Below are 144,179 nucleotides of genomic sequence, written 5' to 3'. Positions count from 1 at the left end.
TCTCTGTCTGTTGGACTTTCCTTGGAGAAAGCTGCAAAATTTTCTTTCTGTACATTTTCTTCCCTCTTTCTTCCACCCTAAAGACATACAGTCTTCCCAAAGGATTATTGTGTCACTCTTGCTTATCTTTTTAATTACCAAACAGAGCCTTTCATCAGATTCATTGCTGATATAAGTTCTGCAACCATTTTTCTATGTGTTTGGTGTGAATGTGCTTTTTGCTTTTGCTTTTTTAGGATGGCTGGTCACCGATTCATGCAGCAGTGGATTCTGGTAATGTTGACAGTCTCAAGCTCCTTATGTACTACGAAGAGCCAAACAATGGGAATTCTTTGACTGTTGCAGAGCCTGATTTAGACAACTTTGATTTGGAGACGAGAGAAGACAACTACACCAGTAGAGTGAAGCCTGTTATTTCTGCAGATCTCATCAACCATGCTGACAAAGAGGGTTGGACTGCTGCCCACATAGCAGCTTCAAAAGGCTTTAAGGTCAGTCTGTGAACAAGTTACAGTAACCTGCTAGAATTTAGGCAGGATAAATCCTCCTTTTTTATCTTTGAAGAACTAAAACTTAGATGTCAAATCTAAGTTTGTTATCTATTTACACACTTGATTTAACAGAGACAGAGATACTTCCAGTGGACAATTTACTCCAGAAGCTATGTGTCAAATGGGGTGAATTGTCATATATAATGCCTATTTTGGGACAACAGTAAAAAGTAAAAAAAATTATTACTCGAGATTCATATTTTCAAAGTTAAGGTGAGGTGAATCCCACCCTAAATTCCAACACGTTGGGTGTCATGTACTTATAGATGTTAGATGGATATAGTTTCCAGTTATGGTTAGGGGCAATCTAACTGTGGACAATTATTCCTGTGGGAGAGAGGGGAGGAAGAGAAATTTATTAAGAATTATATTTGTGCAGTAATATGCTGTTTGATTTGTTGTTTTGGGGAGCCTTTTTAATAGGCAATGAATAAGTTTTTTTGGGGATTGAAATAACTGGTGATATGGAGAATGGACAGGTCTTACTGATGATAAACAGGAAGATTTCTGGAAATTGAATATTACTTGAATGATTTGACAGCAGAAACTTTACACTTCTAACACTGAATGTTTAAAGGATTATTTTTTTAATTACAACTGTCAGTCAAATTTTACTTTTACCCAGCAAGAAAATAGAGGATGCTAAACATAGAAGAGGGTGAATTTTAGGAAAATATAGTCCAAGACTTCAAAAGTCAGCTTGTGATTACATGCCTAATTCAATATCTGTCATTATGTTTGCTTTTTTCTGGATTAATTTACTATGATAAATTCAAAATAGGCACAGATTTAAGATTCAGTTTATTAAATTATGGGTTTTTAGGGACCAGCCACTGCTAACTCAGCATTTTGCATTACAGAGACAGTGTTCTATTACCAGTGTCTGTTAGGCAGGTACAGACTCTTTATTTCAGTTTTCACTCATCTGAATTTAGATGGAGTTTAAGGTATTTGTTGTAGTCTGAAAATACCTAAATAGTGTGCAGTATGTCACTTCTTTCTGCAATAATATAATCCTCAGGAACTTAGAAGCTAGGTTTTATTTATTGTCTGAAGAGGCTTTGGCTAGGTGTTCTCTCTGAAGGCTTTGACACTGGAAGTCTTCACATATACCTTTCATGAATAACTCATGGTTTTGAGTTTCTGAGCACATTCCAGGTCAACTGTTTAATGAGATCTCTGTTGAGGGTATTCTCTTACATAATGAAGACAATATATAGCTGGCAGAGTCCTGGTTTTGATGTTGCAGACTTTATATAATTGTATTTGATTAAATGCATTTATTGACTTAAGAGATGTTTGGGATATTGAGAAGCTAAGGAAAGCATAATAGCCATCTTCCAGTACTGTTAACACTTTGACTTCATTCTCTAATTCTTTATCTGTGCTACATGTCATTCATGACACTATGTGATAATTGCATATAAACAGTGCTGGCACTTGTACCCTTTTCTTTCAAGATTGGTAGGTGCCATTCTTTACAGATTAATTATGCTAGGGCATTTTAGCTGCTATTTTGTAGGCAACAGAGCCAACAAAACTTCTTATTTACTAAGGAAATAAACCTAATTTCTTTGTTCTCTCCCACTTATTTCTTCCTTCTTTACTTCCCACTTTCAGTCTCACAGTTCATTCATTTGCCTTCTGCTGTCTTTGCCATTGGTTGCACCTGCTTGAGAGACAGAGTTAACTTACCTGGCAAGAAAATATGTGCTTTTTTTTCTGGATAATTTTCCTCTGGCAAAGTTAGTGAGCTAAATGAATTTTTTAAAGTTATTACAAGTGCTAGAAGAATAGTCTGGTAAAATTTCATCTCACAGCGAAATATAGTTTTAATGACCATTATGTTATGAAAGGTGTCATAGTATCAGATACACTGACAAAATTCTTTCTGTTAGAACAGCTACAAAATAGGTTACAGTAGCCAAACCTGCAACAAGCCACTGTTCTGAATTGAAATACTTAATAGCTGCTTCTCTGTGTTTTCAAGGTTTGGTTTCTCTGCTATGATTAACCCCAGGGGTTATCAGTACAGTATTAACTAGTATAATTTCTGATGGGGTCTTTTTTTAATATGGATATATGTCCTTGAAAGGCATGTCTGATGATTACAGAGCTTTCATGAGTGCCACCTGTATTGCTGCTGAATGGATGATCATTAGAAATCAAGACATAGTCTTCTGACTGCTGATCAATCAACATCTGATTGTAGTTTTGTGGGGACTTCCCCCCCCCCCCCTAGTTTGGGAGGATCTATATAATTAGTATTTCTTCATGTTACCGTATGAGTGTACTATTCCAATTTTATCTGCTAGTGGTTTATTTGTAATGATTCGTAATTTTTGCTTTTGTTGAGCATATGACTTTTTTTAAGTCTTTGAATCATAAGAGGACATCATGTCCTTTTAAGAGGGCATCCACAAAATGTTTGTGCTCTGTTATTTTACTGCGTTGTTACTATGCTTGCAGAAATTCAGGTTTGACTGCCAAAAAAGAGGCTTGCAAGGTGATTTTAAAATTATTGCTTTTGAAACTCCTACTTTGTAAATTGCAAAGTGAAAACTGGTTTTATGGATTGCTATCTGAATAGATTCATTAATTAATCTGTATTAAGCTTTAGAATTGCTTTTTTAGTGTCGCTTGAACATTGAGGCCACGATTTTCAAAACGGGATGCATAGTTGGGCTTCTATTTCCTTATGTAAATACCTACACTAGTGGTCAGATGTTAAGAATTTCTCAACTCAACTGATCAGCACTTGATGCTTGGAAACTGCGGAAACCTGGATGCATAAGTTCTGCTTTTTCAAAATCTTGATTTGAGACTTTCAAGTCTGGTATAAAATATTTTTATTCATGGTTTTCAACCCCGTGAGGAATATAATTTAGATGCTTGTATATAGAAACTCCATAGCTGACTATCTTTGGAAATGCATGTGTAAGAATTTCATTGCCTATTGGTAGAACTCTTTAATGCAGCAAATGGACAAGTAAATAATACAGTTCTTACCTTTGCAGAACTGTCTAGAAATCCTTTGTAGCCATGGTGGACTAGAGGCTGAGAGAAAAGATAAGTGTAATCGAACATTGCATGATGTTGCTACTGATGATTGCAAACACCTCCTAGAAAACTTAAGTAAGTACTTGCTATCAGCACTATATAAAAATATTTTTACTAAGGAGCTTTTGGGACAAAAATGAGAAATATTAAAAGGGTTGTTGTCACTTTTTTGGCACCACTAAATGAAGTTTTCTTAACCTAGCAAGCTTCTTTTCTCCAAATTTTGCAAAAGCATATGATAAAATTTTGGTGGAGGTTAAGTGACTTATATCCTTTTTTTTAAACCATTTGAAAATATGGTATATAGTACGTGTGCAAACATCCATATTCTCTTAAAATTTCTGAATTAAATATTAGTAATTACTTTTTTCAAAGCTATTACCCTCTTCTTATCTTCAAATTCTTGCCAAAAAATCATATGGTGGATAGTTGTCAAATTTCCTCAGGCTAAGACAGTAATCTGGTCACATCTGAATCTCTCTTTAGAGGACAGTTTTATTTGCCACTTATTTATTGTTGAGGGGACTGTTTATTTGTTCTTCAAAAGAAATCTTAGAGACAACATCAAACAACTTATTTTTGCCAACATAAATAACTTCTGTCAGAAGATTGTTCTTCTGATAGAACCTGTCATCTTCTTCCTTCTCTGTAAGTTTTCTAAAAATTCAGTAGAGCAGGCTGACCTATGTATTTCTTGAGTTAGAACTTAGTCCACCCACTCACAAGTTTTGTGTTTTCTATTTCTCTGTATAGTCAGAAGTATTGACTTTGTAGATTTGTATGCTTCTTATTTATTCACTTTTTTGGTGTTTGTGTTGTGGGATGTAGGGCTGTGGATAGTAAAGTTCACTGATTATCAACGAAATAGGGAGGCTTTCTGTGTACTGCTTCTGATTTTTTTTTTTCTTCAGCTATTGTAATATCTAGATTCTTACCATTTACTGTAGGTCCAGAGGGGAACACAACTCACTTTGTCTTAGAAACTCCTCTGTGGTCCATTTCTTTATCAGACTGAAACCAGTTTCCAATGGTTGAATCTGTAGACTGTTAAATCGATGCTTGTATTATTTTCCTCAGTCCTAGTACCCTGTTTCTCTGGTCAGGTTTATCATAAATCCAACTGCTTTTATTGGGTCAGAACCTTTGGACTCCATTTCTCTTCTCTTGTCATTTGTTAAGCCTGTAGTTAACATCAGTGCAATTGTAATTAGCCTTTTTGCTCCCACTGATCTGTGGAAGCTTGGAAACACCACACTCATCTGGGTATATGCCTCAACAAGCCAAGACTGCATTTTGGGTAAGTGGTGTAGGTACCATCCTCTACCTTTTCACAGTCCAGTAAAGTTTCCACTGTAAGGAATTACATGCGTGTAGGACAGGAGGATGCTCTCCAACAGATCTGAAAGACGGGTCCAGGATTGCCAGCTATGCCGTAGAGGTCACATGCACTGAAATTTAGACATACACTGTACCTCTGTCTTAGGGAGCTGTTTCCTCGTAGAGAACCTTCTGTATTTCTTATAGTCATTGCTTATTTCCCTGAGGTCCAGCCATCAGAAGGGTAAGCCTTTGATACATTTCTCACAATCCCACATCTGAAGGAAGCCTTTGAGTAATATTTTCCCTATGGTAGGCTAATGAGTTTAAATCAGAGCTTTTCTGACATCAGAAAAGCTTCATTGGTTTGTACCAGCTGAAGATTTGGCTTCTGAACTCATAAGGAAAACTAAGGTCATGTTGCAAGATTTCATAATAAGCTGATACTTTTTTTGTGGTGCACTTATTTTTAATTTCAGGGATAATTTCTGAAAGGTATTGTTTTGGCTTTGAAGTTAGAAGATAGTTTCACTTGCACTTTTAGCCATCTAAATGATCCATATAGACTGCTGCTTCTGCTGAGTTGTATTCCATTTTTCAAAGAGCAAGATTTAAAATAACTTCATTAAATTAATTTTGTTTCTAGAGTATGCATGTACATTTCCTTTCTTTTTTAATATTTTCTGAATTTATAGCATATCAGATTCACACTTCCAAGTGAATTTTCTGTCTTAGCTTTCAGCTTTTTATTTAAAGACATTTGGCTCAGCTAACTTTGTTTACCACTTGTATACTAGTGCCAGAAATTCCCTTCTGCATTGATAATAAAAATGTACACAACCACAATAAACTGAAATGTTAAGACACTACCTACCAGCTGTCTTAATTTATAAGAAGTTAGTCTGTAAAGTGGAAATAAAAGATGAAGTCAATTTTGTCTTGCTTCCTGTTATTTAAGCATAATAATACTATTTTTTTTTTGTAATGTAAAACAAAATATAGATACATTGGTATTTGTTTTTCATCACTGCTCTGATTTGGTGGTGGTGATCTGTGCTGCTCTTTAACATTTGCTTTTCTGTAGCAGTAGTTATTTTGTAGCTTTCCTTTGAAATATTAGATGTTAATAGTGTTTAATAATAGGAATTTTTTTAAATGGAGTTTTACAGTTTTTCTCTTTCTTGGTTTTCTGTTTTTCAACAGATGCTCTTAATGTACCTGTAAGGATTTCAGTCCGTGGCATTGAACCAGCCCATTGTGGTACAGAGGAATTTGATATAGAAAACACAATATGTGCTTTAAATATCCGCAAACAGACGTCATGGGATGATTTTTCAAAAGCAGTGAGTCAGGCAGTGACAAACCATTTCCAAGCAATTGCTTCTGATGGATGGAGGAGCCTAGAAGACCTGTCATTTAATAGTGCTGCAGAATCCAACATTGGCCTCAGTGCAAGCAGTATATTATCTGTCAAACTAGGTATCAATATTGGTGTAATAAGAAAAGCAAAAGTTGGGGTTTTTCTTGATTTAGTGAAACTTTGTAAGTAAGATAAAAATATCTTTAGATTTCTGGATCTTTTAAAGCTTAGACTAAGAAAGACCAGTACTAGCTATGAAACTTTGAATAGCGCTGGCATGAAAGCACTTCGAGCTATGTGTATGGTACAATTCATTAAGCACTTTAATATCTTGGGGACTATGAGGCCCTATGTTAATTAGTCATTTACTCAATTTAGTACTTCAGAGGAGAGATCTGTAGTACAGGTGAAACAAAATAATTCAAAGCAAAGCCCACCATATGTCTTTTACAGTACATCAGAATGTACAGTAAATCCAGACTAAATCATCAGCATAGGTAGAACAGGACTACTTCTGGCTTATGTAACTTCACTTATCAAGGCAAAACAGAAAAATATTTAAGATTATGAGAAATTGGCCAAAATGTGGTTGTAGTAGTAACAGTTGTATAGGATTCTGAAAATTATGTGCTTCATCTTAAATCCCCTTCCCCCCTACACTTGCCCACCATCCCAAAAAAACCCTATTTACATTAGACTATGCAAATTTTCTTATTCTACTTTATTTTACATGTAAAGTTGTAAAGACAGGATAGCTATTAAACTTGTGTCTCAGCTGGCAGAAAACACTAGTATACTCAGGCATGTCTCAAATAATAGTATGATTTAGTACATGGACTGGTTTGTTTGTCGAATTTGTCAGTGTATGCACACAATCTCTGTAAGCAAGTGAATATGCTTGAGCACAGGACACTTCATATAGATACAGGGAATATCTGTCTCTTTCTTTTTTTTTGTTTTTAACAGGAAACATTTCATGGTCAACAGGTCAGATTTTTTCCCAGCCACCATGGGATTTTTTGAAGAGCAATGGAGCTGAGAATATCACAGTGTTTTTGTTTGGTAATTTTGAATTCATAATTTCCAGTTTTGAATGTTAGGACACTCCATATGGAATACATAACTTGAGAATCATTTGTTACTGGGTTTGTTCTTGTGCTGCTTGATCCTCAGAAATATCATGTCCAAATAATTGTTTAACTAGATTTGAAGGGGTCTACAGCATTTAGAAAATATGCTGACACATAAAAGCCTGACTGCCTTTTTCAGTTATATAGCAGTATCCATTTTCCTTGTCATGGATACCTGTGAATCAATGTTGCTAGATAAATGCCTTCACCATTTTAATTTGCATAGCCTGTAATTTTAGGAGATCACTGTAGAATACTGCATGAAAAGCATATGTATCCATCATACATACTTATAAGATATTTAGAAAAGCTCTTTCTGTATCTCTTTTTAAAGGACCTCAAGAGGGCTGCCTAAATAGTGTGACTTATGCATCTATGATCCATCTTCAGACACTTCAGAATTACCTCCGCCTGGTAAGTACTAAGCTGGCTTCTCTCAGCATGCTATTTATACGTGAAAATACTTCTGTAATAGTGGTGACTAAAAAAAAAATATCTTCTACTCTGTGAAAGAATGTCAAGACTTCTGAAACATTATACGAGATGAAAGCTGTTATTTTAAAATAAAATTCCTCCTAAATTTTAACCTAATAACTTTCATCACATGAGGACATTAACTTTCTCTCTAAATAGCTTCCATCTGATTAACTGAATTGCTTAAGAAAATATATTAAAAGCTCTGTGATACCTTATTTCTTTCCAAAGTTATTTCATTCTGCCTTTTGAGGGGAAAGTAAATTAGAATAACATTACTGTAAGCAGTTATTTGAAACTTGAATTTTACTGTTAGTTTATATATCTCCTGTAACTCTTACATTTTGAGGTATTACATAAATTATAAGGATAATTGGATAATATGAATTAACTTTCTTAGATCCTTTGTTTTAACATTGCTAATCAAATCAGAATTAGTTTTAAATCTACATAATTTCTGTTACGTCCTTGAATAGTATTCTATGTTATTAGAACAGTTACGTGCCATAGTTTTCTTGCTGTGTTCAACAGTATTGCACAATGATATGAATGTATTCTCTTACTGACTTTTTAGAGATAATTTTACAGTTAAGATGGATGAAATAATTTTTATTCTACCATATTGATAACATGATTCCATTTCAACTGGAAATAAAGTCCTTAGTCCAAGTTCTTAAGTTAACAATGACTTAAACTACTCTTTGATTAATTTAACATGATTCTGGTTTACATATTTTAATTCAAAATCAAGAAAGTATTTGTGACACTTAAACTCATTCTTCCTACATGAATTTTTCAAGTTTTAATGACTGTTATAATGACAAAATACCTTTTCATGTAGTTTCACAAATTAGGATATAAATTTATCAATAATTTCCAAGACATTGTATGCAAATATTGCCTATTTTAAAACTCGTAAGGGTTATCAAGTACAGTAGTGGAAAAGAAATAATTTTGTCTGTTAGGTACTGACTGTCTCATCTAGGTGAAAAAAAATCCAATTCTATGAACTTTCAAGAATAATTTATTGACTTTCTATAGGTTGAACAATACCGTAATGTCATTTTCCATGGTCCAGAAGGAAGCTTGCAAGACTATATAGCATATCAGATAGCGACCTGCATGAAGGTATTAACACAAACATAGAAAGTAAATTAGTTCACAAATTAGAGCTTGCACTGTTTCACCAAATTTATAAATTTTCAACACAGCAAAAGCAAGTGGCTGCAGGATCCACATGTGAAATCATTAAAGTTGAAGTGGATACTGGTTTCTCCAAGGAGCAGCTTGCAGAACTGTTCATCAGTAGTGGTAAGGTTATTTAAGCAGGACTGATTTTGGTAATTTGTAGAAAAATTTTTAATGGTACAAAGTAAAGAAATACACTAAAACATTTTGCATGTTTTAACAGAACCCACAGTTCTTTAGGTGCTTGGGGAATAATGATAAGGGCCTAAACTGAGGTAGAACTAAGTGTGACAGTCCAATAGGAAGTTCTGTCAAAAGTTTGTGCCATTTAAGTAAAATTAATAGTTCTTAATATTTTTTTCTATCTCATTCCTTTTTCCCTTTGATTGTGAGCCTTTAAAAGTTGATTGTTATGGTTTGGATCTACTGAATCAGAAATGAAGGTCTATTGTTGCCTCAGTGCAGCTATTCTAATGGTTTTTATGAAAAAAAAAAGATATGAGAAGGGAAGCTATAATTACTAACTTTCTGGGAATGAAGGAAGCAATGAAAGAGTTCTTAAAAAGTTAGACCACTTGCTTTTGATACATACATGTTTGCTAGATACTTTAGTGTGGATCTGAGCCTAATTTTGCCACACAGGCTGGTAAATGTTAGTGTGTGTGTGTGTGTGTGTGTGTATTCTGACCCATCGCTACAGGACAAAGTTGAATTTCTGTTAAAATGAAGAGTTTTCTCCTAATGGATGTGAATGTAGATTAAAGTCCTATTGGGTGCTCCACAATGAAGTATTCTCAGAGTGGTCAGTGGCTGTACCTGTGTACATTCCTGATGAATAATTGGCAAGAGTGAAAAAAGGACAAAGTAGCCAAAGGTCAATGCCTGAAAATGGGCAAATTACATATGGAAGCAGAAGAACGGGGGGAGGGGGGGGATGACGGGACACATGATTCAGTCAGAAGTGTGAATGAGAACATTAAGAAAAGGAATAGAATAGTGCTAAAAGTGAAGGGAAAAGCAGTATTTTCTGTGGAGGGCTTTTTCATGGGTAAGTTTTGCTGCATTTTGGCCATACTCATGCATTCAAACTCTGTTTTATTTTATTTTGCCACAATATTAACCATACAGTAATAATATCGTATATAATAATAATAATAATAATAATATATAAAAATATAGCAATAATATCTAATATCATTTATATTACAAATATAGTAATAATATAAGAGCCCGAAGGGTGATATGATGCTTCCTTTTCTTTGGTACCGTTCAAATTAATTCTGCCTCAAATACAGTTTTGCTGTTTTGCAGGCAGTTCTTGGATATTTAGCTGCTTTCAGCCCTTTGCAGCTTTCTTCTAATTTTTTCCATTTCTGTTTTGTGAGTTTTTAGCTTTAGGGTTTTTTGTTGACAAAAACTAGCAATAAAGTTTGAACCTAACCTTGGTAGTGAGACCTCATTTTCCTCCAAAAATGCTGGGCTTTTCTCTTTTATTACTATGGTCTCTTATACAGCTCTAGGATCTTAACTTTACCTCTCATTCAATATGGTTATTTACATTAAATATAAATGTTGTAAATGTCATTACTGCTTGGAAGAGCCTTGTGCTTCAGGAGCTGATTTTCACATTTGACTTTCTGTATTGAAAGAGGCTGGGCTTTAGGCATTTGAAATTGTACCAATTTCAGTTGTACAGTGCAGCACCTCTGGATGCGTTCTCATGTGTTACCATGATGAAACTTTGAGACAGCCAGAGCTTTGAGAGAATCAGCCACTACCTTTTTCCTTCTCAGTATGGGCAGACCAGAAACAACAAGAGGAATTTGAATCTCATAAGCAAATGTTTTATTCAAACAAACTAGAATTACTAACTTTTTAACAGAAAAACTACAATTCAGTGGGTGAGACTCAATGCTGTCTTCTGCTGCTGTGCATTGGCAGTGTGGGGCCTATTCTTCAAGTACGCTTTCATCCTGTAGCTTTCATTGGCTTTCTTGGTTGCCACAAATGCACAGTCCCCTCTGACAGCATCTCTGCTTTTGAACAAAATCAGAGGCTTGTACAGCGGTGTGCAAGGCTACATTCTGTTTGTTAGCATGCTTCCTGGTGTAACTCCGTTCTATGTCGGGTTTTTTGTCCTGGAAATCCTGGTCACAGTTTGGAGGATAGCTTGTGCCAGTGATTATTCCCACGTACCATTTTGCCATTGCTGGGAGAGGAGACCATTTAGTTAGAAGTCAACTAGGCTTTGGTGTTTGACCTGCAGGTGAGAAAATCATCCATTGGCTGGTTTGTTTACTAGCCACTGTGTCTTAGTAAAGTTTCTATTTTTGGCTGCATTACTCTGTGTCAGCAACAGACGTTTTAATAGTCTCTTTGCATTTCAGCACTGGGCTGCTGGTTGAGTCTCCCATTTTTCTACCTGCTTCTTGACCCATTGTTTTGCTGCATCTCCTCTCCTAGAAGAGTATTCTACTCTCTCTAAATGTTCCATCAGACACAGAAGAGGTATCTGGCCTCCTTGCTATCCAGCTATATCCTCTTAGTAAAACAGGGCAGTAGTATTCAGGAAACTGCAAATAAATAGCAATCATCAGCTACAGCCAGTTGCTGTTAAGTTTTGCTCTATTACTCATTTTCCTTAAAGACCGTCTTTAGTACTACCTTCAAAAAGTTGAGAAAAAATGCAAGGCACAGTCTCCTCTGACAGCATCTGTGCTCATGAACAAAAGCGCAAGACAAGTGTTTTAATATTTGTATTACAGAAGCATTCATCTGGGATCTAGTGTTACAGGAGCACTTGAAAAGGCTGTATCTTTTTTAGGCAATAACATATTAAAATCAGGAAAAATAAAGGAAAATATCTGAAATGTGTAAAAAGGACATATTATTTTAATGTCTATTAGGTTCAGTTGCCACTGTTACCTTCAAAGTAGCTCTGATTATTTTGATGATTCTTAAAGATATTGCTGGAGGTTTTGAAGAGAGGATAGTAGCAAACAAATAAACAGTCTCACAGAATGAAGTTTCTTATAAACATAGAATATTCTGAATCCTTTTATCACTACATGGTATAAAGAGTACATGTTAAAGTTTAAGATGTAGTCCAGTAAATGAAAGAAGTGCTTTCAGAGCTCTTTGCTATCTTCTCTGTTGCATTTATTTTCAGTCTGCTGAAATCCCTCTTACCTATGAAGATCCCATTATATATTATCATATTCTTTCCATTCTTTGATTTTTATGTTTCCAGTTTTGAACATATTATAAAGTCTGCTTCTATGAACAAGTTAAAAGGCAAAAAAATTTTTACAAGTCCTTTGTTGTATTAGTAGCAATAAAAGCTCTATATGTAAATAAAAATAAATTTTCATAAGTAGACATTAATGGGATTTTTATATTTCAGCTTGTCTGGTCCCAGTTAAACAGCCTCCTGTAAACAAGACAACCATTGTGATTTTAGAAAATCTGGAGAGAACTTCTTTATCTGAATTACTAGGAGATTTTCTGGCACCTCTCGAGAATCGGAGTTCAGAAAATCCTTGCACTATTCAAAGAGGTATTTAAAGAATTTAGGATGGAGAAATGTTTTTACTACAATACAGTTGTGTTATAATACATGATAAACAGAGATCAGGAGAAAAATGTAATTTGTTCAGATTTTATACTTTTATGTTTTAGGCTAATTTTTGGTGCTTTTTTTTCCTTTCTAATTATTCCACTGCTTCTTTGCTTTTGTATGAAATCATGCCAAAGCTTTGAGTATTTCAGTAAAATTATTTATGGTTCATTTTTAGCAAATGGAGTTTCTGGTGCCTTTTACTTTCATGAGAACTGCTTTTTACTGGGGACAATTGCGAAGTGTCATCTTCATGGCTCTGACCTGCTGGTTCAGCAGCATTTCCGCTGGGTTCAACTTAGGTGGGATGGGGAACCAATGCATGGCTTGCTTCAAAGGTTTTTAAGAAGAAAAGTTATAAACAAGGTAAGAATTTGAATCTACTTCAGCAGTTTTGTTCACCACTAGGTCTATGTACAATGGTAATGTTAAAAGCTGAACAGATAACTAAGTTCTATCAGGAAGAAAAACATTCCTGGGAAGATATGGGCTGTGTATCTGTAAATGTTGTGCTTGGCCTCGTATAGAAAGGTTATGGCTTTAACTGTCTTATGACTGGGTAGCATAAACACACAGGTTGACTGCAAATAATGATACTGTGGATACTTTCTTATCGACTGTATGAAAACATCCTTCAGTAATTTTTTTCATCTCCTGTGTGAGCATGATAGTAAGAATCTCTACAGCAAACACAGAATCTCTTTCTCAAGGAATTTGTTATATATATCTAAAATAAGACAGTTATATGTCCTGTGTGTGTTGTCTAAATTTTAAGCAGCAAAAAGAGTTTTCATGATTTTTCAAATCCAAGAGGAAAGAGGGATGAATATATATCAATAGGGAAGTTGTTTTGAGCCAAGAGGCCTGCTGAAGCTGGAATAAAAGTCCAAAAGAGAATAAAGATGGAAAGACTGTTTTAACATGAATAAATAAATGGAGGTTAGAAAATGAATAGAAAGATGTGGGCAAATACAGGATTGTGGAATTTTGGAAGTTATTTGGAAGAAAACCATTCTAGTGTGATAGCAGCTATTGCAGACAGACAGTGTTAAACGTGGGAGGGGGAGTTTAATCGAAACAGCTGCAAAGGAAAATAATCTTGGCAGCAGAGTTTTGAACAGACTTAAAAAGGGAGATTGTTCTACTAATAGAAAAAACTGTCAGTAGTAGAGTCCTGGTCTGGGACAACAGACCTACTGTCGGTCCTGAGTGTTCAGCTGTACGTATCTTGGGTATCCTTAGGGATGTCATGTCCTGTACCCCGTGCCACAGTTCTCATCTATAAAAGCTTATTTATTCAGAGAGACCCTAAAGAGGAAATGTGTGGTAAATGAACATTTCAGTTACGATAATAATGAACTTGAGAAACATTCCTAAATGTTCTTTAATAGCAAGAACAGGAATACAGAATATAAAAAAAAGAATCATGTGAAATGTATCAGTGAACTCTTAGTAGATTACTTTTGTAAGTTACTTTTTTGGGGTACTTTTTTCTGCATGAAACAATGTTTTGGTTTTTCCCCACGTGCTTTAAGTCCTTGAGTCCCTACAGATATAGTAACTGGAACCATTTTGAGTGGTTGTCTGGCTGAGGGTATGAATGGTTCCCAGAATCCTTGCAAAGGGTGAGGGGGAGGGTAGCAATTGTCTGTGGGTGGGTTGTTTAAAGCTGGTATCTTGCAGATATACTATAGTGTTAGAATGAGGTATAGGCCAGAGAACAGTGCAATAGAAGTATGTAGCAGAACTCTCCTCCATCCTCTTGAGGAAAAAGATTGTATACTCAAGCCTACACTGGAGAACATCTAGTGATCTAAGCCCCTTTATAAAAGGACAGAAACACTTTGATCATAGATCATTCAAGATCAAAGAGAAGGACTGTCTTCACTTGAGCACCAGGCCAAGAAATATAGTAATGCAGACAGTTGCAGAAGCAGTGGTATTCTGGTTTGTTCACAGACAAAGACTGGATCAAATTTACTCGGCCAAACTGCTTTGGCTACCAGAACTTGTAGCATCATGTAACAGATACCATTTTCAAGCTATTTTGTTTAGTCTTGAAGGCAATCCTTAGTCTTAGAGGTTAGAGTTTAACAATGTAATAGGTTCTTACCTCTGACTGAAGTTGAAAAGAATTTGGGTAGTAATCTCATTAAGTTTATTTTCTCTAAAGCATTTATGGAGAAAAAGGCCACATATCTTCCTGTATCTTCCCTAATTAAATAACGAGTAAAAATGCCCAGTGTGCTAGTGCTTCTTTTGTTTTAATACATACATGTGCCATACGCAAACTCAAATGCCAGTTGGTGTGGGGCTTAAAATAGTGGATTCCAAAGTTAAAAACAGAAGAAAGATTAATCTGTTATAAAAATCTAAGGGAAAATAAAAAGCACATTTATTATTTGAACAATAGCCTATTTCAAAGATCCTTTCTCTGTATTCTGATACCTTGTTTGTGCCTTAATATTAATGTTTTCATATGAAAAGTTGTTTTCACCTTATTTTGGACTATTAAGGTATACAGGAACAGTTTAAATGTGTTTCTACATTGACTTTATATTGTTCATCTGTAGACTTTTGTCAAGAAGCTCTGGCTTCAGTGCTGACAAATACTATCCCTAGTGCATCTTTTAATGCTCCTTTAATTCAAACTGTTACACAGGATGCTGTCAGGATTAGGATGATGAAGACTGTAATTTGGAGTCAAATGAAACAGGTGATTTTTCTGGCACCAAATAATTTGCCTTTAACAAGGCATACTAGAAAATGTAAGTCTTAGAGAAAGGCATCTTTCCTTCATTGCTACTAAATCTAAAATGAGTATGGAAATCCACTGAGAACATGCCTGGATGAGACATTCCTCTTCAGTGTGATTGTATGTTCTTTTATATGCCTTATTTATATCGTACACATTGCATAGGATATAGTAAGTATCTCTTGCAATCCTAATCTCAGACACCATAGAAAAAGCACTGCTGCCAAATTTGTGTCTGTTTCCCACAAGAAAGTAGAGGCGTGTCGATTAATTGATAAAGAAATGTCTTTTAAAGTGTAGTTGGGGAAGTAAGTTTTAATATGACAAGACTGCAATATACTCCGTAAAAAGGTTTGACCAGCTTTTGACTGTTCCTCATTTTTGTAATAGCAATACATTGGGGAAAAAAAAAACAAAAACAAACAAGCCTTCTTGGGGTTTCAGTGAAGGTGTTTGCAGCAGAGGTCTTATGTCATATCAAACATCTTTTCTCTCTTCAGTTTAGAGGCAGAGTACCTCCTCCATGTGATCCTGTGTGCAAGATCATAGACTGGATTCTTGCTGTTTGGCACCAGCTGAATTCTTGCTTGTCACGCCTGGGAGCACCTGAAGCACTTATGGGACCAAAACATTTCTTCTCTTGTCCTGTGGTGCCAGGGCATGGCCAAGTGACAGTGAAGTAAGATTTCTGTTTCTTGTTTGACACTGTTCAGTTCCAGCTAGATGCTTATTACAAATTTAGTAGTCCTGTTTCTCCCAAAACCAATATGACTTTGCAACCTTGAAAGTATTTTAGTGGACGTTACTGAAAGTTTTAAACTTTTGTTTGATATTTAATTACTAGAACAGCAGTTCTGAAGGACAGAAGTGGAAACTGCATGTCTAACACTGGTTGAAAGTCAGTCTTGCTGTGATCGTTCCATTATTTTCTGACACAAATATTACTTGAACGGGAATGGCTAATATTGCTCAACCTGTTAAAGGTTTCAAAACAGCACTGTAAAGAAAGCTGTTCGTTAGACAGACCAAAATAAGATTCAAGAATTCCAGTCTTGAAAAGTTAGTAAAGTTTCCTTTTGAAGCTGTATATGAGGGAAATTTGGAAAATTATTTCTCTTTTTAATACCTGGTATCATTTTTAAACATACATGCAATTTCACAGATGTATTAGCTTCGTAAATAAGGCAGGTATATACATTTAGCTACACATATGGTTAGATGACCAGCAACATAAAAGAAGAATGATGAAAATTTTGTCTCTCCTTGTCTGCAATTGCATGAACATCTGCTCACATTCCAACTTCTCTACAAATGCTAGCGACTGATACAAGAAATAGTTACAGAATTTTAAAATATATTAATTTTATGCTAAGATATTGCTTGTCTATATTAGATAGGTAATGAGCCCCTAATTAAGATGCAAACTTATTCAGAATTCAAATAATAACATTGGTTTCTGGAAATGCAACATTACTTTTCTCACCCTGCTTCATAGCATTTCCTGAATTGCCACTTCTGTTTCCTCTCTGAATTTTCTCTCTTGTACTAGTTTCTGCTGATCTTACTTCCAGGGTCCTTTGCTTAATATGTGTACTGGCTTTCTCATATTTTGTTCTGTTTGCAGATCTTGATACATTTTGCTTGTTAATTTTCCTTTTTTTTTCTAAAAGGGCAGATTATCTAATATCCAGAGTAATTATCAAAGTCTAAATGTGAATGTAGCATTGACTTGAAATGTTATGGGTGCTATGAAATAAAAAAAGAATAAAGCAGCCCATGCATCTATCGCCTGTCTCCATCTAGAATCATGTCCTCTGAAACCTTAAGCATTTATTTATTGCAGTGGCATTAGTAGAGGACAGAAAAACTATTCTTTAGATCCCTTCATTATGCAATTCTGAGTCTGGATTTCTCCCATGTGTAACTTTGGCTGGATTCACAATGCTTTATCTTGAGCACAACCCCAAAATGTCTTTTACAGCAGTAATATGTCATCTATCTCCTCATTTTAATGTAGTTTTTGTCCACCAATAAACAGTTAAAAAACACAGCTCCAGTAAGCATTTACTGGATGCTTTTAGTTTAGCAGTATGATGACCAACAGTGTGGTCATATAACTATCAATAACTACTTTTAATTAGCAGCTCACTGGTTGCTGTTATTTCAATCTAATTAACCACTTCTGTGCTGTTCTGCTGATTTTTACATTTATTAAAGTTTCACTGAGTCAGTTCAATTCATTAAGACAGCAGACAGCTATCTACAGACTGGGTTTGTTCTGGGCTAAGTGTTAGCAGGAGGCAAGTGGTAGAAGCAGGCAGCTGGGAAGCGAGAGAGAAGGTGTGACAGGAAATTGTTTCTTGCTGTGTGCTGTTTCATGTAGCTTCACATGTTTTGGAGAGTAGAGTGAATAAATGAGGAAAATTTTAGCTACGTTTTTTTCTTGGTTTTGATCTAGGGAATTAAAAATGATGTTCCAACAGGAAAAAGTTTCACTTTACAGCTCTCTTTCAGGGATGTGGAGGTCCTATACCTTTCCTAGGTATCACCTATGTCAAAGAACTGGGGACTTGATCAAAATGAGCACAAATGTAAGACTGAATTTAAATTCCAGGTTAGAATTTAGAGAGGAGGGCATTGTAGAGCTCATCAATTGTTAACTGTTAGATTAGAATGGGCTCAATTAATTTTATCTTTGTGGCATTCATTTCTGACCATTTATACCAACAGAACTGTGAAATGTCAAAAGCTTTCAGAGGCAGAAATGGAGAGATAGACTTCTTTAATACTAAAATGGAAGAAATTGTTTATTTTGGTAGCTTAACTCAGCTAGCAGAACAGACTGTATGAGGAATAGTATCTACAGCATTATGCTAAGGAAGCTTCAAGGAACATCTCCAATATGCGTTTTATATCTTATTTCAACAACTGTACTAATTATTTTTCTAAGTAACGTAACTTTTATCATGCTTATACCAGCACTTTGTAGCATGGTTATGTATCATCAAAACTCAGTCTTATGCTTCGTAACTCTTAACTCACCAAAAATACATCTATCAAATGATTCATGCATTCTAACTTTTAAAAAAAGCCAAAAAGTAATAATTTTTTTATAATAAGATGGCTTCTGTGTATCAACATATGCAACAAAATGGTTCATTTAAGTCAAACAGACGTTTTAGCCTTCACTTTTTCTGAATGGATTTCTGCAAAGCTGAAACACAGCATTATAGCCTATCATTTCTTATAGACCTTTAATATAAACCCTCTGACTCTCAAATCTTACAATCTTCCTCCCATAAGATATTATAAGGAAAAAAAAAAAAGAGTTGGATTTTATCTAAAAAATATTATCTCAGTGTCTCTTATAAATGCGAGTTGAGCCCTAAGCCTGAAACTCCTAGCCTTTATCCCTTGAGAACTATAAACTGTAAGAAATAGCATTTATTTATTTCCTAACGCTAATTTTTCACTTCTGTGCTAAATCAAGGTAATATTTCTGTCTTAGAGTCCCAGAAGAACCATGTCCCTTTGATTCAAATTTTTCTAATTGGACCCAGTCTCTAAACCAGACAATCTGGAAAATCCACAGCATCCGGGAAACACAGTTCACCATAGATCAAGTAAACAAAAGGAGAGTGAGAGCCAGGCAGCTGTACGAATAGAAAGGTCTTGTAAACTGGACAAGTTTGGAAATGAAAGAATACTTGAAAGGGTGCAATCATAACTGAATACCTCCTTTTTCCCATTCTGGCAGCAAATAGACTATGAATGAGCACCTGCAAGCATGGAAATTTCTCCGTGCACTCGCAAATGTGAAAGGGGCTTTTTTTGTATATACATGAACACAAGTCTTTCTGAGACATTCTTTCTTTCAGCCTTAAAATGAAAAGGATGTTTTATAGTCCTCATCTGAAGGAGGAAAAGCATCAGATGGCAAATAGTTTGCCAAATCAACCTGAATAAAGTTAGGTCAAATATTTTATTATAAAACAAATAAATCCTACCTTAAATAAAATCAGTTTCTCTCTGAAATGGGGTACAACAGGAAGTCCAAAATATATGTGCTTCCTGAAAATGCAAAATCTGATGTGCCTACCCAAAGTATAAAATCTTGGGTTTTGATAATTGTCTCTGAAGTTAAGGGATTGTTTGTGTGCCTACAGGTGGATGTCCAAGTTATGGAATGCTGTGATAGCTCCCAGAGTTCAAGAAGCAATACTCTCCAGAGCCTCTGTGAAAAGACCATCTGTGCCAGGACAAGCAATAGCAAAAAAAAATCCTAGCCAAGGTCAACAGGCTGTTGTTAAAGCTGCTCTCAGTATCTTGCTAAATAAAGCTGTTTTGCATGGCTGTCCTCTACCCAGAACAGGTAACTGTGAACAGTCTGAAAGGCTGTATGTTGCCAAAGGGGGGCTTTTATTTGTTTGATTCCTTTTTTAAAACTTCCACAAAACATAACTGTAGTTATGATGGGAAGTGTGTGGTTAAAAGCATTTAGAGTCACTAAACTAAGTAGTTGTATAAACAGGTAGTCAAAGAAGAACCTTTTGCAACAGTCACTTCTTAACATTGTTCTACTTTTGTTTCAGAGCTAGATAACTATATAGCAGATTTTAAGGGAGGAAATTTTCCTTTATCCGTGGTTTCAAGCTACAAAAATTGTGGTAAGAAAAGAGGTGAGAATGCTTCTTGGAGAAAAGTGAGCACAAGTCCTCGCAAAAAGTCAGGCCATTTATCCTCCCAGTCATGGAACAAGCAGGAGACAAATACGGAAGGTAAAGCTTTTTATTTTCAATTCTGAAAGAAGGAGTGGGGGTTTAAGCTGCATAGATATGAATCTGACATTTCTTCTATATCATGAACTAATAATTCTCAAATAAATGACACGCATGTTTATGTTTACCAGTAAAAAATTGTTTACTTTTTTTCCCCAAAATTATTTCTTTGTAACTGTGAGGTATCCTAATTAATTTTTGTTTGTTTGTTTGTTTGTTTGTTCTAATGCCCTTCCTATTGTCTGATAATAAGGTAAGCTTTGGCTCAGATGGTGGAAGATTAAGCGGTGATTTCACCTCATGTTGCACAGAATGATGCTCTTATCATTCTTCAATATCGATTGAGAGAACGCTTAATTACTTGATTGGTACTCCTTAGTTCTGCACCTAATTTAGAGTAAACCTACTTTTTGGAGTTTTTTACACATACTTTATAGCTTCACTACCATAATTACTATTGTTTGAATTGACGTAAAAATAAATTAATACATGCATCCTCAGATCATGCATCTCTTATTCAGTCTGTTTAGTTAAATGGATTAGAATAATCTGGAAGCCCTGTAGTGGAAGGAAGAGATCTTTGGTTTTAAATTGAAGATTTTTGTTTGATTATCACTTTAATTGCAAAAAATAAATGCAAAAATTCTATGTAGTTATAGATACTGTCAAGTTTTCAAGAAGCTTTCATATAATTTTCAGAATGCTATTTTATAAAGAAGGCTTTATATGACTGGGTCTATGTGTGTGTATAAATCTGAAAGTTATATTAATAGTTGACACTTTTGAAATGTCTTTTCACCTCAAGATCAAAAGCCATCTAACAAGCCATTTACTACACAGGGATAATGTCCGAATATGTGCAGAAGCAACATATAATTTTTCTAAAAGCATACATATGTCAAGAAGGAAAACTGAGCAATACTGCAGTGGAATAGAATATTGCACAGAAAAACTAGAGGACAAAATCAAATTACTCATTTTGCTCTCAGAAAATGAAGGTAGCTCCTTCAGACAGAAGAGTTAGGAAGGTATTTAGAGAGAGAGAGGCTTACACACGCTTTAGAAACAGTAAGATTCTAGCCTCAATTAATTCATATATAAAAGACTGAAATACTTGATGCCTGATACTTTGTAATGTTAAATTGAGCTATTCATTTCTTCAGCTCTTGTTCATAAAGAAGTCTGCTTTTTCTGAACTGCAACTCTGTCCTGATTTTGATTACTAGTTCTCCATCTGAATTGTGAATTTATCTAATCCCGCTAAGAGGATTTAAGAAATCAAATTAATATAACCTGAAGTAGGATGGTTGATGCTGTATCTTGTATCTGAGAATGTTCTTGGAGTCCAGTTCATATCTGAATATAAGTAAAAAATGGAATGATGAATTTAATTTTAGTAGCCTTCCATTTCTGACTATGAGAATCAAATGTTGTTACTGATTACAAGTAAGTTGTTTGTAGCAAACATAAGTATTTCCCTGTTGACAAGTGATTTCTCTTTGAGAGAACCAGTAAGGGTGGTTCAAGTGCCGTGCACAGACATGTTCTGTCTTCCACAAAAGCTTGGGCAACCCATGCCCCATTTGCCATTTTAGCAGTTCCTAATGCTACTCCGAACAATTTAGAGGGATGTATTCTGATATTTCACAGAATCTATTGATGTAATTAGCCAGTAAATAAGAACACTTTTTCCCTGTTTATTACAGATTTTAGAATAAAGAAATCAATGTACATGGCAACACACTAATAAGTCCATCTCTCTTTTGTGCAGGTGTAAAGTCTAAGACTGTGTTGCAACCAAACTGTAGGAAAAGAGCTTCTCTTGCCACAAAGTAAGTTGTACTTTCTGGTATTTGTAACACATAATCAAACAATATAAAGATGATAAAATTTTGTTGTAAACCAGCACATTATAATGAGTAGATGAATGTTTGGTAATGTTTTGGTTGTACATTTGAAGAAAATAATCCTTTTTAATTTCATTTCCGAGAGAAAATAAAATTTGTACTTCAATGCAAATTCAAAACAAATTGTACTTCAAAACAAATTGTACTTCAATATAGCTTTAGAATCTATTTCTGTAATTCAAGCCTTGCAGCACTACATATCTTTTTATGTAGCAGAATAGTCTATGACTTAAGAATATTATGTAACACTTACTCTCCCATGAAAAGCCAACCATATGCTTTTCTCACCTGACATTATATTTTAAAAACTCCTCTGGCTCTTTTTGAATGGCAATTCAGAATGGTATAGTACATGCACTTTAGTCAAAATGATACAAATTTCTCTAAGAAAGCGTACGAATTAGCCAGAGGGAACTGCATTTGCGACTTTGCTTCAATTTGAAACCTTGGTTCTACCATATTCACAAGGACGGAGAGTATAGAATATTTATGCTTTCAGTATGCCAGGGGTTAAGTGTTTGTAATTAAGTCCAAAACAGAGTGGAATAAAATTGATTGCTCCATCTTAAAAAGTGGAGAACCTCTGAAGATAGTAGGCAGAAGAATCCTTTGTTAAAATTTCAGAATGGAAATCATTTGAATAGAATGAAGATCTATTATGATATAACAATATTGACAACTAGTGCTGCTACTTAATTAGATGTTATTTTCTTTCTGTTTCTGGTAGTAAAGGTCATTCGAAAAGAAATTACTATTTTTCAGGTCTGTATAATACTTACTTTAAAATTTTGTTTCATAGCATAATTATAATTGTTCTCGACTTATGTTGGGGTTTTTTAACCAGATCTTCAGAGAAGGATCAATTGAGAACGTCAAATCTGGAGCAAAGGCTGTCCCTTGGTTCTGATGATGAACTAGATCTTGTGCAGGAACTTCAAAGTATGTGTTCCAGCAAATCTGAGCCTGATATAAGCAAGGTAAACACAAGGTTTTTAAATAATTTATGTCATTACCATATGCAGTTGTTTGCTACAAGTTTACAATAAATCTTTAATTTACAAGCACTGCTTGAACTGAATAAAATTATTAAATTTTTTGGGAATAAGCCAAAGTCAACTAATAAATTATACATTTGAGGGTAAGTATTCTGGTTTAATATACATTATTTTAAATTACACCTTCACTATTTTTTCTTGTAGAGATTTTTGCAGTTGAGACGGAAATTTTTAAGTTCATAAATGCTAGCAACGATAGCTTTCTCTGCATTATTATTCCCCATGTTATCTTTCATGCTATCATTGCTTCCACTGGGAAACTGTTTTGCAATCTTAAAGACATAGAAAGTTTTTCCTAATATGCATTGCACATTTGGTTTCTTTAATGTAAACCCATTAGCCATCACAGAACAGTCTCAAGGCTCCTCTGCTGTGTAGGCAAAATGCAGTTTTGCTGCCCAAGCAAGAAAGAATGGATTGGCCTCATTCTTCCTTAACAGTGGCAGAAGAGGGTGAAGGATGCTCGTAAGGCTCATAGGTTTGGGGCTGAGTTCTGTTCTGGAATGGGTTGTGGGTGGTTATGGGAGGCCTGTTGGAGCAGAGCGTGGGGCCGTGGATCTCTCTCATTTTTTCTTCTACACCAAAAGCATCCAGCTCTCTCTGTAGCTGTAGCTGTTTATTCGTTTCCTTCTTTCCTTTAGCACAGCTGCAGTAGGTGGGTGTGACAGCAGGCTGCATACACACCAGAGCAGTGGTTCCGTATCTTTTCAAACACAGCTAGAGTCAGTCGTAAGCTATTGTCCAGTTAGGCTCTGCATTACATCCTCTAGGATCTCCCTGAACAGCAGGTCTATTAGTTTTGCTTTATTAAGTATTCTGTTTATTCTTAGAAGTCAACCAAGTTTGTATTAAAAAAAGAAACACTGTGTTTGGGAAGATTTTTCAACCTATTTAATGAAATCCTTTATTATGGTGTTTTGTTTTGGATTGTGATTTTTTGAAGTATTTACAGTGCTTGCATGAGTCATAGGCACCAAGCTGGCAAGCTAATCAGCAGAGATTTACTATATCTATCCTTCAAAGAATGGGATGTGCTTAAAGAAATGGTAACCAACTTAAAATTGTGTTTAATAACATGTAATTGCTCATTGTTGACAATTCAAGGAAATATGGGTTAGATAAGGAAGAAGATAGATGTCACTGTCTTTTGTTCAGTTTCCTCACCATGGGTGGAACCATCTATGGCTGGAATTTCTGTTGTTAATTCCTAGCTGCCTGGTAGAGCATTACAGAAGTAAGGGTGCTATTGCATGTTTTCTTTGTGTAATGTAATTTCAGGCTGCCATCAGAATAAGTACTTCTATTCTCGAATTTGCCCTTTCACTCAAACATGTTCCTGCTGCCTCTGTTACATTGGGATTGAGTACTTTTGCAGTTGCAGAGTTGAACTGGATCAGCTTGCCCCAGGATAAAATTCCTAGTTTTCAGTGAGGACGGAAGGCTGATCAGACTCTATCTACTATTGCATGGTCACAAGGTTTGATGGAAAATAGCAGGGAAGAAACATGGCAGGAGGAAAAGGATCATTCTTTTCTGTGATATTCTTGGGGCTGGATAAAATGTAATGGGAAACTCACCTTAGGCTCCACTTAATAGTATTGTATGTATGTAATGTATGTTTAATCTTCCTCTTGATAATATTCAGTGTGAAATCTCTCTCTATCTCCCATCTCTTACAAACACACTCAAGGAAAGATATTTTAATCATTCTTTGGATATTTATGCATTGCATGGCACAGAAACTAAATGAAAATAAAATTGAGGCTACATAATTTGGCAAATGGAAACACAATCTCTGCTTTGAATAACTGAAAAAATCCCCATTTTCTTAACTTTTTTAGATTGCAGATTCTAAGGATGAGTTATTGATGTTCAACAACTCTCAGAACAATCCTGTATTTTCAGCAAGTGGTACTAACCCAAGTAACACAACAGCACAAAAGGTAGGTGAAACAAGTTTTGTTGTAAGATAGGGAAGGTATCTTGAGTTTCTCCAGAATCTGAATTCCTGGTTGGATCCAAAGAATTAGTGTTCCAGTGCCCTGTTTATTACAAGAATAAACTGTCATGATTCTTAGGAAACTTGATAGATACACCATGCCAAGTTTCTTCCATGTGTCCTAATGGAAACTAAAGATTTATTAAACAATGGATGTATTTGCTTCAGTTTTCATGTTTACATAAAGCCATCTCCCTAGGGCAAGTATTGTTGACATTACTTTGACATTATAAGTAATTTGCATCAGATATTGAGAGAATTAAAAGCCCCGGATTAATTTTTTTCCCCACAATTAATGTTACTCAGTAAGGTTGCCAAAGCGCAAAATTTTTTAAAATTCTTGATGTAAAATTGCTGGCTCCTGGGTTTTTTTTCCTACCATTTCTTTGGTAGTGATTACCCACATGTATATGATTTCAAACCACTGTTTTCCTGTGTGTTGTTATTTAAGTAGAATTGAGCTGTTCTGGTGTCAAAGGTCTCAGTGGTAGAAATTTTGACAAGATATGATATTACTGGAGTTTGTGAAGAATAGCATTTTTTTTTCAAAGAAGCATTCAGTTTCATTTTTCTACCTAGCTGTTTATTGTAATATACACTTGTCTTGCTATATTATTTATGAGAAATCAAAAGAAACCCTGTGTTATAAGTTTGGTGATTCTGGGAAAAAATAGTCTAAATGTAAACAAACTTTACTGTCTTCAGAGCCGTTTCAGAGTGGAAAGGTAAGCTGAATACTACTGCAAGATATAATAGGTCCACTATCTTCTTCCTTTGAGAAATTCAAATAATTGTTTGTGAATGCTAACATCCCCACTGAATATGAAGATGTAATTATATCCTGCTTAGTTTTCATTCTTTGGATAATAAAGTACAAATTATTGCTTTCTCTGTTGTTATTTTCCCTTTTCTGTCTTGCTCCTTGTGTTTTTGAACATCAAGAGAGCTTTTGAGCACACGGCTCAATTAAGCTTAGCCAGGGTAGAATCATCTATATTCCCTTGATAGGGGTCCTCTAGAGTCCAGTCCAGATGCTTTTGTCTGACTGTGATGAACTGTTTTTAGAGACACTGTCTATTTTCTGCAGGTACAATGAAGTAGCTAAAGCTGGATGAGATGATTTACCACCCTTCCTATTTTTTCATATCAAAATATGCGAAATGTTAGAATATTTTCTGTAATTTTATTTAAAATCCAGGAAACTGTCTCTGCTGATGGAAACAATTTTAACACTTCAGATTCACATTTAGATATACTGCTTTTAAATATTTCTCTAAACACGTTAATTTCAGACATTGCAAATCAGAGCTTCACATAGTAGTGATGCCTGTATAATTTGGTAAGCTGACCTACCCGTTCCTACTGTAAATTTTTCCTAGTGAACTTTTTCCTTTTAAAATTCCTTCTAACAATGTAAAGATGATCTTAGCTATCTTTGAGTTCTATGAAGAACTTAGTCAAAAGATTTCATACAGAATAAAAAAAAAAAAAGGGAATTTCCCATATCTTTGTGGGCAAATGTTGGCCAAAATGAAGGAAACACAATCCAACCTTTTGCTAGAGGGGAAGGAGATCTAATAGAATGGTAAGCTTTATTTCTAAATTTAATCATTACTACAGAAGATTTATCAAAAATCTAGAAGAGCACAGTCTTAGTTTGGAAGCAGAAGTCACACTTTTAGGGGCAATTGTAACAATAATAAACCTATGCAGCTGCAAGAACTGGTGTTTAAAAAAAGTTTGAGATTAGAAAAGCATCCTTTTCCGAAGGTAAGTAGAAGTCTTTAGGTAACAAAAGCAAAACTCAATAAGCAGAAGAGATCTTATCAACAGTAATAAGACCAATTACTTAAAGGGGCAACATACCCATAATTGTATTTTATTTAATTGCCTGGAAGAAAAACTGTTTTCAAGTATGTGAAGGAGAAAGAGAAACCTGATAAGAGGTGCAAAATCTTTGATCCAGTATACAAACAAACAAATTGATTAAAAGGGATTAATAAGAAATAAGTTTTCATGCCATCAACCTTTATATGAAGAGGAGTAGCTGATGGTGAAGATCAACTTTTTAATATTGCTCATCATAGGGTCCTAATTCTCTTTCCTGTCAGTGGAAAGGTAAGCATCTCTCATGAAAGATATATGTTAGTGACCATCATAAAATGGCTTAACTAACCTCTTTGTCTTTGACTATAAAGGAACAAAAAGTGACAACATACCTGACTTTGGCAGTTCAGATATCTAAATTTGAGTGAGTGAATATAGTATAGACCAGTTTTTAAGAATGTAGCTTCTTAGCATAAATAATTTGAGATGCTAATCTCTAATTTATAAGAAAGCAATCTATAAGATTATGGATAAAAATGTAACTAGTATTTCAGCTTCTATTCTTGAAGTATTATTTTCATCATGATTATGTTGTTTTATTTATGGCCTTGATGGTACAAAAAAAGTGAGTATCTTTACTGAATCTGTAAAGCTGGATTCTTTGCTCATAACTACCTAATTTTCTATTTTTCCCTTTTAGCTGTGGCTGCAGCTGTCATTTTTCCACAATAACGAAAGAAAGAACATGTATTTTTTATTTGGGTACTCCTGAAATCGAGACATCTGAGAATCAAATTTAAGTTTTTTTCAATGGCAGTGCAAAAACCCTGTTGACTTATTTTGGTGTTGTAAGATCTTGATGATATTGCTTGCCTTTCAGTCAAAGAAGCAAAAAAATGCCATAGTTTGTTCACCAAGTAGTAAGAAGTGGTCATATTAAACTGCAGAAGACTTTTAAATAACAAAGGTTCTCTGGGGCTGGTAGGGTTGGTTGGTTGCTTTTCAGGTCAAATGGCAATAATTATTAATACAGAAAATGTGGTTTTTTTATTCATAGGATGGAATGCGTCCTCTCAGCAGCAGTCGAACTGTGGAAAGCAGCAACAGTAGATCAAAGACAGAGTTGGGTGTTTCAAGAGTTAAATCTTTTCTTCCTGTTCCTAGAAGTAAAGTCACCCAGCCTTCTCAGAATACTAAAAAAAGCAGCAGCAGTAATACAAGGCAAATAGAGGCAGATAATAACACAAAAAGAGAGATTTGGAATTTGCACAAAAAAGAACAAACAGAAAAACCTAATAAATAAACCTGCCTACCATACAATTTTCTGTGTTCATATAATCTCTATTGCAAAGAACCAAGTACTCAAATATGTAAATATTTTTTTAAAAATAAACTGTTTCCCTGTAATGTAAAGTTTGTACAGGACCACAGTTTTATTTCTATGTAAATCAGCTAGAAATTATATTGATTTGAACTTCAGAAATGGGCAGTTTTGCCACCTTCATAGATTTTTTTTTTCTTCTTTTATTATGAAAATTACTTGTTTAAATGCTAATCTTCAGGGGTATTACCACAGGATTCTGTCTGTGTATATACTGTACATAAATATTAAGTTCACGTGTTAAACTGCATTCAGATGAGTTGCACAATATGTACAGCAATGGCTTAAAGCTATTGTACATGCATTTTAAAGACATGTTTTTATCTTCACTTGATGAACAATTAATGGAATGTGGCAATAACTACAATGATTGGAAATGCAGATCAATTACTTTCAGCTACAAGCCATATTAAATACTTTGATTTCGCCATCATCTGCCTGCTGAATTGTGATTTTGTTTCTCCCAAGCTTCTCTTCATCTAAAATGTCATGAATTTCTCTTATAACTTTTATCTTTTAAAAAAGGAAAGAGATTGAGAAATTAAAATGCAATAAAAGTTATTTTTCTCAGACTCTTATTCTTTGATAGAATTGAAGAAAATGTGATCATTTATTAACTTAGTTTTTCTTGTATACTGTAAAAACTTTTATATACTTCATTAGTGTTTTAAGAGTATCCAAGAAATAGTAGTGTTTTACATAAACAGATTTTACTGAAAAGGAATTTGAGCACAAGCTTAACTACAGTATTATCAGAGATAATGTAGTAGCGGTAACATGAGTTACTATGTAATTATCAATTTCTGTTGTGGCTTTAAGATGTAATTGCCGTGAAATGATACTTGAGTTGCAGTTAAAATTAAGTCTTTATCATTTCCCCCTCACTACAGAGGTAGATCATGTTCCCATGAGGGAGAGTTTCTACAAAGGGAGTATTTTCCAAGGCTTTCCTGACAGTAGCTACAGTTATATACTTGTGGACTGTAATAATGTGGAAACGCTTGTTGTCTCGCTACCTCACCTGGTAGGCAGAGGAAAGTGTGGAGTTTTCTTGAGATCAGACTTAGATGCCTTCTGATGGACTCCCAGGAGATGGTTTGGGGAGCTATGGACAGTAACATGGTCATGCCTATAATTTACAAAGTAGCATTCTTCTCAAATTAAGCCTGGAAGAGAGAAGGATTACCTAACTGTTTCCTAACGCTTCACCTTTATATGTAAAACAATCATCCCAAACTCATGTCAATAAAATTTTTGTACTGCATATTGTCTTTCTGTCTCTTAGTTTGTATGTGTGTGTTATCTCTATTGACACAGAATACTAGGAGCTTATTTCTGTAATCATTTCTTGTACAATATATTTACAAAGTTTCATGTCTTTTGGTAATCACTCTTTTATTAAAGCTTCAATTTCTTTTGTGGTAGTAACATACAACCAACTAACAATGATTTCTGTAGAGGTTGATTTTTTTTTTTTCTTTAGCAGTAATTTTGGTGCTGAAAAATGGGATGCTACTCTTGCAGTTGGTTCTCAACAGAATGAGTCAGCTGCTAATCGCTGTGGGTCAGAGCAATGTGTCTCAGCAATTAGGACCCCTTACATGCTGAAGCGGTGTGAGCAGCAGTGGGGTAGCTTGTGTGAGAAGGTCGCATCGATTTCATGGGGAGGAACACAGATGGAAAACATTTTTTGTAGTGATCACAGGAGTTGCAACATCAGGATTTGTAATAACGGTAAACTTTTTTAAAAAAAAAAGCTGTAAGAATAGAAGAAAAATTCTGACATGTTTCTAAGCTAGGTTTGAACATACCCTTGGAAATGTCAGATCTCATTTAGATCAAGCATTAGCAGTATGTTTCTGTGCAGGAAGATGCACAGTGTGATATAGCATGTTTTGAGATATACAGACAATATACAGTCTTAAAATGTGAGAATCAAAAGTCTTCAGTGTTGTACTTTGAGTGAAAATCTGTAGAAGACAAAGTAACTTTGATCATCTGTTTAAAAGTTAGGTCTCTTGCTAAATTTAGCATTGCCTTTCAATGCCCTCATTATCCTTCTTTTCAGCCTGCTGTCCTTATCTCTTTCAATCTGCATCTTTTACCTGGTTTATTTCTACCCACTATCATTTTGTTTGTCTGTCTTTCAGTTCAAAACAGTCTGTGATCTTCACACATCTTTAGTCACACAGTATTTTGCAGATCTCTTAATTGAGTCTTACATTCTGTAGTAACTGTTAAGCTCTCTTGTTAGGCTCTATCATTTCCTGCCCTCAAATGGTGAAAACCACGTAATCATAAAATAGTTTGCATGCGAACGTATCAGCTTCTCCATTGGCTTCTCATTTGGATTGTGACAGACCGTGCAGAAGCATGGCAAAACTCTGTTCATGTGTCCAGGGCCTCACTGTATCTTAAGGTTCTTCCTGTGATGCTACAAACAGCACTCCTCATACATGACTTGTAATGGCTACTCTAAATGGGCAAAATCTTCTTCATTCTTTCCTTTGTCTTAGGCAGAGAGGTTTTACATGTGCTATCTATGATGGACCACGCTGCTCCATGCTGTGCTCTACTCCCATCTATTACCCCTTTCCATATCTTTAAATTGTATCTCAAGTTACAGGGAAGCTTCTAAGTTTGCATCCATTCCACAGGCCACTATGTCAGTGAAAACACTTTAAATTTAGCCCCTATCTGGATATACTACAGTCCTTACACATGACTCAATCTCTTCAACCAGAAGAACATGAAAGATTATTCTCATCCAGCTGTGACTTTAGTAAATCCTAAATATTCCAGCTTTCCTCTTCAAGTCAGTCCTGAAAAGAAAAGCTTTCAGCATGTCTCTATGATTCTTATTTCTTGTCAAAGAACATGGAATATGTTCCTTAAATGAATGTCTGAGTCCATCAGACAATACTTGCCTCAGCTGCTTAGTTGCTGAGCATGAGCTCCAAAATAAAAGGTGTGAAGAAACCTGCTTCGTCATTCAACAAAAGCAGCAGCATTCACCAACAAGAACGAAATCAGAGGGCCTGCATTTATGAAGTGCATCTGTTCCCATAATATAGCTCAAGTCATTTACAAAACAAATCCCTCCAGCTTTCCAGTAAAACTGGAGAAGCGGAATATAGCCTCTAGAGGTGGAAGATGCTTGTGGAAGCAGCCAATCTGGAGAAAGGATGAGGGACCACGTTCTTGGTGCTGTGATGTTTATGACATTCAAACCATAATTAGGAGACTTCAGAATTACAAAGTGGGCTGTTCTTCAGAAACCTGAAGTCAAAGTGGCTGCTGAGGCAATATGAGGTGTGTGCTGGGCTGTAGCAAAGGTAGACTCAGAAGGCAGAAATTTGCTTTTGCATACAGTTATCAGAAAGAAGGGACTTTTAACTTCAAGGATTTAGAGGAACAGAAGTCTGGGAGAGGGGAAATACTTCCTCAGCACAGTGGTAGTCCAACTGTAGTTTTGAGTAGTATTAGCTCAAAAAGGAGCTGGGATGCAGTCCCCTGTGTCATGCAGCGCAGTCCAGGCTTAGGAGAAAGCAGAGCACAAGTAACTGGCAAGTCCAATCAGTGGCACATTCCTTTTCCAGCTGCAGAGGTTGCAGCAAACTCACAGGCTCATCACAGAGACAGCAACAGTAATTGTAGGCCCCTGAACATATCAGTGACAAAAATTCATTCTTACATGTTTGAAAGGGTTTGGGAGAGGAGACTATGAAAACCCATTCACACATTAACGCTTTGGTCACAATGAAAAGGAACCTCTTGAGAAAGAAGAAAAATTAACAGGCAAGAAAGTTAAGACACCACTTCAAAATCTCCAGTTGCATTTACAAGGGTTGTATTTTGAGATTGACGTAAGTCCTGGTGAATAAAATTAGTAGTAATATTGTTTATCCTAGGAACAGGAAACTGTTTTTGGAGAACATGAGGGTTTGTACAGGAAATGTGTTACTGTATTGCATTGCATGTTGCTTAATTTGCAAGATTTTTAGGCAGCAATTAATTGTCCATTAATGAACAATTGTACATACAGTTCTAAAGTGGTTTGGGTTTTTTCCAGATGTTAAATCATAGCAAAGTAATGGTAGAATTAAAATACCAGATCTATATCAGAAGGAGGAGAAAAAAATTACCAGAATACTATTAAGTAAATTAATAAATAATAAATTATTAAGTAATTTATATAAATATTTTATATAATAATATAAATATTATCAATAAATAAATTATTAAGTAAATTAATAAATAATTTAATTTAATAATTAAATAAATTATTTAGTTCTGAACGGATCTCCAACAGTCAAGGCCAATTTGGAATTAATCATAATGTGAGGAAATGTTTTAAAAGGCACCTTTTTCAAGAGCTGCCACATTTCAGAAAAATAACTTAAACCCGTTGCTTGAACAGAGTAGAATTCAGGAAGTACGAAGGCCATCAGGTGTTTAGCAGCTCTGATGCTGGTGTAACAGGCTGAGGGATATAAGGCTTGTGGAAATAGAGGAGGTGAATCTTAAGAAAGATGCTAGAAATAAATATTTAATGAATTAAATACTAAAGTTGGTAAGACACCAGTTAAGCAACTGTGAAAGCAAAAATGTTTTTTGGGACAGCAGGCTTGTTTGACCCTGGTGAGAGATTGAGCAGTTCCTGCTAATGACGATTATCAAGCTGCTTTGTGTAGTTATTGTGTATGTAGGATTTACAAAGATGGAGATTTGTATGCATGTACAAATATGTACAGTTCAAGTTCGTTTAGGCTAACCTTGCTTGGCTGTTGTCCTAAGAGCTTCTTAGTGCTTGGCCACCCTTCTCCTCTGTACTTAAGGAGAGCTACAGATCCTCTGCAGAGTAATTTCACTCTTTTCAAATTTTTTTTGTTTCTTCCTAGCAGGATGTAAAATGAAATGTTCATATGTAGTATTAGAATCAGCATGCTCTTCTCTTTGGCTGTATATTGTACACACACACCCCTTTTAATAGTACAAGTGTGTGTATTTAGTAACAAAGTGCTTTGAGATGAGTAGTTTTTCCTATCTGTTTTGTTTTATCAAATGTATGCAAAGTGAAGCACATGAAAAGAAAAATTCTCATGTAATGCTTAGCCTGTATTTATGAAGGTCGTTGTTTGGTCTGCTACCGTGCTTGAGTTATAGCCTCATTTTCTTTTTTTCCCTCTTGTGCTCCATTTTCCACCATGAACAGTATGTGCAACTTCCCAGCTTAGCTCTGGCAAACAGCCCTGGGAGCTGTTATCCCACCGACAGCAAGTACAAGAATGTTTATTCTAGAACGTAACATGCTCTTCTTGACCTCTGATGGGGAGCAGATGCTGTCCTTCTCCTCGTTATGGAGGCTGGTACCGACTTGCCTCCTGTTCCAGCCTGAACTCCAAAGTAGCTGGAGCAATATGTTTGGACTGAAAAAAATAAGTTTTCTCCAGACTTTTCACACTTGCCCTCGGAGGGCAGAGAGAAGCATTTCCACAGCATCTTGCCTGGGCTCTTTGGGACAGGCAGTACAGCAGTGGTGGCTGGGTACTGATAGCAGAAGCTGTCTCAATGAGTAGGGTGCTACAGGGCAGGGAGCAGTCAGTGGACTGACTCATTTTTTCCTTCAAAGCGCTCCTGGGGGTTTGTATCAGCAGCTTCCACATATGTCCTGTCTACTACATGTTCCTGCTGTTATTTACCTTTTCCTTTTTTGTAGTGTCTCCTTGTCCACTCAGACCAACTTGCCACCTTCTAACTGCAACAATGACCCCACCAAAAATAATGCTACTAATTGTGCAAACTTTGCAGTGTGCTCTGATTCTGATGACACAGTGGTTTTTTCCTGCTGATCTTTCTGTATCATCTTGTTTATTTAGGTAACAAATTCTCTCACATGGTATGTCTACTTCTCTGAGTAGCATCCTTAAAAAGACTGATCCTTGGCATACCTTCTGGGGCTTGGCCACGCTGCAGCAGCTCTGGCCCCCTGGCCAGGCTTGGCCACATACACTGCAAAGACTTGTACAAACAGTGATCTGGCTGTGTGAGAAAAGTGATACACAGTGAGAGTGGGACAAAATTTGAGTAAGGGGAATGGAGATAGGATTCAAAAGTGATGCTGCTTTAATATACAGTTGGTTTTCAGTTGTTATAAAGGCTGAAGCAGGCAGAATTTAGTGGTAGAGAAAGAGTGACATGGCATAATTGAGACTCAGGGGTATCCAGAACTCTGTAGCAACAGGCATCACTTCATGGAGCAAATCAGGCAAAGCAAGGAGATGTTCTTGCAGACAGAAAGGAAAGAGATCCAGGTTGGTGCTAGAAGGTGGACAAGAATAAAAGCACAGTATGATGGTCTGGGCCGGAAAAGATAAGACAGAAAGAAGAAGTATATTTGCAGAGGAAATATGTAATGAGGGGCTGACAATATGTAATGTGGGACAGAGTTAGAGGAAAACAAGAGTGGGACGGGGTAAGCAGCTGCTTCAGAGTGAGCTCCAGCGCTCGCAGGCTCCAGCCGGACCCAGCAGCACCTCAAGCAGCTCCACACTTGATGCCCAGCCACGCTGGGTGCTGCCACAGGCTCGGGGCACGGCCGCTGTGCCTACACAATGCCTTAAAGACTTTCTTTCCAAGACTCGCATGTGCTGCTCTTCGCAGCTTTAGGGCTCAAGCACAGTGAGATGTAAAGCTCATTTATAACCACTTCGTATTTGCAAAGCATCTGCGTGGCAGTGCTGCCAACAGCCTGGTAGCAGCGGTTTCAGAAGAGCTCTTTGTACAGACCTTCCTCGGCCAGAGCATCCCCGACAGGACAACTGGCCTGAGAGGGGCCCAGCGGCGGCAGCATCCCCAGTGCCCCGTCGCACCTCCAGCAGCGCCCGCAGCCCCACGTTTCACCAGTGGGCCTTTGCAAGAAATAGAAGGTATTTCTATTAGAAGAAATACCTAATAGAAGGTATTTGACGGGCATCAATGACCGAAGTGGAAGGACCAGAATAGGTCTGCAGTATCTGCACCGGGGGAGGTGTTGTAACATGTTGTACCAGACAGTTTCTTTTTTTTATTTATTTATTTAAAGAAAAAAATAATGTAAAATGTTTGCATCATTAAAATACTTTAGTGCACAAAGACAGCATTGGACAGTACCTGGCCTAACTCTGGGGCTGCCCTCGTTTTTAACAGCTCTGTCATAATGTGACATCAAAGACTAGTAGCAAAAAACACCCCCAACAATCCAAATATAAAACTTTTTGTACAAATATATTTTTTATAGTACATAATCACCTTTAAAATACATAATTTCCTTAGTAAAATAAATAAAATATCCTAGAGAAAGTTCAGTTTCATCATAAAACTGCAAACCAGAAGAGTATAAAAATTAATTTCATTATTAAAGTCTACTTCTGAGAGGTTTCTTCTTTTTGTTTTAGGCCAGAGTAAGAAGCATGTAAAGGTGCCAGACCTACGCAGACTATTAGTGTTCCACTGCCAGGAGTCCTACTGTTTGCTAGATGCTGATGTCAGCCCGCACTCATCCTGCTGTGAGTGTCGGGTCAGGTTGACAGTCTCCTAGGTTTTAAGAGGAAATTCTCCCTTAATCGTGGAGTTATGAGAGATGCTGACTGGCTTGCAAGGTAATATCCTCTCTTCCTTCATTCTCATCTATGCACGTGGAGTGGTGTGTTGTTATGAAAGGGCATTTGGCCTTTTCTGCTAAGTTGAAATTACAGTTGCTTCATGGAAAACAAAGAGGAGGAAGTTTTCTGTGCACCATGCTGATATTGTCCCTTAATTCGTTTGCAGGAAGTCAATCCAAAGAAGCTTTTTACATTCTGATTTTTCTATTTTCCACCCAGGTTTGATTATTTTTCTCACATTCTTCCTGCTGTCTGGATCTCTCACCCCAGTAAGAACATTTCTAAAAGTTTTATGAAATGATTATGTCGGCCAAAGCAGGTTATTCTGCTTGCCATCTCATTAGTACCAACTGAAAGCAGCTTTTCAAAGGAAGTCTGGTTTTACCATTAAAAGTGGCAAAACTTCAAAGAATGCACACAATTAACCATGGAAGGGAAGAAATTCCCAAATGCACATGTAGTCACTGCAGTGAGCACCTCCTGCAAGGTTCGGTTTGTTCATGGCTCCCACAGTTTCAGAAACGCGGGTGCTGTCATCGTGGGACACTGATGATGATTCGCTCCATAAAGAGGGTGCCCACACCGCCTCTCACAGCCTCGTCTCCTGCACTTCTTCCTCTGTCTCCTCCTGCAAGGCAGTGATTTTGGGTCTCGGTTTGCGTTTGCTGGAGTTTCTGTGGTGTACCGGGAGTAGCTTAAGGCGATCAGCGTGGCTGATAGCTTGCCTGAAGGAGCTCTTTTCGTTCAGCAGCTTCTGAATGGATTCATACTGCCGCAATTTATTGTCCTCGATTACCTGAAGAAACATATCGCTCTGTTAGATGGGCAATGGTGGTGCTGACAGAATTCAGCTAACACAACTAACAGAGCAGGGACGAGACATGAGGACGTATCAGAGATCTTCAAACAAGAAAAGCCTGGTTTACAGCTTGCAATTTCTAATTATAACTGTAAAAACAGATGTTAAAATTTTAACATGTGGAAAAGGTGCCTATTGGTCAAGTTCCAAAGTGCCGTTGCGCTTGCTGGTTTCTCCTTGCAACTTGATTTTTACCTCAGAGATTGTTTGTTGAAGTCTCCAGGTACCATGGCATTTCCCTGGCCCTGCTGAACTGCCAGGTTAAGAAAGTGTTAACTGCAGAAAACAGAGTTACGTTGCAAGCAAAGAGAAGGCTGCCAGGAAGGTGCAGGCCTTCTTTGCTTTCTTCTTGCCAATCAAGGAAGCGCTGCTGGCCTGTGTTTGAAGGAAACAACAGGTTTGCCCCATGCGGCTGTGCCAGACTCGCCTGCCGGGCAGCAGACAGGGAAAAATCAGGCTCCTCCACTGGCACTGCAGTGCCGGCATGTCTCAGATGAGGGCACAGCTCTGATGGGAAAGAGCTTTCAGCATCTCTGTTGTTAAAATGTCATTCAGATGGTGGGAAACCTCATCTCTGGGCCGAGGCTGCCTGCCTGCCAGGGCTCTGCTGACACAGCCAGGCACAGAGCAGGCTGCGGGCTGGCAGCAAGGCTGGACTCCAGCACTCCTACAGGAGCTGCACGTCCAAAGGGGCATACAACCTGCCAAATGACTAGCCTGCTTCAACTTCAGGCTGTATTCCTCCTGCTGTGCTAATACACCCAAACAAGTACACATGCAAAACAATGTTTCACTCTTCTAATAAAATGAAGGTCCTCTCTGATGGAAGAGTCAAGAAAACAGAGAGGAAGGAACCTCTATTTTGACATCAATTACATAACTTGCCTTTTATTTCCTTTACTAATCATTTTTATATAACAAAGGAAATATCCCATGATTCCAATACTTTGTCACCTTGGTTAAATGAGGAAGGAATATTCAAGTGGCTTGATGAAGGAAATCAGTGATTCTGACAATCAGATGTTTTCTCAGGAAACCCCTCTGCCCCATGGAGCCTCCCATTGCTCAAGAACAAGTGCAGCTGCTTCTGCATTAGCAATGGTAAGGCTCTGTGAGATGCTGGGATTTTTCTGGAGCTCCTGAGCCAACTGGCAATATAAGGCACTTGGATCAGCAGGTGGGTAACCTACACAACTGTCCTGACTGAAAGAAGGAATCCAGCTCTTCCATAATGTGACCCAGCTCATCTGAACACAGGTGTCTAAGACAGCTCATATGAAAGACCAAACAGGAGCCTGCTGCTCTTCTGCAGGCGTCTAGGTCATTCAACTGCCCCAGCTGACCCTCATCAATCCAGTCAATTCTGCTTGATATGTTTTGCATGTCCATCAAATGTGATGAAAATAACAGTATGTGAGACTACAAGAAAAGCTCACCAAAAATCGCTGGCACTCCAGCATTGCCTCCAGCCTGTGTTCAGAGAGTATCACCGTGCAGTTGGCAAACGCATGCTTCAGAGTCTTCCTGATCACTTGGGAAGTTCTGAAAGGCAATCAAGCATCAGTATTTAGACTGCAACATATGTGCCAGCACAGCTCATAACTTTACTGGTGGTATTTAATAGTCTAACTGCGTGTTGTAAAGCTCACGTGCATGGACACCAACACTCTGCAGCATCTCCGTCTGCTGCATTTCTGCTGTGAAAGTGCATATCAGCCATAAAACTGAGGTCGTACCTAGGCTTCCCTGATCCCCCATGCAGAATTACTAATATACATTACTGAAATCTGGTTTAGTAATGGACCAGACAAGTTACAGAAGGTCTCTTTTGGTGGTACTGCCTCACTGATTTTCTTATTTCAGATTAGAAGATAGAACAAATGATCAAAACGTACACAGGGTCCAGGTGAGCACTTGGTTCATCGAGCAGCAAGATTTTAGCTTTGCTGAGGACTGACCGAGCAAGGCACATCAGCTGTTTGTGGCCGTGACTGAGGACGCAGCCTCCATCCACAAGAACGAAATCAAGCTGGCCTGGAAATTGCTCAATTACGGACTTCAGCCCAACCTGCCACAAAGAAAAAGGACAGGAAAAATCAGTGAGATACAGTTACTGCTGAATTTCAGTATGGCAACCAAAGCCTTTAATTTCCTTGCCTTTCATTTCTGACAGTGAAAATACAAATTTATGAAAAGAAGAATCTGTCCTATAAAGGCTACAAGCTAGTAGCTGGATGATGTGAAAAGCACTGAAACATCTGAGTGTTACAACATACTAGGATTTATGTTGGGAAGCTGAGAGTTAATGCTTCATTTGTTTGTCACATACAATGAGTTTTGGCATTTTGACCAAAACATTCTGTTTTAGCAGGCTGGAGAAAGCAATATATTTGAAACTTTATCCAGCAGCAACATACGTCATCGGAAATGGTAAGGACTGTGATTTTTGTAAGAAAATCAGGCAGCTGGTTACTAGGAGGGTAAAAAGAAACAACCAAAATTCACATGCTACATTACAGCAACAGAGACAATCACCCAGGTCCTCAGGTCACCATGGCCTTCATCTCTATGGCTGAGACCATTTCCTTCTGCTTCTTTTGCTGCCCCAAAGGTCTCGTGCACCTTGTTCATACTAATGGCATCACAGCCTTCCTTCTAGCACTGCTGACAAAACGTTTAGATGGGTGCCCGGCCAAATGAAGCTCTTGGACCAGAAACCAGAATCCAGTCCAGAAGATGTCTTCTGACTGTTTCTTTCAGTGCTCCTTTTTGCTCTCATGGGGAGATGTATTTTGTACACCCCAAAGCAAAGCTTCACATCTTCCACAGGTCCAAACCAACTGTGCTCCTTGGCCTTATCAGCAGAATTTACAGAAAAATTTTTGTAAAAGGTGAGAACTAGGAAACATATGTGAGCTGTACTGCTCCAAAAGACGTTATAAAAATGCGATGCAACCTGAGTTGTTTATGAACAGCCCCCTTGAATTTCTGAAATATTACCGATCTGCAATGCATTTTCATTCTAGGGAGAAAAAAAATTGGAATTCCTCCTCTGTGTTTCCATTTTACATGGAAACCATATTGAACTGTGGTGTGGGTGTACATCTGTTGAGTTTCTGAAGAGTTCATTATTTTATTTATAAGAAAATTAAGGCCACTGCTTTGTTCCTCACTCCTCTTTTGAACACACATTGTGTCCTTTAAAGAAATTTGCAACTAATGGCTGGAAAAGGTGCTTCCTTCTTAAAACTGCATAAGGTCTCTCTGTGTACCTGTAGGGTCCAAACAGCTGACTGCAAGAGTAAAACTTAGCCTCAAAAGTTGACACAAGCCTGACAGATTCAGGTGCTGAAATATGGGGACAATAAAAAATGAAACATCTGACATCTGTTCAGACAATGCCTTGCTCTCTGCAGCTGATTGCAAGGAGCATAAAAAGCTGATGCTGATCTCAGCAGGATCTTCTATATCCTCAGCAGCCAACATGGATCAGGGATAAACTGACAGTTCATTTTCCTTCTGTGCTGTGCTCCCGAAGTTACACAGACTCGCTGTCACTTACAAGCCAGAATTCAAGAGCATGAACTTTGTAAACTATCCCATCACTGCTACTAAAAAGTATTGCAGCTCTTTTTCTTTTCTATTTGTTTTGCCCTCTCACCAGTGCAATGAAAAACTCTCTATACATATGGATCTGCCTAACTCCTTAATGATAAACACTTCAAAATAAATTTTTTTCATGCCATTAAAAATGAGGTTTAGCTCTTTAAAATCCCAGGCTGAATTCACATGCACAGTGAGAATAATCCTCAAAAGCAGAAGTAGAGCTTGTCTTTTTCAGGAAAGGGGATGTTAATCCACACTCCATCTTTTACCCAGCCTCAGAGAAGCAGAGAAGCACAGCACTGAGCAACCTGATAGGACCGGCTGAAAAGCTCCTTCACATCATTTAACCCAAAATGTCATGATGTTTTTATTTGACAGTAAATTACTAATAGAAAGCGTCTACTTTCCTCTTTTCCAAACATAGGGAAGAAATTAGACAAACCCAAAAGAGAGAGAGAGCAGAGACAGAGTTAACCTTCTGGATGGGAAAGGAGGAAGCTTTCAGATTAACTCCCACACTTGTAAGCATTTTCTGATACTTGAGACTTGCTATGAACAAGGAAAATGGCACCATTCATTATTGAGACTGTATTTATTAGGTCATCCCTACCCTGGAAAGAGAAATCTGTGCTCTAGGCTGCAGCTCCTTCCCTCACATAACTCTCACCTGCATTATCTCTAGGCATTACCTACACCTGTGCTACCTATTAAGCACTATCAGAGCTAACAGTTGGCACCTGACAATGGTAATGCGCAGGGTTCAGCTCAAAGTGAAAACAGAATTGGGAAAAACCTGGTTCCTAATTTTGAAAAAAAAAAGAAGTGATACTAAAACCTCAACATAAAATTAGAAGGAAACCTTCAGGTTCATAAAATCTAATATTCCATGATTCTTATTTTCCATGGGAGAGGCAGCTGCCTGTGACACAAGCAGTATGTAAGCCTCAGCTGGCTTTACATTGGCCTAAAAATCACAATAACTAGAAAATAGTTTGAGGGAAGATTTTTCTAAGCTGAGTATAAATATTTCCTATTGCAGTAACACCAGTCTTATTTCTAGGACAGACATTTAGCTTTTTTTTTTTTCTGGTCTCCAAAATGTTTACTAATAATTTTTACACATTTTGGTAGAAAAATGCTTTGCATAGATTTCGCATATTTGCCAAAGCATTAAAATGAGAAAAGATTACAGGACGTTTTGCTGTATCAGCTTCCTCCACTTTTCTGTCAGGGTCACACCCAGCAAAGCCAAACATAAAACCTCCCCTACACTAAATCACTGCATGAGGAACCCAGACTGTGCTGTATGGAAGTTTATCTTTCTTTTCCCTTGAATATCTGACAAAGGCGCCTTTTTATTAGGTAATAAGGAAACATGGTTCATAGCATAGCATTATCTCGCGTCAACACTTTTTTTTCTAAGACTCTATATAAATGTAACATATGACAATCATTTGACCTACACTGCACTCTGCTGTAACCACTTAATCAGAGGGATACAAGTAACACCAGACGGTTTTACCTCCTCTGCAACTTTCCATATTTCTTCATCATTCCATTGCCCATAAGGATCCAAATTCATCCGAAAAGTTCCAGAAAATATGAACACTTTCTACAAGAAAAAAGATACCCAGACACAGGTAGATAGATATCCTGAAACATCGTGAAAAGCATTGTAAATTGTAAAGCTTACAGAGAAAGAATAACCTGATGCCATAGAGCTATTAAAAATTTGGGAAAACACTGTTCCAAAAAAAGTGATTTTAAAAATCCTTATGCTCAGGTTTTGGCAATTGTCTTAATAAAAACTTACCCAAACTTGTCTGAAAATCAGTAAAAATCACATTTCAACAGTTTTGAGGATAAAAGATTGCCTGTATTTTCATTTTTGAATAAGCCTTTTTAAAACCATTTTCGATTCTTTATTATGTGAAACATATCCAAACAAAAATAAGATCACTGACCCAAAGCGTGTCTTCCCACAGTTTTGTTTTGAGACAAAAAAACCTCCCGGACATTTGTCGGTGTTCAGGGACAGTGTTCCAGGTTCGTTTTCATCAATGAATTTTTCTAATCGATTGTATCCAAATATAAATTAGCAGCATCTATTATCTGACATTTCATCATGTCCCAGTCCTACTCAAAAGGGGATTTTTTACTCTCTCTCACTGTCACGTCATTGCGATGTGACGCAGCATGACCTGATGCATGACTGTAGCAGCAACAATCTGCTCCTATTTGAGGCTTCCCTGATTGATGCTATGGCCCATGCTCTCTCCCTGCTCTGTCCCGCACCTCCTTTCCTGGCATTGACAGTGCATCCTTCTTGCACTGAAGTTTACAACTTAGTTCTGCTTTTCTCATCAGTTTAGGCAAGCAGACTTAAGCGAACATCCCTTAGGTATATGTTTTGTAGCTCAAAAAAGCAATGACTCAGACAAAGTTAAATATTTGTTTAATCTCTTTTTACATGGGGAGGGTGTATCAAATTCTGGTGGAAATTAGGCTCTTCAAGGGACACTGAGGTTGCACAATATTTCTTATGAGATAAAACCAAGCTGCTGCTTTCTATGCTGTGAGGTACACCTGCAGGTTGTAGCAGGGAGAACTTGCTCTCAAAGAATGTAAGTGCGTGCCTTACCATTTGCTTGCTCTTTCCTTGTACATACGGAACAAATACCAAGAGGAAAAATTTGAGACAATTATTTTCTTTTCTTTTGTCTTCCTAAAGAAAATATTTATTTAGAGAAAAACATGTTGAAATGCCAGAGATTCACAGTCACATAATTTCCTGGAGTCCTGGTAGTCAAACGCTACCGAAAGCAGTGAAGGACTAGCTGTACCAGCAGAAAATGGCCAAGAGTATATACTTAGCAAGTACTTTCCCAGAGATTTGCCAGTCTACTACAATTTCCACCTGACCTAACCTGGGAGCTTGGCATTCTTTCATCAGATTTCAAGTGATTTATACACTCATTTAGATTAATCATTTAATTATGATTAATTAAAAGTTTAAATGTGGCAGAGGAAAATAAATTACATTAATTAATTTGCTTAATTAAGATATGTAAACCATTGCCAATAACTTATTTGGTGTAAGAGAGAAGGAAGTACCTGATTCAAGAGACCAGAGGAGACAAGCAGCTGCAGTGTGGTGCCCTGCAGTCAGCAGGGTGGATTTAAGTACGATGGTACCTTCACCACACTGCCAACACCGCACTGACCGAGCTGCAGCGGAGGCAGTAGCGCACACAGCTAAAAGTCATTGAAGCACTTTTGGTAAAGACTAGGCGAAAGAGTAGACTCTTTATAATCATGATTGTTAATAACAACGAATGCTTCAGTAAAGTACAGTACAGCCCTTTTCCCATGGCCTGTACTGGTTAGGTGCCATAAGCAGGGCACCATATTTGCAGCAGGATTAGATTCTTACAAGTAGTGGGTGCGGTGGAAATAATAACACTGTGGAAAGTGTCAGACGTGGGTTTGTTCACACTTAGAGCGCCATACATTTAACTAATGGAACAGGTATTTTCATTTCTCAGTGATAAAGAATAGTTAACTGAACAAACCAGTTTTAAAGACAGAGCTGAATACCATTGCTGAAGTGTGGCAGGCAGAGAAGTAAAGGGAACTACTTTCTTCAGAAACTGGTTATTCCTAGTATCTGTGCTTTCAAGAAGCAGGGCACTAAAAGCAAGCTATTGCCAAAAGTACTTTTTTTTTTTTTTTCCCCCCCCACAAGGTAAATATATCATTGTCCTAAATTCTGGTACTACTCTCTCCATTTCAACACCTCCTTCCTCCCAGCTCATTAGAAACCACATAGGGTTCACCTGAGTAAATACTATGTGAGTCACATGGGCAGTTTAGAGTCCACTTAAAAAAGCAGCAGAAAAAAAAAAAACCAAAATTCTTAAAAGCTAGAAGTCTAAAGTGGGGGGAAAAAAAGTGAATCCCATAAACTCGTGTGTTGTTTATAAATATAGAAGTAGAAATAAGGAGAACATTGGAAGGGGGGGATGGATGGCTGGGGAGGCTAGCAGCAAATTTGAAACCTTTTCTTTCTTGGTCACTTGTTCAGATTCACCCAGGGTGATAATGAGTGTGATCATACAACAAATAGTTTCTCAGACCTGACATCCACTCACAAGCAGAACACTGGGGAATATAAATGTGGTCATGTTTATGTTCTGGCCACCCCAAATATTGTAAATCAACCCTTCTGAAGGGCATTAATCCCCCCTCAGTGGCTAGAGACTCTGCATATTGGTTAGGGTGTGGGATACACCCAGGTTGTGGCAATCAGATTCCTAAGTGATTTAAGTGTTATGTGGAGAACCAAGACCATGGAGTACCTAAGCAAACACATACAGAAGAGTACAGGATCAGTTAACAAGAGGCTGCTAAGGAATGAGTATGTTGGTTGTGAGTAGCTGCTGTTGCAACAAAAGACAACCTGTGTGCAGGTCCTCAGTGAGACCCATGGACCTTGTTCCCATACGCCACAGGGCTGGAGAACAAACACACCATCAGCTGGAACCAGACACCAGCTCCAAGCACAGAGAAGTTAGAGTAACAACAGTATGACCTCCAATTAGCCTTCTCTGCTTCATATATATTATGACAACAATATCAACATGAAAGAAAATCAAATTGCTATGTGAATATTTTAGTATTAGGTACAGAGTTAGAGGTTTTGTTTTGGTAAGTGTCCTTTAGGGGTTTTACACTGACGTTAAGATATTTACAAACAAGAATACGAACACAGGAGCAATGAAGACTTTCTGCAAGGTTTTGGGACCAGTTCTGTAATGTTCTCCTCTGAAGATGCTAAAACCTCTACCTCCCATAGAGCTTACCGGTAAACACAAGGGATGTGCTCTTGGCAACACTGAACCTATGATGCAGAAAACCACCTATATACTGCCCCAAATGAGCGTGTAGGGTTGTTAGTTAATGTCCCCAGGTGCTCTGTGCATGGGTCGGTTGCAGCAGATGCTCCCCAGTATGGTGATGCTGACTTGTCTCAATGCCCTGCAGGAACCCAGTCCCTGCGGGACAACCTTTGGGGAGCAGTACTCTGCAAGAGTGCCCTGGCACGCTGCAAAACAGCCACACCCACGACCTCCAAAAGTGAACAGCCCTGAAGCGTGTGAGAGGCAATGAAACAGTGCTGGAGACAAGACAGGCACACACAGACAGATAAAATGAACAAAGTGAGATAGCTACTGAAAAGTTGGAACTACAAAGATAAAAGTTGTGAAATATCACTTCTTAAGTAAAATAAAGGAGCAAAAGTGGGTTTGTTTTGTTTTGTTTTCTTGGTCAGCTGGCAGTCCCACAAACTGTAGTAATCTTATTCTTCATGCTAAGCTTGATTTTAACTCTATACGGAGTTTTCACACATAGAAAACAGTGTGAGATCTACCAGGATGTAGTGGAGTAACACTCAAGAAGACACCAGAAGTCATCCCCTCCTTTGAGCACCGTATGGGTCTCAGGTTTCTCCTTATTTATTTGAATGGAAAACTGACTGCAGGTCTCCTGTTCTCCATTCAAAGGCAAATTTCTAAAGGCATTTTCTCAATTTGACTCCATTAAATACTTCAGGGTACAATCTACATGAGGACCAATACGCAAAAGAGCCTTAGTGTGTTGAAACCAGATGCAGCTGGATGTCCTCACCCTGGAAATGGGGTGGAGAAACTCTTGCAGAAGAAGCATCAGAAAGGACTGCCCAGAAAGAAGAGATGATGGGCTGTGATTATACTTCAAACAGCCTGTTTCCTGGAGTAATTGCTCTGCATGAGAATGACAAATATCCTTCAGGAGCAGCACTGTGGTCAGGCTGTGCTTCAGCATGCAGCCCTGTGAGGAACTACAGGAAGGAACTTCCTTGTGATTGCTCCAGGAAACATGTTTTATATGATTTATCCCTTGCCACTGCAATGCACTGACTGACAGCTGGATTTAAGATACTGAAAGAAACAGGTTTTTGCTTCTGCTCCAGCTCAGCATGATCTCTGACCATCCTGCAGGCCTTTCCAGCACCGCCTGCATGGAGCAGACGGCAGGCAGTGTCTTAGGACACTGTGTGTGCTATGCAGGTGCGCGTCAGTGAGGTTCCCACAGAGGAAAAGCTCTTTTATTCTAAATTGGGAAACTTGGGGAGAAAGAAGAGGAGCGGGGTGGAAGGTTTTAATGAAGAAGAATGCCTCAGGTCGAACCCTGTTCTTGTGTTGTTAGCAAAGCCTCTCCTGGAGACAGCAAATATCCAGGTGTTGCCATAGGTCAACCTCCCAGGAAAGGAAAGGCAACTTTTTTTTTTTCCATTCTGAAGCTGTAGGTGAATGGCAGAGAACAAAGGGCTCCTTCTGTTTCACTGGGAAAGGCAGGGTGGCATATGCAATTTCTCTTCTCTGCTGGGAAAGTGCTGGTGAAAACTTCATTTTGTTCTGAATGTGGGAACTTTTGAGCCATAATGTGCAGTTCTTTGGCACAGCTTCGGGACAGAAGCTGCAAGCTGAAGCATGCAAACAAGTTGACAACTCTTGTGACCTTCCAGAGAATGGAGAGCTGGGATTTTTTGGCACTGATCCATGTATCAGGGACTTCCAAACTGAACTAAATGTGTAATTTTAACAATGAATTAACAATGCACCTCACTAGCAGTAGGGCAAGTTACAGTGCTCATGTAATAAATGTCTCCCACATTTTGCTGATGGCTGCAGAATGATGGATGTTCTCTATACAATTTCTGACTCTATAGTGAGTACTCAGCTATGAGAATTATTAAACATATTTTTCACTGGGATGAGGCTACTTGTTACCACGCATTCAGTTTTCTCCTCAGTGTATGTGTTCCCAAGGATGGCTGGAGATGGAAAGCAGAAACCTTGCTGGGCAACCACATCCCAAAGGAAGAAAGGGCTGAGAGCAAAAGAATAACTATGGGAGAGACAGGGAATACAGAAAGTTGTATTTGGCTGTATAGGAAAATTTCGCAATGGAAACATAGCTTATTCTGGTAAAAGCATCCTTCTTCCTATACAGCTATTGTTTTGGAGGACAGCTGTATAACATACCTGTCCTCCAAACTAAATAGATGCTGCTGCATTTACAGTTCACTGCACAGCTGCCTCTATCTGAAGGGGTGACTTTTTGTCATACTTGCAAGCAACAATTATGCTGCAGAACTGAACCAGTAATAATAAAGAAATAAAAGTTTACAGGAATAGATAGATGTGAAAATGTTGAGGAGAGGACAAAAAGGGTGATGACAGGTCAGCTATCAAAGGGCAGCTTGCCAAGCCAGCCTCAGCTCAGCAGGCAGTGTGTGACCAATCAGGCTGTTGGTAGAGCTCAGGCAAGAAACAAATCTAACCAGTGGACTCACCACCACTCTCTTGGTTCTGTTTTGTTGAGGGTGTAGCTTAGCAGTGAAGAAAGGGTCTGTTCTGGCAAGGTCAAAGTGCTGAAAATTGCTGCCTTTGAGCAAATATCAGAGCATGATTGTGGAAATGCACAAAGAGAGAATTGTGTCTTCTTTGCTTGCCTACTTTAAATAAATGCCACTCAGGTTATGCTGGGATAACATTTTTGACATGGAAGCTATCACAACTTAAAACTGATCATTAAGTATAAAAATTATATTTTGAGTCCCTCTTGTGTTTGCAAAATCAAAGCCATTGTGTTTCCAGCATGAGCATTTCAGCATCTTTTAACAGCTACCAAAGCCAAGACAATGCCATCAGGAACACCTCAGTCAGCGTTAAATCCCACCTCCATGACACTGAAAGAGATTAGAAGTGACTATAGCAACTGAGTGACAGTCATATTAGTGACTTCACTACAATTAGTTTGGTTTGTTGTATTGTAGTAAAAAGCAGAATTTAACCTACGTATCCAACAGAGGGTAAAAGTGAAGACAGACCTCTGCTCTGCTATGATGGCTGTGGAAAAAAAACCAAACACTATTTTGAAAATGTAAACCTGACAGCATATTTTTCAGTTAAATCAGCTGCCTGTCCCAGAGTTTCTCCAACTATTTTAATGCGTCTCATGTAGTCAATGCACAACAGCTTTATACCACACATATGTTCATTGCAGCATACCAGCTTTCTAAGACACTAGACTATCTAGGAACAAAGCAATACGCACAGAAAGCAGCTGGAAACTCCTTTATAGTAGAGATGGGATGGGGGAATAGCACAATAAGGATTTGACAGCTGACACTCAAAAGGAGATCATTGGTCAACCTATTTATCCCACTGCTTGTGGGTGACCAAGGATCAAACCATACTTGATTAGTCTCTGGGGCTAGTAGCCACCCCTCAAGGATGGATAAAAGTGGGACAGACTGCGTGTCCTCTCACAGTGTGGCAGGTTGATTTGCAGCTATGTCCCTCTGCCTCCCAATACCACAAGTGACTCATTGGTAAGATTACAGTCAGCTGTTACTGGAATTTAATCTCCCACACTCACAAGATTTCCAAAGGAATTATCATCATTGTTATGGAAGACTGTGTATGTTTAGTAGCTGAAGAATATCCACTGTATAGCTGTCAAAGAAGAGAAGGCCAATACATGTTACTCCTGTATCAGTGTTGTTGGAAAGGACTGAGAGCTTTCAACAACAAAAATACAAAACGTGACATTAAAATGATACAGTTCATTCCATCAGTTTTCATTCCTACCTTTACAGTGATCAATTACTTTTCAGTGTTACTGCATGTAGCCAATAATATTAATTTTTGAGACAGATAAACCAGAGCTGTAACTAATATAGGACACTGGTCCAGTGGCGGGGACATTGGCAAGGGACTCAGAAGCTCTAGGTTTAATTGTTTGCTCCTCCTTAGACTATTTTTCTTGTTCCAGTTATTTCAGAGTATTAGGGAGCCTAAACCCATATGAGGAGCTGCTTCCTTCACCTCTGAAATGGTATTACTTCCCGTACGCCAGGACTGCTGCAAGCATAAAGAACGTTGAAGTGCTCCCTTACGTGTGCATCATGATAGTAATGAGAGGTGACAGCTAAAAGTGATGAGTCCAAGTTAGAGATCAACTAGTGGTCTAGTAAAATCTGAGAAAAGCAGTAATTCTGCTAGCAGCCTGTCAGGGAAAGCAGGCAATGTATAGTATCCACATATTTACCATGGTATGTGATGTAGGGCTTTAGAAAACAGTAGCTGAGAACACCACTGATTGAATTTTTTTCTTCAGGTGGCACTATCTTATTTTGAATCAACATGTAAACTCTTTCAGAGGTACAAGGGGTAAGCAGGCTACGAACACTTCTGTTTGAGTGTGCTGTACCTTCCCATTTCTAGAAGAGTTCTTCTGTGAGTGTCATAGAAACCCTCAAAAAGTAGTTTGCTCTGCATTGCATCCATCCATTTCACTCCCCTTTTCACAAAATCTTTGCGTTTTGTTTCGTTTATCAGCATAAAACAACTAACTTCCAGCTTGAAGGTAATTATGTGCATATGGATATAGAACCAATGAAAATAAAAGGCACACAAATTACAATAATCTCATTACCTGAGGAATCACTCCAAATGCCTTTCTCCATTGCTGCACGCTGACCGTGTTCCAGGAGACTCCATCAATCTGGATATCCCCTTCTGTATTCAGCAGTCTTAAAAATGCAAAAAGTAAAGTGCTTTTTCCTGAACCAGTTCTTCCTAAAAGGCCCACCTGCAATGCAAATCATAAAAGTAAACATTTAATACTACTGACATATTAACCACAGGCCAAGGCAGAAACACTTGAAATCTCAGCAGTGGAGAACAATCCAAATGCATCTCAATGGGATAGTAAATGTTGTTCATCTGGGAATGATAAAAGCCTACAGCAAGGGCTGAATGAAACACTGGGCCAGACTGTTTTGTTAGAATTAACTAAGATGAAAAATCTGTTAGTTTCCCCTTAGCTGAAGAACAGAAATTTCCTTATATTCTTATTTTGTACTGATTAGTCCTGCTTTTTGTGCCTTTCCCCTTTCTTTTGCTATGAAGCCTTATTCAGCAAAACCCCATCCAGCAAACAAAAACCAAGTAGGGAGCACTGTTGAATCACTCTAGTAACTATTGTAAACTGTTGTCCACCCTGAAGCAGCAATTCAATTCTTCAACCTGCCCGGCTGGTGCTGCCTTTTCTTCTCTCTTAGGTGGGAAGAAACATAATACACAGGGGTTTTTTTAAATGTTGTGTTTCCCTTGTGAGATTGCACTGACCTGTTGTTGGAACAAGCAATATCTGCAGTAACCATCAGCAAATGCCAAGATACTGCTATTCCAACAGCTGGGTTTTACACAGCTACTGATGTCCTGAGTGTGGACTACTTTTGTAGAGTGACAATATACATGTGAAGGTGAAGGGAATTCTTCCTGCTGCCTGGCATCCTGTCCATAACAGTACCTCAGGCCTCTGAATCAGATGAGCAGTCTGCGCTGTGTTGCACTGACCCAATCTATTCATTGGGTAGATTTATATTCCAATCTACAAAAAAGACGTGAGGTAAGACCCAGGGAACTACAGACCTGTTTATCTAACCTCAGTTCCTGGAAAAATTATGGAGAAGATCATACTGCATACAATTGAAAGGCATTTAAAGAATAATGCAATCATCAGGCACACTCAATATGGGTTCACAAAGGGAAAGCCCCATTTAACTCATTTGATATCCTTCTATGATAAGGTCACCTGCCCAGTGGATGAAGGGAAGGCAGTGATGTAGTTTTACTGGATTTTACTAAGGCTTTGGATACTGTCCCTCATGGCATCCTTCTGGACAAGTTGTCCAGCTCTGGGATGAGCAGGTTCACAGTGCACTGGGTGAAGGACTGGCTGAAGGGCAGAGCTAAAAGGCTTGTAGTGAATGGGACGACTGCTGGCTGGTGGCCAGTCCTCAGCGGTGTTCCTCAGGGCTCAATCCTAGGGCCAGTTCCGTTCAATATATTCATCAACAGTCTGGATGTAAGAGCTGAAGGCACCAGTTTGCTGATGATACAAAACTGGGAGGTGCTGTTCATGCCCTTGAGGGACAAGAGGCCTTGCAGAGGGATCTAGATAGATTAGAGCATTGGGCAATGATTAATGGGTTGAAATTTAACCAGTTGAAATGCCAGATTCTGCACCTAGGATGGAGTAATGCTGGGCACAGGTACAGATTGGGAGGAGTGGCTGGAGAGCAGCCCTGCAGCAAGGGATCTGGGGGTGCTGGTCGTCAGCAGGCTCACCAGGAGTCCACAGTGTGCCCTGGCAGCCAAGAAGGAAAACTGCATCCTGGGGTGCATCAAGCCCAGCATAATCAGCCAGTGAAAAGAGGTGATCATCCTGCTGCATTCAGTGTTAGTGCAGCCTCACCCTGAGTACTGTGTGCAGTTCTGGGCCCCACAATTTAAGAAGGGTGTGAAGGTCCTTGCCTGCATCCAGAGGAGGGCAACAAAGCTGGTGAAAGGGCTGGGAGGAATGTCCTATGAGGACTTTGGGCTTGTCTAGTTTGGAGAAAAGGAGGCTGAGGGGTAACCTCATTGCTCTCTACAGCTTCCTGAGGAGAGATCACCACCTGAGAGGGAGGTGCTGATCTCTTCAACTTGGTATCCAGTAACAGGACACATGGCAATGGTTCAAAGCTGCCCCAGGGGAAGTTTAGACTGGACATTAGGAAGCATTTTTTACTAAGAGGGTGGTCAAACACTGGAACAGGCTTCACAGAGAGGTGGTTGATGCCCCAGACCTGTCAGTGTTTAAGAGACATTTGGATAAACCCATGCTTTAATATGCTTTAATTTGGTCATCCCTGGTCAGACAGTTGGATTAGATTACCATTATAGGTCCTTTCCAAGAGATCTCTATTCTTATTCTTTCTATTCTATTCTATTCTATTCTATTCTATTCTATTCTATTCTATTCTATTCCATTCCATTCCATTCCATTCCATTCCATTCCACCCCCTCAGCAGAGGAGATCTTTTGCCTTTCCTGCTTGTTTTATATGTGCTTCCCTATGGGGCAGAGACAAATCCTCTCCAGATTAAGGAGCATGCTCCAATTCTGGAAATGCTACCTCTGAATCCAGGGTTCATCACCAAAATTGGATTGAGTTCCCAAATCACAGACATTGAAACAAGGATTTTCGTTTCAATGGCTCTGCCCCCTCTTTGTACAAAATACAAAATTATCTTCCATTTCCCATACTCCGTTGCTCCAAGGGATTTTCCAGGAAGTAAATCCAGCAGATTGCAGTTGCAACTGCACCTCTACTCTCCAGGAATTGCAGGTGCCTCTCTTCCAAAGGCAGAGCTGCTTCGGGATGGTGCTACAGGAAGTCAGACCCCTGGTTTCAAAATTTTGGGTGCCCTCAAATTTAGTGGATGAGACATTCAGTTCATGCAAACAAAGACAGATCTACCAAGCCTGGCAGAAACTTGTGCTATCCAAACTAGGAGTGAAGAACTGCCTCATGGCAAGGACAGTCACTGAAACTGCTTTCTCATCAATGTAGGAGAGTTAAAATCTCCTCTTCATCCACAAGGCTCCAGCTCAGGAAACCGAGTGAGCCTTTCTTCCCACCCCACCAATGATGGTCCTTCAGCATGAACTTAAAGCAAACTGACTAACTGCTGTCACGAAACTGAAGTTCTTTCTTGAACTCAACCCCAAACACGCATGAACATTAGAGGTTTGTCAATCTTCTAAAGAATAGAGCTGTTTATGATTTGTTATATAATAATTTGCGATGGCATACAGCCCTCATCAAACGAGTGAGACAGCACCTCCACCCTCCAACACCAGAGCCAGCAGTGCGTTACCCTTGGCACAGCAGCCGGTATTCTTTTGTGCCCTGCTCCACCTGGGTCAGGCTGCCCCCAGCACCTGCGCACTCCAGCAAGCTTCCCTCTCCCCACAAGGAGAAAGCAGATGACTTCAGCCACAGGAATACAATTTCAGGAACTAATGCACATGTATTTTATTGGTATATTCTGGTTTTCGTGGCCAGCAAACATCCCCACTGTGCTTCACCAAGGTATAAATTTCTAGGATAAGTGAGGCAGATTTTCCTTGCCTTTTTTTGGTTTGTGGCCAATAATCCTACTGATGAGCTCTTTTTAAGAAGAGACACAAGAGATTTCCATTCTCTAGGTGCTTTAGATGATTATTTTGTCTTGCGACAACTTCATTTACAAAACCTTACTGAACTCAACCTATTCTTCAGTCAATGAATAGGTTTATAATGATATTTTTATAGTTAAGCTGAATAGAAGTCAGATAAAACACAGCAAAACAATGTCTCACCCTCTGCCTTGAACTTATTGAAAAGGAAATGTTTTCTAACACAGCAGCTCCTCCTTCACTGTATTTGGCTGTAAGGTCCTTCACAGTCATTTGGCCCCCGGATGGCCAGTTCTTCTCTTCCTTTGCATGCCTGTTTTCAATTACAAGGGCATCTGAAAGCTGGTTTTTCTTCTGTGGCTTAATGTTTTTCGTCTCTTCTGTTGGCATGTCAATGAATTTAAATATTCGTCCGACAGACCTCATCTACAAATCAAAACAAACAGTATTCTAATTGTAATTAATAGCTATCAAAACAAATTAAATCAAATTATTCCTAATTCCTAGGCAGAACAGTGAGTCTATTTTCTGTGTAAGTTATACCATGATATAATTTTCAATGGTAGGACACTTCTTGTATAGAGCTCTAGATTCTATTGCTCTTGCAGTACTGACATCGTTCCAACATGTGATTCCACTTGCTTCCTTTTTAAATGGACACAATAGCTCTTTCTACCCTTAAAAATGTATTTTGAAATCTGTAAATCACCTGTATTTATGAAAACAAAATATGATCATGAAAGCATTCTTGGACTCTTCAACTCTTTCCTCCTGTATAGGGTTGCCCAACACAAAAACTGAAGTTCCTCGAATAATGATTGATCTCCAAAGAGCAGCAGACTGTGGAATTTGAAAGATGTAAAGCAGTGGCATCAAGTAAAGAGGAACAATAATCAGACATCAGCATCTGAGTCTTTTATGAGAAATTATCTATAGATTTTACCAAAAAATTAGTAGGAAGATCCATGATAATTAATTATATATCAGTAATTATATATATTAGGTGAAATAATCAAGTCCTGTAGTTCATGAACTTCAGACAGAGGTTGCTAGTAGCAGTCTTGGAGAATTTTCAAAGGAGCATAGGACTAGAAGGGATCATCTTGTTTTTTTTTTTTTCTAAATGGGTCAAGGATCAATTAATAAATAGGCAATTCATCTCCTCCACTAGAACTTCTCTGCTCAGGTGGTCAGAAAACACATTTTTAAGTCTATGGACCAGTTTGTTCTTGTAAATTTATTAGTTTAAAATTCTAAATAGTTATTTTTCCTAGCTGATTTCCCCATTAATTTATAGAGGCCTACCTTAGATCCAGTCACCCTTTGTTCTCCAGGACTAAAGAAAATCCATTTTTAAGCCTCTTTCTTAACATATGTTCTCCTTGTTCACATATGTTTTAAAACATCCGTGTTCAAATTAATCTTTCCTGACTGACAAGAATGTACATAGCATTGTGGATGTCTCACAAGGACATCATACAATGGCATTGATACTTTTCTATCTATATTAGGAATATCCTGATTAATACATCCTAGGATCATATGGTACTTTCTTCACAGTCACATTTTATAGTCACCCTCTGATTAAGCAGCAGTCAGCCAAGCTTTCCTTCATCTTAGCCATTTCTAACAGAGGAGATACTTACAACAGGGCTTATTCTTAGCTGTCCTTAAATTCAAGCCTTTGCCCTTCAGTTACTGAAATCTATTTTATATCTGGCATTTGAAGTCACCTAATACCTTTCAACTCCCAGCATCCTTCATGCTAACATGCCTTTCAGCTTTGTGCCTTTGGCAGATTTCTTCAACACAACTTTTTTTTCTTTCTTGAGAGCACTTAAAAAAGATTAAAATGAGCTCAGCCACAAATCTAATCTTTGTTGAGTAGTCTCTCCACAGCTTAATACTTGCACCTTAATGCCATTTCCTTTCTGTCCAACTCATTAACTAGTTTACAGTTCTTGTAATAAACCTGATCTCCTTCATTTATATAATTTCCGAAACAGACCCACAGCTAGTGCTTTCCTGAAGACAAATGAGATCTCCTACATTACTTTTGTCTGGAAAATAAATCACCGAACACAGTTATTGGGTTAGTCTGATGCAACCCTCATGTCAGTAAATCTGAGTGAATTCACTCTGTAAGAACTGCATCTTTAATTAAATCTTCAAAATAGTTTCTAAAGACTACTGTAATCAGATAACAAACTGATGATGGTATCAATGACTTCCCATTTCTCCTTCTTAACCAAGAGTGACAGTTATTATTCTGTCACATGCCACCACCACTGTCAGTGGCCATTAGCAGACCTCCAGCTTCTCAGCCAGTTCTTCCTAAACCCTAGGATGGGACGTCTGGTCCCACCTGGTCTGTATGCACGGGGTGGCATTGCTCCAGCCCGGTTTCACATGTTTAAACCAAAATGTCCAACTGCAGAACCTAATTACACTTAGTTGAATACTCCGATTTTAGATGGACTGACTCATGGGTGGTGTATGTGTCCCTGCACAAACTGTACAGGAAATTTAGGGAAAACAGGATCTTAACTCAGTTACATGCCCACAGCTAGGCTGGTTTTTGCATATAGTTGCCACCTCAGATATTGCAAATCCCATTTCCACCTTTTGGTCCAAATTCAACTCCCCAGATTAAACATTGCCCTTTTACTGAAAACTGAAATCAAGTGTTTATCCAGAAGTCTAACTCTGATTTTGGCAAGTGTCTCTTCTCTATGTGCTTCTTGACCTCCAATGCATAGCTTGTTTTCATTAACTAATCCATTCTAAAGGGGCTGTCGTTTCTAATATACTTTCAGAGAATGTTGTTCATGCTGGTAGTCCTAGAGCCTCCAAAATTTCCTATTGTTTCTCTCCTGCTATCCAGGAAACAAATTTCAGTCCCTTACTTGAAGAAGCTGTGACTTTATTTTACATTCAGGTTCCTAAGAGCATTAGTCCAACTAACTTAATTAACTAGATTCCTTATTTTACCAAAATTTGTCCTTGTAAACAGCAAGAATAAACTATAAGTAGTGTCAATTCTTGTTGGTCAGAAATTATTTAGCAAAATAAAATAATAAATAGATACCTGCATAGCTACTGCATCCAGGAATATCTGGACCTTATTATTAGGATTTGTCCTCTAATCCATATTCCCAGTAATATATCTCTCTTTAGTGGCATTATGGAAAACGCTTTGTACATCTTTGACTTTGTTTAATGGCTTTTGTACTCCTTCTGCAAAGTGAATCTACTTGACCATTTCTTCCTGCTCTTCGATCAAGACTGAAATATTGTTAGCTGGGTTGGAAGCAAATTTATAGACAATGCAAGGAAATACTGGGATCATAACTTACATCTCAGCATCTTGAAACACAATTGTGACAGAAGTTTTGAAAAGCATGCTAAAACCCAAGCCTATCACTTACAATTTCCATCTCAATCACTGTGCAAGATGGAATGGCATGGTCATCATCATGTTGATATATGAATGTCATCTCACTTTGGTGACACAGAAAGACCTTGGATCAGACTGAAAATTTTCTTCCTGTCTGACTGTCTATAGTGAATCCCACAATGGGCACCATGTATTTATTTTAATCAGTGATGGTACATTTGTTTTCAAAAATATTATCTTTACTGAAGTATTGTCACTTCAGAAATGAAGGTCTTTCTTGGCTTCATCAAGAGCTGTGAACATTAGTACAGGCAGGGATTCCCTGTAATTGCCCAAGAGATCCTACCATTACACACTAGTTAAAATCTGTTATGAAGCCAGCTGGACAAAGAGCCTTCCCTTACAACAGAAAATTTCATCTCTATGGCCCAGCTCCCCTGAGAGAATTGTCAGTCACATCACATATGCAGATATTTTAGACAGCTTAATAATTTAAATCAGTTCAAAAGGATTCTTTCCTGGATCTGTAATTTGAATTATGATTTACATCTGGGCAGAATGCAGCATAAATGTCAGTAACATTTTACAAAGATATCAATTCTTCCTTTCACAGGTAGAAATCTTCTGTCATTCATAATGACAGGTATAGTGTAGGTGACAGCAAGCTTCTTATCCATTATTCCCATCAGCAATGTGCCTGCTGTATTCACATTCTTTAACTAACTAATGCTTTAGAATAAAGGAGTATATTTACTACTTCCATCTAAAAATGTCTAAAGCATAATACACTATTTTTAGTCTTGCCTAACTGTATTTTACTGAGATTTTAATAACACTGCAAATTCTTTAATTTACTTTCTCATTAATATCACTTAAACTCTTCTTAATGTTGAAGAAGAATTCATAATATAATTATGTAATGTATATTTCCAGAAAGCGGAAGAAGTAATTCTTTTACAAGTAATCTAATATAATTAATTTCATCAGGCCCTATGTTCTCTTCTGCTAGAAAGAGAGCAGTTACCCTCTGCAGACCAGACATGCATAGTGTTAAATGACCATGTTGCAAGACACCACCTCCTTGAAAACATTCTTTCTGGAAAGTGCAGTGTGCAACTAAGAGATCCTATGAAAGGTTGGTTCAATGGCTCATGTTGTAAAAAAACCCTCTGCATTAAGTCACTGCAAAAAATGGGTCAATGCAGGCAGACCATGTGGTTTTACTGAAATGTCACATCTTCTGTTACATTTTGGGTGCACTTATAGACATACACTCCTCTTCCAAACTGCAAAAATGAAATATTTAGTTCATGTCAAACTTGTACTGAATTTTTTGCTCTTTCTCACGCTGTCTTGCAGGCAGAAAAGGAAATGTTCTAACAGATTTTTCTTCCAGATGACCAACACCCCACTCTGAGAACAGTCATTCTGATGTAGATTGTACAGTCTACTTAAATGTCTACTTAAATGTTGAGAATTAAGTGTTCTCAGGTTTTCTGCTTACAGCAGTAAATAATATTAAGATCATGTCCTAGTCTAAAAAAACCCAAACTATTGAACAGGATAGGAAGAAATAGCATGGGAAAATAAAAGCATGAAAACCAGATGTAAAAGCATCACTATTTTTCACAGTCCTAATTTTTTCTTTGGTCCTCTACCATGTACTACTTTAATTCTTCAGCACCCCTGATGTACAGTGTGGGGCACTGTGAGGTTCAGCAAGTGTGAATTTAATATCTCTTTGGAGGACTTTTTATATCTCCTTACATAAGTAATCCTGGCAACAGTAAAAGTATGGCGTTTTCTCTTTCCCAGATAAAAGGAATTGTCCTTCCCAGTTATAGTGCTGCTACTGCAGGATACATATGAGTGAAGGAGGAGGTTATAAAGCATTAAAACAGTCCACTGGGACTAACCAATGCTTATCTGTGAAAGCAGCACTTACTGGAAAACTTATTTTCTATTTCCTTATGAAGGAAAAAACTTAAAAATGCTACAAGACTGCCTGGAGGGATAAGAAAAAGACCGAAAACCAGCTAAAGGCGTATTAGCAGAAATGATCAAAGTGAAAAGATAAATCTAGCCCAGCTGGTAGCTTTAAATGAAACAATGGCTAGCTGTCAGAGTGACCACTTTTTTAAAAAAAAAAAAAAAAAAAAAGCAGAGCAGATAAAGTGTCAGGGCTCTAGAGAATGAAATGCCAAAACCATTATGGGGTATTAAAAGACAATGGGAATTTTTCAGTTAAAGCCAAACCAGTTCCACAGAAATTGCTTCAAAGAAAATATCTGTGTATGTAAAAACAAAATCCAACCTAGAAACTTAGATTTCTTCACAGAATTTCAGTGTCACAGAAGGAGATTGCATGGAATAAAGTCAAATTTGCCACCTACCCATCTGTTTGGCCAGTATTTCTTCTGGTACATTTTTCCTTTCTTCATGTGATCCTGCTTCCCTACTCTTCTGCCTTCCTGTCCTTTTGCTTGCCTTTATTTCACTGATGTCCTGTACCTTGCATATCTTGTAAAAAAACTCAGTACGAGCTTAATGTTATGTACTAATTACAGCAGCTATCTTTGTACATGGGTTTCCACCACTTGCAGGAAACTCCAGCTTCTCTGACAACCACAGACTGCTACCTACAAATGTGGTACACACTCAGGCATGCTTGTGTGCAGGCTTGTAAGCATGGATGTCACAGCTGCTCGAGGAAGGGCAAAAATGATGTCACCTCTTCCAGTGCATGCATATGTGTAACTGGAGACACATGGGCATGTGTCAATTCTAGTTAACATGGTCCTGTGAGGAGCTTCAAAGCACCCCCTGAGAGAAAAATAGAGTGTAACCAAACAGACTACTAAGTCAGGCAAACATGCAAGTCTTTGCAGGACATCTGTAACAAAATGACTGTAAAACACTTTAAAGAGGGAAGTGCTAAATGTAAAGAATACAGAGTGGGAAATAATACATCTGCATCAACCAGTGAAGCAGTTTTATTATCTTGAAACCATGAAGCTATTCTTATCTGCTTGTGCACAGGAACAGCTTTGGAATGTCAGGAAAACTATCCTGCCAGCAATACCTATTAGTTTGTCATCTGGGATACCTAAAAATCCATGGGAGAGGGGTGGGCAGAGGATCCACCTATAAACTGATGCACCTTAGAAGGCTATCATTAATATAACTGGTGCTCCAGTACAGTAGTTTGTCTTAATGTAGAGAAAAGGACTCACAAATGTCTAAAGCAACTTGAGAATTTCTTTTCAAGGGAAAGGGAGTTACTTCCTTATTGCAACTAATAGATGACATTTTAACATCACTGTATTTTTAAAAAGCGTAAGTTCATTATTAAAACACTAGTGTGTCCAGCACCATCTGAATCCTACATTAAGACTCTCTGTAGCTCTTGTGAAATGCCATCAGTTTTCACACCATCATTAAGCCATAAAACACATGCACGTGATTCTTATACAGATTGTTATACTCAAAGGGATCACATTATGTCTTACAGAGCTAAGATGGAGTTTACAAATGAGAGCTGATTGAACATTGTTGTCACTGTCATGCCTTAACAACGGCACGATTTACTTCATTATCAGTCATACAACTGCTGTTCAGTGTGTCTTGCAGTTACAGCACAGAAGCCCTTTTGCAAAGTGCTTGCCCTTTGAGACAGGCTGTTCTAACAAGCAAAGAAAGAGTCAGCATAAAACTATTGGTGGATAGGGAAAAAAAGTGTCCCTGAATGGCAGTCAGCTTTCTGGACTATCACCAGTCACATGTGTAAACAAGAGATTAGATGTTGTAAATGGTTAATTCCCAGTTTTGGGGCTCAAGGATTTCCTTCAGGATGAGAGTGGTTGAATAACTTATGTAAAAAAAAATGTGTCGAACTGGCAAATATTCCTTCACTGTCACCATCTGCCCCAATTATATTTTCTTCAAATGAAAACTGATTTCAGCTTGTCAGAGTTTAATGGTCTCCAAGATCTGCTGTAAAAGCTGTTTGTTTTCCAATACTGAAATGCTTGGCTAATGAAGCTAATTTAGGGTTCAGAGAGGGTATGACTGGATGTGGGATTTTTTTTTGCTTTATAAGACTACTGTATTTTATTACAAGAATCCTGTCTAAGGTAAACCCTAGAATGCCTGAAGTGTAAAAGAGAGAAGTAAATTTAATTTAAAAATAAGATCTAAAACTGTCATACATTTAAGCTAAGGTATGATGAAAACTGCAAGAACAAACATACTCTTTTATGAGTTTCCTGTCTGCTTCTCATACCTCAACAAATAGCTGATGAAGAGTTAACCTTATGAAGTATCCTGTTTTAAAGCCAATCCTAACTAACATACTAACTACACAAATTAAACGGATCAACATATACAACTCTGAAGCCTTACATCAGAGGTTATTTTACACAAAACCAGAAAAGGAACCCACAGGAAAGTCCAGGACAGATTTTTAAATCACTATTGATTTTGCATGAAAGGAGCTCAAAAACATCCATAGTGATCTGCTGTGCAAAGCCCTTAAGTAGACCAAATAAGGTATATTATATACCTTAGTAGGTGTATACCTTACTATAAGGTATATACCTTACTATATACTATATACCTTAGTACAGTATATAATCATAACAAAACAACTCCAAGGCTTTTCGAAGCTTTCCCATTACTGCTACATCTGCAATCTGAATCCTCAAATGCCATTATTTGCTGTGGCCTATTTTAGTTCAGGAAAATTTCTGTTCACAGAAAAAATCAGTTTGTGCTGTGCCAAAGCCAGAAGGTTGCTATGAAAAGTATGTGTGGAACATGTTTGACACATATGCCTGATATCCAACTCTGAAAATAATTCACTGAACATTCATAATATACAAAATAAGGCAATTCCTCAAAAGAAAGCACAGCACAGTGAATTTTATGCTTACCAAACTATCCACATCTATGCTTGAGTTTACTGCCCACTGCAAGGTTCCCATGATGTTCATAGCTAAAGTAAGAATAATGCCAACTCTACCTGGTCCATCACCTGCAGAGTAAAAAACACATTCAATTTATATGCAAATAAAAAGCCAATAGGAATCAGACAATTAGCATCTATATCTTCAAATACATATTTACATTCTCTCTTATTTCATGGAGAAAACATGGCTTTGTTAATTATACAAAGGACTGAGCACTTAATCATCAGTTAAGCACCTGCCTTTGGCACTGAATTCAGCAGAAACCCTGATCTTGCTTTGGCAGAAGAAAAAATTAAATCTTGGTACTTAAACTGTAAACAGAATCAGGCCTCTGTAACATTGATTTTAATTTCTTTTTTCCAACAGATATGAATCTGTGAAATTACTCTTATCTAATTAAAACACCACAGATAACAACTTTAAAATTCAAAATAGTTGTGCTGGTTTACATCTTCATTTCTTGAACAAATAGAGGACATGTCTCCGTACTGTTTCACAAAGATGCAGATATAAATTATTTTGCTTTAATTCTCTGCTGTAACAATGATGGGATTTTCCTTTATGAGTTCATACAATACAATCCAAGCATGTAAACTACCCCACTGTTGATTTTTAATCTCACTATGTGTTAAATGGAATTGAGAATTTAAGACAAATGCCTTTCTATGATTTCTCCATTTCTTCTATGGCTTTCTTTAACAAACTTCCTCCTGTTTTGCTTATAGACATCTCATTATCAGAGTAATTACAGGAATAAACAATACAAGCAAAATATTCCTTCTGAAAGCTGTCAGATTGAGAAAGGAATTTAGTGTTACTTCAAGGACTATTACCTATAATAGTAAAGTTTACAATAGTGGCAAGATGACAAATTTTCATGTTTTTAAAAAGTGTTTCTTTTCTCAAATAAAATATCAAGAAAAACAATAACACAAGAAACATTTTTCCTAAAAAACCCCAAACTACTAATCACACAAAGTAAAAAATGAGAGGGGCACCAAGGGATACTGTTTGCCTATGAATTCTAGGGGAACTAAAAGTCTCCTTTGTAACAAAAGTACTGCAGGAGCTCATTTTCATACACAAGTATTTGTGTGGTTGGATTTTTTTTTCCTAAGAATCAGGAGAGCTCCTTATACAAGAAATAGAGGAGAGCATTTCATACACAATACAATATTAGATAAAATGTACACTTTTATATAACTCCTTTTTAACACTGAACTATGATCAAATGAAAGTTGGATATTGTTAGAACCAAAACCCTCCTTCACAATATCGGCACGTAATTGCTCATCAGTGACCACAGTACTGAAACTGCACCCACATCCTGCACACAAAGTTTAGTGTAAAATTTAGTAGTGGAAGAATAATGGCTGACAATCGAACTCAAAAAACATACATCACAAAAGTGTAGAATTAAAAACCATTTTTGAAATAATCTGTAGTTAAACTTGCTGAGTTTTTCCACAGAACTGAATTTTTCCAATTTTGGGGAATTTTGGGGACACTATTCTACTATTTTCTGCTTGCTGGAGACTGGCTGTGCCTGGCAGTAGGTATAGAGAGATACTCATTCATGTACTGGGTTTAGTAGGAGTGGTGAGGCATTTTTAAGGGAAGTTTGAATGGAATTTGCAAAACTTCACACTGGAAAGTGGGTCAGTGGGTTGGGAATTAGAAAACTGTATGACTATTTCTGCTATTGGTGTGGCTTTAAAAGATCATTAAAACTTTGTATGTCTTAGCCATTTGCAAATGGGAGAAACATTAACCTCTATTTACTAAAAAACTGTGAGTTATACAGATGATAATCAACATCCAAGCTTTTCAGTACACTAACATGGTTAAATTAATGTGGCTTAAAACACATGATTACTTTTACAGCAATTACAGTCAAGAAAATGAATTTCTGTCCCTTCAAATATTAGTTTCAGATTAATCCCTTTAATAAGTCCTCTACTACAGTAGATTGAAGATAATGGTGAAATCTATTTTAATTAAATTGTGTTTACTATTATGACATACTTAAATCAGTATGATATCAGACTGACACTTAAATCAGTTATTTCAATGTATACTAAATTTTGCAACAATTTCCCTCAGAAGTTTCTAAAGCTGAGCTGAAGCAGAAGACTTCTATTTCAGTAAAGTTACCATACCTGTTGTTATGATAGAGATGAATGCCACCGCAACAAAAAAGACAACAAAAATAATTTCTATCCTCATCTGGAACCAGCGTAGCGTTGACAGGTAGAGGAACCAGTTTGCTGTGTGTAGGTTCAGGGCTTTGTGAAATAAGGTCTCAAAATACGGCTGCCGCCCAAAAGCTCTCAGTGTCCACAGCCCTTTTAAGCTTGTAACAAGATGAGTGAATATTGGACTTCGAGCTGTAAAGTGTTTAAATTAGAAACATCATAAACACTCATAAGCAAATATCTTTGATATAATGCAAATACACAGCCCTGTGCTCTAACTCACAGCAGTATAACTATTGTCAGTGTTTTATTTACATAGGCTGTTGGAATACCTGACTGAGGCAATCCTATCACAGGATATATAACAACAGTCTTTGCATGAATGGGTTGAAATTCCATTCAGTGTATTGCCAGGAAGGGATCACATTAATTCTTCATAGTTAACACACTACTTGGGGAAGCTCCTGGCCTGCTGTAAAATGACACAAGAGAAAGGTGGCTCCTCCACAGCCAAATAGAATTCCTCCAATTCTGATAACTCCATCAAGTGAAGTTTTTTTAGTACAGGCAGAATACTTTAATGCTTTGGATTCAACGGTACTGACATGGTAATTTTAAGCAGATCTTGCATTACATAAAAACTGGTGAGCCAATGCTGGATCCCTATGAACGTCAAAGAAATTTAGATTTAGATCTGAGGAATTTCAGAATTACACTTAAGTAAAAGGGAAGATAATCATCAGTTAAGCTTCAGGACTGATTTGCTGAGGATCTGCCAGTTTGTTGTAAAGCCAGGCCACAGTGCCTGATTTGTGAACCCACGCTTCAAAATGAGGTTTTCTATTTTATTGGGAACATTTTAGTCTCTTAAAGGGAGAAGACAAAGGAAATTTAGTCAAATAACTTATTCAGAAATAAGAATTCTTTGCAGACAAGATACATCCATTCTAATTTTTTCTTACAAAGAAACAAACTCATAGGGAACATACTAAGTCTGACCCCAATTTTTCAAGTTATGTTTACTCTCAAGAAAGGTGTATGTCAGGATTTTATTTGTTTTCAGCTGCAGTGGTGATAAAGCCCCAGCTTTAAAAAGATCTCCATTGATCTTTGGCAGCAGAGCACTCAGTATTGGCTGGATCAGTAACAGCACTGGCTTTAAGGAGATGTGTTCTGCTCCGAGAGACAATGGCATCTTGCAAGAGAAAAGGTAAAGAAGAGGTGAAAGGGTGAATCACTTCTCAATTGATTTGTTGTGGATTTAGAAGTCTACCAATTTTGCTGCTCCTACCTTCAGATTCCAGTTGTTTCAGCTGCTGAGAAGTGTGGAGGAAGTATGCCCTTAACACAATAAAGGCTGCTATCACAGGCACTGATGCCAGGAAGATGTAGGGTTGTAATATTGAGACTACTGTTATAGCGCCAATCACAATCAGTATTAACTGTAGAATGAAAGAAAAATACTATTGATATAGTAAACTTGTCATTTTATAGACTAGATTGGTGATGAATCTTCTTCCTATGGCAACTATGTATTGTTTCAACAAACATAAAAGTACTAGCCTAAGTAGGATTTGCAGCTGAGAACAAACCTCCATGAAAAGATCATGAATAACTGAGACCAGATCCATAACATTTTGGAATAAGCTGCCACCTTTCAATAGATGGAAGAAGTGTTTTCTGTAGTACAACCAGTATTGCAGGCTTCTAAATTATGAAGCCACACAAAACCAATGGCAGCTAGGCACTCACTCTCCAGTTAAAACTGTAAGGAAAACACTTGCAATATCTGCAGCCACCTCCCAGACCTACCGGTGCTGTCCCTGTCTTGTCTGGACTAGGTGTGCTGGACTGTCAGGAGCTGAGTGCCAGACTCCTGCACGTTCTGAGCCAAGCAGTTTTTCTGAGGGTCAGAAAAAGTGGGAAGTCACACATCATCACTTGCTTCAGGGACTGGAACCCGCATATGAAACTAGCACTACTACTCATCCTGATCAGAAGACAGGAAGTAAAGTCGTAAGACGATTTGTGCTATGAAAAATTTGCAATTTCAGGAGACAAAAAGATGTTTTAAGGTGACAGATGACTCAAAAGAAAAAAATTAATTCCAGAGTTAATCTATTTCACTCACAAAAGACTACTACCATTCTCATAAGACCTGATCCTCAGTAGCTCCAGAAATATTTAGCTAAATCAGTGTCTTTACACTAGAAGCACCTTAAGCACTTAGACTGTCTCATACCTGAATGTAATGAAAATCAAGTATATCAGTGTACACAGGATAGCAAAGCTCTGCTTTGTATCAGGATGTTACCTTTCACACTAAACAGCTACTTCAAACTGCAAACTTATCAGCCTTAAGCAAATGCAAATAGCAAATTTGGACAAAATTATGAACATCACGTTGAAACATCACTGCAAATGACCAGTCAGCAAAGAAACAGATGGAGGACAAAACTAATTTCACATTAGGAAGCGACCTGCAGTTCATGCTTTTGCTACTACATCCACATAAATTCAAAGAAGGATTTAAATTCCCAGTACTCCAAGTCAGAGGTCTTTCACAAATATGGTAAGCATGTTCCAGGTTTCCTACCCTTTTTTTCATCAGAAATATAAGCAATGCAATAGCAGCATCAAAGTTTATAAAAAAAAAAAAAAAAAGTTACTGTAACAGCTGGACTAGTTATTTTCCTCATTTCTCTTAAAGGAATGGTGACACATGTGGGTTATGCTTGTGCAGGCTGTATAGCACTGGTCTGTAGCAATGAAAGAATGGATTTGTGTTCACTCATTATTTCAAACTGCAGAATTTAGTACCTCTTGTATCTCTGGTTTTTAGGAAGTGAATGAGTGAATTGATATTAAGCCAAATTATACAGCTCTTGCATTACTTAAGATTGCACAGTGACACAGTGACTGCTTTAATTCCTGTTTCCATCATTTACTCAAGCTTTGCAAAGGCCACCATGGTGCCATATTGTTCTCACTGCTGCTCCAACAGTAATTTCCCAAAAAAGTTGAATATGAAAATCTGTACTATCTCATAAACTCCAAACACAAAATAAGGGTAAAGTCAAACAGAAGATGACACTTTCTCTAAAAAGGCAATAGCAAAACTCAACACACAAGCCAGCTACATTGGCATATGGTCAGGGAATGTCAGCAAAGGGCTCATGTAGCCCAGTTAAGAGCCACGGTGCTGCGCTGCAGTGACCCCAGGTGCTGAGCTTGCAGGCCTAGGACAGAGGCCAGATGGGGAGACATGTTCCAGTGCTTCCTCTGTGTCACCAGTTTGGAAAATGCAGCTGGTGGTACAGACAGAAATTCAGCGAGGGTTCAGGGTAGCAATGACTGCATCAGCCAATCTGTTTGACCAATGGGAATTTATCATTTAGGGAAAATCAGTCATGACCATAGGTATAAATCCAGTGAGTTCAATATGACCTTTTGAGTGTGACTATATTAAATCTTAGGGACAAGCAATATATTTTAGCAGCATCTCACATGAAGGATCTCCAAGAAATTATGACCTCACTGTAAGCACTGGTAGAAGACCAAGATGGATGTTAAAACTAGTGGTAATTCTACTGCAGTCATTAGCTGACTACAATACACACCCAAGATGTACATAAGCAGGTCAGATGGCTGTCAGAGAAAACACTACAGATGTTATCTCTTGTCACTTATGTAAAGGTTGATACTGCTTCTTTTATGGGCAACAGGGTATATCCCAATGACAGGAGAGTAACCCTGGCCTCTTTTATCCTGAAGCCTCATTCATCCTGGATGAAAAGCCCTGCTCCCTAAAGGGGAAGGCCCCCTGATCTGTCTAATGCCCGTAGAAGTCCTAAGGAAAACTATGCTGTGACATCCACAGCTGCAATAGAGAAGGAGGCAGTGTCCCTAAACAAGGAGTTAGCCAGAGTCATCTACCAGCTCATTCTCATAGAAGAGGGAGTAAGAACCAGCTCTAAAATTTTGTGTCAGGTTCTTAGGAAAAGCTCAGAAGCCAGAAGGATGAACTTATGCAAACATAAACTGAAGGCTAGTAGAGACAAAGTGTCCATCTCCACTGGACTCAGATTTAGGCATCCCAGTACATTTAGAAGCTAACCTTCTCTGTAGATCTCTGCACCTGGGAAGGAATAACCACATGCACCAGTACAAGCTGGAGGCTGACTGACTGGAAAGCAGCTTTGCAGAGAAGGCCTTGGGGATCCTGGTGGACCATGAGGCAGCAACATCCCCTTGCAGCAAGGGAGGCCAACAGCAGCAGCACGTCAGAAGATCAAGGAAAGTGATCCTTCCCCTCTCTTTAGTAACAATGAGATGGTATCTGGAGTGGGCTCTCCAGTACAAAAGAGATACAGACATACTGGAGTGACTCCAGTGAAAGGTCTTGAAGATGATAAAGGGACTACAGCATCTCATATGCAAGGACAGGCTGACAGAGATGGCATTGTTTAGTCTTAAGAGAAGGCTTAGGAGATCTTACCACTTTGTATAAGTATCTGATGGTATTTATTATATTTATATTTTATAAATTTGTGTATATATACAAATAATTTTTAGAAATAATATATATTTTAAAATTATATACTATTTATATAAATACCACTAGGTATTTGGTGCCTGAGACAGATTATTCTCAATGGCACCCACTGGGAACATAAGAGACAATGGGCACAAGTTGAAATGCACAAAATTCCATTTAAACGTAAGAAAAAGCATTTTTATTGTGGGGCTGGTCAAACACTGGAACAAGTTACTCAGAGAATTTGCGGAGTATCCACTCTTGGAAATATCCAAAATCCAACATGGCCCTGAGCAACCTGCTCTAGATGAACCTGTTTTGACAGAGGGGTTGCAGAGGTCCCAGGTCCTAGGTCCAGAGGACCCTCCCACATTCTGTGACTCTGCAATAATCACCACAGAAGGAGAAAGTCATATGTATAATTTTTCTGTATCTTTCAGAGGAAGTCTGAAACTGCCAAACAAGTCTGAAACTGTGGAGGATCAAAGGAATTTTTTATGAAGGGATGACTAGTAAAAAGCAGTCAAGATAGTGGGTAGGTTCAATGATCTTCACCAGAAGAACCTGGAAAGACAGGGCAGTTATCATGCATGTTCTGAAGCCTCTGCTGTTGAGACTGAAAAGACAGAGATGAACCTATGGGACATTAGAGCATAGGTTAGCCTCTGAAAGGCATCAGAAGAGCCAAATCTAGGCATTTTCCTTGTCCTTGAAAACATGAAAAACTAGTCAGTTTCTTGTAGAGAGTTTGAAATGTGGAGACAGACAAACTAAAATATTTTTGGAATAACATTCCTATGGCAGATCAAAAATATCAGAAACAAAATGGCCACACCAGAAAAGACAGTAGTGAATCCTGATCACACTGAAGATGACGTTAATGATTCAGAGAAGATCTCAATGTCCATGTTTACTCATTCAGCAAATCTTCATGATGTTTGAAGGACATGAAGTAGAGCTGCAATGTCCTTAAACCTCTTCATGTGGTACTGCACTGGCCTCTCTAAAGTCATGAGCCAAAGTTATCAATTACTAAAAAAGATACAGGGAAAGGCACTCGATTCTATCAGACCATCATGTTGGTATGGACTGTAAAGCAGAGCAAACTCACAGATGGAGACAGGCAATCTGTGCAACTGAGTGTTTGGGTTGATTAAGTCTGGCCTGCACATCTCCTAAATAAAGGCAGAGAGTAACAGGAGGGCTGGGGAAGATTTGCTTTTATTTTTTAAAATTTCTGGGAATCATCTCTATCTGAGGAAAAGCTGGCATTGCAGCATTAGTGGTGGGACACTGAGGATGCTGAGATCCACACAGAGCCAGTCTCAGAATAGGCAAGATGGGGAGCAAAGAATGCTATCCTCCTTGAGAAACACTGGAATTGCCTTTATCTTTGTATTTCTTCAATGTTCTCTTCAGGGTGGATGTATTGGAAGGTAATTCAAAACTCGAGACTTTGCAAGCATGATGTTTCCCAGGAGTCATACTGGAAACAAGTCTTTCCATCCAGAAAATTAAAAGTTTGCAATTCTACCGCTCTTAGGGATGTAAGATTCCTCCAAGGAGCAGAGTCATCTAAAGCTCTCCTTTACCACAAGTAGTTATCCAGTGCTTGACAGACTCAGCTTTAATCCCAGAGACTCAGGGGAAGACACAAAGATGCAAAGGATAAAAGACAAAATTAGTCAGTCAAACTTGTGAAGGGGAAAAAAAAAAGACAAAAAAGAAAAAGAACTGCCTGGTTGAGAGTTGAAAGCACATCAGCATGGGTCAAACTGTCCAATAAGGCAGGCCTGTAAGAGTTTCCACAGAAGATGAAAGAACAGAAAAACCAAGAATATATTCAACAAAAGAGAAGTAAATCAAGGGTGATGCTAGCAAACTGGGAACGGAGGAAGCTAAGGAGGTAAAGTCATGGAAATGACTGAATCAGTCAAAGGATAGCATGAAAAAAAAAAAAAAAATGAGCAAAGATAACTGAAAGAAACTAAAGAATGCCCTATACACCTTTGAAGTTATATGTGGACAGCAGCAGGGATTCTTGTACTGTAGGGGTCTGCAGGGCAAAAGTGTTTCCAAGCCTGAGTACTAGAAGTGGTTTGCACAAACAGTGGAGGTACACATATAGGCAAGAACTCAAAAAAGAAGCAATGAAGTTGACTTACAAGATAAGCAGTTATGTAAATAGACACACAGACTGAAAAAAAAAGGAAGAGGGATTTAATTCCAGTTATTTCTTCTTATCAATATGATTTGTTTTGCATGATGTACAACTGAAAATTTACAGTGCTATAAGACAGCAAACTTTAGAACTTTTATTCTACAAACCTGAATGAAGTCAAATACTGTAAGTGGAAGTAAGTCATCCAGTACTGCCGTATCTTTTGAGAATCTGTTAAGCATACCACCTATGGATTAAGGGAAAAAAAAAAAAAAAAAAGGAAAAAAAAAGTCACCCCCAAAATCCTACTTGGATTACTTTAACAAAAAGTACAACTTTTTCTGAATACAATATATTAGGAATAAGTACAAGATTTTTTTATAGTACAGGCAATTCCATTACAGTTTAGTAGAGCTACAGCTCTTTTCTCCCTGGAGGAATCTGGCTCCACAACTTCTGTTTCAGTTCTTGGAATATCAGAAAAACCCCAGGAAAATGTAATAACAAGAAAGAAACATAATTAAACAGGACAGGAGGCACAAAGGATAAAGTCTGTATCCCTTATGCAGCAGGCTCTGCTGATACACAGATAATTTGCACATCAGCATTTGTATGAGTTTGTACACCAGTTCTTAGCTTCTGAGCAGAGTTACTGTATTAATTATCAGATAACAACAGAATTAAGACTATAATGGGAAAATTAAGGAGACACTTTATGTTGTATTGTCACTTACCAGTGCCTCCTGTAATCTAGTACACAACAGTAAGAAGGGTATGGGATAGGAACTTCATGTACAGCAGGAGGTGGAACTTGTTGCACCAGTTATATAATGAACTCTGTATCAACTCCAGAGACAAATTTGAATACACATACCATTATTCACACTAACTGGTGTTTTATGTCATTTTAGTAGGACTACTCATGACATAAAGCACTATTTATCATCCACACCTGACTCCTTGTCACTCACCACATAGCTGACTACTTTTCTATTGCAGTTTTAGACAAAGTCTATTCATTAGAAGCTATTCTAGTTTTACTGCGTCAAACAGTTGTTAATTTTCTCCAACTTAGAAGGTGATATTTCAGAATCAGAATTGACAAGTGAAATATGTCACACTTAAAGTACAATCAAGGTTCATTAAAAGATTCACAAATTACTTTATGTGGCAAACTTTTAACATTCAGCTTGACTGAAAATGTAAATGGGAAGCAACAGTATCCCTTAACAGAATGAAAACTGCTTAATTGAAATGAAACCCATACATGAGTCAATCAGTTCCCATCACAGTTACCTGCTTTCCAAGAGTTGAATGTTGACATAGGTGCATGAAGAACTGCGTGCACCATCTTTTGATGAAGAGTTTTAGACACTGTTATAAGAGTATGCACAAGGGGCAAACCTCTGAAGATTCCCATGGCAAGCAGGGTATCTGCCACTCCCACGTAGATATAAATGATGTAGTAGGCGCTAGTGTCAGTGACAATCACAGGAGGTTTGTCAGAGGTGCTGTTTTCTGATTGCGTTGCATTTGCTTTCAAAGCTGTCCTGTGTGATGGAAATTAAAAATAAATTCATTACTGGAAATTGCATTTTTTCCTCTTTTATTTTCTCTATTAAACAAATAGTATTGCAATGTTAATTCATTTTAAAATTATGTTAATGGTTAGTTATATATATTTCCAGTCATTTTTAAAATATTGTCCTGTATACATGAAATATAAATTATGAACTATCCCATGTTCCACTATGGCAAAGCTACTCTCTGTGTGTTCAGGGGTCAAGGCAATAAATGGTTTATTCATCTTGTCAGATACCTTTGGTGATTCAGGTGCCTAGCAGCATTTGTAGTAATTTCTGAAACTGGGTTCTTACAAAGAATGCCATTGGCATATAACTACGACCTCTCCAACAGTTTTCTCCAAACTACTGTGAAAATGAACTGATTTGGTAGTCTGTTGCAAATCTACTGCCTGTTTAATCACTGACAAAATAAGCCTAATCAAGAAAAACACATCCACTTCTTTCAACCAGTAAAAATAGTTTAATTGTTGAAAAAAGTGAATTATTATGAAAGCAAAATGCTCTAAGTGTACTATAAAAATCAAAGGCCTTAGTGACCTATTGTAAGGGGGCATCAACATAAATCCCTTCTCCTCCGGGTCAGACCTAAGTCACCATATGCTTTCTCTCCCCGAACATACAGACTTAGTACTGCAGGACAAACACAGGGACCAAAAGCATTACGCCAGGAAAAGCCATACCACTGCTCAGTATGTTTTAACCTTTATCTGCCTGACCCTGTAACTTTTGGGATTTTTTCATAGGTGAGCAGAGAAAATTGTACAAATGGAGTCTTACAGAAACTGCTCCCTTAAAATGTTCCTAAGCAAATGTCTCACCTGGCACCTCTGAAAGACAGCGGTGAACCACGGTGTATTCAGAATAATCAAGTCCATGCATCTCTAGAGTGAGCTGACCCAGGTAAAGTCTTGCATACACTGTTATGTGCTTAATAACAAGACACAAAGCATTTGATTGTTAGCACTTGAAGTTAAGTTAAGCTGTTACCAGCTTAAGATACCACCTATGTGAGGTATTTAGACTATCCATCTATGAACCCTTTTATTGAATGTAAGCTGGTACCTATCCATGTAGAATTCTGGCAGAATTTGTTAATTATTTACAGCAAAAATCAGTATAAAGGTGAGCCAAATTTCTTCCAAAAAATGATCACAGCTACTTACTTTTTCAGAAACCATAACCCAGCAAGAGAAGCAGCTACCTGTGACCAAAGAAAACAGAATCATTTTTTTGTCTTGTCATATTATGTACTTTTTCTTATCTCCTTTCACTGACTTTATAGTTGTTTTTAGAGAGAACATTATAAATGGATAGAATTCAAACTTCCCTGAAGCAAAAATCTTGTCATATCTGCTCCTCTTTCCACAGAAACCATTTAGTGCATCCCACCAGGAAAGCTACATTTAGATTTGTATTACAATCAGGCTCTCAAGTGCCTAAATTATTTTTTTTTCTTACCGTTACATTAACAAAGGCTTGCTAATTCATTCCTAATGACAAGGAATATTCACTGTATGCTTTAACATATTTTAAGTTTTAAAGTGTAATATTTCTTGATGGCCCTGAGAGTCTCTCAATATCTTCAATGGCAAATATTCAAATATGAATGTCAAACCTTTAACACTGTTATTTTTGCACTGTTGTTCTTGCTAGCTGATATTTACATTTGATACATCTATTTGTCTGATATTGCTTGGCTGCTAGTTTTACATAATTATCCACACAATCTATTTTAATATTAAATGGGGACTTAAACCCTTTTTATTGAGATGCTTTCAGTGCTCAACAGAAGCTTCCTCTGTAACACATTTTCTTGTCTGTCCACTGAGACACTGGAGATCTTAATCTAGACAACCACATTTCAGTCTGCTCTATTCCTGACCTTTTTTCTAAGGGTTGAAATAGAGTTTCTACAATCCTCTTCCCATGTATTTTTAAGGCATTGGTACAGGAATGTACTGCAATAATACCTCAGCACATAATTAGTCTTCTCCTTGGAAATCATTAACTTTTTCAGGTGTTACAGTAAATAACTCAAGTTGACCATGATGCCCTGAATTTAAGCATCTGTAAGGATCAGGCTTCTTTTACAATAATATTTTTACATCTCTCAACAGATTTCTGTTCTCATCTTGACTCCTCACAGCAGAGTAGTTTTTTCAGCTCTGAAGATGAAGGTAGACAATATTGTGACAGAATAACTTCACAAAGCCCTTCTATATGTTTCCATTCATAACGGCTCTTCTTCCAGTTAAGCAACCATAGTCTCTGGGTATTACATCTAGGAAGCACAGTTTGGAGCTACTTAAGTGAGACACACGCACACAGCCCCCTTGCAAATCTAGGAAGAATGTACAACTGATGCCCTATTGATGGTGATCTGCGTGGACTCATCTTGGAACGAGTAATACAAAACAATCCATTCTAAATCTAAAACAGTATCTCTAGCATTTCCACAGTAGTCCCACCCAGCTCTGAAGGGTGTCAAAACTCCACTTTCAATTTATTTGTCACTACTGTTTCAGTTCAGCACTTGGATGTTTATCACTAGCGTCTCTTCATTGTCATGTTAGAAGAGTACAAACTGTTAGCACAGGGCACATAACCACTTGGTGTGGTATTTCATCTCATGCACAGAGGTCTGCTAAAGGTTATATAGTTTGTGCTATGACTGAATACTTTCCAGCCCATTAATTTATCAGTAGGCTTTTACTTAAGCAATAGTCACACTGGGAAGTTTAACTTAGATGGATACATTCTTTGTCATAAGATCTGTTCTTTAATTAGAAGATGAGACTTCTGAATTATTAAAAAATATTTTAATCTAATTTACAAGCAAAAATTTGTAATCAAGGTTAGAAATGTATGCTGAATATACAGGGATAGATCTGATATACCTCAAAGTTAAATTTGCTTTTCCCTTACAACTCACATTCAGCTTTGCTGTTGTAGATTTACACAGCCATTTTCCACTACCATGGAGATAAAACTTACATAAGAACAGCTACGCATCTAAATACTGTCTTGCTTCTGAAGGTGGTTTAAAATTTGGGACCTCAAACTAGATCCAAGCTCCAGGCTTTATTCCTGGTCCAAAAGAACTAATTTAAATCACCTGCAACATAACATTATTTTAAATTCAGGATACCATCAACCTCATCCTTCTCCATCTCCTTGATGATACTAGAAATTTGAATACCATCACAAAACTGCTAAAAACCTTTCACTGACACAATCAACCAGAAACTAGTCCTATATTCCTAATGAATTCTGCAATATCATTTAACAGCAGCTGCCAATAAGTGATACATACATGAGCTAATGTCTGACGATTTATCCATTTATCCTTTTATCACAAAGAACACAGTTTGAACAAACATCATTTGCAGTAACATGACTTCAAGCGCAGACTTTCTTACCTCAACTAAGAAGACAGTTACACACAAAATTAGAACAAAAATCAAGTTTTTGTGGATGGTAACATATCTGAAATAGGTATTCCATGTGGTAACAGTACCCATGCTTTCCGCATCATCAGTGAAGCATTCCTGCCAAAGAATTGATAAGACCATAGTAAGAACGATATCTATATATGAGAATTTCTGACACATGACTGCTGTCATTCTTTCTGCTAACTCACTCCAAATAGTTGAACTGCAGCATTCAAATAGGCTGATAATGGCTGGAGAGGAAGGTACTGACTGGTTGAGACATTTTTGATACAACAACATAGTTCAGAGATTATTTGAAATTTTCAGACAACATTGAAAGAAACACCAAGATTTGTGTAGCACTACTAGAAGCCCAGAAATGCTTAATCAATAGCTGTTTTCTTTCAATGAAGATCATTATTAACACTGTTAAAGTAAATTTGTAAATACTCTCAGGGTTTTTTTTTCTGCTCAGATCAATAAAGCGAAAGAAAAAATGGGCAGTGCTTCAGCAAATTATGAGTTTAAATATTTCTTGTAGACTTTTTTTCCACCTAGGAAACTGTTTCAGAAAATTTTCCTATCCTGTGAAAATCAGATGTCAGTTTTGAAAATGAAAGTAGTTTATCATGACCAGTTGATAGTTATTAGACAAAATTAATTTTGGTCCAGTTCTTCGTATACAACTCAACCTTAATTGCATAATTTCCAGCACATCCATAAAAAGAGTAATATCAAGCCTACTCTCTGTTCATCTCCTGTATCAGAACATAGACTAAGCAGTCTGAGAAATTTGTCAAATTTGATCAAATTCCAGTTTTAAAAACTGTGCTAGTACTTCAAATGTATTTTATTCTTTCTATAAGCCTTAACATTTCCAACGTCAATTTTACATAAATGTTTTAAAACAATGTTTTTCCATGTTATGGTTTCAAATTACATTTTAGCATAAGTAATCTTGAAGACAGATTAAAGTGCAGAAGATTAAAATTCTGTATTGAAATTCTCTACACATAGCTTTCAAGAACTATAAAACATCAGGCAAAATAAATTTTTGAGGATTTCAATATTTGAGTTAAAAAAATTTCATGGATATTCCAAAAATATATTCCACAGAGAAGTACTGCGTTAAGAAAGGCATAATCACGTAGAAAAATACATGAGTATATTGCAGTAAACTATCATGATATCAAAAAAGCAAGATGAATGTAAATCAACACATACCTTCAAGTCCTCTTCACTGATTTCATCAGTTATGTCCAAGAGACTGTCTCGAGACACGCGCCTGGTGTAGATATCTATCTCAGAAGACAGGTTTGTCTGAGGCACCATAGACATTTTCCGAAATGTTGTACTTCCCTTTTTGGAAAAGTTTGGTCCATAGTTCACAGAGGGGCCTGTCATCAGGTTTAACACAGATTGCCTCCTCCGACCTTGCAGCATATGTTCGGTGCTCAGCATGTTACTCCGAAGTAGACCCACATCTCCTTGTTCCAAGTCAGGTACCAGTGAAAGCCTCCTTTCTGGTGGGTCGTTGTGGCCATCTTCTATCCCATTGACTTGCATCCCGTTCTTCTGCACTACTGAGAACTTCCTACTTGCATTAAGGGGGTTAATAATTATGGAGTTCTTCCTTTTGTCATTAAAATCTGAAGTTTGTTTAAAAGATTGCTTCTTTATTTCATTTCGTGTTCCCATGCCTTCTCCTTCAATGGAAAATCGTCGGAGAGTCTCAGTGAGAATTGAATTTCTTCTCTCTGCACTGAACTGATCAAAAGAATCAAATCCCATCAGCTCTGAGCTGAAGTCTGGCCGTTGACCCTGAAGTTCAGAAAATGTTCCATAGAAATAGCAGCTCCCCTCATGTAAAATTAGTATTTTGTCAGCAATCTTTAAATGTTCCAGTTTTGAAGTAACCAAGATCCTAGTTTTATTCGCCATTAACTTGCATACACAGCTATAAAAGATGAAAGTGTTAACAATTAGATTTTATTCTTCATGATTAAATGTTGCTTTTATCACTTTCAGTTTCAATCTATTTGCCTTTACCTGCTCCCCTCCCAGTATGAGCAGTCTTGGGTGCTCCTTTAAACTACAAAGGACATGGTAAGGCTGAGATGTGTAAACAGTGTGTATTTTATCACAGGAACCAAAAAAAGGAGGAAAATTTAATCATTTTCAGGTCAGTCCAAAAAGCACATTTCAACTTGAAAATGAAATATTTCTTTTCATAGTAGGGTTACTTAGATCTTCTGCTACTAAACTTAAAAGTCTTAGTTCAACGTCAAAACTTCAGACTTATGGTTACTGAAAAGCTCGTAGATGGCAGTGTGTGTCCTTACTGTTTTGAGCTACACCACCATGACAAGTCTGTCTTTGGCTAACTTTCTGCCATTCTGTTGGTCAGTGGGCACTTTCAGTTCACAGGTGATTAGAAAAACAATACAAAACAGCTTTTTGTAAAAATTCATACTTACAAAGCAGGTAAATGTTTTGAAATAAAATCCTTTCTGTCACACAGACACACCAGATATAAAGCCATGCACTCTGGGAGTAATAGATTATAGCAGGCTCAATACATTGAGATGGAAGAAGGAGCAGTAATGCTCACACATGGCCCAGGATTGTTCCCAGCACAGTATGCTGTCCTACTGCTAATACAAATGCTCAGTCAGAAGAATCCCTAAAAATAAACATCCTCAGAAGATATAATTTTGATCACTTCAGTAATTTTGTACTGTTAGTACATTTCTGTTCTTGGTTTTACTTTCTGCTGCTTGATAGGATTCTTAAATACAATCTGTCAAAACATACAGTACCTTTCAAATATCTCTTTTTCTGTAAAAATGTCTAAATGTCCAAAAGGAGAATCCAGGAGATACAAATCAGCATCCTTGTACACTGCTCTGAACAGAGAAAAAGGAAATTACATTAACTTTCACATGACTTATAAATTTACATAAATCTAATTTTAAAAGAATGCCTTTACAGTTTTGTCTCTAAAACTTGTAATTGATAGACTTTTCTACAGCATCAATATGGAGCTGGAGTTCAATGTTAAATGTGCTTGTAGGGGACCTTTCAGTAAAGCCTTTCCTTGCTGCAGACCACATTACAAACTAACTCCATTTTCTATTACTTTCTGTGCAATCAAAGGAAGTTATATAGTTGTCTTTTACACAGGTTACTCTGAAGTTCTGTTTATGGCTTGAATCTGATACTCCCCATCAGTGTACAATGACCATTTAAATACTGTAACTGTACTGGTGCCTGAGGGAATATTACATATATTTAAATAAGTGTGTGAAAAGACTTAGGTGTCAGCACTTGGTCTTAAAAGTTCTTTGAAATAAGCGGTGAGCAAAGTGTATTAGTGAGTCATGATCTTGCAAACATTATCTGAAATGGGACTGTACAATATTTTGAGTTCAGGACATGAAAAACTATTTGTAGCATTAGGACCTTAAACTGTATGTGCTTGGACATGGCTGACTTAAACCTAAACCTACAGTTAGGAGGGGTATTTTTTAAAACAGTTTCAACAGAAGTTCAAAAAGGCCCCTTGCCTTTCTCTGTGAGTATGAAAATCATGATGTGATATGAATCAGAGTATAATTAGTAAAGAAAATTTGGACAGCTGCATTTCAGTACTTTTTAAAGTACTCTAAAAATTAGTTTTTAAATTGTTATGTTAAACAATGTGAAATATTTAACTAGAAGGAGAAAAAGCCCTCAGTACTAGTATATTATGTTAATAAACAAAGGAACTTCATTGAAAAATCCTCTGTCACAATGGATTTCCCTGACCATACATTATGATGTAGTGGCTGCACAACAACAAAAGTTTATACTGTTGCTGGCGCTTTCATCAGCAAAAATGTTTGCAGGTTTTTTCCTGGAATAATAGTAGTACTCAAATTATTGCTATAATTTGTACACTGGACTTAGTAGCTATACATGACTGGCTTTAGGGTACTAGCTCAAAGCCAGGGCATGCACTGTTTTTTTCCCTTGATCCTCTGTTTCCCCTGGTTGTAGCTGCAGGCACTAACAGTGCTCTAGAAAGATGGATTCATGCCATGTCCATTTGCTTTTCACGGTGGCTGGTTGATGACACTTCCAGCAGGGATTCTCATTTCACATGACATTGCACAGAGTACATCAGACACCTGTATGCAGCCAGTCCAAGCAAGTAACTTCCTTCTTATCACCAGTGCAGATATCCTAAATTTTCTCCTCTAGCATTCTCAGAGCTTCATTTGCAACCCACACTTCAACAGCAGCACACCTTGGAGTATGCTGAGCTTAGTCTGGAGCCCAAACAAAATGTAAAGCAGATACAGCCACTGTCTTTGGGACAATTAATTGTTTTAAAAATAATAATTATATAGGTCACAATAAATATATCAGTTCTGTGACCCTCCAGTAAATAAGCTGTGACTATCTGAAAACTGACAGACATGATTATTAATAGAATCTGCAAAATACTTCACATAAATGTTGCATTTTAAATGAAAATCTAAGTGGGTTTTGTGGGTTGAGGTTTTTTTTGCTCTGAAAGCTTTGCCTGTTCCTCCCGTCCTCTCTTCTCTTACTGCATAAAACAGAACTATCCATATGCCTCTTCCCTCTCACAAATCCACTAGAAAGAGCCACACTGAAAGCCTCTTTATTTTAATGAAACCATCTTTTAGTCTCATACAGACATGCATATCTTTCATGTGATAGTGAAGATCACTATAATGCAATTTTACCTCTACCCAGTGTTTCTGAGCATGGGAACCAGCACAATTTGCACTTGGCACAGAAAAAAATGGGGCCATTTACACATCAGAGCTGTCATTACTGGATTTCTGATGATATCTAAGTGATTCTGCTGAAACACATACCTAATTTATAAGACAAACACCTATGTTATTGTTCTGTAGACCTTCAGAATTACTTACTAACGTTGACAAGGCCAGACCATTATTCACAGGTACTGACGAGCCATTGCTTTCCACTTTTTACAACAGAAGACCAAAACTATTAGCAATGTTTTTTGAAACATGGCATTTTTTCATTTTTGTTACCCACAGACAGGGAGTATGTCATTATTCAATAAATAAACTGCTTTGTAGAAGTGTCATAGCGGGGAAAGATACTGGAATATTTCTTATTGGTATCTTTATATGGGTTTCTTTGGTACTTAGAAAGCTACAGTTAAAGGTCTGAAACTCCAAACAGCATCTTGCATCAGGGAGGGAAAGAGTCTTCACCTAAGCTACAGCATGCATCTGACATTAAACTTCTAAAATTCAATAAATAAATATACAGGCATATCACAAACACAACTGCACAGCAAAACTCAGATTTTTAATGGTAAAATCAAGTTCCTGATAAACCTGGAGGATATTTATATAGCAGGACTTGGTCCATGTGTATTTAAGTGCTTAGTGCATAACACTTTGCTTATACTTGAAACATTAAAGAGCAAAATACCTTGCTAGTGAAATTCGTGCTCGCTGGCCCCCGCTCAGAATGATTCCACCTTCACCCAGCACTGTATAATCTTTGTCTGGGAACTTAGAAATGTCCTGTTAATAAATTGTTTTTAAGAATCAGAATGTATTTTCCATATCCAAGGAACTCAAGCTACAGACTGGATGTAAGCATAGTGTACAACAGCGTACAGACAGGTTAGACAAAAGTTGTAAAAAAAAAAAGAAAAAAAGAAAAAAAGAAAAAAGTCCCACACAGGTTTATTTCTTTCATTTGTTTATGTAATCAGAAATGGTGATAAAAGAAAATAGAATGTTCTATCACAGAGAGCAATCATGAGCTGCAAGACCCCAAGAACAAATATTTGTCTCAATTGCTAGATCTCCATAAAAGCAAGGAATGTACCTTCATACAACATCAATCCCAGATGTTAACCATTCGAGTTCTCAGTCAAATAAAATGATAAATGCACTTGCTGCTGAAGTTAGGGAGCGCAAGAAGCAGACTCTGGATCTGAGCTCTTCAAAACCCAGAGAAATTTATATTTCAGGAAGGTTCATTGAAAAATGCTTGCACAAAATTCCTAGCCAGGAATGCCAGGAATGCTCAAAGTTTGCAAAAGGTTTGGGAACCAAGTTCCACTGCTTGGCCTGTAAGCTACTTAAAACTCACGACTATGCTAAAAATTAATCTTTAGCCAATGATAACAACAGAAAATAACATTTCACTCTTGTGAGACAGAAAAAGGAGAAAAGGACATCCTTGTGCCTCACTGGCAGAGGTGGCCAGAAATGTTCCTGAGACGAGTATTTAGTACCAAAACTGAGGATCCATGAAACCACAATAATACATGGAATTGGAGAAATGGAGAATGGCTTGTGTGCCTGAAGGCTGTGCAGTTTTTCTACTTTAACAGTTGCTCTAATAAAAAATATTAATTCTGCCTTCAAGACTTATCTGGCCTACATCCTCAAGCCAATACAGTAACACCACTATCACTGTGATGGTGGTAGCTTCAGGGGACTTTTCCCAGAAACACAGGCTGGATGACCTACCTCCTTGTGCCCCAGGGCACCTAGGTTTTCAGTGGGTACTGGGCCAGGGCAGTTTGCCATGACCAAGCTGGAAGCCCCAAGTGTCCCAGAAGCTCCCAGTGCCTGTGCTCCCTACTCGGCAGCACTGGACTGCCACTCTCGATGCCAAGGCAGGGACCCCCTGCTGACCAAGGCATCTGATACCAGGCAAAATTGGCTCCAGTCTTCTCATGCTTTACAAAGATTTTCCTTTTAGTGCAACTTCTGGGGGAAAAAGGTGGTATGCAAAATCCCTCAGAAAGTGAGCTTCTGGGAGCAGGCTTTATGCAGTGCACTGGAAGAGGTAGCCTGTTTGGGGTCTCTCTTTCCCCAGGCAGCCAAGGGGCACACAGGAACTCAGCTGTCTGCATGCGTTCTGCAGCACCCACAGAAATCCCGCGGCTTCTGGGAAAAAGACTGGAAGATACGTGAAGCACTTCCAGGGCAATAGGACCTGGGATTCTAAGTTGAGCTGCTCCCTAGAAGTTTGCATTTCATACAAAGTCAGATATAACTCAATTTTGATCACCCCTGCTGTGATTTTGTTAATCACTGTCTGTTGGGAAGCGTTTTGGCATTCCAAGCCTCTGAGGTTTTGCAGAATAAATAAATAAATAAAAGTCAATCCAGAGAAATGTTTCCTTCTTCCTTCCCTGTAAATTGCCCTGACCTCAGGAACAGAGTGAACAATGCTGTTCAGCCCTGGATCAGTGACAGATGAAAGGTCCAGCCACTCAAGAGCTAGAAATTGACTGCCTGGTCTGTCAGGAAATGGGAGATTCTCCCAACTCTTTAATTTGATAATAGCATTTACTTCCTGACTTAGAGGATTCTGACCTTAAAATCAAGATGCTCTTACGTATGGAAAATCTATTGCAGGTGATTTTTAAATTCTTCTCATGTTAACTAGTTATTTCACTCTTGTAAAAGGAAAGCCACACTAGCAAATCCTAATACATAACAGCTCAGGTATTTGCAGAAAGAGGGATGTGAAAACCGGGCAAGTAACATTTTTTAAAGTTTTTCTGAACATGGAAAAATCATTTTCTTATAGGTCATGAATTATTTAGAGAGAACATGTGAAATTCTGGCATAAAAGCTTTTCTGGCATTTATTCTGCTCAGACCACTTGTGGTTTCACTATCACAGAATCACAGAATCATCCCGGTTGGAAAAGACCTTGTAGATCATCCAGTTCAATAATTAACCTAACATTGACAGTTCCCAACTACACCATATCCCTCAGTGCTATGTCAATGCAACTCTTAAACATCTCCAGGGATGGGGACTCCACCACCTCCCTGGGCAGCCCATTCCAACGCCTAACAACCCTTTCTGGAAAGAAATATTTCCTAATATCCAGTCTAAACCTTCCCTGGAATAACTTGAGGCCATTACCTCTTGTCCTATCGCTCGTTATGCATGTGGGAGTCATGTTATTCATCTGTAACTTTGACATTTACCCAATATCTTCACCTGAACATCGGGATTTACATGGTTAAGTATCTAGATATCTAAGCTGATTTCAACTGTTTCCCAGTTCTACCAGTACTGCTGCCTGTAATGGTGCTGGTGCCACTGCCTTTTCCTGATTCTACTTCTTCCAAAAAAGCTCAGGTAAAGAACTGCTCCCAGTATGTCTTCCCCTGCAAACAGGGTAAAATCCTAGCCCCACTGAAATGAACTCCAAGGTTCCCATTGTTTTAAATGGTAGTGGGATTTGGTCAGCTATATTTCATTGCAGGTGTGTCAACATGGAATTTTAATCAGACTTTTAATGAGTTCCCCTTCTGCTCTCTTCCACCCTTTACTTCAGGATAATATATGGCATGGAACAGACAAAGAACTTTTCAGGCTGTAATTATAATAATTAAAAAATATTTAGTAATTTCTTTCAAAGGCGTAAACAGAGTGATGAAGTCCAATAGACACACAATGCTGTTTGTTGGAACATGCATTACCTATTGTAAAAAAGTACATAGGGCTGGTCCAAATACACCCTTGCTGTCATTTTATGCAGGAAGTGAAATCAAGCCAGGGACAAACCTAATGTAATGATGCTGAACAGCACAAACCCCAGCATATTAATGAAGTAGCCACCCGATTTTCTTTAACATATCTATTTCTAAATGCTTAAATTGAAAAACCTATTGGTAACTATTCAGAGAAGAAAATCCCCACAGCTCTCACAGATATTAATTACTTCCATGGGTGCTTCTAATATCAGGAGCTAACATATCTCAAGTTGCACACCCAAGGAGAAGGCACCCCTTTTAATATCTGTTTGCATTTTTAACAGTGTAAATGTCATATTCATCAACCTCAGCAGCAAAGCAATGACCCTCACAATACCTTTGGGTTTGGTATGGAAGAATATAGCCAAGATGATAGGTTAAGTTAATATTTTTTTCCAGGGTGAACAGGAAATGTGGTCTCATTATAAAAAAAAGAAACCTCAGAATGCACTTCACAATCCAAGTCTCTTCTGTAGAGATTGTTTGTTTTCAAAATAATTTGATAAATCTTTAGCAAGAATTAAGATAATAAAACATGACAGAAAAGAGTTTCTGAGAACCATGCCTTCCAGCATATATTTGCTTTATATATCCAAGGCTACTCAAGCAGTTCTAATGACAGAACATACATATTTTACTTATGGGACCCCTCTTTCTTCCTTAAATATGTCCTTAATGATGTGGTTTTAGATCTTTGCTCTTCTGCCTTCCCTCCAAAAAGGAAAACAGTCATGAAACTGACGGAACAGAGCAGTGGTCTTGACTCTCTCCATTTCATCTTCACTAACCCTTTCCTCTATTTCACTTCTATTTTTCCTACAATCTCAGTTTCTTTACCATCTCTATCACCTTCCTTTTCTTCATTGCCATTAACATTCCCCATGTTTATTTTCAGTTCCCTGAAAATCCACCCATTCATGTGGCGACCTCCTTCTCACCTACCAAAGTACCACTTTGTGTTTTAGAGCAGCTGCCCCTAAATGAACTTTTCAATTCCCTTTCTGTAGTACGGACTATTTGTGATAAATTAGAAGAAAAATACTGAAGCCTTTATTATATGAAATGCCTAGTGAAGCTGAATACAAGTTAAGCAGAAGCAGCACCAAGGGTTTCAGGCAGGAGCTGCAATACTGTTCCAACCTATTTGATAATTTTCCCCTTCAGTCATAAGAGGAAAATTTGCTGTTACCTGCTTTCTCGCTTTTGTATTTCCAAGCAATGATATTCAACTTTAATACGCCAACAAGGTAGAAATGGAACAGAAACAAACCTTCAGGTTTGAATTCAGCGATTACAAAAAATCATTAGCTAATTAATTTGAAACGTCATTTTGCAGAAAGCATAACTTTCAATTTGTCCTGACTTTCAGAAAATTATCTTGGAAGTAAGACAGATATGAACTAAACTGCAAATTTGAAGTTTTAAAATTTTCAAACCTAGTCGTGTTTTAGACTCATACCTACCAGTGAACATTTTTGTCAACTTTTAAAAGATGAAGAATTTTCAGTAATTTTTTTATATCTTGACTTTTGGGTAACAAGTTTGAACATACTCATGTCCTCATTTTCCTGGGCTAAAAGCCAGAAAACTAGATCTCTTTAAAGTATTTCAAATGAGAAATTACTTTTTAGAATTTTATTTTATTTAGGTAACTCTCCTGTCTCTGCCTATGAAGCCAAGGCTTTTCAGATTTCAGCTGAACCATTTATGAAGGATTCATGATCTAAAAGCATAAGCTTTGTTTTTGCAAGAGTTTGTGATTATGAGCAGAGTGTCAGGCTCACCCAACACCCACATAAATGCTCACAAAACTTGTTTTCTCTATGGGGAAACATTCCCATGGAACAGATTTTTGAAATTTGAAGTAGTCGGTATGCTGCATGTGGGTAGGTTAAATGCAGGGTAAGGGAATTAAATATGATTCCAGAAGTATCAAGAAGATAGAACAACATCCAATCAGTCCAGAGCCCTGTACCTAAGACAGGGAAAGAGGGGGGGAGAGTGTCTTGACAGAAACAGGTCTTTAACTGAACGATATCCACACAGAACATTGCAGAGGGGCTCTGTTAAACGTATTTAATTTGATCGCTGATAAACTTCTTGAAGTCAGTGCATTTGCTAGTTTGAGTATATTTTTTTGTCTAATCAAGATGCTTCCCTGCTATAAAGAAACAGTGCCAGCCCATTTATTTCCAGTTACCCCAGGGAACTCACAGTGTCAGTAGCTTCACAGCTGACCTGCCCATGATTTTGGGCCACAGAAAAGAATTGCAGTAGAGAAATTTTCTGATGCCAGTGGATCATACCAGTGCAAGGTGGAAAAAGTATAAAGCTTTTGGGCCCACGTTTCTAAGATGCAATGGTTTTAGTGGGAGATTTGACATCCTATAAGCACTTTCTGCCTGAAAGAGGCATTTATGCTATTTTAGCTGTTTACATTTTAGCTGTTACATTACATTAGGATGAGAATAACTTCACCTTGACATGTCTGTTGCTCTCCCCAGCTATGAAGACAGGCTAAGTAACTTGCTGTCACGTAGTTTACACTGTAGACATGTACCTGATCAGGTAACCCAGACACGACTTCAATATCCTCTTGTATAGAATTACCTACTACAAAGTACTCAGTTCCAGACTTGAACCCTTATTATTCCTCTCTTCCACTCACTCTGTGGTCTGCCAATATCCCTTGTGAAAAACAGGCACAAAATCAGGGCACAAAGTATTTCTTTCACTGACATGATAACCTCTCAACTCCTACTGATTTAGTTATGTGTCAAAAAGCGCCTCAAACCAACCAACTCACAAAAACCAAACAAACCCCAAACCAGCACAGGTAAAAGGGACTGGAGCAGTATAGTGGGATGCAAGGATATGTGCTTCTGTTTCAGGGCATCCTTGACATTGCAGGGAATTTTTCAACCAGGGATGGATGCCATCCTTTACAAGATGTCAAACGTGCAGGCACACAAACCAGGCCTTGGCATACTGACTGTCTGTTTCTCTAGTTATTCTTTGTATCGTCTAAATTCTTAGATGAAAATGAATCTCATCTCCTGCACTCCCAGTAAAACCAGCTCAAAAACCACAGGATCTGGCCACAAATTTCTTTAGTATAATTTCTTTATATGATTTGATTTCATATGGAAACACTTCCTCTATTTACATGCCATGTTAAACATTACATTCATGAGCAGCTGGTGGCTCTAAAATCAGAACATGTGTTTACTTTAAGACGGGTAATATTTTAAAGGTAGTTTGCCATTATGTGTTTATGGCCTCTTAGGTAACTATTGAAGGATCAAATGAATTAACTAGGTGGAAAAATATCTGTCTTACATTGCAAAAAGCTAAAAACATAAGTCATGAAGTATGGTTTCAAAACTAATGAATTACTGCACCCCTCCAAATGGGATACGATGCTTGTTTATTTTTTAACAAGTATAATGGGCCTGATTCTGCAGTCTTGACTAGAGGAACACATTCTTTTAGGATAACTTTGTTCAATGTTAACAGTATCAAGACATGAAGATTCTTGTTTCAACTGTCCAAATGTTTTACCTTTTTAACTTAGCAAGTGCTAAAACCAAACAGAAATCCCACACCCTGTGTACAGTAGGCTATTAATACTGATTTTTCAGCCTAAAAATCAAGCCACGTTCCTTCCCCATTTTTCATCACATCAGTAATAAGGATTTTGCAAACCCAACTGGCTACTCCTATAAATTCCCATTTATATTCATGTTATTCCTGTCAAGACCTTAATATAACTCTTCAATCTCTGGGGAAGTTACACTTGTGGAATTACTTCAAATTTAGTAGCAAGTTTCCATAGACATATAAACTCATCCAGTTCACATCTCTCAGTGGCTTTTGCTATTGAGCACTGAGAATAAAAATCAATTAATTACAGAGGATGGTTTTTCAGTGTTATATTAGTTCATACTTGTTCCTTAATTTGAAGTGCTAGGCAGAAGTTCACCTTCTCTTGTTAACTGGTTTTTATGATGAATGCAATGAAAAGTACTTGATAAAAATGGTAAAACACCTTGTCAAAAAAAAGAAAAAAAAAAAAGTAGTATAAACCAAGACAGCACCAGTTAATCTTATCTTACTTTTCCAGTATCTTTAAGATTGCCTATGGAGACTGTCTTTAGGAAATGAGTTCAGAATCTGTACCAATTACATCTTGGCTTCTCTCTATCATAGCATGCTAATACAAGATTTTAAGGTTAACAGATTTGTGATAATCACTACACACTCAAAATTAAACCCATTTAAACAGTTTATTTCAAAAAAAGCTTCCACATAGAGGACAAATGGTAAGGACTACTGATCTGTGCTGGAATAGTTTAATAGAGAAGTTGAAAGGCTTCACTTCCATATCTGTAAACTGGGACCTTTATTTTAGAAGACAGGTTAAATTAGGTATTCACCTCGCTTGTTAAAATATTTGCTATTTCTCAAGTAAAGGAAAAAGAAAGAAGTCAGTGGAGAAGTGTTGTGGTAAGGCATTAGCTGTCTTTTTCTATCTTTTAAGCCACAGAAATGCAGCGTTCAGATCACAGCTAACCCTTGCAGGAGGTTAACCTTCGTGGGAACAAAAGCACAGACACTAATAGGATTGTTGCTACTTGTTCAACTTATTAGCTGCGCAATTGCCTTATACACGCTCCTTAAAGGGATCCACCTTAAGCATGGCTGTGTTTTGATAACATTCTTCTTTGGCATGTTTGATTGGTTCCCTATTCTTCCCATACATCGCGAGGTCTTCCGAGGGCCTCTCCCTACAGAGAAGGAACAAGCAGCCCTTGTCCTATGCCTTTTAGTAAAACTTTTTCAATGTGATGTTTCACAGAATGTATCATATAATTTAAGTGTATTGGCATTCCCTTGAGTTCAAGGGCAAGGGCAACGTCTACACAGCACTTATATCTTACTGCAGTCATGTTTAGTTTGTGCTGGGCTTTCAGAAATAACTTTTGCCAGAAAGGCTGTTTCTGTAGGATATCAAGAACACTAAGGTAGCTCTTAATCACCTCAGCTCTTAATCATCCCTTTATCTCAACTTCAAAGCAGTTTTTCTTTTGTTCTATCACCTTCCACTGCTGTTCTCTTAACCTCTGCCCATTTCCAAACTCCAGTAATTAGAACAACATTGTAAAACATGATTTTACCTCCCCTGATGCCCTGCTTGTCCTCAAAGGAAAAATGTAATCAAGAAATGTAATTATAATCAAGTTCTGATTCATTTTGCATATAAAGTAGACTATACTACCATAAAATTACACACATAAACTTTACAAACAGAAGTTTTAAAAGTACCTTAGGCATGCTTTTCCAGATGCACAGAGGTGCAATTGAAAACGCTGCTCACACTTCTTCAGTATTACATATTTATACAGGGACATCCTGAAATTATGACAAGCAGCGGTACTTAGACCTAACAAACTTCCCTCACTGAGCCTTCAACACACAACTGTCTTTCGATGTGGATCCTTTCAACAACTCAGATCTCATACACTTGCACAGAATTGCACTGTGGTGTTCCTTGCCCTTGGTATCACCACATGCCACAGGCTACAGAGCAGAGCCGTGAGGACCAAGGACCATGAATGAAACGTATAACACTATACTGCTGCCACACGTGTGCCATCACGTGGGACTACACTCAAAGAAGCACCATTAAAACACATGCTTCCCATACATAGACTCACAAAACAGTATCTCCTGTATGACATGATTCACTGCATCTGACCATTCATCAGTCACACACCTATGTGCTGGGCACTGAGTGAGGCAACAGCTATGATATGCATGAGTAAAAAGAATACTTGAGAGACATGAACACACTAACTGAGCCTGTAAACCCAGGCACAGACTGAGATCCTAATGTATTATGCCGTACACAAACACGCTTTGTCAAAATATCCTGACAGAGTATTTATAAGGGATGAAGTTCTCCAACATATCATAATCATTTGGTTTTTAATCTTCATCTTCTGTTTCATGGTTCGACATCATGAGCAAGTATACTGGCACAACTGGAGGGTAGGTGAACTGCAGTAAGGCAACAAGAATAAGAAGATGAAAGCAGAAATCTCTTAAGCTGAGTATACAAGTCAAGGAAGTACAACATGCAGCTACCTAAACTTTTTGGACAAAAATATGTCCCATTTTAGTGTTCTAAAGATTCTAATCAAACAACAAAAGGAGGATTAGGGAAAATCTCCCTCCTTTATGGGATGCAGAGGGAAACATGGTAACAAAAGATGAGGAAAAGGCTGAGGTGCTCAACACCTACTTTGCCTCAGTCTTTAGCAGTGAAACTGGCTGTTCCCTGGACACCCAGCCTCATGAGCTGGGAGATGGGCAGGGGAAGCAAAGTGAGGTCATGACAACTAAAGAGGTGGTCAGAGACCTGCTACACCACTTGGATGCACAAAAGTCTGTGGGACTGGATGGGTTACAAAATTTTCATGCATCCCGAATTATTTAAGTTACACTAGCTTAATATAATTTGCATATCTCCATAGATCTAAAACAAAGTGCAGAGCACCTTGTATGAAGTCACCCAGCTTCAGTGTGCTGTTCTGCTGACAGACAAGAACAGGCTATTCACTGTGTGTCAGAAAGCCCTGAAGTAGATGGTATGATGTGACCCACACAGAGTAACCTGCAGTACTTTATTGGCACTACTTGACCCAGTGGATCAAAGAAGATGGCTTTGTATTCCAAAAAAAGTTTTTGTGAGCATGGAACTTGGAAGTAAATCTCAGCCACTGTTAAGAGCTGTATGTTAACTGACTTTCAGCATATGTGCAATAAGGAAATAAAGTTGTTTTTATCACCAATCCTTGGTTCACCTTGAAGAACCCATATAAGAACTAGACTCAGCAATAGGCCTACATTCAGGTGGACTATATAACTACCTAGTTGCAGAGGAGGGGACTAAGAGAACTCCCATAGGCAAAAACCCTCTGGTACCTCTCCTTTCTGGAGAATGAGAACACACACTACCCCAATCCAAAAAAGCACTAACCCTTGTCATAATTAAACCTCTAAAAGGTCACACCGGGCAATAAACAGAGAATTAATAGTTTAAATCCATACCTCAATCTCCCATGCTAAGTCCTGTTTGGTAACTAAGATGTGAAACCTAACAAGACTAGAAAGCAGCATAATAATAGCAACAAGGTAATGTATTTGGCTTCCTTCCAGATCATTCTGCCTTCTCTTCAGGCCAGCCCAATTTATTCAGCTTCAGTCAGAATATCCTTGTAAGTATCAAACTTGATCTCAAATAATGAGCCCTGCTAGGAGGTGAAGCATATCATCCTACAAAGAGCTGCACCAACACAGATCAAAGCTGGCTTGACTGAACCTGTTTGGAGAACAAAGGAGCTGCAGCCTACCAAGACATCAATCCATCCCACAAACACTGAAACACTGAGCTGTCCTGCCGACACTGAGACAGTGAGCTATCCCAACAACACTGAGCCACAAAGCCATCCCACCAACACCAAGACACTGAGCCACCACCTTCTGCTCTAGGACAGGCCTGGACAAGGCCAAGGGCAAGGACAGTTTTGAACTGCTTGAAGCAGTTGTTTCATGGAGCTTTTGTATTAACTACAACTTTTAACTACAATTTTTACAACCGGGGTTAAGGACTACTCTTTTCAGAAAGCCTGACGCAAAAGCTGTTAGTTGTCCTGTCATCAGAAGCTTTCAAAGACTTCCAGCAAACCACAATCCAAACACAAGCTGAAATGGCCATAAACATAAGAAAAGATTATTTTATCACTTAACTATATCCTGGTCTGAGATAAAGGGCAGTAACCTCATCTTATTTTAAAACAGACTGACTATTGTTTTCTTGCTTGACTGTCACTAAAGGAAAATATGTTTCACTGTGTGGCCTAAAGACAGATCCTATTCAGCACAGCTAAATATTTCTTGTTTTCATCTACAAGTTACAGACAAAATGCCTGATCTTAAGGTATAGCAATAAGGGTGGAAAGGTCTAAAACGCTGTCTTCTTTTGTAATGTGAAAAGATATCTTTTCCTATGCTACCCTCTGGCAACATCAAACACACTCAAAGACATTTCCACGTCATTGTACTAATTGTGGGCTACCTGTCACATAAAGATCAATCTTCCAATAATTTCCAGTATGAGAATTTTCAATGTGCACACAGAAAAACCCAACTTTTCCTCTAAATAATTCAGGTTTCCGGAGCAGAGTTCTAATTATTCCTGGAGACATTTTTGAAGTGCAAAAGAAAGGAGGAGAACAGGTTGATTTCCAAGATTGTAAGGAATAGCTTCTTTATGGGGAAGAAATGTGAAAAAAAAATTGTAGGAATACTTTTTACATAATTTCTTTAACATTGATATGTTTACCCAGGTTTTTAACTAGCAAGGAAGACTGAGAAGGCAGACACCTTATAATATCTGAGACGGCTTAGTTAGCTCCTGGGGTCACAGGTCTTAAGAGTCCTAGATCACTGACCTCTTCTAGCTGGCAGGCTTTGATGACACTCTTGTATCGGTATTCATCATAGGATACACCAAAAACTATGTTTTCTTTTATTGTTCCAGGCATGATCCAGGATACTTGAGGTGAAAAGGATATCCTCCCACTATGCTTAATTTTACCCTGTGAAGGCTCCAATTCTCCCATTATCAACATTAGAAGAGAAGTCTGAAAAATCATTAACACTTGGTTAGTATATGAGAGATCTATACAACCGTAAGAAATGCTGAACAGAGAGTCACTCTGCTAAATCACTTAAATGGTACATTTGTCTTGTAAAGAGTGTCCCTACAAGTACTGTTCTAGTGTAAGCTGCAAGTAGTGGAGATTTTCATGATACATATAGTTCCGAAAGGCCTCTGAAATGAGGGAAACTTAATTCTGTAAATGATAAAAATTGTGTGAGATATCTTGTGAAAAAGGCATGCTGCTGCCAAAGTATGTTATTAAACTTCCAGTAATTTTACAAGGTAAAACTGCAAGTATCTGTGAGACACATAGAGACATAAGGTATTAGTATTTATAGAGATTGTTATTTCATTTTAACATTATCAGTGACAATTTTGTTTGTTCTTTGTACAACAGAATTCATGTTTACAATTTTGCTAGTGTTCCTAAGCCTTTTATCTGTATTGCCTTGAAAAATGCAATTTCTTTGTGTATGTGTATACAACTACTCACAAACTGCTCAGTGTGATCTGAATTTTCCTCTGTAACTGTTAGCTCATTTACGTGATACATGACCTAAGTATATTTACTATTTCCCTTCATAAAAGAATTGATTGCAATTTCAGTACTGACATGTTATAATTTCAGAGTTAATCAGTAGCTTGTAGTAACCTTGTCACACATCACTGGCTACTAGATCAAAGAATAGAGTTGAGAAATACAAGGAAAAATATGTTACAGAGCCATTCCAGTAGTGTTCTTATCACTAATAAACAGTCAACAAAGTTGGGACGTAACAGCCAAAGATCTAAAAATCTGTCTAAGTTACAGTTTCATGCTGTCAAGCCCAGAAATCCTTTGACAAGTTATACAATATGCAGGGGGAGTCTCAGGAGATTCTTTCCATTATACCAGAATCTGACTTTTCAAAAATGCTGAGTAAGAAATTTCTGAACTTTCAAAGGACAGGCACTTAGTATGTTTTGCATTTGCTGGATGTTAAACTACTGCATCTTGTGCCATATAACACAAATGGAAGAAAAAAAACCCAACCTGACCCTAACTAATATTGAAGCAGTATTAAAAAGCTGATGTCAGGCTTACAGATAAAATAAATGTGTAGTCTGTTTCACATGGCTGACAAATCCTGGAATATACAGTAACAGCCTCAAGCAACATGAAGGAAACCTTAAATTAAGAGGGTGTAAGGGAAGGAGAAATGTATGTGTGTGTGTGTGTGTGTGTGTGTGTGTGTGTGTGTGTGTAAACCTTATTTTTTGTAAATTTCAGTTAATATTATAAGCCTTTATCTTTATTGTCTTGAAAAGTCCAAATTAGTTGTATGTATATACTCACATAAACTGCTCAGTGTAACATGAATTTTTCTCAGTTTCCTTAGTAGCTGAATAAAGGAGATATACATACATCCTTCAGCACTTTCTAGCTGACATTTTTGTATTACAAGTATCAGCTTTAGCAATAGCCATCGGAGATTATCAGCAACATAGGAATACTATTAATTCAGAAGTACCACACTAAAATGCATGTCAACATATCATTTTGAGGGCAACATCATGGCCTGAGTTCCTTGTTCTTTCCTACTGGTATCAGTACTGAAAAATAATACAGGAGCCTTGACCATATTGAATTTGATGGGTCCTTTGCTATTGTCTCCAACAGACAAAAGATCTTACCCCATGCAAGTAAAAGAAATCATGAGTATGTTCACCAATCATTTCTAAAACAGGAAAAGTTGCCAAATGCATAATGAATGTTTGACTTTCACATCTCAGAAAAAACAGTGAACATGAAAGACTCATCTAATTACTTGCTATTCAAAGTGAATGAGTATCATAGTTCAACTCATTTTGTATTAATGAGGTTAATCAGATGTGTTATCTGCAAACTAAATGTTTTGATAACATTTTTGGATTCTAAAATGATGATTCATCTAAAGCAAAATTTTCTCAGAAAACCACCAGTTCCAACAGCACCTCCCCAGGCTTTCACATGGCACTCAGGGAGCCTGTCTGAGTGAGGCACTATAGGAGCCAGAGCACAAGTGACCAGGTATACCACATGTCCAGGGCATGCATCGTAGTTACCTGGCTAATCCATGTCAGGTTTATCAGGTTACTGAAAATCTTGTGTTCAAATTTTTCCTTAAAATGCTAGCAAGGCAGAGAGAAAAAAAAAAAAAAAAAAAAAAAAAGCCTGCTTTCTAGCACACTGAACCATTTGGATATGTTCTAGAGTTTATTCTTCTAAAGGCAGGGAGATTCTCAGATTCTCACCATGAGCATTAACTTTAGGTTTCAGTCTGCATTATACCTGCAAATCTCCTTTTACTTCCTATGAAAAAACGGTTTTGTCATTTCAATTGCTACTTCCTTATTAAGTCTGTATCCTTGTATCAACAAAAAATACCCAGCAAACTCTTTCTCATATTTACCACAGAGTAAAACTTCAGATACCTATTGGCCACTTTACTGAAACTTACAGTCAATCCATATTTTTCCCTGCAGCCATGATTTTTACAGTGAGCACAGGATAGCAAGAATACAGTAACAATACAGGTAACAATACAGATAAGACAATATTATTGCTTAAAATTATTAGGAGTTTTGTTGAAACAACAGAAATAGAAATACCTTGCCTGCTCCAGTAGATCCAGAAACAGCTAATAACTGTCCCTTCTCAATCTTGAAATTTATATCCTGAAGAACAGGAGAGGCATGAAGAGGAAAATTACTGAAGAAGAGATTATTGTCAGTGTTAGGAGCTTTGCTGTTGTTGTCTTCCTGGTTTGCTTTTACAAACAGCTCTCCAATTCCCTGCAATGTACACAGATGTGTATTTATATGTATATAAAAACTAAATAAAACATGCATATGGAGACATGTATATCATACTATGGACTTATGAAAACATATGAACTTAATTTTTTAATGTTACTTTTCCTATCTATAATATATTCATTATATCCTTAAATATATTGATCCTAAATTTGTGGACACAAACAAAATTTGCCCGTTATAAAACTGATTTCCAATGTTTATACATGCCACAGCCTGATTCTGTTTTTAGGCTGACTTAAATTAGAAGCAACTACTTATTACAGGCCTTAACACTTATTAAAAGGTCTCTTCCAAAGTTTCTCAACTGTGGATAATTTGATATCATGCATTAATTACTTTCAATATATTCCTTACCTGCTGATAGCTGAAACCAATTAAAATGAACGACTGTAGGCTGCTCTTTATAGCAAATATTGGCAAAAAAGATACACTCTGTATTTTAATTTAGTTTGGGTAAAATTACTAACCTCATCCCAAAAAGCTGTTACTTTGTCCAGCTCAACCCCAGTGGTTGTCAGATTATACTCCAGGGCTTTATATTCTTTTTTCAGCAAGAAATCCTAGAAACACCATGGAAGCAGAGGAGAGGAAGAAACAGTAAGGGACGGTTGTACACACAAAGTAGTACCTACTTGCCAACAGTGAGCATTAACTACTATTTCTGATAGTGGTATTGCATTGTAGGGTCTTACAGAGAGGCATAAATATAGTTTACACATATTTCAGATGCAGAACGAAACTACCAATTCTTTTACTGCTAGTGAGAACATAACCATAAATGTATTCAGTTCTGGTTTAGAAAGAGTATCAAAACTTGGCATTTCCTTTGCTTTCAGGGCTTGTGTCAGGCAGCATCACTCCTCCAACCTTAATCCTTTTCAAAAAAAGCCTTGGGTTTGGAGTAGGATGTGGAAGGTTGCATTCTGGTAAACAGTGAAACAAAGCAGCTATGTGCTACTATTGCTCTATTCCAAAACTGCAAGAGTTTAAGAGAGTTAGAATGATGTATCTACCAACCAAAAAAGTAGAGAATGATCATGGCCAGTGCAGCACTGAAGTATTGTAATTTCAAATGATGCAAGTCAGCAACCTGACACATGTGTTACCTTCTGGGATAATGTTAGAAAAAAAGAGTAAGCCCATGCTAATGTAGGAAAGATAACTTCTCTATTCCATTACTTTGTTAAGGTTATGCAGTCTGTATGTACCATCTCCTTTGAATTGTCTTTTTAATTTATGTGAAACCAAGTAGGTCTATGTGAGCAATACACTAGACAAACTAAGCAGACACTGGGCAAAATCAGTTCTCTACAGTAAAGTTGAAAATTTCCCAAGTAGAAAAAGCAGAAGGAAAAGAGCAGATGATTGAAAGGGCAGGAACTTAAAAACTGTAAGGCAAAACATACAGAGTTTATGCAAAAAAAAAAAAAAAAAGAAATAATAGCGAGGCTTTCTTTCATAACAAAGGCAATAGGGTCATCCAGTGAAGTTGCTGGAGCAGTGATAGAGAAAGCACACTGATCCTGAAACATTTCATGGTCTAGAAAACATGGGTCTAGCTACAGGGAAAATACAATAACGCAGGAGACATATCTGGCCCAGTGAGCTCTCTAAACTGATAAGGAGATTAATCAGAGAAATGTATGAGTAGTTTATTATTTGTGTTTATGCTTCTTGTGACAAGTAAAGGGCATCAGTGTTCTGGGATTCTGTGCAGTCTGCCTCTGGGGTCTATACTGAATCTGCCACAACGGGATGATTATAGATTCCAGAGCACCCACAGAGCTAATATCCCCAAAGACAAGCGTTTGGTAAACTGAGGGCACAACAGGGTACAACAACTGGGCTTGCCAGTTCTGTGATAGGGCACTGGATATACACTTCTAGGAAACAGGAGAGACAGGAGACCTCCACCAATGCCCAGGGAATCTGAGACCACAAAGACTGCATAAATTAGGACCCAACAAGGCAGCCTTCTGAATGTTGAATAGAAAGGTTTATGGCTAGATTTCTCGAATTTTCTGCCCAGTTTAAAATCATAAAAATCCAGTACCTGCTATTCTATATTAAGGTTCAGATTTCTGATTAAGATCTTTAAGTTCCATATTAGGTATTTTTATCACACTAAAAATAATATAAACTATGTTTTAACAAACAAACAAAAAAAAGTAGAAAAAAAAAAAAGCCTAAGATTTCACCCTGAAATAGAATAAGAACTCTTTTCCTGAGGAGTGATATCAAAACAGCAGATAAAACAGACAGAGTTAATGAGAATTCAGCCTGATTTGACTCTGCAGATAAGCCTCTCAAGCTGGTATATGAGCAATTGATCTCAGTAGGTAAGACAGGTAATAATTATTTGACCAGTACCTTAATTATGTTTACTACTCATAATGAATGAGATGCACATTTGCATAAGATGCACAATCTCCTGCTGTTCTGGCCACTAATAGCTAGAAAAACAGATCTGTGACTGGAAGCTGTGCTATATAAAACATGTACTAATTTTGTACTTCCTTTTCTGAAGGAAAAACATTTCTTAAGCACCACAATTCATGATATATTTTTATTAAGTTCTTTATTCTGCAATGAGAATAAATAACTAAATGCCACTGTTTCAAAAAAAGCAGCATGCAGGTAGCCTGAGACTCCTGTGGTTATGCTGCCTGGGGAACCATATAACAATATCAAGATTTATAATGACATTTCATGGTGTGTAGTCAAAGCAACATATAGTATATTCGGAAAGTCTGCATAAATGCTGTGCGCTTTTGTCGATCAACTGACAAGATAACATGCTATAAAGAATTAGCTTACGTACTTGGGAAGATTTTAGTGTATGTACCCTACCTGTATTTTGTTTATTGCTCCAATAGAGTCATACCAGGTCTGTACAGACCCAGGAAACTGCCTGGTCACTGTCATTCGAAGAACAATGCAGAAGGAAATGGTGGTAAATATTTTTCGGAGAATAATTCCTTTAATCACAGCATATGGAAGCACAGCTAAAAACACCACAAAAAAGCCTGAAAAGAAGAAAGCTGAGCTGTTGAAATATCTCACATAAGCAGCTTTTCGGGTAAGCTTCAGTTCAGTTCTGTTATAAAAAGAAATAGAAATAATTAGTATAGGATTCCACAGTTTACATCTTAAAAATATTTTGCATGGAACTGTTGGTAAGAGAAATCACTCAGAGGCTCATTCATCATTCTTATTTTCTAGCATTGCAGTTAAAAAGCAAGATTCAAAACAGGTTTTGGACCTAAAAAATAATTGGAGCCCATTTTTGGCACCAATGTTCAGAGATGTCTGAGAAAATAACAATGATCTATGTCATGATTTAAATACTTCATAAACCGCAAGCCTCTACAATTCCTGGCTCAACCATCTTTAAGCATCTAATGCTGTGGTACATGATACACTCCCAGAATCATCATCCCATACTCATCTGATCATCTATTAGATACATAACCCCCCTAGAAATAAGATACTTTGAAATGCCAGATTTGCTATACGTGACCATAAAAAACTAAGAACAATATGATTATAGTGTCATCTCCTTTTGCAGAGCTACTAACAGTTTCACCCATGAAGAAAGGTATCAGTTAACCTCAGCTTGAAGAGGTGGAAGGCAGGGAGTCTGCCCTCCACTTTCCTTGCCCCATAGAAGCTCAGTCTATGGAGTAGCTCACTGACTGCTGTGCAGTCAGGAATGCAAAAGGTAATTAATCTTGGCTGCTTCCACAATGTCTGTGCATCTTACAGCAAGCTATTAAATAAAAAGAGACATAATTCAGGGAGCGTAATTCATTTTCTCAGTTGATAGCACTAACTCACGCAATTCATTTTCTCAGTTGATAGCTCCAACTCACGCTGCTGAAGCTTTCGACTGACTGCTCTCATTTTGACCCTGTTCACTTCACATTCCTCGGGTGCCCCATAGCTCGGCTTTGACTGAACAGAGGCACCTCTGCTGCAGTGAAAGAGCAAATGCTCTGCTGCAAGAGAAATTAACTGGGGCTAAGGATGGAGCTAGACCCCAAGGTGCCCATTCAGTGGGTGAGTGCTCTAACCACTGAGACACTGCAGAAATTCACAGTCACATTGGTGATAGTAACACCTTGTGTTGCAAGGCTGAGTATCATAGCCTCTGTGTGCCCTGGTATTGGGCCAGCGTCTGCATGTAAAATCCATCCAGGATTTTGGAGCTACTTTTGTCAGCCAAAGCATTCTTAAAAGTCCCTGACAGAAAATCTGAGCTCAGCCAGTTCTGGAGCAGGGTGCCTAGCACTTCTTGTTAAGTCTGTATTTCACAAGAGAGGCTTGAAGAAAGTAGCCAGGCATGCAGACCACCACCACGGTAGTAGTCACTGCCCTGGAGAAAGGGCCTTGTAAGTCCCTCCAGAGCTTCTGTGAGACTGTGGGTGGCAGCACTGAATAGGAATAACAAAGATTTTGGGGCTTGGTGCTCATCCAGTCCCACACAGATGACGGGGTAGAAGCTATCAAAAAGCTCCCCAGTGCTGAAGCACACAGCCACTACTCTGAAGAGGGAGAATGAAAGCACTAAACCTTTTCAGTATGCTCCCAAGTACCAGCCACAAGCAAAAATTTTCCAGAGGTGAGTCTCTGATACAGGCTTGAGAGCTCTGTAAATTAAGCATTTATTTAGGACAGGTCTTGCTGATGGGCACTTGGAGAGAGAGAAAAGGCACACTATGAGCCTCATGCATGTATAGAGTGCAGACTAGTTTATGCTTATTTTTGAAGTGATGCTGCAGGAGTCAGTACAAATACATGAGCTTGAGATACTTTGCCTTATGTAAAAGTGTATCTACCACTGACAAAGTATAGACATTCCAACCTTGGACTTCACCTTCTCCAGTGCTATGCTATGGCTCAAGAGAACAGTTTGAAGTTGTGTTTTTTTAATTCTCTGAATAGATTGCATAGCCCAGAGGAGTCCAGGTATGTTTATTAAAACACTTGTTACAAATAGTTCTTACCAGTACAGATTTAATAGGGCACACAGGACATAGCCCATATTGGTCCCTCTGAAGTGTCACAGTTCTCTGGGGGAGTTTGCCTGCAGCAGTGTTACACCTGCAAGATGGCCAGCCCTGGCAGCTCAAGTCTACCAGAGTAAGGGCACAGATCTATGTAGTTCACTAGAGTTGATCAAACTGGGTTGTATCAGAAAATGCCAGAATGCAGAAGTGGTTTGGTAATGACTGAGTTATAACACACTGTTACAAAAACACAGGCATGGCTTCATGCACAAGGTCTCGTTTCCTACCAGCTTAACAAACCAACTGACTGGGAGGCCCTGGCTCAGCAAGCAAAATTCACAGAATCACAGAATCATCTCGGTTGGAAAAGACCTTGAAAGATCATCCAGTCCAACCATGAACCTCACACTGACCATTCTCAACTATACCATATCCCTCAGTGCTATGTCAACCTGGCTCTTAAACACCTCCAGGGATGGGGACTCCACCACTGCCCTGGGCAGCCCATTCCAACGCCCAACAACCCATTCTGTAAAGAAATACTCCCTAATATCCAGTCTAAACCTTCCCTGGCACAGCTTGAGGTCATTCCCTCTTGTTCTGTTGCTTGTTACTTGGTTCAAGGACTCATCCTCAACTGAAACTCTGACAATCCAAGGTTGATCTGCTCCAGTGATGTCTTCACCAAGTGATCTGTTGGATCACCCAAAAAAATATGGTATTTTGAAAAAAATACGGTATTTTGGTGCAGTAAAAGAGAGACACTTTGATCTTGTAATATTGCTAGCATTCTTGTCTTCTAAAAATCCATTCATAATATAACAAAAATTGAATTCCAACATTACAAAATTCACTGTAAATTACTGTAGAAAATATAGATCATAAGATGACAGTCCTTTTTCCAGGTTTCTGTGACAATTTTGTGGACTAAAATTATTTAATTTACATGATTTGTTCACAATTTGTGGTCTCAAATTTCCTAAAAGTGAATGTGACAAGTGACACCAGGGGAATCCTAACCTGGTTCCATCCTTGAGCTGGAACTCCCAGCCTGGATTCAGACTGAGTTTTCCCTGATTGTTTATAGTAAATTATTACAAATTTTAAGATTTTCGTTATTCTAAAGAACACTTCACTTTCCCCAGATTGTCTGTCAGAAAGCAGCTGAACAAGAAGGTGTTTGTGTAATAATATTGTTTCATCTCTTTTATTTACATGATAATAATACACTTATATGTCATTTCTTTTATTTTATTTTTCCCAATCACACACCTGGCACAGAATTTTAATTCTCTGTAAAGGAGTAAACAAACACATGGGACAGCTTTAGTGAAGCATCACCCATCAATCAATATGTCACTTCTCCTCCCCTTCCCCAGAACTCCCTGTGAGAAACAAAGCTCTCCTTCTCATAGCTCTCAGCTAACTAGGTTAGATCTTTTACCTCCTTTCTGCTTCAGTTCTTGTAGTTCCAGTTCAATTTTAATATTAATTGAAGAGATAAGCATTATAGATGGCTATCTACAGACAATAAATTTAATGCAGTTGTGGAGGATGAATACATGAAGCTGTGCTACTTTAATCCTTTCACAGATTGCACATAACATTTAAAACCAGCTTTATTGCATTTCTCAGAAAATGGCTGCAGAGGACTCATACTGTTTCCTTCACCGCAGAATAGAAAAGTCTGTAAAGCCTTAAGTAACTACACAAAAGGGCTTTTTATTCTAAGATGAGGATAGGGTTGGTCAGAAACAAACACAGATGCCACAATTGTTTTACCTGTGCAAACTAACCACTGAAATATCATTATAACAAATGAGGAAGCAAATTAAAAAAATAAAAAATCTCACCTTCATAGTGAACTTGACAAATTGGGAAAAAACCCAAGCCACAGTGTGGGAATGCACAGTTCGTTTATGAAGGATTAATATTTGTGTGCTTTACTTCTCAACTAACAAGACCACAGATGGTGTTCAAAGCCACCTATTTTTTTTTTCTGAGCATATAAAAATTTTGACTAACAAATGAGAACACTTACTCACGGATGCTTTCAATCATTTTTTCCATTGCATCTTCCCAACAATAGGCTTTAACTGACTGTATATTTTCAATTATTTCTGAGGTGATGACAAGTCTCTCATTGATCTTTCCTGCCCTCTTATTCCTACAAAGTAAAAAGGCAGTAGGTCAGTCTTCATCTTTCTCATCCTGTATAGATAGTTTGTATCCCATTATCTTATCAAAACACTTTCCCTTTATGTCTACACTTACAATGTTTATTTAACAGAATTATTAGGAAGAATGTGAACGGAATCTTTAGAAAGCTAGTAATCATTAAACTAAGGAGAAAATACAAGCTCTAAAAAGAATAAATCAAGTCACTAACAAGGAGTTTCAATTCTATAAAGCATTATTACTACTTACTGCACATTAGACCATTCATTTTGTTAAGTTTAGACAGCTGCTGCTAAATAAGTAAAGGCTTGTCCGTAACTTTCCCAACACAGCCAACACTCTTAGGGGTCCTCTCTTGTAACAATGTCAAACTAGAGACCCTTATTCAAGTGGTATAAACCTCTTAAACCAATGCATTTCAGGAAAATACATTGAAATATTTTAAAACAGTCTCATCACCTGTATTTCATCATCATTTGTCCCAGCCAGGCTTGGAAAAAGGCCAGAACTATTAGAAAAGCAAGTCCAGAAAATGCAGAAGCTTCTAACATATCCCAGAGCAGTCCCATCAGCAGTGCCACTTGTAAAGGTGCAATCCATACAAAATGAGCCAGAGCAAGACCCTGTGGAAGCCCACAGCAGAAAATAATAATACAAGTTACAGACGTGCTCTTAAAACTGCATGGAAAGAAAGAAGTCATTAAAGTGACACTTTGAAAAATGTAATGAAGAATGGTACAAATATTTCCAGTAGTAAAACAAGTTTATAAAGGAGGATTTGTGATCCTGAGCACATAGCATTCTGGGTGTAAATTATGATGACAGTGCAGCAATACATATACATTCCACACCTAAACTTTGATTTTTGTAAGGCAAAGTTCAGTCTGAAATGGTCTCTTTGCTATGTATACACACAAGGAAAAATCTCAGCTTTGTAAAAGTAAACATGGCTTTTTCAACCATTGCAAGATGAGAAAAATTCACAGAAGAATCTTCTGAGACCGACTGAACCTGATACAAGAGGCAACTATTATTTTGGTGAAGAGATGACTCTTGTGTGAACACAACGATTTCAAAACAGATTGCTGCCTACTTCAGCCATGTTCCTTCACATTAGGGAGGTTTTGGACTGAATCCTGTGACCAGGCTGCACAGGGGTCTGCATTATTGAAGCTACACTGCTGCAATGATAAGGCACTTGTCCTAGCTTGTTCAGTGCTAGCTGACAGTGCTCTGTATAGTAATACAGTGCTTAAAGTAAATACAGCCTCCAGTTCCAGCCATGTGTCTACAGTCTCTCTGATCTTGCTTCTTTCATAGGAAGCAAACCTCATACTACCAATGGGCCAATTAAACATAGACGCTAAACAGAAGTTCATAGAGTTTCCAGTCCTCAAAGCCATTAGCAGGGATTTACCTCTGTGTCTTTAACAAAAGAGAAGTTTTTTACAGGAGACTCTGGAAGTATTGTCTAAGACAGATGTGTTCGGAATGATTCCTAATAAGGTCTTATATCAACACATTCTCTTTTAAAAGAGTGGGTAATAGTAGCAACACAATGCTGAACATCATTGCTTGTTCAATGGCAGGAACAGCTGGATTGCCTTAGTAAAAAGGTATGGTGGTCAGGAAAAGAGGATGGAAGGATTGAACTAGCCAGTTCTGACCTCTGTGAAATCAATGCATAACCCAGAGATTTCCTGGCAAGTTCTCAATGGACTGTAGAACAAGCGTGGTTTTATAGTATACCCGATTTTTAGGTTTGCTCTAGTAATCAGCACAGGAGCCAAAGGATATCATAAGTATCAAAACAAACATTTCCATGATCATGTGCCTAGACATTTTCTTAAGGTAGTGATTCATTTTATATCTACAATGAGCACTCAGTAAAGTTCGTCATTTATGCTCCTTCCTTCCTTATATTTGTCATGAACAGCCTGAAGTATTGCATTTGTATTTGATGGATCATCAAGTGGATTAAAGAACCAATGACGTACCTCATCAAATTTGTTCAGATTGTTGGAAAGAAGACTGACCAATTGTCCAGTACTTATTTTATCTAGAACTCTGCTCGACAGTTTTAAGATCTGTAAAAGAAAACAAAACTATAGAAAAATGGCCATGTAACTCATCCCCATAAAACAGAATAAATACAGATAAAAATTATAAGCAATGGTACATTAGTATAAATAACAATTCACTTATCTGCTCATGCTATAAAGAAAGTCTCATTAAACTTGTTATTCATGTCACTTGAATTTAAGATAGCCATTAAATTGCTTTACAAATATTGATTTATTGACTTAGTCTTTGCTTTCTGTTGAATATTTTATGAGTATAGATATATATGCAAATGCAAGTTTAATTAAGCGTGCATGCTGTGTGTCACTGTGCATCCTCAAAAATCTCCTGCTGTGCCTATTTTGACAAATATTTTTGAAAGATGTTTTCGCACTGAGCTTCATACTAGAGTAACTAACATGTTTGTTTAAATTATTTGCTTTTGGTATTGGTAAAACCAAATACCTTTTGAAATTTTTTTGGATTTATGAACACGTGATGCATCAGTATCTGTTCATTCTTCATGAGATAGAGATCTCACACAACATCATTCAAACTCAGTCTCTTCTATGTTATATTTATTGTTTAAATCTTCACCTCTAATCCTCTTTTGAAAATATTTTTTGGCCACCAGCATATGTTATTCTGCCTTTGCAATACACACACATAACAGGAGCATAGTGGTAGAACAACTAAGTCATCTCACCACATACCCAAAAGCACAGAGGCTGACTTCAGTCAAACCAGCCGCAGATGAGTATTTAAATCTCTGGACTTAGGAAATGAAAAGCTGTCAAGAAAATGATGTTAGCCACATTATTCTTTTATCAACTTTGTGTACCTTGGCTAAAAAAACTAGCAATCTTTCAACAAACTGGCCTAAAAGTTACGTAGGCTACAGACAGAGGATGGCTTTGAGTGTAAATGAAACACTTACCTTCTTATAAATCAAGCTAAACATAGCTATCCTCATTTGCATTCCTATATGATGAAGACCAAATATAGCAGGGTGTATGAGTAGTGTTCTCACAAGGAAGAGAAGGCATAAGCCAATGCCCAGGTAGTAGGCTATGGATCTTTCGTCAGAGTTGTCTGGATCATATGAAGCTATTATTCTTCCCAGCAGAAGGGGTTGCACAGATTTGGTGACTTCCTGCAGATGGAAACAAGAAAAAACATTTTGGTCAGTAGTTTTTTCATTTTTTTCAAAATTATTAACGTTTTAATTTCAAGTTCTACCCAATGAGATTTACAGCTTTATATCTTAAATGAGGAAGTCAGGTCTGTTCGCTGTGCAAACCACAGAAAGTTGCAGTAATTGCTCAGGAGAACAGACAACTCACTGCTTTCTTAACCTGTGATGCTCCTGCAACTCCACCAAAGCGAATCAAGTTTGTAATTTTTTTTTATCATTTCCTACAGAAGTGACAACTGAGATTAGCTTCCACATTTATTTTGCAGAGTTGCAATGGATTAGCCACATGACTTAATCCAGTTTAGCAGACTGGATCTCTGTTTTGGCCTCTAGGGAACAGTTCTCACTGCACTTTACTGGACTTACAGGACACAGGAAGACTCAGAGATCTTGAAATGAACACCACCAGAACAAGACAGTGAAGATATAGCTAAAATATAGAGTAAATGGAAATATCAACAAAATAAAAGCATAAACAATTTGATCATGCTACTCAAAAGTTCTAGACATTGTATCCAGGATTGTGACAAAAGCAGTAGGAGAGGGCATAAATGGTAGGAGAGGCAAGTTTAATAAAAGTCCCAGAGAGAAACCAGTCCCTCACTAAAGTGCAAGGCATCCAAATGATCTGTTATAGCCCTGGCTTTACCTTAGCCGGCTATTACATTTGTCCTCAGCCTCCTTTTCTGTTGTAATTAAACCCCACTAGCGTTATTCCACCGTTGCCTTCCATTTCCCTTCACACCCTCACCATTCTCATACTTTCACTCCTATAACCTCCTCCTTTTGCATCTCTTCCTCTTGCCCCCTCTTTTCTTACCCAATACTTCCCCAAGAAATGCAAAAAACATCAGTGCACTGCAGTCTAACAATTTGCTTCATCTTCTGCGTAAGCTTCTGAAGGGTATGAAGTGTGTATGTGATCCTTTGCTTCACTGTTATATTCAGTAGAAAAATACTTAGTGCTAAAAACTTTTATGTGTGTCTCCTTATCCTTCTTTCTGTTGTGTCTCAGCAGAAAGCATCTAATACTTCAAAAACAGTAGGAAACTACTGAATTCTGTTTTGTACAGAAATCTTAAATTCTGCCAAAAAGTTATTAGTGCCGCCTGCCATCCGAAAAAAACACAGATCACTATACAGAGACTCAGAGAGAAGTGAACTAGTGAAGTTCAGCTGTAATTAATGTTTACAGTGAAAAATAGGTTGGGAAAATCCCCATTATTTTTTTTCCTTCTTCTTTGGTTTCCTTTTGGTCTCTTATACAAGAGCAATCCAAAGTACTCCTACAACCTGTACTGTAACCCCTTTTGAATGTCACTGTTGGTAGAACTGATATTCATCATACACTTTTTCCACAGAAGAGATGAAATTTTACATTTCAAATACCATACCTATGCTACACACTACATTTCACAAATTAAACACCACTCTGCCACAATACAAATGCTGTAAACCTGGAGTCAGCTTTGACAAAGACTTCAGTGTTATTAGTAGGCAAAGGGAGGAGTGTTTATTAAAACACACATGACCTAAGGCAGCTGTGCTTAGACCATATGCATCCCGAAGTGGCAAACCAAAACTCCCCAAAACTCACAAAATACAAAACAGTCATCTCTCAAGGACAATGTGGTGCTTTCATACTCCCAGAGATTACAAGATAAGCTTTTGTATATAGGCTTAAAATAGCAAGATTTTTTTTTTTTATTTACTCTTTTTCTGGTGAAAATGCCACACACTGCTGCTGTGTTTGTTGTGACTATAAAGGTATTGCATACATGTCTAGTTTGCTGGAAAAAAACATGACTTGCAGACTAAGGGTAGAATAATGGCTGGCAATAAGCCAAATCATTTGCTGTCTCATGGGGCATAAAAATCCACTGGTTTAAGGTGGAGATTTATCAGCTTACTTACTGAAGTTGATGTTATCTGGTCTACATACAAATGAAAGCAGAATTACCTATTTTCCACTTTTCCTCTTGCAATCTCGAAATTATCCACTGATATAAATATGGATAAATGAACTGATTAGAATGACCTGCCTAAAAAATGGAATGGGATTTGTATATATAAGAGAAAATCCAGTTTTCAGGAGTCATGATTTTCCTTCTCCTGTCCTTGATCTTCCCTCTGCATTCATCATAAACCATTGAGAAACTCAGAAATGTCCCCCTCACAGAAATCCTAATTAAAAGAGCAAAGATCTGAAGAGAAATGAGAGTATGACACAGGATACTGTGCTAATCTGACCTGGTGTGGCTATTCTTACGCAATGAGAACTTTTACGTTACGTGTATCCCCCATATGCTCAATCACTCTGCATTTGAAGACAATAATGCACATCTCTGTTCTGGCATATACCCAAGAAGTGCTTCAGGACTTTCATATCCCTCCCTGCCTTCTCACTCACACCCGTGACCTATATGCGAGAACTTCAGGAAATCCTCATTAGGGTCCTTTGGGATATGATACTAAAACCATTTCTAAGTTAATGTTAGCAGCTGCTGTGTCTGAGTGGAAATATACATTTCATGGGGATGAATACAGGAGAAAAATGTAAGTAGGATCAAACTGATCCTCACAGCAAAGTACCCAATTTGTTAGACAGTATGGTGCTAAAAAGCAAGGTTTTTGTTTTACTGCCATACCATCTTTTCTTTAGATTAGAAAATACATCTGCTGATGAGGTGAAGCATGGAAGCTGTTTTGAACAACAGAGGAGCAGATGAATTAGGTGCAGTAACTCAACGAGCCTAACACAACACTATTTATGAGGGAGAATCGTAGTACTCTAGGGGGCCAGAACGCAAGTGTCCACCCTGTAATAACATTACCTACAGAGCATGATGGGAAAGGGAGAGACGGAAAAATTCCTAGACTTAATGAGAGCTAAGCTGTGATGCCAGTTGCAACAACAACTACACAAACAGCAGGGATGTCAGCAGAGTTTAAACCACACTCCAAGAAAGGTGCTGTGAAAACGTCCCAGGGATTAGACAAGAGAAGAGCTGAAAGGAAAGTGAAGTTCAAAAGAAGGGACAACTTGATTGCACATATGCCAATACGGCACAACATCCTGTCCCCACTCAAATTAATGGCAAAGCTCCCATTAATTTCCGTGAGCAGGTCCTGAAAAGAATACCAGTGGCTTTAGCAGTGAGTTTTTTTGTCTTACAGATTTTTAAAAAATGAAGACTAATGATAACAGAATCAAGAATTTAAACTAAGATTTAATCTTTCCCTGTTCACTGTGAAAGGTGAAGATTTTGTTTCATATGTGCTATCCTGTGTCCTACCGCACATGTCTGAGATTTCTTAAAGGAATTTAAGAAAAAAAACAACCAAAGAATATGACTCAAAAATTCTTCAGGCCTGTTCTGTCCTCACCTGGTCCAAAACTGTACTCAATTTTAAAAGTCCACATGGAAGAATCAACCCTTCACAAGTCCCACATGTGCATGGCCACACACACTTCACATGCCTGTACTCCGGGAAAGGAAGTTACCCTCAGAACAGCCTGTAAAAGCCCTCAGATACTGCCTAACTTTTAACAGGAATGCATTGCCGTGGAAGTTTCAGCGGGCAGACTCTGCAGGAACACCTATTACAATGTATGGTAGGCTAAATTTGTAGAACTGATTTTTTTTTTTTAAATATAAACCTGACACAAGGAGTTTCTGGCTTGGTGAGGAAATCAGTTGAAAAATTAAAGGCAGTAATGTGATGAAAGGAGCAAATAAAAGACAGAATTGGGTAGGAGTCCACAAAGAAAGGGTCTTGTCCCAGAAAAGAGCTGCCAAACAAGATGAAAGAGTATAGAAAGAAGGGTTATTACACAGCTCCTTAGATAGCAAGGGGCCCTGTCCTAGATGGTTAACTGCCCTACCTGGACAAAGACAACTAATTGACTCATCAATTTCCATTCTAGCCACATTGCCTCCTGCCAGCCCTACACAACACTCTAACAGAGGGTAACCCAGGGTTTGATGCAGAAAAGCCCTCCAGAGTGAACACATCATCTCTCCTTTCTTCTTGTGCAGCCCTTGCGTACGGAGAAGGCAAGCACAGCACATCTCTTTGAACCAAATCTATAGCAGTGGAGACTTCAGACTGAGGTAAGCGGCAGTGAGAAGAGACCTGAGGCTCTTCACCAAGTGACAAGAGTCCAGCAAGTTGGAGAGATTTCATCTGGGAGAGAACAAAGTTGGCTTGGGAGCTAATTTCTTGATTCCCCTATTTTTAATCAGAATTCATGTACACACACATGTAAGTGAATCTATCTACAAAAAATAAGCAAAAAAGATAAAATATAAAGAATGTTTTCAATCTAGGTTTTATTTTCAAAATCAAGCCTTAGTGCTGAGAAATTTCAGAGTTGTTCTTTATGAACTACATCTGGGGGACAGTCTAAACGTGATTGCAAAAGATTAAGGCCTATAGTCAATTAAGCAGCCTGACAGACTGGAGCACATGCTAAATTTTTCATAAACTAAAAAGAATGTGAATGCTGCATTTTAAGGAAAGCAATTTCCATTTTCTTTAGAGAATTTCTTCCTTTTCTCTTTAGACCATTTTACTTTGTGACTTTCTGATTCTATTACTGATACTCATTTCCTCTGGACATGGTGTTACAAGAGAAAGAAGCAGTGAGTTTTTCCATAATTCTTAGGGGAAAATCCAACCTGAAGTGAAACTGTAGTCGTTTATTAGTTATCCAAATCAAATCAACAGTGATCTAAACCAGAACATTCACTTTGTTAGCAGTCCAAATTAATACACTTAGGAATATTTTACAGGACTTCCATCCCAGGACACTAAATAAATTTACCTATTTTGTAATCTGCATGATCAGCCTGTCTTTCACACAGACATGTAAACAGGAGGGACTCCATGGAAGTTTATTGGGGTAGAGCCATTCCAGCATAAAACTTAGCAGAAGTCAGGCTCCAAATTCGATGCTTAACCTGAAAAATGCTCTTTGACCTGAAATGCTACCTGGTGCATTAAAACTTTTCACACTTAAAAAGTCCCCTTTTGATGCTGAAAAGACTGCATGTTGTTAAGGACTTGTGTTTTAGTTTTCCAGATATTCTTATTTATGTTTCAAGTGTTTATACAAAATTATTAAAACTTGAGGGTATAGGTGTTGGTGTGGTTTCACTTAGCATGCATCTGGCATGGCTGCCATAGTGCAGATTATGATCTTTCTTCATTTACCCACTAGAAGATCTGCCTAGCTTGAAATTTCCCTTCTGCAAGAGGAGTCAATAGCAAGTTCATGGGAATGATGACAACTCTCCGTACTACTCTCCCCTTCCTGCCTGAGAGAGGTGTCTTCCTAATGAAGGTTTTCATTTCTGAAACTGTTATTCTCTTAGAATAGTTCCTTGGTATATTCTATAGAAAGGCAGAAGAAAAGAGAAGTTTGGTTTTATAGCAAGCAACGTGAACTTCAGAGATATTTTGGGCTATTCTCCATAAATTCCCCTTACGCTCTTCTTCTGCTCAATCCATGATCTTGAAAGTACAGCTAAAATAGATCACACTCAACACTAATTCCAGTGGAATTAGTTCCTTTCTGTATCAACCTTCTGAAAATAAAAATCTGGCCTAGAGATCCGTCTCACACTTGAAAACACTATGTACCACTGATCACTTTGGGCCACTTGGTCTATTATAGCTGCAGTTTCTGGTATCACAGCATTTTGAACAGAGTAGCATGGGAGTGTAATATCTCACTTTTACTACTGAAATGCAGAAACTTGAAAATAACATAGATATTTAATGTGCATATTGGTTAACATGAATTTTCAGATTTACAGTCTTGCTGTCTAACATACCTAGTGAGACACCACTAATAATAAACTGTTTTCACAGCTCCTAACCCCAGTGATAGGATTTTCAAACAGGTGCCATTTGGTAAGTCAGAGCAATCCTAACATGCTGAAAAGGTGATAAACATAACCAGTTCAGACGTTTACATCAAGTTCCTGATCATACACTTCAGAGTACCAACAGCACCAAAATCCAAGCATATTTCACACAGTTATTTATGCAGAATTGCTACCACTAAGGAAGACGATTTGTTTATTGAATATGTAAACCTGAATAAAGCATTTAACTATGAAGTTGGCTGACAGTCACTTTGACAAAATTGACTAAATCATGTAAAATTGCTGTCATTTACGTTACTGTAGGGTAGAAAATTCTTTAGAAACTTCTTAAAAACTGTAACATGAGAAAATAATTACTTTAGTTCAGCAATGATACAAAAATTCAGGTGCTCTGCCTGTACTTGGGGAAGCATATGCCAGCACCTAGCACTACATATACTTCAAAATTATTAATATGCATGTTTTAAAGATATTAAGACATTATCAGAAAATACTTTTTTTTTTTTTAATGAAGGTCCCTGAGTATGTCTCTATATTTATCATCTTCATAGGCAATATACAGAGCAAAATCTGTAGATATTCACAGGATTCTGTATTAATTTAGCAATCCCTGACTTGGATCTATTTACAGAACACTAAAAGTTTACTGAAGACAAGAGCAAACCTTACCCCTAAATATAACATTATTCCATAGAACATAAATTTCCAGAAAAAGCATCGTCGAAGAGCATTCATAAGTTTGGGTTTTTTCTTTGAAGTTGCCAGCTCTCTGTCCCACTCTCTGAAAAGGAACCAAAAAACAAGACCATTAACTTGTGTGAGCAAATACATGGGTCTATGGTTCTGACATACTTCAATTCACTCAACTATATCCAAGGAGATTTAGCTAAGGTGACTAATGAAAGAAAGCTTTGCAGAGACCCCAAAGACCTGGCCTTCATTGACTTGATAGATCAATAAAAGTTCAAACCTAGTTCAGCCACATATTTGGCAGTTTTAAATACTCAGCCATACATCACTCTGCAGGGAATTAATTCATGAAAAGGTCACATTGTGTGTTTTAAAGAAACCTGCTGTACTTAAGACCAAAGCACAAATAATAGGCAAATAAACGTTTTGGAGCTCTTCCAGTCTACAAAAAGAAAACACCAACAAAGTACAAAAATATTACTTTTCTACTGCACAGCATTATTTTTAACCTTTTTGCTGGGAAAATAATTTCCTATTTGATAATAAATTGTTGATAGAAGCAATGCTATATACCAAAAGCATGTGTTTAGTCAAAATTCAACTCACAGATTAAAAAACTCCTAAGAATTGCCTCAGATCTTGTCTCCATTTTTCAACAGAATATTAAATAACTAGAATATACCATATATAAATATTCAAAATGCATTAAGTTTACCGGTATTCTCAATACTTTCCACCAGTTTTGAATACATAAGTCACACTGCAACTAAGTTTAGTTGGATTGACACAACAGTGCAGACATGAGCTGCCCTGGCACATCAGGGGAAGCTATACCAAAGGAATGTAGGAAAATCAGGGTATGATTTCTGCAGAAGCAATTAGTCTTTCAACAGTGGTATCAAAGGAAATTACAAATGTTATTTAGCTGAAGAAAAAATAAAACAAGGTTTTACAAGGATATTTTGGGAAGAAAGAACAGCAGAATAGGGAACTAACAGGGAGTCTAGCCTTGCTAGTCACTGGACAGATATCAGAGGTACCTGCATATAGTAATTTAGAGCATCTGGGTGATACATCTCCACCAGGGATCCCAGTCAGCTCCAAAAGACAACTATGTGCTCAATGAGGACACACTTGAGCCAGTCAGCGGGTGCAAACAGCTTGCATCCAACGCTATTTAAACATTGAGAACATTACAACAGCCTTTTTAATTAAATTGTGCAGTGTGATTCCTGAAACAAAATAATTTCATGAATCTTTCATACCTTTCTAGTTTTTCAGAAAGATTATCAGCAGAGTCCGCAGAAGGGATTTGATAAATATCTGACAGCTCCAACCGTCGTCTGTAACCCTTTTTCAAAATTGGTTTTGTCCATCTAGGCAGAAAAAAATGAATAAATTAAAAAATCAACAGTTTCTGAGGGTAATGCTGGAATTGCATTGTCTCAGCCTGAATATTTTATGCCCAGCACCCAAGTATGTCTATGTGCACAGGTGCACATACACACACAATACAACCCAATATAGTGCAGCTCTGTATCTTATTTACAAAACTATATTGACAAACATAACATTAAAAGAATAATTGCAGAACTGTTGCATTTTATCAGTATTAGGATGGGATCATGCTCCAAACTTCCTATTCAGTCAGTAGCAGACAAATGAACAGGCGATTGAGACCTTTGCACTGTATTTCCAAATATGTGCTAGGTCCATATAAATGAATAATAAATCAAAACTATAGTAAACTGGATGTATAAGCTTCATTCCTATAAGAGAGAAAATCTTAGTATAGTTTGAGTGTTCCTTTGACAGCCGACACTGCAGCATGCACTTAACAACATACAAGATCTTTTACATGACTCCTCATAAGATCTTCATTGCATCCATCACATATAAACATTTTGTGCTTTTTTTTCAAATATTTTGTTTAAAAATGTAATACCAATTTAAAGGACACACTGAATTGTACAAAATTTTGCAGCAGCTTCTGTTCTGAAATCTTTTTGAAAGCACGGGACTAAAACAAAACATAAACAAGCAACCATAAGAACTAATGGTTTATTTTGAAACTATTTGAGTTTCGGCTTTACTGCTGTTGTTAAAAAATATTTCCTTAAAAGAATTAAATGCCTGTGAAAGAAGTAGCTTGTGATTGATGGCTGTCATGTTTCCATATGGAAACACAGTTTGTAAAAAAACCAACCCTATGATTTATGATTATGATAAAACTTATCATCAGCAAAACCTCAGTCATTTCAGAATTTTTGTTTTAAATTTTCTTTATAGGCAATAGTTAGTAAAACTGCAAAGGAAATGCAATAATGTCTCCCATGATCATTTAGAAAATAAAAACAGCTATTGAAGATGCTTACCCGTATGCCTGTAAGAACATGTATCATACACACAAAGTAATCCACACTCAATTGCAGCCTCTGATAGTGCAAAGAGGTTGACACAACAGTGAAAGAACATCATTAGACACGACATGAGTGCAAAAAGACCTTAGCACAACAGCCAAAGCCTATCGGTGTGCAACTGTGCACATGCACACTCTAAAATTTACTTTAATGAAGTTATGAATCATATGAGACACCAGTCTATAATATCCATAATTCACTAAAGCACAAAGATATTTCCCAAGTGAACAGTTAATATCACACACACTGCAAAGAGAATGTGTTCTAAGAAATTAGAAGATTATCTTTCATTTCTGAAGTCATGCTACGGTTTCAGACAAATCATATGGGCTTTAGCTCCATCTCTGACACCACTGTGGCTGAGAAATAACACACAATTCGTGGTATGTTACAGCAAGGCAGCAAGGCAGCCAGAAGAGTCCACTTTGCAGAGTCATTGGTAAAACATGCATAAACTTTACTACTACTGGAAACAAGGGCCAATGTTTTCAGGGATATAACAAGATGGATTAGGAGAAAACTTCTGAATTTAAAATAATACTGTCACATAAAAGTCTTTCATGGCCACTGCAAGTGATAAATCAGGTATTGATTTGTATTTTGACAACTCCTGACAGCAGAAAGGACCAGTTGCTATTGGCTTTGTGCACATATTGTGGAGAAATAGCTAATCCTTGTCCTTTGGGAACAGAAACTCTTATGGACTGGCTTCATCAAAAGTTCTGTATACACAGATATTTTGGCAATGAATACAAGTTATAGGACACTAAACCACTACTGCAGCTAATGCAAGAAAGTAACTGTACTTCCTAAGCAACCTCTGTAATTCCCAATACCGTAGCTAAGTAATAACCTTGCTGAGCCCCTTAATAAAGCTTTGAGACTGCAATTCCCAACTTCACAAAAGAGAAATGCTTTATAGTTTCAGACTGTTTTGGGAAAACATTTTTCATTGCACTCTTTCTCTCCACACATTTGATTTTATTTATACATTTGAATAGCACCTACACTGGCATTTTGCCACTGCCTGAAGTAACAAAACATGCCTTTAGAAAGTGAACAAAGAGGCTGTTTTATCATTTGGGGAAGGCCGTATGTTTAGCAGATCTACTGTACTCCTAGAAATGTCTTTTGTTCTACTCAGTGCTTAACCGGGTGCAGTTATCAGTGCCATCTAAATTATGTGATCCCTAAGCCACCCCCCCCTCTTAAGTCAACAAGTTTGGTACAGACTTAGTGCATTCCTTCTCCTCATCTCTCTGCTCATCAGGGTAGCTGCCACTATGGTAGAGTAACTCTTCCAGCCTGCTAAAGGAGCAGTGCTGACACCTTCCCCCGGGGACCTCCAAGTCCACAGTCAGGTTCTTATCACAGGCTGTTGACAGGGCTTGCACAGAGATGTTCATCTCCCAGCTGCCCTGGCCTTGCTCAGAAGTCCCACCCTAACTAGATGTGGCCAATTTGCAAGCTGTGCCAAGGGGCTTCAGGTTGGAGTGGTAATCATGGGAGGAGTTGGCCTGTTACATGCTGTTTGTCTCAAAGTAGATTTTCAACAGCTGCTTGGGTTGTGCTGTCAAGAACTGTGGGAGGGAGACGGTACATATTTTATTACTAGACCTAGAATACATAAATATCTCCTAAAACCAACCTTTTGCCAGACTCGAATAGCATCAAGTTTACCATTATGCTCTGGATTCCTTGCGAAGTTTTGAAATGCAAAATGTATATATATATATATATAATTTTTTTTTTTTAATTAGCAATATAATCTGTGTTTATCAATGTTTCTTTATCACCAGCCAACACAGCTCAGTCAGAGTTTGCCAATGATTACAGCTCTTCTATTTTTTGGCTTAATAGAAAAAAAATGCCAGCATTAATTCTGAGGTTTTTCTTGTGGTTGCTGAGAACGAGAAATTTCTTTTAAAAGGAAGAGACCAAGAAGGAAGGGAAACAGATTTGCTTTACACCATTGCATTAGCAAATGCCACTGGATTACTGGCTGGCATTTAATGAACTCTTTCACAGAGAAACCTGTAGTGCTGTCAGAGTTTTGCCACTAACTAGGAATGTTATTATGGGTACACACATGAAACCCAGCAGGGGACAAGTTTCAAGGGTGTACAGTAGGAAAGAAGAGAAGAAGGAAAACAAGTTCCACCTCTGTTATTGATTGGCTGTAGAAAAAAATACTTTATGATCTTGAAATGTAAATATCATATACATAACACACTGTTTTAACTTCTCTTTTGGTAGATTTCTAATGATCATTTCTTCATCATTCACTTTAACAATATGTAAGATTTCTTACTACAGCTATTTCTTTCTCCAGCATGTTTAGCCTCATCCCACTTGAGCAAATTCCACCGATAGGACAGATGTCTTTGGCTTTCCAGAGAGTATTAACACAGACTGTTAGCTTGTCAATAGGATTTGGCTCTCCCTTAAGGCTGCTTTGCATGGCACTGAAGACAGAAGGAGCCTCTGTGTTGCTAAGCCAACTGCCCAGATCTTCCTCCCAGATACAGGGATTCCCTGTCTCCATCAGGCCCTTCAGGTCAAGAAGCACAGAGCGTTGAGCCAGTTACAGAGCAGCAGGGCTGGGCTATCAAAAACCTGCAAAGCAGAGCAGCTCTCCTGCAAGGGTCTGTGATCAGGCTGGTACCATTTCAACAGGTGTCCTATGCACAACACAGCAATATCTACTGAGCAGCATCAATGTGACCATGGCTTCATTCCCTTCTCTTCCACAGCACTGATACCTGTACACACTATAGCTAGGCATAGTGCCTGCAGCTCCTCAGGAACTGGACCTAAATCCTGATGGAGACAGAGCAAGGAAAGTGCCTCTGGATTTATCTTATCCCTTCTGTTAATAGTTATGGGGAAGGGCAGCAGGGAACATAATCAAGCCATGATTATGATGCTTTGGAGACTGTGTTATACAAGTGTTTGTAGAGCCACAATTTCCTACAGACTGCAGGAAAAGACTGAGGTATCACATAGAGCTCGGACATTCCCAAAGGGTCAAACCAGACTGGACTCTGCCAGAGGCTCTGCACTCCCATCTTGTCCCAAAAGATATCCATCACCCTGCCAGCAGAACAAATTGTGAATTGCTGCTTACTTTATACTGGAGGCAGCATCTCTACTACACTCAAAACTGTTTCTCCAGAAGAGTGTCTGCACCACACACCCTCTTCTCTGAGCATCCTGCAATGCAGCCAGAAAGGGCAAGCCCAGCTCTACATGATCCTTGCTAACAGATGGGACAAGTCAGTGCACCCACAGAGCATGACTGTCGGGCACCACAGCCCAATTCCTGCAACTTGGTGACTCTCGACAGAGCAGGGCTGCAGTCAGTTTAATGGTAAACTGCCGAAATAGCATGTTATATATTCTGAAAACTGTATTAAACCTTTAGCACTTTCCCCTTTAAAAACAAACAAATGCAGCATTCTGAGCTTAATATTTACACATAATTATTGCAGGGCTTCAACAACAGAAAGTAAATGCAGACCCTACTAATTTCTGCCTTTTTTTTTTTTTTTTCCCCAGATCACAAAAATTAAGATTTAAATTTCTTCACTGATAAACAATTCTTCCCCATGAGGTGTTATTTGACATGGAAAATACTAAGCTGCAGTACCATCGACTCTGCCACTAGCTGTGAGCAGCACCATTTTAAGAATAATCAATGTTCTGCTTAAACCCCAGGATTTCACCAGCAAATATTAATTAGGAATACTCCACAGCAATTCTTGGGGTAGGCTTGCCTTTTTATGCCCAGTTTTTGCAAAGCAACCCTTATTCAGATTATTATCTAACCTCTAAATTTTTGAGATTCAGATTTTTAGCAGAAATTCAATACTTTTTCCTTACAGTTAATAAGGTAGTAAAATTATTTCAGTTTGCAGAAGTACCAAGAACTACTTTTAAGAGAAAACAAAGTACATTAAGTGTACAAAGGTATTTGTGTAAGATGCAAGGACAGAATACATTCAATGTATTAAAATCTGTCAATTGTTTAGACAACAAAGTCAAGTGTAATATACGCCTCGAATATTTCTTTAACAAAGCTATCAAAATAACATAGTCATGATGATGTGCTAGAAAATAGGGTTTGAAAGGCTGTTTCAGCATGTGCCTAGAGTGAAACTGGCTAGGAGAGGATGTTTCTTCATCTTCACTCTTTTTCTCAGTTATATATCCCATAACAAGAATAAGAGAAAAATATTTCTTTCTCTTAGTCTTTGAAAGGCAAATAAACATTGCAGAAAGTTTGCATCAGTAAACTATTGCAGAGCTGTTCTATTGATGATTGAACTGAATTTTAAAATCTCCCAGATGTGTCACTAATGTGACAGCAACAAATGTAACCCAATTTTTACTCTACTGTCTTAGCTGTGCATTTATAGATACATTTCATGACAAACTAGCATACAATTACAAATCAGGTGCAAAAGCCCTTTCCAAACCTGTAATTTGTTCCAATCCCAGGACTGATATGTGATCAGGTATAAACACCTTCACAAACTGGTGAACACATTTGTGGCAGTTAAAATAGGGCATTGGAGGGTGGGAAGATTTTTTTATTTTTAATTTAAACACGAAGTATCAAAATGTAAATCACCACTACAGTAACATGGAATTAATCCTGAATTAGGGAGTGCTTCTCTTACTACTTGCTCTTGCCATCTTCTCTGTATCTTAGTATTAGATGCTGCTATTCCTCAGCCTGATCCTTGCAAGTTAATAGAGAAAATGTCTCATATATTCTGATTTCCAAAACGATCTTGGGCTTTGAGCAAAGCAACACTGGGGTGTTTTTTGGTTTTGTGTTCTTTGTATTTGTAACCTCCAGAGAAACAAAAGCATCCCAGATTTTACAGATTAATCTTACACTGAGTTAAACTGAAATAAAGTGAAATATCAGATTGACTCTAATACAAAAAAGAATCACATCCTTTATTTTAAAAGTTGAAAAAAAGTTTATAAAAACATAAATACCAACATTAAAACATGGGAATATACCTGAAACCAAGTACCTTTCCCAGGTGTCACTTAGTATTTTCTCCTAAGGCACAACCTTGATCATGGAGCCAAGGCATTAGTATTGCAGCTGGTCAACCCAAGCACTGCCTTTCAGGATTGATCCTCACTTCCACCTACTCTCCTGAAGGAAGGATGCTTACCCATATCTGACAAGCAGGAGGGTCCTGATTTCAAGGGAAAAACAATGCTGTTTCAAAATATGTCTTAAAAGCCTACTCATTCTCTCCTAATTTTGGGAGCTTCATGACAGCGCAGCATTGGTTTAGCTACTTGCTGACTGTGAAAATGCTCATGCAGATCCTTTTGCTTATATGAGAGGGAGTGATATGTAAACACAGCCTGTGAGTTCTTGCTCATCTCACCCAGGCATACCCCCTCTCTCATGAAAGGAGGTTGAACTCTTCTACAAGTCTACATTGCAAAATTTTGCAACGTGTATCACTAAAGTCTTCTTATATGCTACAATTTAATTTGACCTTTGACTTATTTATTTTAGAAGACATAATGTGACACATTATTATCCAGATGTCAGGTTGGCACCATCCTGTCCCCACAACCATTATACCTACATGCATATGCTGCAAAGTGGGGGGGGGGGGTGTGTGTGTGTGAAAAAAAAACCCAACAAGATAATGGCAACCTGTAGAGCTCTTCTGCAACAATACACATTATTCTCACCACTTTGAAAATAAGCATATTCCAAAAATTTAGATATTCAGAGACTGACACTTTTTTTGTAGGAAAGAGATGATAGTTGTGCACTGTAGAAATATTCTGAAATAACTTTGCCACACCACAAATATTCCTGTGCAATTAAAGTCCAGGACAGGAGATCTCAGGCAGTCTGCACTGACTCCACCACATGCTCCCAGGACAAATCACAGACCTCGTACACCCCACTTTCTTTTCTACAGAACGAATACGGAAATGTCTTTTTAGTGCATTCTTTGTGCTATCTACTTAGACCTGAAGATCTTCAAAACAGACTTCCTTATCAAATACGTTTCAGTGCTTAGTACAGTAGACTTCAGATTTCTGTTAGGGCATTTAGTAGCCTCTATAATACAGATAATAAAACTGCTTTCCATGTCATTGCCTACAGTATTAAGAAAGAATTCAAGGATTTGTATGGGTTATTTTCTATCCCACCAAGATCAAGTAAGCATGAAGGAGAATAAAAAGGTACAGACAGGTCTGCAAGTCTTCCAAATGCTTGATTATTTAATTTTGAATATCAAGATAGATAGTAAGTATTCCTCCTGCAGGAAGAAAAGAAGCTTTACATACATTCAGAAACTCAGATGCAACTTAGAGGCAACTGTGCATTAGAGGTATGAAGGAGACAGAGGTCACTGTGTTACACAGGGTTTGAACTTCTGCTTGTTAGATGCAGTATTAGGCTGAGCCAAGGAAACAATTTAGCCTTATTACTAGAGAAGGTATTTATGGGGCTGAAATTATTTCAGAGTAGGAGACTCAGCATCCTTTCTCCAGTTCAAGTTTCATATTTTACCTTAGAAATATTAACAGAAAAATTTTCAAAAGGAGTCCAAAACTTGCACGCACATCTTCAAACCATCTGGGGCTGACTTTCAGAAGTACTGAAAGCTTGCCATTTCACAGAATCACAGAATCATCAAGGTTGGAAAAGACCTTGAAGATCATCCAGTCCAACCATTTATCTAACAATGACAATTCCCAACTACACCATATCCCTCAGCACTATGTCGACCCTACTCTTAAACACCTCCAGGGATGGGGACTCCTCCACCTCCCTGGGCAGCCCATTCCAACACCTAACAACTCGTTCTGAAAAGAAATGCTTCCTAATATCTAGTCTAAACCTTCCCTGGTGCAACTTGAGGCCATTACCTCTTGTCCTATCGCTTATTACTTGGTTAAAGAGGCTCATCCCCAGCTCTCTGCAACCTCCTTTCGGGTCTCCCCTCAGCCTCCTCTTCTCCAGACTTTCAAACGGGTCTGAAGGGTTGGCAGTAGACAAATGACCAGGCAGCCTCACAGGGCCATAATCTGTTCTGTGGCTGCATCTGTGCTTGGTTTTCACTAACAGCCAGGAGTTATGATTACCTGGGATCAGTGAAAGGCACATCCTCAGGACTAGACCCATAAAGGGCCTTAAGAATACACTGTAAGAAATTTGCCTTGTATAAGTGTCTAAGCCAGCTGTCCTAGCAACTGAGACATCACCCCATACAACTCAATCCACTTGCTCACAGTTTCCAGCTTACACAGAGCCTCCCTGCTCAGAGGGGAAAGATGAGCAAGATGCTACAGCTAGGTACTGATAGAGGATGCTCCATATATATGTTGGATATGACAATTTCCAAACACCTGCCCTCCAGAGTGAAATTTATAGATATGAATTAAGTCTTTAAACTTCCTATACAATATCTGGGATATTTCGAAACTCAAGACAATTTCAGGGCAAGTTTTGAGTACAAATATACACATTAATTCCCAAACTTCTCTAGAAAAATAAACATATAAATTCCTTTCAGTTCAGTAATCAAAATCCTAAGTCTCCTCTTAGTATTAAATCCTAAAATACACAGTTCAAGGATAGAGCAGAGACTGCCTAGAGCAGGTCTGGCTTTAGTTCCTTTCTCAGAAGAGATTCAAACTGATTCTCATGAGAATGCCGTTTCAAACCAGAAACTATGTTGATCAAGGTCTCAAATTTGCAATTACGACTGAATTAAGCTAGAAAGAGTGAAAGAATAACCATGACTGTAGCTCATGGGCTAGGTACTTTCAAAACTTAAGTCCTGGATATGTTATCCACCCTAAAGGTTATTAACAGACTTCATAAAAAGTGCCCTTGGAACAGAAATCAGGACTTGCAAACAAGTTTCTGACCCAGCAGACTACAGAGACTCTTGCTGAGCCAGAGATAGAGAACTAAAACACTTTCACTGCCATACCCTGGTAACACTGGTTCTACTTCCCAGAAAAGATGAGGTGTAGAATTGAATTCCTTATCCCACCCATCCCAGTACACACATGGCAGAAGAAGGAATCCAACATTTACCCCCTACCTGCTAAATTGTTCTTGAAACCACTGGACAGCTGTATAAAAAGGTGGCAGTTTACTTTTTCTCTGATTTGGAAAGAGAGAAGTAACTAGAGCAAGTCTGATGGACAGAACCCACAAGAAGATATGGCACAAAAGCTGACTTAGTTTGTATTTCTCATTTGGATTTAATAATGAATCAGGCACCGAATTACTCAGTCCTGCCAAGACAGTTGTCACACTTAGTACATACCAAAGCAAAAGTATATGCTTAAAGAGTTGGTCATGAGCACAAGGATTGTTTTTTGTGAACTTCTATTTAAATATCTAAATTTGCATATAAAAAAAAAAATCAGAATTCACAAAGTCGCAGCCTTTTCTGAAACTCCAGCAATAACTCTGTGTTTCAGTACCCAGCTAGAAATTAATTAATTTATTAATTTGCCTTAATAAAACCATAACAATACTGCCCAATCTCAGTAAATCTACAATAAAAACTAGGTGTATGCAAAGTACTCTGAAGTTGTTTGCTACAAAAGGTATGGTCTTGACACTGCAAAACTCCAAGAACATAAGTAAATGTTATAAAGACAAAAATGAAGCTTTACAATTAATACAAAATTGAGCATATGACCATCTAACTGCTTCTGCATAAAACTCTATTTTCTTTAAACAAGACAAAAAGTTGGCAGTGCACAGACAAATATCTCACATGTCGTTGGGAACAAAATGGATCAGCTCTGAAAATGTCACAAGGAAAACAGAACAAAACACAAAAGAAACCCTGAAACCACAAACACTTAGTATCTACTGTTTTGTGTCATCCCAATGGAGGATCTCAAACCACTTGTCCTCACACCTCATTTCCTAACCAACAAAACTCAGTTTCTAAAAAAAATTGTTCAGCTTTGAGGATGAAAGTTGATTTCTAATGTCTAAATACTTTCTATTGTGACCACCCCAAGCAATTATCTTTTTTTTTGCCCCACCAGTGTCGCTCATCTTGGAAATCCAACAAAAATATAACATTTTCCCTAAGATACTACTCATTGTAAAGACTTGACAGTTTCTCACCTTTTGGCATGAAGAATTAAGAAAAAATGTATAAACAATATTGAAATACGACTAAATTATTCACTTAAAAGCAAGGAGCTCCATTCTGACTTTCACACATTTAAACATATCCCTCCAGCCCTAACAACACATTATGAAGCACTAAAACCTTGCCAGTAGGTTTAATGACATCAGCATCAAGATATTGATAACAGCTCATACAATATTAAATAATAATATTACATTTATTAGCAAGATTTCCTGAATAACAGCTAGTACTTTAGCGTCACTTCTGCTAACATGACCTTCAACTTATTGCATTATGTTCAGATTAGCACTTCACACATAACTGCATAGGAACCTCCTATAAAAGTTTCTTAACTGAAGCATTCTGCAATGTTGTACTTGAAAGCAACTATTTCATCATAATTGGAAAAAGCAATCTTTTTCCATACACACCTTTCTATTTTGTATTTTTTTTAAAAAAGAATCGACTACTTATTTCAGAAATAATGCCCTTGAGTTCTGTCTCACACATTTTCATGGAAGTAAAGCATGTACTAAAATGTAGGCATGTCCTGGAGTGCTTTACTAAATATGATCAATATCAGAAACCAATGATGTGTGTAGATTCAGTTAAAACACTAATAGAGTAGTCTGACATCTTGGAAAACCTTGTTCCAATCTCACTCATTAATCACTACTTTGTGGATGTTTCCAGTTGAGTGGTCAGGTCTTCTGTTACTGATATGTAGCAAGTGCTTCTGACTTTGTAAAGCTCAGCCCAAATAATACACTTCAAAGTATTGTGAAATTCTTACATCTTGAAGAACCTTTGCCCTGCTAATAATCTTTAGCATTCATCCTGATCTACTTTTGATGAGACAGAAACTGATGGAGTCCTTGAATACAGAAGGGATACATTTTAAAACAAGTTAATATGTTTCATCTCTATAAATACTGTATGTTTTTAAAATGTTTGTTTATTTATTTATTTATTTTTAAGAGAAAGACATCTTTGCTGCCAGCTTGGATGTAATGCATTTTCTTATCTTGTGGCTTTCACTTTTGTGACCTTTTCAATTATTTCATATATATGAAGAAACAAAGATATTCACAGTGTATGTGGTAAAACACAAGTAAGCAGAGACTTCTTCATTCACAGAAACATCATTCTGAAGGTATTAGAACCATATTGGATACTTTATAGATTTACACATACAATTCGGGCTGTTCTGACACAGTGAACTGAATGTTTACTTTAAGTGCCTGATTTTTCTATGAAACAATGTTACTATAAAATTTTGTAAAGAAATTGCTCTAGTATATTCATCATAAACATCTCTAACTTTATATACTTATCACTTTAGTTACAGTCAGAGAGCTGGTACAACATAATGTATCATGCGTGATAAACATGATTCAAACATCATTTTCACTTAAAGACTGTGATTTTAAAAGACCAGGTCAGGCCCAAGGATGGTTAATTATATACTTAACGAGCACGAACTGCATCTGGTTTCAGCCATAGGAACTTTAACTAAGGTAGGAATCAGAAGTATATTTCCTTTATCTTACTGGGGGTTTTTTTGTGACACTTTCAGCATCACAGTTTCTAGGAGAGCACTACTCTGATAGAAGCTTTACAAATAAATAAAACAAAATAGAACAAGTGGCTCTTCAAGCAATGAAGCTAATATGCAGCTTTATTTCCTACAAATTTGTATTATAGTTGTCAGGAGAACTGACTGAAACGTCTGTGGAGAATTTGTAAAGGCTTACACTCCCAACATCCACACTCCCAGGTTCTAACAGCACTTGCGAGCAGGTATGGCTTCTTTCCCATTGCAGCACCACTGGAGGACACCTCTAGGATCCTCACCTTTACCTGGATAGTTGTAAAATGTTAGGAACCGGTTACGTTTGGGATCCTTCCCCAGTGTCACATCTGGCTAAAATGAGCTAAAGTGGGGAAGGCAGGCAGAGTGATTCAGACAGACCCACTTCCATGAAGAAACTTTAAAAAAAGGTCCAGGCCAGCCTGCTGAAAAAGAAACCTATCCCAAAAGGATTAAGAAGTGAGCTAAAAGCCCTCAGTTGCTCGGGCAGACACCTCGTGCCAATGTTATGGTTTTACATCACGTGTTCCCATTTCAGACACCATGTTCGCATCTTACACAAGATTTCCTCCCTCCCCTCCCTGCCGTGCAAAAGACCCTCAAGTAACAAAAGGGGGAACCCGCACCCTGGCAAAGCTGCTGGTGTGTGGGCCAATGCCTGAAAGATTATTTGCTCTTCCAGTTGGCAGTGTCATTCCTAGCAATGTCACATAAAACATGTTCAGGCTTCTATATTGTCTTATAAAGTACGTTGTGCCCAGGCGTTGGTATTGGCTCCTTCTCTTTTTATTTGAAGTTGTGAGAAAGAAAAGGAGCCAGGGAGAGAACACTTGCAAGGCTTGCAAGGAGCAGCAGTTTCCAGTTATGTTACCCTCGCACACCAAGCAAATGCTAAACACCCTAAAAGCCAAACAGAAGGAATAGTTACTCCGAGAGCATTTCCCCTCTGCTCCCCCCACCCCATCGTGTTCTCACAGTTTACAGTGAAATAACAGATTAGCTAGTTGAGCAATTTACCAAAGGTTACTCAAATTATGTCATAAATTCATCTGTCCGGGTCCAGCGAGGGTTGATACCACTTGGCAGACAGAACCCGTTCCCGGTGCTAAAATCCCAGGCAACAACAACGCAAAAAAAGAGAGATCTCATCATTCGGCAACGAGCGAGGCTCCACCGCGCTCCCCGCAGACCTTTCCTGAGCTGAGCGGCGCCCGGCGCTCGGCCACCTTCTCCGCCGCGCCCCGGGGGAGAGGAGCCCCCGCCGCGCCCCCCGCCCTGCCGCTGCCCCGCGCCGCACGTGTCCGCCGCGACGGGGCTCCCACCTGAAGAAAAGTTTGGAGAAGACGTTCGCCTTCTCCAGCGGGGACCTCTGCATGGTGCCCGGAGCTGCGCGGAGCTGCGGTGCGGTGCGGTGCGCGGGGACCCGGCGGCAGGCGCTAATCGCTGACGGCTCGCCCGCCCGCTCCGCTCCTGCGGCTCTCCCACCTTATCCGCTCGGCCGACTCTGATGTCACCGCCTGCCTCCTGCCCCTGCCCCTCTCCCCGCCTCTGCTCTGCCCGGGTTCAAAAGCGGGAGGGCTGGGCCCCCGGCCCGCGCTGCCGCCTCCCCGCCGCGCCCGGCACCGCGCACCGGGCGCGCCCCGCGGCTCCCCCCGCACCCCTCCTCTCCCCTCCCCGGTTCCCCGCCGGCTCCCGGCCAGCCCGTTAACTCCACCTGCCGACGCCGCTTCGCCAGTCGCCCCACGGCGGGTCCCCAACGTTCCCCGAGCCCCCGCCGGACGGGGGGCCGCGGGGGTGACGCTGCCCGTCCCGCCGTGCCTCCTGCCCGCGCTCCGGTCGGCGGGCACAGTGCGGCCAGGAGACCCCCCTCGGGACGTCCGGAGAACCCCTCACCCCCCAAGCGCGGAGCTCCACACCGCCGAGCCTACCCCGGCACGCTGGCCGCCTGCTCGCAATCCCCCTGAGACCCGCGGGAGCCGAAGTCGGGTTTAGCGGGGTTTGGCTTTGGTGGTACCCGGGGTCCGAGCCAGCAGCCCCCGTACCCCCCCGCCCCCAGCACCTGCGCGCGGTCCCGCGGGAGAGCGCAGGGGCGCAGGGCCCGGACCGTGAGAGCCGCGGGGAGTGCGTGAGAGCGGGAAGCCCCATCGTACCCACCTTAAAACACACCGCCTTCAGAAAGTCTTCTGGCAGGCACGGCTACCTGAACCGAGAGAAATGAGCACTGAAAGAAAAACTTCCTCAAGAAGTTTAGCCCAAACACCCAGATTTAACACTAAAGCTGTTTCTGAAGCATTACACACGTGCCGTCCAAACGAAATTGCCGCTTTCAGAGCACACGGCAGAAAGCATGCTTTAGAGAAGACAAAGATGACAAGAAATAGGAAAAAAACCTCGTGATTTAATTCTGTATAAGACTTAATTTTATTGAATGCTTTATTGTGGTATCTACGCACTCCAGTTTCACTTCTTAAAGAAAAAATGGATGGAAAAGGTCACGCTTTCCTAAGCACGCAGCCATTCCCCTCTGAACTGGCTCTGTAAAGAGGCAAATGTGCTTCTCTATGCACTTATAGATCACACTACAATTTAACCAGCTGTAACTCTCTGCAAACTTTGAAGACATTTTTTATTTCGCCGCCTCTTGTTACACCCCGCTGTGTTTTCATAAAGAATTTCTCCTTGCCTTGGCAATTCTCCCTCGCAGACTGCGGATAGCTAAGAAGTGCCCTCTTACCCTGTCACCGCACCGGGCTCCTTTGTGTCTCAGACCTCCCTCGGATCCTTCCCGATTCTGTTTTATTAATGACAAAACCAGTAAGAAACACGAGGCAGGCAGGACTCCAGGAAACTGTCCGCACTTTAGCATGTCCTCAGACAATGTGTAGAGGCAGGGCGAAATCCGCCCGGGCTCCTCCAGGACAGCAGCGCGGAGCCAGCACCCTGACACCTAGCGGAGACGGACCTGCGCCCCGCGCCCCGCACCGCATCGCGCCCCGCACCGCGGCCGCCGGGAGAAGGCGGGACGGGCTTCTCAGGGCGCCTGGTGCCGAGCTCCAGGGAGGCACCTCCCGCCGCTCCCCGAGGCGCTGGTGGCGGCAGCCGGTGACGGCTCCTCCAGCCCGGCCGCGCTCCGTGACCGCGATGAGATGCTCGAGTCGGCTCCATCCTCTGGAGCAAGGCTGCGACCCCACACGCTCCGTCCACCCCTGAAGGAAGCTCTTTGCGTAGGCCCCGGCGTTGCAGATAACACTTAAGTCTCCAAAATTCTTCCACTTCGTTAGAAAACGGTGAAATGCTAATTTAAAGACAAACTGAGTCTTCTGAGCAGTACACATGCCCCTGGTAAAGGCTCTTTCCCTCACTAGCCTTCGGACCTCTGGTACAGGTGAATAAAGCAGAAACTGAGCATGGGATTATACTTTTTTTGTAATTTGCATTAGGAGGTGAGGTATGTTAGTCATTTAAGACCTTTCATGGATCAGATCCAAACTGCCTAAAATGTCAATGGCTAATGGAGTGGTTTTCATAACAGTATCTCCCTGTTGCTATTACCACCAGAGCTGACTTGTGAGCATTTGTGGCAAATATGGAACTAACAAAGACATCCTGTCAGTCATTGTCAACTATTTAATTTTTTTACTTGAAAAAACTTGACCTTTTATATGTCAAGCTCTCTAGATCTCTATTGTGAGCATTTCTTAAAATATTTGTTTGCCTAATTCCTTAAGTACCAGCTATCCACCAGAACCTGGGGATTACTTCCCTGCTCTGTGATCCGATAGTTTTGCCAGTAACAGCTACCTCAAACACACACACACACACACCCAGTCACAAACTCACAACTAGTTGTGTTTTACAGAATTATTTGTTATTTTTCTTTTGACTGTTTCCAAAAACATTCCACTGGTACATTTACTTGCCTTTTTTTTTTTTTAAACTGAACATTTTGCAGTTTCAGAGCAACTGTTATTCCTAATATTCCCAGGGATCCTGAACATACTCAGCTGACGTGAATGTGAAACTTGTCATTAGCATTAATGTGAGTAGGAATGAATAAACCATAATATTTCTATTCTCTCTAGGGACTGAAATACCTCCAATCTTAGTACTATCTATGAATTTCATTTACAAGATCTTCTTTTACTTCTACAGAAATGCAACCCACTATGACAACAGCTACTTTATCCTTTAATTATATCCACATGCATCATCTATCTGTCTTTATATCTCTGAAGAGAATGTAGTGAGGCTGAGTTACAGAACCAGGTGGCACATGAACAGGAGAACGAGTAACAGCTGGTTTCTCGTGCCATCACTGCAGTAACTCTGGCTGCCACACTTGTGCAGGGCTACCTCAGGTGAGAGAATCAGGTGAGAACATCAGGTGAGAACCAGCGTGTTGTGGTCAGTCTCAAGTTGCACACACGGGAAACAGACAAGCTGGTTACATGCTTTCATGTTCATAGCAATTTAAACTGATTTCCACCCTGGGGGCTGTAACCCTGGCCTCTCTCCTGCCCTTGGATACCCATTCCCATTCCTCTCCAGGACTCCCAGACTGCCTGTAAAGCTGCTAAAGGCTTCTGGTCTAGCTGAAAACTCCACCAGAGTGGTGCATTTTCAGAGGAATCTGAACTTAGGAGGAGGAAAACCAACCACCAAACACTGGTGCAAAGGGTACAAACCCTATGGCAAGGGGCAAGGCAGGAGAAAGGCAGCCCAAGGGAAAGATCAGCTTTAGCTGCCACAGAGTCACCAGTGGAATTTTGCACCCCCTTTCTTAGGTAGAGCAATGCATTAGGGGTCTGAAGTTTTTTTGTTTTTTATCCAGCTGCTGATTTTCAAGAAGGGTAGATGAAACTAATTGTATTTGAATCTTGGATTAGCTAACATCAGTGAACAAATGGGGTAGAAATTATTAGTAGAAAGAGAAAGCACGATCATATTAAACACCATCTCCTTAGAAAATTAAGCCAAGGAGCTGCCAAAAGTAACACTTTAAGCCACTGACTTTTTGTTGTTGCTTAAAATGAAAAAGTGTTTTGTTCAGTCTTGTAATTCCAAACTGAAAAGTTTATTCTTTAAAATAGACCTGTCAAAAACAAAAAAGTCCCTTTGCTGTAGGGATAGGGAGAGAGAAAACAGGTATCAAGGTGAGGTTTATTTTCTTTGTTCGGTGGTTGAAGCAACCAGACCTATCAATCAAATTTCTAACCAAACCCTCAAATTTTTCCATATCTTTTAATTAACTTGAAACTATTTTGGTTGTAATATTTCATTCAACTGTTGTCTACTCTCCAGATATTTCTTTTAATAAAAGCAGAAAACTCAATCCACAAACCTGACAATGGTCTTTCCATCAAGCTTTCCTGAGGACTCTAGCGCACCTGGGTTCACTTCCTCATTCCAAGGGATTTAAATAATGGTGGGAGGCCTTGCTTCAGATCCTCTTGGATGAATGCCCTTAAGATATGGGTCAGGTCTTGTCCCTCAATATCTCGTGAGATGTCTTAACTTCATCTAACTTCCTATTATTCCTGGTAGCAGGGAAAGCAGTCTGTCCAACAGTCCATAGGGTACAGCTTTACTTTACCCTACAGTTTTTATTTACAAAAAAAATTATTACTCTGTCTCAGAGCTGCTCACACACCAAGGCAACCTTAGAAAAGGATACAGAATAGTAAAGCAGTAACAATGAAAGAACTTTGTCAACTAGAATTATATGTATAATTTAATATTCAACAAAAGCATTCTACCCAATGGCTTACACATTTTTAGTTGTTGAAGTCCCCACAAGACTCTCTAGTTATAGATAAATTAGCAATGTCTTGCTTTTCATACTGCTTGTCAGTTTTGGCTTATACTACTATGAATTCCAAAGAGCTGCTCTATTCCAAGGAAATATAATGAAAACTGAATCACAACCAAGATAAAAGCTACAGCAGCATTTATTGGAAAAAAGTAAACTATTCAGATATTTACCAGGCAAATAGATTTTGAGTCCGCATTTGTAACACTTTTAGAATACAGATGGACAGAATATTTTATATTTAGATGTAGAAGATGCAGGTCTGACAGCTGCTGGATCCATTAACACAAGCAGAAACTGTATCCCAATAAACTGTTTTAATACTGCTCAAATTGCCTCAACCAGGGCTCTCAGTATTCATATATTAACATTCTTAATCTGTGCACCGGATACTTTTGCTTTCTCACACTGCATCATCAGTATCTGACTACGTCAATTCAACTCATGGTCTCGATACATCCTGAAAACAGTTTAATATTTCAGGGAAACTAAGCAGATCTTCTACCAGGCATGGATTTCTGTGATACAGGGTATGGAACTAGGAGGTAAAGTACTGTGAAAGTACTAGACCTTTCATTTGGGGCAGGCAAAATGGACAGAATATCACATGTGGATAAACTCTTACATGGAAGTCTCGAAAGGGAAAACAGCAATGAATACATCACAAGCCTGATGTAAGAACAGAAGAATAGCAGTGTGTTGGTTTTTAGTGCAACTCATCCTGAATTTGCAGAGGTTGATCCTACAGATACTCCAGATGAACTTCTTCAAAGCACTTCAAATTGCATATAATTTTCATCAAAAATTATCACACTAGAAGGAACCATCAGACAAGTCAGACATGTTCATATGCTGACATTTGGTCTAAGAAGTTAATAAGAACTGCAAGAATACTTTTTCAAACTGAAAGGTATTTTTAAGCCTTTAGAAATTGTTTATGCACAATAAGGGAAGTGAAAATATATTATTTCATTCAGAAGCACAGAAATTGTCTGTGACAAACCATTTCTATTTGTACTGAAGGATGAATCCCAGTGCATCAAAATCAGTAAAAACTTTCAAATCTAGTGTCATCTTGATCTGCCTTGCTACATGATCTATCAAACTCACTGAGGTCTTGCTGACTAAGCTTACATCGAACAAAGTCCCAAAGGAACTAGAATCTGAGAATAGTAAGTTTAGACTGGGGCCTTGGTTACAGGAGAAAGTCACACTATTCATTTTTAAGCATGAATTCTAAAATATTTGTTAAAATGTTGAAATCCCTGCTGGTAGTAACCCTCCTTCATAAGACCTGTGGAGGATTTTGTCAGGTTGGACACAGCTTAATCAGAAATGAGAACTGTCCCGGCAGAGAGGGCATCTGCATTTAAAAAAAAAAAAAAAAAAAGAAAAAAGAAAAAAGAAAAAAGGTAGCAATATACCAGTTATCAGATGTAGGGGCACACATCTGCACTTTACACTTGATAAAACATTTCTTTGGAAGCTGCTGTAGAAAATAAACTAAAGAAGTTTTTCTGAAGACTTCAGGGTTTGTTTGCTGTCAGTCTAGAATAAACGTGAGAGAAGTTAAGAGCCTGAGAATCCAAGTCTGACAAGCTTGCAAGGTTTATGTTTCCAAAGATAGCTTTAAATTCTTCCTCTTCATACTGTCATGTAATAATCCTAGAACAATGATATTATTGAGGTTAAAGGGGCAAAAATCCAAGACTCAATAAAAGGCACATGCCGGCAATCTTAAACAGTTGAGCAACAAAGATTATTGAACCACCTAGAGCATAACAAAAAGTGCTTAATTATTTACAACTGTTTAAAAGAGAAAGAGCCTGAGTTCCTGACAGAGCACTGAGATTGGCATCTTCTTTACTGGAATCTTACTGCACAGATCATGCAGTATAAACTCTGCCATGTGAATCCATGCAGTGCAATGAATCCTTAACCCACTGCTTTTTTGAAAGTGTACTTAGTTTGCTGTATGCTATTCTTGCCTAAAATAATTCCATATGGGTCCAAATATTTTCTGATCTTAATGGAAAAAGTTTGAAGCAAACACCACCATTACTCAAGATACAAAAGAACTGTAAGACTTGGTCTTTTCTTCTAGTCTTCAAATAGCCTAAAATTGCCTCTGCAATTGCCTCTTTAGTAAGGAAGTTGCCTCAATCTTCACAATAAAAATTTAAAAAAAAAAAAAAAAAAAAAAAAAAAAGAGATAAAGGTCCCCCTAAAGATTCCCAAGGACTTTGAGCTCACTGTGGGGGTAAAGGGGGTAGCCAGTGCTCCACATGAAGACAAAGAGCTGGGAGGCATACAATCCCCCACTCTCCATGCAGTTTTCTCAGCATTCTCAGCCCATGTCCACCCCATTTCCAGAGGACATGCTGAGATTCAGGTTAGTAGGTTAAAGCCCTGGGTTTAGTCAGGCTTCAGAAAACCTATAATGTTCTCAAGTACAAAAGAACAAGGATTGGGCTCGCTGACTGACATTTTCACAAAGGATTTTCTCCCAGCCAAAATGAGAAGTGATTTTTTTTTTTTTTTAAATGGCAGCTGACAGCAGAATATTATGAGTTGCTGAGTTTAATTAAAAACCTTTCACATTGGACACAATGGAAAATTTATATGAGGTGAAAAGTGCTTCTCATCATGGGATCTTGCAGCTACTTGTACTAAGCCAAGGAGGTGCAGCTGTATTTTAAATATTTAAGATTTTTGAGGCTAAAAGCCAGGCCTTTGAATTTGTGTAAACTTATGTAAAGCTGTGACTTACATAAGTGACAGTAAGAGAAACCCACAATTACATACCTATGGAAGATAGCTGCCATTTTTTTTCTTTACAAAATACTTTGTGACTTTCCTGAAAGAAAAAAAAAAAGCTTACATTACATGAAGGTAAAATTCATATTTGACAATCACAGCACAGTGGCATCAGTGGCAAAGCAGGTATCAGCCTTCAAGAAGCTGTCCAGAGAACAGGTTGAAAAAAGCATTCCTCCACTTAAGAAGGAATTCCTAAGATTTAAGAATTCCGATGACACTTGCTAAACCACTGGAACATAAAGCCTGATCATCAACCCCAGTCTGTCACCGTTGCAAGTAAACCTGCAGAGCAGTTCAGTACTGCACACCTCCAGATGTTGCAGGTAAAAAAGTACTTTCTACTATTCTAGGAAAATGAAGGTTTATTGTAAAATACTGGCTACCACAGCTAACTGCAAAAATAAGGGAGCAAGGGACATTAAGGGCATATAAGGCAACTCAGGCCCCTGACTTTTCACTTATTTACTAAAGAAAAAACTTTATATATTGAAGATATAATCGCTGATATGTAAAGGAATTAAAAACTGGTCAACCAAAGATTAAGGAGTTTTGAAAAGACTGGCAAAACTGATGATGAAATTCATGCTCCACTAAGTTCTGACCATGAATTTGAACCATGATCTCCCACGCTGTAAGAGACCTACCTGGGTGATCATTCTGAGATGAGTCTTCTGAGATTGCTCTGCTAAAGCTGTTCCACTCAAAGACAACTGAGCACCCACAGTCATGAGCTGCTTAGTGAAACCCAAATTCCAATTCTTTATTTGAACCCTGTCTTTCAAATGAGGAGTGATGGGTGGGGTTTTTTTTCTGAAAATAAAGGTACTCTTTGATAAAAGAGGGAAAAAAAAAATAAATTCAAAATCCCTGAACTTGTCAGGTGTCCCAGTTACTTCACACAATAGAATGGGAGAATGGATAATCTCACTGTTTTCTTTAGTGTGAGACTGGAGAGAGCTGGTAATAATGGGGTTTGATAGAAAATAAGAGAAAAAAAAAAGATAAATTTAAAAGTCTTGAGCATTGAAATGACAGATTCAAACAGTTCTAAAGAGTTTACAGGAGAAAGCATTTTCAAATTAGACTCTAGAATCTACAAAGGCTCTTTTAAAAGCTCATTTTTATTTTCCTACCCAAAGGTTTCTAAAATTAGCTAGCTACAGTTACAACTATTGTTGCTTGATGTCAGCTTTGAGTGGACAAATGTTACCCAAATATGCTCATAATTACCTCCCCAAACACCCAATATTCACAATATTTTTAAAGTAGAATTTGAAAAAGCCAGGTATACACAAAAATATTTAGAACTCACACATTGATTTTGTTACTTAAGAAATAGAAAATATTTGCAGGTATAACAGTTTTAATTCTAACTGCATTTGCTGCAGAAATTAAAAATAGGAATTTAATACTCTACCCTTGGATAGACTTCTCCCTTGCTGGCATACAAAAACTTAATTTACACTTCCCTGTGCCAGTATGAAAGGAACAATATGAACTATTCATGCACTCTAATGGGTTATAAATTAGTATAACCAATGAGGGAAAGAACCAGCTGTGGGTCTAATTGTAGACAGCACAATGAAACAGGAATGGACAACACAAGGTGTAAATCTAAATTGTGAGATTAAAAAATAACTATTGAAGTATTTAATTATATTATAGAGAAATGTGACCATTTCTCATCAATTATTTGTTTCAGTCTCATCTTTTCTCAGAAACAATGCAACAATAAAGTAGAATTTAGAGAATAACAAAAAAAAAATCTGCATTTGAAGTACTATATGGGAAAGAAAGAATATCAAGCACCTCTGTTTACACTTTTGCATAATATATAAGTAAGAGGAAATGCTTTTGTTATTCAACACAAATTAAGCTGTGAAAGTCAATGACCCACAGCTTTGTTACAAGGACTCATGACACAAACAGATATTTACAAAGAAAGGGAAATATTTAATACATTTACAGTGGTTATTTCTGAAAATCTGAAATACCTTGGTTTTAAAACCATCTCTACTTATATGAATTGAGGAGGCAACATCTGCTATATGCAGCCTATCACAAAACATCGTGTGACTGTAGCTTTACTCTTTGCACTGTGGCATCCTGTATAGGATCCTGATTAGAGTTGGCAACTACAGTAGATTGTTATATGCACTTGACACAAATTAAGATAGTCTTATTCTGACAGAAATACAGTACTGCTTTAGACTTTCCTTTCAGAGCTAGAAAATAAGAAACAACATCTGAGTACTAGCAAGTAAACTAAAGAACAGGAACACTTATTGGCCATACAATAATTTCATTTTTTTAAATCAGAAATAAGAGATATTTTCAGTTTATTTACTTTATTACCTTAAAAGTTGTTTTCCCTATTATTATGGTACTACCTATGGTCAGGTTCCTATATCAGGAATTTACTGAACACAAACACATAGAAAAATATACCCTCTCTCCTCAAACCACCTCCAGTTTGAAGATATGACAAATAGGTGAGACAAGCTTTCAGATTGTGAGAAAACCTGTAACAAGAGGTAGCAGCATGCATATTAGAGGCTTCTCTTTCAGCTCACCCTTTTCCCAGCCTCAGCCAGCTTTCTGCTTCTTTGAGTAAAGCAGACCAAACATGCTTTTGAAAGAGCAGGTCTACCCAGTTAGGGCACGCCTGGGAGGGTAGGAGGATGCCTGGGATGCATACAGAGAGAGAAGTCAGAAAGAGAAGTAGACATTTGTGATTTTTAGAAAGAAGTTAAACAGAGGTGTGGTGTGATTTCTTACTTCCTTCCTTAAGAGATAACATAATTAAGAACACCAGTGAAAAGAACAAAGCTAGAAAAAACAGTTGAAATTTATGTTCCCTGAACTCCATACAGATGCTGAGGGGAGAGTAGAAACACTGAAGGCTAGAAGAAAGGGAGTAACAGAAATAATAAACTTTTATTCTTCAAAGATTAAGCTAGGAAAGGAAGTGAAAAGAGAATTTTTAAATGGATACCATGCTGAAAGATACAGCTAAAACTCTACTGGTATGGCTGTCACACCTCACTTCATGTACATATAGATGGAAAAAAATACTATAAACAGTAAGAAAAAAACCCAAACCAAAACTGAAACCAATATATCCATCTTCAGCAATGTCACAGGAATTCTGAATACTGAACATATGAATAGGCGACTTTCTGAAGCCATGAGACATTTCCTTACCATTCAAGTGCCTTCTTGTCTAACTACAAACATCTATATTCTACTACAAATGTTTGGGGGAAAACTCACTCTCAAAACAGAGGCTAGGACACCAAGTGCCTACACCCAGTCTAACATGTTCTCTATATCCAGTGAACTTGAGTTGGTAGCTTGTCATAAATACTCTGCTTCAGCAGACAGAAAGAGCAAACAGACTCCACTGCAAAAAGAAGGCAGCCTTTTAAATACAAACACAGAAAATGTAACTTACCACTATCCAGATATAGCTGACCCTCACCAAGAACCTTGTTAATGCCACAACAAAAAGTTGATCTAAAAAACAGTGAAGAAGGAATATCCTCCATATAACAGGGCTCACGAGAAGGCAATGCTGTTAAATTTCTCTGTGGGTGTATCAGTAGTAAATGAGTAGAGACCAATTGATTCCCACTTGGGATAACCCCCAGGAATAAATCCATGAGAAATTAAATTAAAACAGGTTTGCATCAGTGCTGCCTCAACAGGGGAGCAACTACTGAGTGAGATTTTCCTGCCCGATTCATGATTTTCAGGCACTGAGTTTCTGTTAAAAAAGTATTCTTTGTGTTCTCCCAGTAGGTTGAAATTTTTTCTGAATCATTCAGCCTAACTGGAGCCAGGATCCACACCCGTCAGAGGCTTGCAAAACCCAGAAGGCTTCAGATATAATTTATCTAAAAAGGGCCCTTAGATCCTACTTCCTGCAATTTTATACATTTTTTTAGCACTGAAAGAATGAAGGCAGAGAAAGGTAAATAGCCTATGTAACCAAACCAAATGGGATGTTTTCTTAAGTTTCCACTGCAACTCTGTAACAGATAAAGCACATGATACAAACCCCAGCCTAATCAATAGAAAACCTCTTTTTTGCCTTTTAATCACCTCTGGATCAATCAGATCTATTGCTCCCACATACCATGCCTTTGATCAAATTTATTTTCAAACAGCAGTTTCGGTGCTGTTAACTGAACACTACATTACCAAATGGAAAACACTGCCTTTCTTTATACTTAATCCACTGTTCTCATTATACTTTTGTCACTGCTGTTTTGATCGTTTACTGTATCACTGGAAGTGGCTTAATAATTACTCATTGTTTCTAGAAGCCTTAGTATAAAATTCTTCCTTATTCCTCAGGTTTTCTGGAAAAAAATTCTCATCTTCCATCACCTGTTAAAAACTTCTAACACTATTTCAAGAGATAGTTGTAGTTTTAACAGAGCCTCCCAAAAGTATCGTAACAAGTACAGCAGTGAGATTAACAATTCAATAGAGCAATCACATGTTTAGGTTGCTTGATCATAGCATGAGAACCCATCTTAACAAAGTCTCTTCCTAGAGACCCTCTCCAATGAGTGTAACAAAACATGCACTACTGTTTGACAGAAAAACTCCCCAAACCAAGAGCTGCATTTATCATCTTGTGCTCAAATTTAACACAGTTCCTCACTGTACCTGCTGGTAATTTATTAGACATTAAATACTTCAGGTGATTAACACTATGTACTCATGTCTGAAAATATTCATTCTGTCCTTCTGTAAAAAGTCTAAAAATGTCAAACAGACCTTTTTATTTTTAAAAGAAGTCGGGCATTTTAAAGTCTATTTTAGTATCGTAGTCAAAATGCCTTTTTTCCACTTGTATGGTTATATCTTTGCAAAATTGGTGTGATAAACTGGGAAATTGTTTCTTTTAAGGAACAAATCAAGGCATAACTGTTTGATGGTGTTGAGCCATGTGCTTCCTCCACATTTACAAAACAATCATCACTGTAGCAACTTTGCATGTCTAACAATTACATCCCCAAAACATTTCATGGAATATGCTACATCTGAACTTACATCAGCAGTTGTGATTGAAATTGGTAGATGAGGGTTCAAATTTACAAGATCATTAGTATCTATTTTTTTCCCATTCTTTCCAGATAAGATGTTTTTGTGACTAGATAGGAAAATACATACTAAAAACTCAGATACAAGAAAGGAAATAGATAACAAAGGTCCAAAAAGGAACATCTGCTTGTTTGTTCACTGCTACAAACAGGAGCAGTGTTTTATACGGAGATAAACTTCAGTGTCATGCCCAATGTTTCAGAACCAATAAATCTGTAATGCAAACAAAATGATCTTGATAAAGAGGAGAAAGTGTGTGAAATTATACACAACAAATACACAAGACAAAGGACAGTATATAAGTGATGTGAAATAATACAAGGTGAAATAAGGCAAGACTGAAACACCAAGTAGGAAGGAAAAAAATAAATAATCAAGGGGACAAATAGGAAGCACGAATACCCCACTAGTTCTGTGGAAAATACTCTGGGAATTCAGATTCAATAATTCAACAAAGTAAGTGGGGGTAAAAATGCAAATGGAGTTGTGAAATGTATTAACATAAGTGGGGTCTATAGACCATGAAAGGTAGTTATACTGTTACATTTAGGAAAAGAGCTAAAGAGTGTCTTTTTATTTTAACCTGTAAGACTTAAATCTTTAAATACATCTAAAAACGTCAGTTATCTACCAAAGACAAGAACTATAATAACTTGCAATAGAGGACCAGAAAAATCTTCCCCTTCTAAGGTTAAGGAAGTACTGCAGGTCTCCCTCTCAAGAGAAGTTACACAAAATATCTGTCAAGAAAGTTACAGGTATACTTCATTTTGTTTCAGTGCAAAGGTTGCTCTAGATGACTTCTGAGGTCTGTTATGACACGTTCACGTTAACACTACATTTTGAGAATTCTTCCCCCAAGTCAGTTATGACATTGTATCAAGTGCATGAAGCCATGTCCATCCTCAGACAAAAATTGCAAGTATGCACTCATCAGAGCACAAACAGATTTAGCCCACCACATGTCAATTTACTGCCCTCATATATTCAATTTACCGAATTAATGACATAGTATTAATGACATAGTTGTAGGGCTTTTCTCAAAAAAGCCAGAATACGATTCCAAATGGAGATGGGATTTTCAGATACCTATCACTTGAGCAGTCTCCATATTGTATATATGTGCTGCATGTAGCTACAGGCATAATGTGGACATAGTCAGAGCTCAAGAAGTCTTGAGTTCACTCCCTGGCCTAGCTGAAGAAGGTGAAAGAAAATCAGTAGATGGATAACTACTCATCATCTCCTCAGAAATTCTTTAGCTTCTCTCTGAATTCCAAGCTTGTGAAATTTTTCCCCGATAGCTCTAAGTTTCAGAGACATCTAGACAAAAAGAATTTGTATAGGGATTTAAAGTAGGTGCCTCTGCATAAAAAAGCCCACTCACACTTGAGCGAGACAAGGCACAAGACTCATTAGACTTTCTGTTGGCAGCATTTAAATAAACTAAATTATGTCAACAAAAACAACAAAGAAGAAAACTTTCCTTGATCCAATAGGATTTTTTAATTGCTTTTTCTCAAATAAAAATAAGGTCTGAAATTAGACAGTATGGATACTAGAAGCAAGGTCTCCCACTAGAAACCATCTAGGAAATATTTCAGAGGGATCCTGCCCTTCAAGCACACCATGCACTCTCAAAGGCAAATTCTTTGTTCTTACCCTGACACTGCATTCAATACATCACCTTTTTGTCTCACAGATCTGGAGAAGAGTTCAAAACAAAGTATCTTGGTACCAATCCACGGAAGATGGAATTGACTCTGACAGGTCTCAAGTAGCGTGCAAAAGGTGGAATTGTAATGGCATATTCTGTGAATATATACATACTGAATACCTACTCTTATGCATTATAGTCCCTGTGTTACTTGGGGCTCTGCCATGCTAAAATTATCAGTTAATAGCCAGGACATAACATGACATGAAATGCAATTAAATGCTTCTTTACTGCTGACTGTGATACAGTCTTTTCCACACAGTGACTTGCAGCTTTGTAACGTCAGAGCTATAACATTGGAGCGTGTTACATATTGATCAACAGATGTGAAGAGCAAGTAAAACAAAAGACTATTTTGTTAATGGTTACAAATAAAAAGACCTGAATAACAAGTAGATGTCAAACAGAAGTTGTATTTACATACCAGAAGTAGAAACAATGCAAGCAGGAAAAGAAAAAGATGAATTAATTTAAATTATTTGAAAGCATACAAATCCTTAACACTGATTCCAGATGTAACATAGACATTTAATTCCTTTTTTCTACGCTAACTCTTTTCAAGCCTCAATTATGCTTTAAAAAGTCATGTTAATTCCTTAGAAAATTAGTTTCTTTCAGCAAAAACTCCTGTTTGCTCATTTATTTGTAAATATGCATGCTATGCTGTTTAGGTAACGTAAATGAGGCTTAGATGAGGTTTGAACGTCGTATTTAACACTTCTTCTGAAAATTTGTTTTTCCAGCATGTATTGTTCATATGGGACTTCAAACATACATACAGAAAATGACAAACCCTAACTTAAATTGATTAGGATCAGAAAGAGTTTACAAGTATATTTAATAGTCCTGAAAGGAGTCGAGGCTTACAAAAGAGTAGAATTTTCCTGTACTTGCCACCTAAACCTATACATAGTGTGTAATTTCAAGACTTAGTTTTAATGCTACACAATTTTTGCTACAATGACTAGCCCAAGAACGTATGAAGTCCAATGACGTATTTTCTTTCCTGCTATTTCTTCCCCTATCCCTGAACAAGTACAGTGATGGTTTTAGACCACTGTACAGAAGAACTCACATTTAGGAACATGTAACAGACTACCATCCTCCACTGCTTTTTTAAGCAAACATCTGGCAGGGTGAAAAATGCAGCAGAAATCTCATGAGCTGCTCTAGATGAATGAGTGTAATATACTGTAATCACAGAATCATTTAGATTGGAAAAGACCCTTGGGATCATCAAGTCCAACCCTCAGCCCTACTCTACAAAACTCTCCCCATACACCAACACATCATCCAAACGACCCTTAAACACATCCAGGGATGGTGACTCCACCACCTCCCTGGGCAGCCTATTCCACTGTCTGACCACTCTTTCTGTGAAAAATGTTTTCCTAATGTCCAGTCTGAACCTCCCCTGTTGCAGTTTAAAGCCATTCCCTCTTGTTCTGTCACTAATCACCTGTGAGAAGAGACCAGCACCAACCTCTCTACAATGTCCTTTCAGGTAGTTGTAGAGAGTGATGAGGTCTCCCCTCAGCCTTCTCCTCCTCAAACTGAACAGTCCCAGCTCCTTCAATCGCTCCTCATAGGATTTATTCTCCAGGCCCTTCACCAGCTTCGTTGCCCTCCTCTGCACTCGCTCCAGCACCTCGATATCTCTCTCGTGTTGAGGTGCCCCAAACTGGACACAATACTCCAGGTGTGGCCTCACCAGTGCAGAGTACAGGGGGACTGTCACCTCCCTACTTCTGCTGGTCACACTATTTCTAATACAAGCCAGGATGCCGTTGGCTTTCTTGGCCACCCGGGGAACACTGCTGGCTCATGTTGTGTCTATTCTCCTAAATCTAAGAATAGTAAGAATCCTGTAAGTGTCATTGCCACAAGCTAATTCTATTAAGTCAAGAATTAGGTAAACTATGACAGCAAACTGCTCAAGCTTTCTACTTTCCACCAGCTTGCCAGTATTCTCTAATACTGTTGCATCCAATGGTTTAAAAAAGGTCAGAATATTGAACCTCAGCATCAAACATACACTTTTCATGTTTGGCAGAAGGTCTGCATTTACAAAGGATCAACTAAAATTTCTGATGTCAAAACTCCAGATGCAAACAAGCAACTGCTGTAAGCACCATAAATACAAATAGCTAGGAATTGCCAACCCACAGGAAAAGGGATTTTGGATGTTATGATATTAATGAGGCATTCAGTAAGTTGCTCTAACTGGAAGGAGAGGAAGGGGATTTTTGTTCTCTCCTCCAAAAATCAAATTCATTGAATTATGCGGAAAATATAAAACTTTTCTGAAGGAACCAGTAGTTGATTAAAAAATACTGAAACACTTAGAAGTTTTGGGAGTTTTTTCCATTCTATGGGAGAGGACAAAAGTATTTAGCCTTGGAATACAATTCACAAAGTTTAGGACAACAGTGGATTACAAGTGTAAAAAAAGACTACTATAGAGTGCTATCCCAGCT

The 144,179-nt window shown here is 38.1% G+C and overlaps 2 protein-coding genes across 2 annotated transcripts in view; one reads left to right on the top strand and one right to left on the bottom strand.

Moving 5' to 3' along the window:
- The window catches only part of CTTNBP2 (cortactin binding protein 2), an 85,422-nt gene extending 55,646 nt beyond the window's left edge, over nt 1-29,776 (top strand). The window contains exons 8-23 of the mRNA XM_074903147.1: nt 237-491; nt 3,569-3,686; nt 6,132-6,407; nt 7,255-7,350; nt 7,753-7,832; nt 8,934-9,020; nt 9,104-9,203; nt 12,484-12,636; nt 12,875-13,062; nt 15,952-16,130; nt 19,618-19,823; nt 20,044-20,229; nt 22,001-22,061; nt 22,981-23,113; nt 25,033-25,134; nt 28,075-29,776. Of these exons, the coding sequence (XP_074759248.1) occupies nt 237-491; nt 3,569-3,686; nt 6,132-6,407; nt 7,255-7,350; nt 7,753-7,832; nt 8,934-9,020; nt 9,104-9,203; nt 12,484-12,636; nt 12,875-13,062; nt 15,952-16,130; nt 19,618-19,823; nt 20,044-20,229; nt 22,001-22,061; nt 22,981-23,113; nt 25,033-25,134; nt 28,075-28,320 (2,466 nt within the window). The 3' untranslated portion in view covers nt 28,321-29,776. The remainder of the gene's footprint in view (nt 1-236; nt 492-3,568; nt 3,687-6,131; nt 6,408-7,254; nt 7,351-7,752; nt 7,833-8,933; nt 9,021-9,103; nt 9,204-12,483; nt 12,637-12,874; nt 13,063-15,951; nt 16,131-19,617; nt 19,824-20,043; nt 20,230-22,000; nt 22,062-22,980; nt 23,114-25,032; nt 25,135-28,074) is intronic.
- Nucleotides 29,777-36,630: 6,854 nt separating this feature from the next.
- On the bottom strand, nt 36,631-127,616 carry CFTR (CF transmembrane conductance regulator). Its single transcript, XM_074901560.1, has 27 exons — nt 127,564-127,616; nt 114,329-114,439; nt 113,043-113,154; nt 106,222-106,437; nt 105,221-105,310; nt 103,683-103,846; nt 103,087-103,212; nt 98,887-99,133; nt 96,504-96,596; nt 95,830-96,012; nt 92,987-93,178; nt 81,383-81,477; nt 78,721-78,807; nt 77,126-77,858; nt 75,890-76,018; nt 73,634-73,671; nt 72,181-72,434; nt 71,052-71,131; nt 65,478-65,628; nt 64,151-64,378; nt 61,956-62,056; nt 53,811-54,053; nt 50,053-50,208; nt 42,029-42,118; nt 38,796-38,968; nt 38,337-38,442; nt 36,631-36,837 (listed from the first exon to the last, which is right to left on the bottom strand). The coding sequence occupies exons 1-27, from the start codon at nt 127,614-127,616 to the stop codon at nt 36,631-36,633; spliced, it is 4,458 nt and encodes a 1,485-aa protein (XP_074757661.1).
- Between the last annotated feature and the right edge of the window lie 16,563 nt (nt 127,617-144,179).

Source organism: Athene noctua, chromosome 3 (assembly GCF_965140245.1).
Source record: "Athene noctua chromosome 3, bAthNoc1.hap1.1, whole genome shotgun sequence".
In the NCBI taxonomy this organism is placed as follows: domain Eukaryota; kingdom Metazoa; phylum Chordata; class Aves; order Strigiformes; family Strigidae; genus Athene; species Athene noctua.
This window is presented reverse-complemented; position numbering and strand designations above follow the sequence as displayed.

What these genes read in the sequence shown, in the direction of transcription:
- CFTR (XM_074901560.1), bottom strand. Translation starts at nt 127,616, where the DNA reads ATGCAGAGGTCCCCGCTGGAGAAGGCGAACGTCTTCTCCAAACTTTTC. An exon ending in TTAGCTTGATTTATAAGAAG is followed by an intron (nt 105,311 to 106,221) that starts GTAAGTGTTTCA and finishes TTTCTTTTACAG; the next exon opens with ATCTTAAAACTGTCGAGCAG. An exon ending in GCACGAATTTCACTAGCAAG is followed by an intron (nt 78,808 to 81,382) that starts GTATTTTGCTCT and finishes TTCTCTGTTCAG; the next exon opens with AGCAGTGTACAAGGATGCTG.